Below are 144,179 nucleotides of genomic sequence, written 5' to 3'. Positions count from 1 at the left end.
CGAAAGGTTTTGCATAGGTCGGAGTTATCTGGACGATTGTCCACCTGGGCAGTAATTTTATCGGCCTATGATATCAAGTATATTCCAAGAAAGGCCATGAAAGCTCAGGTACTAGCCGACTTTGTCGCGGAAATGACTCCACTGTTAGAACCTTTGGAGCCCTCTAAAACGACTATAGAAGAATGGAAGGTCTGGTGATGGGTGTCGAATCCGTCAATTTAAAATTTACTTCTCTTTTCTTGATTGATAAGAACTTGTAGATAGGGTAAGTGAGTATCGATCTCACAAAAACCTTAATCCTGTTTAATTTAGATGACTGATCAAAGCATAATTTAGCCACATTTTTATTATCATTATTACTGTTTAAATATGAATTTCCTAGCCTAATTTGTGTTTTTATAATATTTTTACAGAAAAGCTGAAAAATAGAAACCTGGAGAAAAATAGCAGAAAAAGTTGAAGAATTGATTTGGCCAAAGTGATTTGGCCAAATCAAGCATCCAAATAATGATTAAGGCAGCTGCAGGATATTGTTAGTTTGAATTATTTAGGTCCGTAATTGCTTAGATTATTTGAATACAAGTAACAATTGGTTGCATGATCTAACTTAACCACACGGTTGGCAAGGTTAGAATTAGGTTTCTCTATTTCTTAATGCAGTTAACAGTTGAAAAGTGAAGAACTCCAAGGACGTTCCTTGGCAACTTGTTAACTAGAGTTTGATTAGCGAACGTTTCCTAATCAAACTACAACTAAGGAGGAATTTGGTTGTGAGAAGCGTCTTCCACAATCTAAACTAATTTATTGAAATAAATAGAAGAACCAAAGTATCAATGATCAATTCTAAACTGAAATGGATCCTATACTTCAACTAGAGTCTTTTTATTATTGAATTACTCATCTTTTTAATCATTGTTTTCTTGTCTACTTTAGTTTTAATCTTAGTTTATCATCATAAAAAATAACCCCCCTTTTATTTTTACTTTTATTATTAATTTTCCCAATTCATTGTTAGAAAAAATCTTAGTGTTAAATTCCTGTGGTTCGACCATATTACCACTATCTACAGTTCTTAATTGTTAATTACTAATAGGTTTATTTTTTACGGCTTCGACAACCACTATCAATGACCAAATTGAAATAGAAGAGTAGTTTAATACAAAAAGTGAGAAGAATAGAGTTTTTTATGAAAGTGGTTTTGCCTTGGACAAGCCAAGAAAAATAAATTTAAAAGAAAAATAATAAATAATGCAAATGAAATTTGAGAAACAAATAATTAATTAAAACTTTCAGCTGAAGGTAATCAAATTAAGGCATTTGCAGTTGATCATTGATTAAAAAAAAATTCATTTTATTATCTATTATTTGGTTATGGTGGTCAAACACGCGAATCCCACCAATTCTTTCTTATTATTAAATTAATCTGCTTCGGACTTAAATTAATTCCTAGTTAACTAATAACTCCAACACGCATGTAGATTTAATTAGTCAACTGTATTAAGAGCGAAGAACTCAAACTTGATCAATAAAAATACACGATTTATTTAAATCAAATCTACCAATTTCTTAACATAAACTAATATGTTAATTGCTACTTGTTATTAATCCAATTAAATAATTACATATTTAATTAGATAAATTAGCAATATGTTGTCTTCCCAAGAGATTCAATGAACCCCTTGAATTCTCAAGAAAACAATAATGGAGGTGGTGTTCCTCGAATTCAGAAATTAACAGAAAGTAGAAATAAGATGAAAAGAATTGAAGCACATAACCTCACAACTTGAATAAAATCTCAATTTAAATTAACTTTCAACTAAAAATAATTGCTTAGCCTCTAAGGGTCATAATAAAATTACAAAAGAAAAGAAGGAGAAAAGAAGAAGAAAAGAAAAGAAGAAGATGGAGAAGAAGAGAGAGGGGGCGATAGCAAGAGAGGAGAGGAGGGAGAGGAAAAAAAATGATGATTTAGGTTTAATTCTAGGAGTCTTTATATAGGCACAAAAAGATAAAATTTAATAGTTTAAAATAAACTTTACTACTCCTATCTTATCTCTATCTTAATCTGATTGAGTTTGATTTAACTTGATTCAACTTGATCTAACTTGAAGCTGATCTTATCCTTATTTAGGTGGTAAAATCTGCTGAGGTGGCGCTTTCTGAAGCTTCCCATCGCCTTGGGCTATAGGTTTGGTCAAGGTTGTAACCTCCCAGTCCAAAAATCTTTTAATTCAATCTCTTTTCGTTTCTTTTCTCAACTTCTACTCAAAAACTTATCCAAAATTAAATTTCAAATAAAAATGAATATTTATACCAAAATCATAGCAAAATTATGGAATTAAACAAGAAAAAAGTTGTGAGTTTTGCAACTCATCATCTGGGGAGATGGAGCTTGTGTGGATTAGGAATCGAGATCCTTTTGCAATCTCAAACTGGTATAAAACTTCGGTATGCAGTAAAACTCGCCTTCAAAGTCACCAACAATGTAGCCAAGTACGAGGCAGTAATAATGGCCTTGAGAATCATCAAAGAGCTAGGTATCCAAAAATCTATTATTTTTAGTGACTCACAATTGGTTATCAATCAATGTCAGAGACAACTCAAAGTTCAAGAACCAAACCTCGTCAAATATGAGGAAAAGTCTGATCCTTAACAGAGAAGGTCAAAGGCGGACAAGGTATTTGCGAAACTTCGCCAGGTAGCCAGAGGCAACAATGAAGAGACAAATCTTCTAGCCAAGATGACAGCAGCAAGTTAACAACACTTGACTCAACCATTCCAGTTCGAGAAATTACGCACTCCAGCAATGGAGATGAAAAAATCTTTCCCCATAGAAGAGAGGAAATCATAGATGATGCCTGTATACAAATTCTTGGCACAAGATAATCTTTCAACCGATGAATTATCAACTAAACAAGTAATAAAGAAGTCTTCTAAATACGCACTAATTTATGGTTGGTTGTACAGGAAGTCCTCCATATAGCCATGGCTGTGGTGTGTTGCAAAGAAGGAGGGCCAGAAAATCCTAAAAGATATCCATGAAAGTGATTGCAGGAGCCATGAAGGAGCATAGACAATCGCCCGAAAAGCATTCAGACAAGGATACTATTGGCCAATAATAATGTAGAATGCGAAGCAACTCGTCCAAAAGTGTTAGAGGTGCTAACTACATACAAGCATCCCAAGGACCCTAGGAGAAATGCAAACGGGTATTGGAAGTCTCTGGACCTTCTTTCAGTGGGGGATAGACATCCTTGGCCCATTTCTTAAGGCGTCTGTGTCAAGGAAGTTGGTTATTATGGCAATAGATCACTTCAGCAAATGGGTGAAAGCTAAGACAGTACAGTCCATCACGACCCAACAAGCAATCTCGTTTGTCAGCAAAAATATATTCACCGGATTTGGAATACCCAAAATAGTGATCACCAATAATAGAACTCAATTTGCAAGTACTGGGTTTAGAGACTTTTGCAAGAAATGGGAAATTGATTTGAGGTTTAGCTTAGGCTACCACCCCTAGTCCAATGGTATGACAAAGATTACAAACAGGACCATATTACAAGGGTTAAAGAGAAGATTCAACCAAGCCAAAGGTAATTGGTCTGAGGAGTTGCCTCACATACTCTGGGCATACAGGACTACTCCTCGAACAACTACTGGGAAAATATCATTTTCCCTTGTGTACGTCAGTCATTCCCATGGAGATACAAGTGAGCAGCTTCAGAACACAACACCCTGAAATTTTAGGACATCCCGAAGAGATGCAATTCAATTTGGACTAGTCCAAATTCTTACGAAAAAATATTGCAATCAGAATGATGGTTTATAAGAATAAATTATCTAGAATATTCAACAGCTAGGTCAAGCTAAGAGCCTTCAATGTGGGAGACTTAGTCCTCAAAGAACAGATATGACAAATGACAATGCCGAGCCAAGTAAGCTGGGCGAGAATTGGAAAGGACCGTTTAGGGTCTCAAAGGTTATTCGCTCAGGATCCTATAAACTAGCTAAATTAAATGCCCAAGCTATTCCCCATGCATATAATATTTATAATTTGAGAAATTTTATCAATAATGAGTTAACGAGGTTATTTTCATAAGTACTCCAATGATAAGGAACGATGGATTACTTTTTTTGAAAGAAAGAAGGACTAAAGAGATAAGAATAGGCCACAAGGCAATTTTCACTAAGCCAAGTCATAAGATGGTTCCCGCCAGACCACTCGGGCATTGGTCCTACTAAATAAGGCCACAAGGTAGTTTTTGTCAGGCCAGATCATAAGACAGTTCTTGTCAGACCACTCGAGCGTTAGTCCCACTAAACAATGCCACAAGGCAGTTTTAGCCAGACCAAGTCACAAGGTGGTTCTCGCCATACCACTCTAGTGTTGGACCCATTAAAGAAGGCCACAAGGCATTTTGCCAGGCTAGAAGGCATTTCCCACCAGACCATTCAGATGTTGGTCCTTGTAAACATGTCACCTGCGCTCAGAGAAATGAGAAGGGGATATACTAATTCCCAAAGGATGAGGAGGAAGCCGATCTAAGATCAAAGGAAAATTTAAAGATAAGGCAGACCTTATAGCCAAGATGAATAAAGGCCACTTATCACGAAAACGCACATGACGTCATATGGGGCAGAGGCGAGTACCTGCCATTCCAAATTTTTGGATATTCACTCTATTTTACTAAAGTTTTACAAGGAATATTCGCTAAATCAGGAGTTAAAATCCACAAATGGTATGTCTTTGCTGCCGAATAAGATAGACAAAATAAGCATTTTTTATTATAAAGATTACAATGAGATAAAAGAGACTTGAATAAAGTCTCTATTACATTAGAACCTTCAAAAACCTATTAGCAAAAACTCCATCTCATCCTATGGGAAGACAAAGTTCCTAAGGTCATACGAAGAACTGTCTCTCCAACTACCTTCCTAACCTTACCCTTGGAATCAATCTTGCATAATCCAACCCCTCTCCTTAGGTTCGTAGGACTGAAAAGATGTTATAGTCAGGCTGGTTGCGGCCCTTAGCACCAAGCAGTTTAAATGCGCCTTCATAAAGACCCAAGGATCGCAATACTAAAGAGGCATTATAGCGGGGTCGAATGCAACCTCAGTAGTATGCCCGCACCTTCATAAAAATTCATCTTCAGCTACTCTTCATAGACCATAATGACATCCTTTACACAGATCTAGTTATCCTTAAGAAGAGGGAAGAAAGCGCCCCATTCCATGTCTCCCGAAAATAGTAGTCGCAAACACAAAAGAGAAAAAAAGGGTTCTTATACAGCAGCGTAGCCGACAAAGTCTTTAATATGGATCATAAAATAAGGCTGCCATTATGATCAAGGAAAAGAAAAATGACGCAAACAGTCAAATTGCACCACGTGGTCAATAAGACAAAAAGTCACATTCAAATCTAAAATCAAAGGCTAATGACAGGACCTTTGATGATGCATAACAATCGCCCAAAGTGAGCCATGAGCTATCATCACGAGATAGATCCGCGTGGCAAGGATCAAGTAAATAGAAAATGCAATCCATTTCGAGGAAGATCTGGATACCGCAACACTCAGTACATTAAGACTCGTCTTTCCCTCGAAGCAAAGTCCAGCGTATTCTCATTACACTTGTAATCACGGATTTTCCAACTTATTAACTGGCAAGGTTCCTTATTGAGCAACCGGCCACATCATCACTGGATTATCGGGAAATTCCATATTCATCACCACCTTCTTATAGTATAAAAGGAGAAGGATCACAAAGGCAAAGGTACAATATTCTCGAATACTATTCCAGCTCTAAGCAGTCCATTATGTTCCCTCTTTTTTTAGGATATTGTATAATTCCATTCTGACCACATTATTAATCTAATATCAGCAATATCAATATACTTATTTAATATAAATTTTTAGGTAAAATCAGTATAAATTTATAAAAATTAATTATAGAATTTATAAATTATAAATTTATATACTTATAGAGAATTTATATCTTATAAGTATAATCAGTGTTCAAAAAAAAAATTATACTTACAAAATATAGATTTACATTAAAAATTAAAAATATCCAAAGTTCACCGATCTTCAAAAATTAAAATAGTACTCTCTCAATTTTTTATTATTAAAATAATAAATAAAAGTAATTTTTTATTAAAAAATGTCACCTAAAGTGATATTTTAGTTATTAAAAAATATATAACCTTTAGTTAATGGTCAACTAACACTAATATATACTTTTTTTTTTTTAATGGAAAGACTATTTTATTAGATGGAAATTAAGTTTAGGGATTAGTTTGTTACTGAAAATTTAATTAAAAACTACTTTGTAGGTTTTGTCAACTTTAGGAAGGTCCCTATTAATTACCCTTATCCAAAATGTATGCAAATACAAAAGATGGACAAGAAGTTCTAATGGAAAATCATAATACTACCGAAGTGATTGACGGGTGTCGAATCCATCAATTTAAAATTTACTTCCCTTTTCTCAATTGACAAGAACTTATAGACAGGATAAGTGAGTATCAATCCCACAGAAGATCTCAAATCTGCTTAATTTAAATGACCAAATTGAAATAGAGAAATAGTTTAATGAAAAAGCGAGAAGAAGAGATTTTTCTTTTTTATGAAAATGGTTGTGCTTTGGGCAAGGCAATAAAAATAAACTTAAGAGAAAATAAATAAATAAATAATGTAATTGAAAATTTAAAAACAACTAATTAATTAAAATTTTCAGCTAAAGGTAATCAAATTGAGGTATTTTGCAGTTGATCATTGATTAAAAAAAATAATTCATTTTATTATCTATTGTTTGGTTATAGTGGTCAAACACGCGAATCCCACCAATTCTTTCTTATGAATAAATTAATTCGCTTCGCGCTTAAATTAATACCTAGTCAACTAACAACCCCAATAAGCGTGTAGATTTAATTAGTCGACTGCTTTAAGAGAGAAGAACCCAAACTTGATTAATAAAAACACGCATTTTATTTAAATCAAATCTGTCAATTTCTTAACATAAATTAATATGTTAATTACTACTTGTTATTAACCCAATTAAACAATTACGGATTTAATCAGATTAATTAGCGATAAGTTATTTTTCCAATAAATTCAATAGGCCTCTTGAATTCTCAAGAAAACAACAATGGAGGTGGTGTTCCTCGAAAACAGAAATTGACAAAAAATAGAAATAAGATGAAGAGAATTAAGTGTATAACCTCAAAACGTAAACAAACCTCAATTTAAATTCACCTTCAACTGAAAATAGATTGTTTAGCCACTCATGGCCATAATAAAATTATAAAAATTAAGCAAAATGGAGAAGAAGGTGGGGCAGTAAGAGAGGAAATGAGAGTGAGAGATAGAATCTCCTTTCCAGGTTAAATGCTAGGAGCCTTTATATAGGCACAAAAAGATAAAATTTTTTAAAAAAACTATTATCCCTATCTTATCTCTATCCTCATCTTATCTCTATCTTCATGTGATCTTTATCCTCATCTGATTGAGTTTGAATTTGACTCCACTTGAAATTGATATTATCCTTGTTTAGGTGGCAAAATCTATCTTATCTCCCCATCGCCTCACAGTATAAAAAATCCTTTAATTCAGCCTTTTTTTCTTCCTTTTATCAACTTCTGCTTACAAACCTGTACAAAATTAAATTCTAATTAAAATTAAATATTTACATAAAAATTACAGTAAAATTAAGGAATTAAATGAGGAAAAAAATTGTGAGTTTTGCAACTCATCATATTCCCCCACACTTGCACCTTTGCTTGTCCTCAAGCACAAAAATTGAAATGAAACAATGAAATACAGCCCTGTCCTCAACCAATCTGAAATTTAATTTATCCAAAACAAAAAACCAAATTGTCATGCAATAGGATGATAGCAGAAATAGCTTAATTTCACCAAAGTTCACTTCAACAAGTTTCATATTTAAAACATATTTCTCAAGTCATAAAGTTGGCCCTCAATTTAATTTCAAGCACATAAAATATTAGAATGTCATATAATATTAAACTGTCCTTTTTTAAAGAATGGAATCTTAGGAACTCTTAACTAGACCAATTAAATTTAAAGATTTGGGGGTTCATTATTTATTATTTACACTTCCTACTATATCTTGCCTGAAACCGATAAAGTGAACGTGAAACAAATGGTTACTGAGCCACTTGCCCCAGGTTATTCAGCTCAGGTGGCTACTAGCTCCACTCATAATTACCCAATAAAAAGGTATGGGCGAGTTTTTAAACGGCCCAAAAGGGGTGATACTCTCCCAAACACCGATTTCTCCATACAGAATTTACCTTAAGGGGTCACCAAGTACCGCACTACTTGGGCCATCGGGTTGGTAACCAATTGATCAAGCAACTAGAGGAATGGGTCATAGGAGTGTATTTATTTCTGATTTTTATTTATTTTTTTATTTTATTTTATTTTATTTTATTTTTAACACCCCTTAATTTCCACATAAATATATAGTCTAGAAAATATCCTTTAATTCATTCTCAATAAAGGACAGCAACTCATTTAAAAGAACATGCATTTTTTACCCACTATTTAAATAAGGACCATACTCCATGAGATTTCAAAACAAGGCTTAAAAATAAAACTAATAAAATAAACAATGATAAATTTATTCTATTTAAGCTAGTATACAAATGGCATAATAACTTGTATTCTATAATAAAGGATATATCAATTTCTTATGACAAGTAAGGAGCTGTAAAATTTTTATTTTATTTTATTTTTTATTATTATTATTTTTTTTTACTTTTTCCTTTTAAAAAAAAATTGATGCAAATACTATAAATCATAAAAATTAAATATGAGAAACAATTTAAAGTGCAAGTGCCGAGAAACTGCTGAGAATCATAAAAACAGAAGTGTTTATAGGCTTGAGCAAGCCTCTAACTCAAACACCAAAAACTCAAAGAAAAATGGCAGAAAAAGAAAAAATTCCCAAAAATTTCAAAATGTTCATCAATTATCAATCAATCTCATCAATCACAAAAAAAAAAAAAAAAAAAAAAAAAAAAAAAAAAAACTTATATTTCCATACCACATTTTCCCCCACACTTACTCCTCACATTGTCCTCAATGTGGAAAAAATTCAATTAAACAGGGAAGTGCACAAAATAAAATAAAAGTAAGTCAAAGAGAATTTCCCTTAAGAGTAAGTCGCATAGAACTCAGGCTGCTGGTGGTTGGGGTATGGGCAACCCCAAGTGAGAGAGAATGACATTCAATTTGGCATCCATATGGTGCATTTTTGCCTCAATTCTGGCTAGGCGGGCTTGATCACTAGGTTCTAGAGATGCTGCTGAGGAGGCTGAGACTGAAGCTGATTGGTCCTCTGTCCGAAATAAACGCGATCGTGGTGGAATGATAGGACTTGGAGGACAAAACACAAATTCTTTCCTCTCGTTGAGGCAAAGTAAGCCCATAGAATTAAGTGCAGATATGTCAAGTGGAAGAATAGGCTCAGCTATGTGTAAATTTGTGTTTTTAATATCAAGTACACTCAACCCTACTGCTAGCATTGAAATTACAGAATCCAAGTATATACCACTCCCAGCATTAGATATACTTTTAAACTGGGAGGCTAACCAAAAACCAAAATTAACTTTTCTTTTTTTTAACATGCACCATAAGAAGAAGAGTTCATATTTTGTGAGTTTAGTTGGATCTTTATTTTTTCCAGAAAATGTATAACACAGGAACCTGTGAAGGTATCTAAGGGCAGGGCTCTGAATATCATTGGCTTTAGATTTCCCACCCTAAATTTAAGCTCAGGTTTCCCTGTTAACTCCTTGTATGCTAAAATTGGATCCCAATCCGCTGGGTAGTCACATAATGAATCTAAATATTCAACAGTTTTGACATATTCATTATCATAAATACCCAAGTACAAATTAAATGTTGTGATTGAACATTGGACCATTTTATTTTGCAACCTAAAACAAATTGTAGGAATATTCAAATTAAAATTCTGTGCATCAAAAGAAAACTCATAGGTTGCATAAAATTCACGGCAAAGCTCAACATAGGAAGGACAATCTATAACAAAAAATTTTCTTCATCCAATTGTATCAATTAAAGCATAAACTTCATCATACAATCGCAATTGGATCAATGTATCATCATTTATTTTCTTAAAAGCATAAATATCATAATGGAGAAAAATTTTATATCTCACCTCATCTTCGCCGACAAAGCTAAAATTGCCATGAAGGTCTTGCTCTGCAAGTAGATATCTGGCCTTTCCACCAGCTAATCTAGGCGTCCGCTTTTTCTGCTTTTTCTTTGGAGGAGAATCAGCCTGGATTTCTTCACTGGCACTCGAGGTTGTGTCCTCGCTGCTGTCCTCCGAAGCTTCCACGATCAATTTTATGGTTCTGGGTTGCATTTTTCGTTCTTGGAGTTGCCTCAGGATCTCGGGTTTCACCTCCCATTCTTCTTCATCATCACTCATTAAATCATAAATAGGAACCTTACCTTTCATCTGTGAATGCTGGCGCGTGGTTGCATCTGGCGAGAAAGTAGACGGCGACGGTGTCGGTGTTGGAGAGGTTGCGACCGGCGAGGAGGAACGCGCGGAAGGGGCTGCGACCAGCGAGTCCGCTGGTATGGTCTGCGTGCGAGGCCTGATCGCCGCGTCCTAGGGAATCTTCATCATGGTCTGGCGGCGGTGCGATGAGCGGCGCTGCCGATCGAAGCGCCAGCGGCGTGGCTCTTGGCGGCACGGAAAGAGGCGGCGCGGGCCATCTCCAAAAAGGTTCCCTAAAGTCCTGAATTGCCTAGAAGATCCAATCTACTCCAAAAACAACAAATAAATTAATTTAAAATTAAAAATTAAAAGAAAACTTACTTGTGACCCTACAGGCTTGGGCAAGCCTGTAATCTTGGGTTGCCTTCCAAGCAGCGCCCTTGTTTATTGTCCTAGGCTGGACTTTCCTTCCTTCAAGTTCTGATCTGTGGTACTCCCAGAACCATAATTTCTTCATCTTTGGGCTTGAATCCCTCATAAAAGGGTTTGAGTCTATGACCATTCACTTTAAAATTATTACTAGTTTCAAGACTTTGAATTTGCACGGCTCCATGGTTAAAAGTCTTAATTACAACAAACAGACCAATCCATCGGGTCCTCAATTTTCCTGGAAAAAGTTTTAACCGAGAATGAAAAAGCAAAACTTTTTGGCCCACCTGAAAATTTTTCTGAGAAATTGATTCATCATGAAAAGCTTTGGTTTTCTCCTTGTAAATTCTGGCACTCTCGTAGGCTTCATTTCTTATTTCCTCCAGTTCCTGCAATTGCAACTTTCGGTTAGAACTTGCCTCTATTAAGCTGTTATTCCATTGCTTTATTGCCCAAAAGGCTTTATGCTCTAGCTCAACTGGCAAATGGCAAGGCTTGCCATAAACTAGCCAAAATGGTGACATGCCTATTGGGGTTTTATAGGCTGTCCTATAAGCCCATAGCGCATCATCAAGACGGTTGCTCCAGTCTTTCCTATTAATATTGACAGTTTTCTCTAGGATCGATTTAATTTCCCTGTTAGAAATCTCTGCTTGACCGTTCGTCTGTGGATGGTATGCTGTGGAGGTACGATGAGTTACTCCATATTTTCTCAACAATGATTCGATCACCTTATTGCAAAAGTGGGTTCCTCGATCACTCACTAGTAGTCGTGGAACTCCAAACCTGACAAATATATGAGTTTTCAAAAAAACAGAAACAACTTTTGAATCATTAGTCTTGGTGGCCTTAGCCTTCACCCACTTTGAGACATAGTCAACAGCAAGCAAAATGTATTGATTACCAAATGAAGACGGAAATGGACCCATGAAATCTATGCCCCATACATCAAAAATTTCAATTACCAGTATAGGTGCAAGGGGCATCTGGTCTCGATATCCTAGGTTACGTGTTCTTTGACAATTGGAGCATACCTTACAAAACATATAAGAGTCTTTGAATAGATTGGGCCAGTAGAGTCCACATTCTAACACTTTCCTTGCTGTCCTCTTTGGTCCAAAGTGCCCTCCACAGGCTTCTGAATGGCAAAAACGAAGAATAGACTCTATTTCACTTTCTGGGACACATCTCCTTACTATTTGGTCAGCACAAAATTTCCATAAGTACGGCTCATTCCAAACGTACTGTCGCGCATCATGCTTCATTTTCTCTTTCCGGCTTCTTGAAATTCCTGCTGGAAAATTTTTTGTCACCATATAGTTTACCAAATCAGTGTACTAAGGGCTTGTCACCTGCGCAAAAAATAATTGTTCATAAGGAAATTCATCTTTTAAAGGAAATTCATCTTGGGATTGAAATAAACGACTGAGGTGATCGGCAACCTAGTTTTCTGATCCCTTTTTATCCTTAATTTCAAGGTCAAATTCCTGCAACAATAAAATCCAACGAATTAGTCGTGGTTTCGCTTCTTTCTTCTTTAAAAGGTATCTCAAAGCTGCATGGTCAGAAAACGCAATTACTTTAGTACCCAACAAATATGATCTAAATCTTTTTAAGGCAAAGACAATTGCTAAAAGTTCTTTTTCAGTGGTGGTATAATTGCTTTGGGCCTTATCTAAAGTTCTGGATGCATAACATATTACATGGGGTTTTTTTATCAATTCGTTGACCAAGAACAGCTCCTAAAGCATAATTACTTGCGTCACACATTATTTCAAATGGATAATGCCAATTTGGTGCTTGCATAATGGGGGCAGCAACTAGCTTTTCTTTAAGAGTATCAAAAGCTTCTCTACACTCATTATCAAAATTAAATGGTACATCCTTTTGCAAAAGTTTGCACAATGGTTGAGCAATCCTTGAGAAGTCTTTGATAAATCTCCTGTAAAATCCTGCATGACCAAGAAAAGATCTAATATCTCGTATACACGTAGGATATGGTAAATTCTTAATTACATCAACCTTGGCCTTATCAACCTCAATTCCTCGTTTAGAGACTATATGTCCTAAAATTAAGCCTTAATCCACCATGAAGTGGCATTTTTCATAATTTAAGACTAAATTAGACTCTAAACATCGTTTTAAGATGTGTGTGAGGTTAATTAGACATTCATTAAATGAATTACCATAAACTGTAAAGTCGTCCATGAATACCTCGATTATCTTCTCAACAAATTCTGAAAATATACTGACCATACATCTTTGGAAAGTTGCTGGTGCGTTACAAAGCCCAAAAGGCATCCTTCTGTAGGCAAAAGTGCCAAACGGACATGTGAAAGTCATCTTCTCTTGGTCTTCTGGGGCCATTGGTATCTGGTAAAAACCTGAAAAGCCATCCAAACAACAAAAATGAGACTTTCCTGCCAATCTTTCTAACATTTGATCGATAAAAGGTAAAGGAAAATGATCCTTCCTAGTTACTGAATTCAACTTGCGATAGTCTATACAAACCCTCCACCCGTTTTGAACACGAGTAGGAACTGATTCTCCTTCTGAGTTGGTTCTTACTGTTATTCCTGTCTTCTTTGGCACGACTTGGACTGGACTTACCCATCTACTGTCTAAAATTGGATATATTATTCCGGCATCGAGCAATTTTGGTATATCTTTTTTTACAACTTCCATCATAGGTGGGTTCAATCTTCTTTGTGCTTCCCTTTTTGGCTTACTATTTTCTTCAATAAGGATCTTGTGCATGCACGTAGAGGGGCTTAACCCCTTAAGATCTGCGATTGTCCACCCAACTGCTTCCTTATACTCCTTCAATACCTGAACAAGCTTATCTTCCTCACCTTTACTCAGTTTATTAGAGACTATGACCGAAAGGGTGTTTTCTTTCCCCAGGAAGACATACTTCAAGTGCGTGGGAAGAGCCTTTAGCTCAATCTCTGGTGCCTGAAGAATTGAAGGGAGAAGTTTGTGGTGAGACTTGGGTATTGAAAGTAAATTAGAGGTACTTACCTTCTGGTCTGGTGTATCCAATGAGTGGATGGTCTCTATGATCTCTTCATCAAATTGGGTTGTGCACTCATCAAGGTAATCTAATGTCAAGTTTTCGATTAGAACTACCTCCAACTTGTCTTCCTTGCTTAGTTCAAATGCTTCTTGAGCAAGAGGTTCGATTACATCTATGCTACAAACAAAAAAGTTTTCATCAGGATACTTCATTGCATCATAGACATTAAACTTTACCTCTTCTCCATCAAACTCCATTGTGAGCGTGCCTTCATGCACATCAATCTTCGTTCTAGCTGTGCTAAGGAATGGTCTTCCGAGCAACAAATCTGTAGAGTTGGATGAATTATCGTCCTCCATATCTAGGACGAAGAAGTCGGCTGGGAAGATTAATTTTCCCACTTGGACAAAAACATCTTCCAATAAGCCCTTAGGATAGACTATTGATCTATCGGCGAGTTGGAGTGTGATTCCTGTTTGTTTCAACGGGCCTGCATCCAAAGACAAATAAACTGATAGAGGCATAACATTTATGGAAGCTCCTAAGTCACACATTGCCTTTTTGACTTCAAGGTTTCCTACTTTACATGATATAGCAAACATGCCTTTGTCTTTACATTTTTGTGCAATTTTTCTTTGGAGTATAGCTGACACATTCTCCCCTACTTTAATCTTTTCGTGACCATACAATTTTCTTTTATTAGTGCAAAGGTCTTTTAGAAATTTCGCGTACCTGGGTATTTGCTTTATGGTCTCAATAAGGGGTATGTTTACTTGGACTTTGTGAAAGATCTCTAAGATCTCTTTCTCTTCCTTTTCCCTCTTTGTTTGTGCAAGTCTTTCGGGAAAAGGTGGACGAATTACCTGAATTGGGTTTTGTTCTTCCTCAGATTCTTGGGGTTGTTTCTCTTCTGGAATCTCTATTTCTGCTTCTATCTTCTAGTCTGCCTTACTGCCTTGAGCAAGCTTCTTCGGGCTGGCAGACTCCAACTCATTCCCACTTCGCAACGTAATTGCGCTTGCGTTCTGTTTTGGATTTGGCACGGTTTGGGAGGGTGTGATTCTAGCTTGCTTACTGATGTAGCAAGTTGGCTCATTTGATTCTCCAAATTCTGAATGCTTGACTTTGTTTCCTATTGAAAAGCAAGAGTGCTATTAGCAAGGGATTGAATAATGTCTTCTAGAGACATACCTAATTTTGTAGCTTGATAGTTGGCTCTTGGTTGGTAGTTCTGTTGTCTATTCCCATAGCTAAGGTTTGGATGATCTCTCCACCCTGGATTGTAAGTGCTTGAAAATGGGTCATACTTCCTTTGTTGTTTATTGAATTGTTGTCCATTTAACCCTCCAATGGCATTTACCTGTTGCTCTCCTTCTTGAAGGACATGACACAAATCTGTGGGATGGTCAGATTGTTTGCAAATACCACAAGTTCGTGCATTATTCCCTGCAGCCAATTATTGAATTGCAGCTGTTAGTTGTGAGATTTTAGAATCTAAAGATGCAATACTTACTTCATTGGCATTTCTTAAAATGTCCTCTTCTTGGCCATACTATCTAGAGTTAGCAGCTAATTTGGAGATTAAAGTTTTACCTTCTTCAGGTTCCATTTCTGCAATGGCTCCTCCACTAGCAGCATCTATTATTCTTCGTTCTAATGGCAAAAGTCCTTCGTAAAAGTGAAGATTAAGTTGTTTTGGAGTGATTCCATGTTTTGGACAACTTGCAATTAATTTCTTTTACCTTTCCCAATGTTCATGTAAAGTTTCATTTTTTCTTTGTTTAATTCCACTTATTTCCTTTCTTATTGATGATGCTTTGGTCGCTGGAAAAAATCTTTCTAAGAATAAGTCTCTAATTTGTGCCCAAGTGGTGATTGAACCTGGGGGCAAATAGTAGAGCCAATCCTTAGCAGATTTAATTAAAGTGAAAGGAAAAACTACCAACCTTATTTGTTCGTCAGTTATACCTTGTGGTCTCATACTTGAACAAACCACATAAAACTCTTTCAGATGACGATGGGGGTCTTCATTCTCCAAACCTTGAAATTTTGGTAACATATGAATCATACCCTGTTCGTAATTCCAATGGTGCATTCAGTATTGGGTATGTGATGCAAAGGGGTTGCTCTTCAACGGCAGCAGCTGCGACCATATTGTCTCTTTGGTTTGTGTCAATTGGAGGCTCGGTTGGTGTTGAAGATGAAGTCTCTTCGGTGTGCAAAGGGGATCGGGCAGATGGTTGAGAGGCACCCGAATTGGCCTGTTTTTGCAACTTGGTTGCTTTTCTCAACCTTTTTGCAGTCTTTTCGATTTCTGGATCAAACTGAATTCTGCTATTCTCAGATCTGGTCATAAAAAAAAATAAATTGTTAAAGGTCCCCGGCAACGGCGCCAAAATTTGACGGGTGTCGAATCCGTCAATTTAAAATTTACTTCCCTTTTCTCAATTGACAAGAACTTATAGACAGGGTAAGTGAGTATCAATCCCACAGAAGACCTCAAATCTGCTTAATTTAAATGACCAAATTGAAATAGAGAAATAGTTTAATGAAAAAGCGAGAAGAAGGGATTTTTCTTCTTTATGAAAATGGTTGTGCCTTGGGCAAGGCAATAAAAATAAACTTAAGAGAAAATAAATAAATAAATAATGTAATTGAAAATTTAGAAACAACTAATTAATTAAAACTTTCAGCTGAATGTAATCAAATTGAGGTATTTTGCAGTTGATCATTGATTAAAAAAATAATTCATTTTATTATCTATTGTTTGGTTATAGTGGTCAAACACGCGAATCCCACCAATTCTTCCTTATGAATAAATTAATCTGCTTCACGCTTAAATTAATTCCTAGTCAACTAACAACCCCAACAAGCGTGTAGATTTAATTAGTCGACTGCTTTAAGATAGAAGAATCCAAACTTGATTAATAAAAACACGCGTTTTATTTAAATCAAATCTGTCAATTTCTTAACATAAACTAATATGTTAATTACTACTTGTTATTAACCCAATTAAACAATTACGGATTTAATCAGATTAATTAGCGATAAGTTATTTTTCCAAGAAATTCAATAGGTCTCTTGAATTCTCAAGAAAACAACAATGGAGGTGGTATTCCTCGAAAACAGAAATTGACAAAAAATAGAAATAAGATGAAGAGAATTAAGTGTATAACCTCACAACTTAAACAAACCTCAATTTAAATTCACCTTCAACTGAAAATAGATTATTTAGCCACTCATGACCATAATAAAATTATAAAAATTAAGCAAAATGGAGAAGAAGGTGGGGCAGTAAGAGAGGAAATGAGAGTGAGAGGTAGAATCTCCTTTCCAGATTAAATGCTAGGAGCCTTTATATAGGCACAAAAAGATAAAAAAATTTTAAAAAAACTATTATCCCTATCTTATCTCTATCTTCATCTTATCTCTATCTTCATGTGATCTTTATCCTCGTCTGATTGAGTTTGAATTTGACTCCACTTGAAACTGATATTATCCTTGTTTAGGTGGCAAAATCTATCTTATCTCCCCATCGTCTCTCAGTATAAAAAATCCTTTAATTCAACATTTTTTTCTTCCTTTTATTAACTTCTGCTCACAAATCTGTACAAAATTAAATTCTAATTAAAATTAAATATTTACATAAAAATTACAGTAAAATTAAGGAATTAAATGAGGAAAAAAATTGTGAGTTTTGCAACTCATCAGTGATGGCAAAGAAATAGTTGAATTAAATTTTACTTCTGAAAAGAAATTATTGCTAGTTAACATCTTACATGTATTAGAAATAAGAAAAATTCGTATTTCTGCCAGTTCATTAAGTAAGAAATGTTTTATAGAACTAATAAAATTCGAATTTCAAACTAAATTATAATTTTCCAGACACATCTATCTGAAGAGGTGCCAATAACTATTACTAACTACTTCAATTGGTAATAAATATTAGTTTCACTCCAAAATTACTTATATCCTTTCCTTTCTCCTTTTCTCTCCTTTTTCTTTAATTCGAGTTTCTATAAAATCACAAGAATAATTGTCTGTGATTTTTAAAGATTTATTGTATTCTAAAGGAATATTACCATAACTCAGTAGTAATTATAGTGGGGGAAATTAATTTTTGAAAGAAAGTGTTTTCCTTTCACGCCTTAAAGCCACAGTTACTGTACCAATTGTTTTAAGAATTTTTTAATTATGAAATTAAAGGTTATTTCTGTTATGAATCAAGAGTTCGTGAAACTAGACCGTCTTGATGGAATGAATTTTATTCGTTGAAAAAACAAGATGCTCTTTTTATTTACTACTCTGAAAATCTTACTGTACCAATTACTAGAGCTATTGAAACTCGTACATATTATGTTCTTCCCTTTTAGAGGAAGCAACTAATCTCATAGGTTGAGATATGTGAGATATCTAGAACTAATATGTAAGTGCTTATTTTAAGAATAAGTGCACTAAACTGACCGACCTGAAAAATCCATATGGAAAATAACCTATGTCTATGGATTACTCAAGTAATGGTTTTGTAAGTGATCATTTGACTTGAAATCAATAAATAACCTTATATATGGACTTTTATATTTTTATTCATCTTACATGTTACTCGATTCATGAGTAACAAATGGAGATAAATTGGATATATTAGGAACTATATGGTGTTTATGTGATTAAGATAGGATTTGTCACCCTAGGTTAAATTAAGGAATATCCCATTTGTTCTCTGCTAGCATTGATCATAAAATCTTTGCGCAAAATGAAATAAAATTAGCAAATGAGATTTGAAATTTCATTCAATAGGTCAATAGCTAATAAATGAGAACTAATATGATTTAATATTGCATACACATTCCATGCATCAAATGTTAAATTGGGACAATTATGATGAATGGATATTAACCATGCATTGAAAAGTTAAATCAAATCACTTTTGATATTCCGAATATTTGGATATTCTTGACATGTTACTAGATAATGTTCTTGACTTTCAAATTAATTAATTAGTTAATAATATTTATTGCTAACATATTTAGAATCTCATGAGTCATACACATAAAAAATTGAATGAGAAAATAAAATGAGAAGTTAAATTAAATAAGACTTGATTGCATATAAATTGAAATTGAAATAAAATTATAATTTGAAAGAATTATGATTTTGATCTAATTAATTAAGTAGGGACTTAATTAAATTAGTTTAAGATTTATATGGATTGTTTATTAAAGTTCTTGACTGTAGTTATGATTTATTTATTTAGTTAGTTAAATAAATAAATAAATATTATTATACTGAGACCCTAAGGTTTGAGTACAAAAGGGCATTTTATGAGAGTCCGTGAATACTCTATGGGGAGAAACCCTTTTAAAAGCCATAGCATTCAAATCCCCTCATCTTCTCAATCCCTTAGAATGGTTTTAAAGTTTTTCGATTGTCATTCTATGTGGATATCGTTCGAGACTCGACACTTGCACAGTTTGTGATTTGTGACAATCCAACCAAGACGAACGACCTTATGTTTTGCTGTAACGAAAATAAAAGGTATTTATTTTCTTTTTAAATATTATTATTTTCTTTGTTTAAACGTGACTCATTGTAATACCCGACTAGAGTCTGGCATCGGAATTCCTACAGTCCGGTGGAATCTCGGATGTCGGAACCCTCTAGAAGGGTGATAGATATGTTTTTCTAAAGTGTTTTAATATGTTTTAATGTTTTAAGTATAAAGGAAAATGAGTTTTTTAAAGAAAAGAACCAAGGAAGAAAAGCCAGGTTCGGCCGCCGAACATTGCATGGTTTCGGGATCACGTTTGGCCGCCGAAGGTGGTCTGGCCAGCCACCTATAAAAGGCCAAAGGTCGGTGAATGGATAAGATTTTCTTTTCATCTCCACGGACAGAGGTGAGACCATGATCTTCCTTGGGTGATCTTCATGTCTTCTCCAAATCTTTCAAAGTTTTGACAAGTTTTTATATTGTTTTTGAAGTTTTGAGCTAAAGACCAAAGTTTTGAAGTTTGGAGACTTTGAGAGAGAGATTCTCCATATCTCCACGTTGGGATCGCCTATCCTCTCGTTTTCAAGAGGTAAGTGAAGATCCTTAACTTCTTCCCATGTTTTTTGAAGGTTTTATGGAGTTTTATGGGTAGATATGCATGATTAGGTTATATGAGTTTTTGTGTAAAAGCTTGCTTATGTGTTGTGGTGTGATGTTTGATGGGGTTTTAAGTTAGTTTTTGGACCCCTTTGTGCATGTACTTGAGTATATGCTTGTGGTTGAGTTGTTGGTTGCATGTTGAGTGAAGTTGGGGAAGTTTTGCATGGAGCAGGGCAAGGTTCTGCCTTATGGGGGAACCCAGTTTCGGCCGCCGAAGGAAGGTTCGGCCGCCGAACATGCTAAGGAGGTGGTTTCGGCTGCCTAAGCTCGCCCCCGAAAGTTTGGACTTTCGGCTCTGGAGTGGAGTTTCGGCCGCCGAATGTGCCGCTGAAGGTGGAGACTTTCGTCTCTGGAGAGGACTTTTGGCAGCCGAAGGTGCCGCCGAAAGTGTCTGAGTTTCGACTCTTGAAGGACTTTCGGCCGCCGAACCTGCCGCCGAAAGTGCCCTATCCAGCCTTCTTTTTTATGCTTTATGTGATTGTTTTAGGGTGTTTTAGGGGGGCTTTTGGGGAGTTTTATAGAGATGTTCTTGAGCTAGTTTGGTCTCTCATTTGAGTCCACCTGTGTAGGAACTGACCAGAGGAACCGCAGAGATCAGCAGTGAGCACTGCTTCAGAGTTACCAGAGTCAGTTCAGAGTTAGTCAGAGGTGAGTGGAACTAAACTTAATATTTTTAATTGAGAAATCAAATGCTTTTAGCATGTTTCATGCATCATGATATGTAACAGGATTGATTGCATTAGAATCCACGAATATGATGCATTGCATTTATCCTTGTACTTGGCACTGCTCCTTGTACATTGTATTGTTGTGGGATGGACATAGTTTGGATTCAATAGCCCTCCCATCAAGACCTGAGGAGCCCCATAGAGGGCAGGGCACATCAAGTCTTGAGGAGCCCCATAGAGGGCCGGGCACAGTTTGAGAGAGTTTTGTTTCCGTCCGTCTGAGATGGGTGATTTACTTGTGATGTGATGCATTTCATGAGAGCATGTTTAATAACATGTTTTTATTATTCTACTCACTGGGCTAGTGTAGCTCACCCCTCTCCCCTAATCCCAGTTTTGCAGGTTCAGAGTTCAGAGGAAGTGTCAGCAGGGTACTGAAGAGTAAAGAGTCTTGTAATAGAATAGTGTGGACATGTAATATTGTAAAAAGGTGTTTTATGTAACAGTTGTACAGAGTATTGTATAGTATTGTGCTTGACCCAGATGTGTTGTGATACGGATCCAATAGGGCAAATTTCTAACAATGGTGTGGAGCAAACTTATGTTATTCAAATGGATCTAAAAGGAGTTCAAAATCACATTCATATGATCCATATATATTTGGGGCGTGCTTCAACTCATATGGGATAGATTTGGTGCAACACTTGCAATCATAGGCTTAGGGAGCCTAATCAAACCTATGGGCTAAAACTACACAAAGGGAAGCCTAAAGTGAAGATCAAGTAAGGCTTTTGTGAAAATTCAGCTTTGTTATGATGGGCTTGCTACGTTTTATTATTTGAACACTTATTTTATTTTAGCTTTGTTTGGGCTTGTATTCTGGCCATACTTTATCTTTTAAGTTTTAGATTGTTGGGCCATGTTTTGGGCTTATGTTTTAATACTTATGTGTTATTTTAGTGTGTGATTGGGCATGGGCCTTATGTGTTTAAGTCAGGCCCAAGAAGAGTGTCTTAGGGTTTTATTTGTTTTTTCTCCTTATTATATAAGGATAAGAAACAATTGTAAGAGGCAGCTTTTAATCAAAATTTTCAGAATTCCTTTCATGCCTTTGGCGTGTATTGCTTTGAGTGAGAGTGAGGATTTGCTTTCATCAATTGCACCAAGAATCTTGGCTAACTTATCAACTATTCGTTGTGGCGTTTGTCGGATTCTCATCTAAATCCTTCGATCATTGGTGTTTCAGCTTCTCTAAGTTTGAGGTGCCATAGGAGGTGGGTTTATCAAATCTTTGGATTCCGTATCTACTTGTGCGTGTGGGTTTGAGGCTTGTGCCATAGGGTTCCGCGTCAGTTGGTATCAGAGCCAAAGTGAGGTAAATTCTTATTTATCTTAGGATCTAGGGTTTTTGAGTTTTTCTTGTCTTTCTTGTTGATTTCGGTGAAAACTTTTGTATCCATGGCTGCACCTTCTTGATTATTAATCTAAAAAAAAAAATCGAAATCCAAAAAAAAAAAAAATCGTCTTTGCCTTATTTACCTGATCTGGCCGAAATTGTGATATGCTTTCTTTTTCGTCCATATTGACTTACCTATTTCAATTGATTACAGTAATTTATGGGAATCAATTTTGAATTTTGAATTTTGAATTGGGTTGAATCCAGATTATGAGATAAAAGAAATTATGTCTATTGCCTAAAGTGCACATTTAAGGCAATTGCATCTACATTGATTTGATGTCAAATCTTTCTTTTAACACCAGAATTTTCGTCCATGTCTCTGATCTGAGAGAAATTTACATTTTTTTTTCTGATTCTATTTGCAGTGTTTTGATACTTTCCTTTTTGGGTAGATTTAATTAGATCCATATTTAATTTGCTTTGAAGTGAATTAAATTCAAACTTTTGTCCAGGTTCGTTTTTATTTGAATTCAAAGTTTCTTTTTTGATTTAAGCTTGCTTTTGCTTCCTTGACATTACTGGAGTATTGTTTGCTTGGGTCTATACTCTAGGTGATATTTTTCAAGTAGCACAAAGCCTAGTTCATGTGTTACTTTCCAAATTGTCAGTGTCTTCTTTCTAGTTTTTGTGCGCTTTCTTCTTTCTTTAGGTTTTCTTCTTTGTTTCATTAAACGCACCTTGTGGTTGGTTGGTTGACCTTAGTTTCTGAAGTGCAATTGAAGAATCAGCAAAAGAATGGTAAGAGTGCAAGCACTTGAGTACTTTCTTTTTTAACACAGTATTTGCTAGTTCTTTTTGTTCTTTATTGATTTAAGGTAGGATGAGTAAAGACAAGAATCTGGTGGATCGTACTAATGGAAGTGAATCGAATATGGGTAACGATTATAAGCTCTTGAAGAAGTCAGTCAGTGGTGAGTTACAAAGGCTCAATAAGACTCTTGAGAGGTTGACTGAAACTATGGAGAGTTTGAATGTCTCACAAGCTTCCACTTCTAAAATAATACCTCAAAGGACTCTTAATTGCAATAATGACTGTGATGATTCGGATGTGTTGGTTAATAATGTGTTGCTTGCTGCACATTGTGAGATGCTTGTTGCTAGGCGTGCTATGAATATGCAGGTTAAGGAAGAAAGCCTAGAACAACAGGAAGACATATTTTACACTAGGTGTTTGGTTAATGGAAAAGTGTGTACTCTCATTATTGATGGAGGTAGTTGCACAAATGTGGCTAGTGTGTATATGGTGGAGAAATTGGGCTTGACTTCTATTAAACACCCTAAGCCATACAGATTGCAATGGTTGAATGATTGTGGTGAGGTTAGGGTTACACGCCAGGTGGTTATACCATTTTCTATTGGTAGGTACAAGGATGAGATATTGTGTGATGTGGTACCTATGCAGGCAAGCCATATGTTGTTGGGTAAGCCGTGGCAACATGATAGAAAGGTGCAACATGATGGGTTCAATAACAAGTACTCCTTCACTCATGAAGGACAGAAGGTTATACTCGCTCCTTTATCACCTCAAGAGGTATATGTTGATCAAATAAAGATACTGGAGAGGGAGAGGGAGGCTTCGGCCTTAGCCACAAAGGGGAGTGAGAGCTTGAATTCTACGGAAAAGATGAGAGAAAAGAGTGAGTTTGAGGGTAAAGAGGCTGGAAAAGAATCAAGACTAGTTCAAGGAGGGAAGGTGGAGAAAGAAAAGAAGAAAGAAGAGGCTAAAGTTCCAATCTCAACTTCCATAGAGATTGAAATTGAAGAGGAAGTTGTAATGCATGAATCTAATGTAGTTTTTGTTGAGAATTCCATCAATGGGCTTATAGAAGAACTTGTGAATGATGAGGGACATGGGGAGCACATGATTGATGAGGTGGAGGAGGCGAATGAGACTGTTTTGGAAGTTGTAGAGGAGAATGGGTCACATCCACAAGATCTTTCTATGACTAATATTTTTATGCCTAATTCATTTGTTCTTGATGTGCAGGTTGTTCATGAAAACATCCATGACTAAAGTTTTATCCTATTTCAACCTATTCAAAAGGAAGTCTTTGAAGATACATGGGTTCCTAAAGCTTCCCTTTTTGACATAAATATTAGCAAGATTTGAGGACGAATCTTTTCTAAAGAAGGAGAGAATGATACGGATCCAATAGGGCAAATTTCTAACAATGGTGTGGAGCAAACTTATGTTATTCAAATGGATCTAAAAGGAGTTTAAAATCATATTCATATGATCCATATATATTTGGGGCGTGCTTCAACTCATATGGGACAGATTTGGTGCAACACTTGCAATCATAGGCTTATGGAGCCTAATCAAACCTATGGGCTAAAACTACACAAAGGGAAGCCTAAAATGAAGATCAAGTAAGGCTTTTGTGAAAATTCAGCTTTGTTATGATGGGCTTGCTACGTTTTATTATTTGAACACTTATTTTATTTTAGCTTTGTTTGGGCTTGTATTCTGGCCATACTTTATCTTTTAAGTTTTAGAGTGTTGGGCCATGTTTTGGGCTTATGTTTTAATACTTATGTGTTATTTTAGTGTGTGATTGGGCATGGGCCTTATGTGTTTAAGTCAGGCCCAAGAAGAGTGTCTTAGGGTTTTATTTGTTTTTTCTCCTTACTATATAAGGATAAGAAACAATTGTAAGAGGCAGCTTTTAATCAAAATTTTCAGAATTCCTTTCATGCCTTTGGCGTGTATTGCTTTGAGTGAGAGTGAGGATTTGCTTTCATCAATTGCACCAAGAATCTTGGTTAACTTATCAACTATTCGTTGTGGCGTTTGTCGGATTCTCATCTAAATCCTTCGATCATTGGTGTTTCAGCTTCTCTAAGTTTGGGGTGCCATAGGAGGTGGGTTTATCAAATCTTTGGATTCCGTATCTACTTGTGCGTGTGGGTTTGAGGCTTATGCCATAGGGTTCCGCGTCATGTTGTTAATCCCTTTTATATACATGGTCTGTTTATGTATATGTTTTGATGAGCATGAGAACCAGGCTTGTTATATCTTGTGTGGACTCACTAGAGCATTTGATGAGGGCTCTAGTAAGGGATCTGTGCACAGAGTTCAGAGATAGTGCATGCACAAGTTGAACCTTGGTACAGAGTAGAGTTTTATAGTTTTTTTTAGAGTATATATGATCATGTATGGGATTTTACAGGTACACAGAGAGTATAGCAGGCTTGCTACGGGTCCCGGCGACCTTAAGTCGATCTGGATCCTAGCGCCGGTAGCGGTCCGATTTTCGAGTCGTTACACTCATATTAGTGAAACATTTTATTTTTCTATTTCTTCCGCAGCGTTTAATCCGATTGAGACTCGTGGTATTAAAACCTCCTTAGAATAGTCATCAATATTATTTTATTTACTATTTTGCTTTTAAAATAGTCATAAGTATTATTGTATTTACTATTTTGCTTAAAAACAAAATGCATTGTGTAACGACCTGAAAATCGGACCGCTACCGGCGCTAGGATCCAGATCTGCGTAAGGCCGCCGGGACCCGTAGCAAGCCTAACATTCATCCTGTGAACCTGTTTCATCCCATACATGATCAACACATACATAAAATTTTTGGACTTTTCCTTACATTCATTCATTCACCAAACTCAACATGTGCATGCACTAAACATAAACATAGATATAATCATAAACATTAACTCCTCTTTGGAGCCTCATCATTTACCCCAATGGGGTGACATCACATATGTTGAGTTTGGTTACAAAAATATCAATAAAATCATGTACTCGGAGGGATTAACAACATTACACTATAGTCAAGCATAACTCTAAACTTCCATAAGCATCATTACATTACATTCTATATCATACTTTTACATAACTGTACTCAACATAACATAACATCATTTATCATGTCCACACTAGCTATTACAAGACCATGACTTCATTACTCTTGCTGACCTCCTAGTCTACCCTGTACCTGCATACCTGGGGGTTAAGGGAGAGGGGTGAGCTACTAGAGCCCAGTGAGCAGAATAATAAAACATAGCATTTAAAACATATGAGATCATGGAATGCATCACAGCACAAACATTTAACATCAAGGATGAACGTGTCACCACTTAGCCCTCCATACAGTCTAATCATGCCAGGGGCGTAGTGCAGGCACACCTGGACTTCCATAGCATAATATACATATTCAGTCATGCCGGGGGTATAGTGCAGGCTCACCCGGACTTCCATAGTCTGTCATACCATATAAGGGCTAATGGATCATTCAACATTCATCCACATCAACAACATAAAGTGCAATGCGACATATTCGTGAATTCTAATGCAAGCACCCTAATGTATCTCATGGCATTCATGATGCGTGAATTATGCTAAAACATTCATTATTTATTTTGAAATCATAGAGAGTTATTCCACTCACCTCTGGCTAGCTCTGACAAGACTCGAAAGCAGCTATCTCACTGCTGGGGTCCTCGGTTCCTCGGGTCCGAACCTACACAGGTGGACTCAAATGAGGGACCTAACAAACCTGAATACAACTCTAAACTACTCCCCAAAAACCCCCTAGAACATCATGAAACAATCGTAGAAAAACATGCAAAGGAGGGCTGGACAGGGCACTTTCGGCGGCAGGTTCGGCGGCCGAAAGTCCCTCCAGAGCCGAAAGTCAGGCAGATTCGGCGGCACCTTCGGCGGCCGAAACTCCCAGACAGAGACGAAACTCATGCATGTTCGGCGGCACTTTCGGCGGCCGAAACTACCCTCCAAAGACGAAAGTCCTCTTTCGGGGGCAGGCTTCAGCAGCCGAAAGCTGCCTCCACAAGCGGGTTCGGCGGCCGAACCTGAGTTTCTCCAAAGTGGCAGAAACTCAGCTCCAACATGCACAAACGCCTCCCAAACCATCTATCATGCATTCTACTCAACCAAAACATGCATAAAAACAAACATTAGCTCCTAGGGGCTTCAAACTATCCTAAACCCCAACTACAACACATCCAACAACCACAAACATCATACATTGCTCATAAACATACATTTAACCAAAAACTCAACATAAACCTATACATGCATTTCTACCCCAAGAAACTTTATAAAATTTACTTAAAACATAAAATGAGCTCAAGATCGGCTCTTACCTCTTGAAGATCGAGAGAGAGACGACCTAAACTTGGAGTTGGGAGAGATTTAACTCTTTGGTCTCCAAGTTTCCAAAACTCGCTCTTTTTGCTCAAATCTCTTCAAATCAACATAAAGCTTGTTAAAACATGAAAGATCGGAGGGAAAACAGCAAAAACGACCCAAAGGAGAGCATGAACTCACCGTGGCCGAAAATGGGGAGAAAACTCGCTCGTTTCGGCCATGGAGCTCTTTTATAGGGCTGGCAGACCACCTTTTGGCAGCCGAACATGCCCCACATCTCATGCAAGTTCGGCGGTCGAACATGAGGTTCGGCGGCCGAACCTGGAAATGCCTCCTTGGTCTTTTTCATACAAAACTCAATTTCCTTTTTGCTTAAAATCATTAAATACATTAAAATATTTTATAAAAACATGGTTTTACCCTTCTAGAGGTTTTCGACATCCGAGATTCCACCGGACGGTAGGAATTCCAATACCGGAGTCTAGCCGGATATTACATTCTCCCCCCCTTAAGAACATTCGTCCCCGAATGTTCACCAAACAACACATAGCATGGCATACACATAATCATACACATAGGAACACATAACACTTACCTCAGAAGAGATGAGGATATTGCTGGAGCATGGACTCCCGTGTCTCCCAGGTACACTCTTCGATGTTGTGGTGATTCCAAAGGACTTTTACCATCGGGATTTCCTTGTTCCTTAGCTTCCTGATCTGGGTGTCTAGGATCCGTACCAGCTGCTCAACATAGGTGAGATCCTCTTGGATCTCCACATCAGGCTCACTAAGAACCTTGCCCGGATCTGACACGAACTTTCTCAACATAGAATCATGGAAAACCGGATGGATTCTCTCCATCGAAGCAGGCAAGTCCAGCTTGTACGATACATTCCCAATCTTTTGCAAGACTTCGAAGGGTCCGATGTACCGTGGAGCTAGCTTACCTTTCTTCCCGAACCGAATCACCCCTTTCATTGGAGACACCTTGAGCAATACCAAATCCCCCTCCTGAAACTCTACTTGCCTTCTGCGGACGTCTGCATAACTTTTCTGCCTGCTCATGGCAGTATTGATCCTTTCTCGGATTATGGGTACCACCCTGCTGGTGATCTCTACTAGCTCAGGCCCTGCCAAGGCCTTTTCTCCAACCTCTTCCCAGCAAACAGGTGACCTGCACTTCCTCCCATATAAAGCTTCATATGGAGCCATCCCGATGCTAGCATGATGGCTATTATTGTAGGCAAACTCCACCAAAGGTAGATGCTGCCTCCAAGAACCGCCAAAATCCAGCACACACATTCTGAGCATATCCTCTATTGTCTGGATGGTCCTCTTTGATTGTCCATCCGTCTGAGGGTGGAAAGCGGTGCTAAAGTCCAACCTGGTACCCATGGCATTCTGCAGACTCCGCCAAAACCTGGAGGTGAACTGGGGCCCTCGATCAGACACTATTGAAATAGGAACCCCATGCAGCCTGACGATCTCATCAACATACACCTGCGCCAACTTGTCCACAGACTAGTTACTCCTGACAGGAATGAAGTGAGCAGATTTGGTGAGTCTGTCCACAATCACCCATATGGAGTCTAATCTGTTGGACGCCGCCGGTAGCCCCACCACGAAGTCCATAGCTATATTCTCCCATTTCCACTCTGGAATAGGTAGTGGGTTAAGCATCCCAGCCGGCTTCTGATGTTCCAGCTTCACCCTCTGACATACTTCGCAGGCTGACACAAACTGTGCCACTTCTCTTTTCATAGCTGGCCACCAATAAACCTTCTTCAAATCTTGATACATCTTGGTGGCTCCAGGGTGAACATTGTATCTGGCATTATGAGCCTCTCTCATAATGTCTCCTTTTAGCCCTATGTCATCTGGTACACACAAACTGCTCCCATAGCGAAGGATCCCCTTACTGTCAAATCTGAACTCCCTGTCCTTGCCTGACTGAACAGTCCTGGCAATCTTTACTAACTCTGGGTCTTCATGCTGTTTCTAAGCCACCTGCTCCAGAAACACGGGTGCCACTCTCATCTGGGCAACTAAAGCACCTGTACCAGACAACTCCAACTGTAGCCCTTCATTCATGAGCTCGAAGAACTCCCTCACTATTGGCCTCCTCTCTGCTGAAATATGGGACAAACTGCCAAATGATTTCCTGCTTAAGGCGTCCGCCACAACATTCGCCTTACCCGGATGGTACTGCTCAAATTCAGATCTCTCTGACTCAGGATGTACTGCAGGCTCTTATGATCTGTGAAGATCTCACATTTTACCCCATAAAGGTAATGCCTCCACATCTTGAGTGCAAAGACTACCGCTGCCATCTCTAGGTCATGTGTAGGGTAATTCAACTCGTGCTTCTTCAGCTGCCTAGAAGTATAAGCAATCACCCTTTCATTCTGCATTAGCACACAACCCAGTCCCACACGAGACGCATCACAATAGACTGAGAAGTCTTCATTACTAGATGGCAGAGCTAACACTGGTGCTGAAGTCAACCTCTTCTTGAGCTCCTCAAAGCTCTCTTCACACTGGTCGGTCCACACGAACCTCTAGTTCTTCTTGGTCAATCTGGTCATGGGAGCTGCAATCTTAGAGAAGTCCTGAACGAACCTCCTGTAGTAACCTGCTAGACCCAAGAAGCTCTTGATCTCTGTCGCAGTAGTGGGTCTAGGCCAGTTAGCTACAGCTTCCACTTTCTTGGGGTCTACCTCGATTCCATTTTCTGACACCACATGCCCCAAGAATGAAATGCTCCTCAGCCAGAACTCACACTTGGAGAACTTGGCATATAAGCCATGTTCCCTCAAGGTCTGCAAAACCAACCTCAGATGATGGGCATGCTCCTCTGCATTCCTGGAATACACTAAGATATCATCTATGAAGACAATAACGAAGTGATCCAGGTATTGGCTAAAAACTCTGTTCATGAGATCCATGAATGCTGCAGGGGCATTGGTTAACCCGAACGGCATTACAAGGAACTCATAATGCCCATATCTGGTCCTGAAGGCTGTCTTCGGCACATCCTCTTCTCTTATCCTTAGCTGATGGTACCCCGATCTCAGATCTATTTTGGAGAAACAACCTACTCCGGCTAGCTGGTCAAATAGATCGTCGATCCTTGGCAACGGGTACTTATTCTTGGTAGTGACCTTGTTCAACTGCCTGTAGTCGATACAAAGTCTGAGGGATCCATCCTCTTTTTCACAAATAGCACTGGAGCACCCCAAGGTGAGGTACTCGTCGGATGAAACCCCTATCTACTAGCTCTTGCAACTGTTCTTTTAACTCTTTCAATTCTGCTGGTGCCATCCTGTAGGGAGGAATAGAGATCGGTCTAGTTCCAGGCATCAATTCAATTTCAAACTCTATCTCCCTAGTAGGTGGTAAACCTGGCAGCTCGTCTGGGAAGACATCTAAGAACTCTCTGACCACTGGCACTGAGGCGGGCTCTCTGACATGACTATCCAGCTCTCTCACATGAGCTAGAAAACCCTGACAACCCCTCTTGAGTAGCCTACGAGCCTGTAGGGCTGATATCAAACCTCTAGGTGTACTCCCCCTGTCTCCTCTGAAGACAACCTCTGACCCATCCTGACATCTGAACCTGACTACCTTGTCTCTGCAATCCAAGATAGCACCATGGGTAGACAGCCAATCCATCCCTAGAATGACGTCAAAATCTGTCAAATCTAGAACCATAAGGTCGGCGGACAGGCATCTTCCCTCCACAAAAACTGGACTATATTGGCAGACTGACTCTGCCACTGACGGGTCACACTTGGGTCCACTGACCCATAGGGGACACTCTAACCCAGAGACCATCAATCCCAACCTCTCGACGGCCCTCGAAGCAATGAAAGAATGAGATGCACCAGGGTCCAATAATGCATACACATCAGAACAACCAATGATGAGATTACCTGACACCACGGTGTTGGATGTGTTTGCCTCCTGCTGAGTCATGGTGAAGATCCGTGCTGGAGCTGACGAACCCTCACCCCTGAAACCCGCTGAAGAAGAGGCTGCCCCTCTTCCTCTGCCTCTGCCACTAGCCTGAGTCGTGGCTGGAGCTACTGGCTGAGCCACACTACCGGAAGCTGTCTGCTGAGACTGTACCATAGAAGCTACTCTAGGACACTCCCGTGCTATGTGTCCCTCCTGCCCACATCTGAAGCAGGCTGTCGTCCCAACCAGACATACTCCCTTGTGCGGCTTCCCACACTTCATACATGCTGTAGTACCTGCACCCGAGCTCGAGCCACTACCTAGTCCCAGACCTGACTTGATCTTGCTCCAGAACTTGTTCTTCTTGGACTTCCAGGAGCCTCTGTCCCATTTCTTACTGCCCGAACTCAGAGAAGAAGGGTCTAACCTACCCCCTCCTGGGGTCTTGAAACCAGAAGGCTGTGCCACTGACTGCTTGACTTTCCCTTCGATGATAGCACTAGCCTCCATCCTCCGAGCCATATCCACTATGGCATGGAAACTCTCCCTCTCTGCTGACTGAATCAAGGAGGAATACCTAGAATGGAGCCTCATGATATACCTCCTTGACTTCCTCTGATCGGTGTCCAGATTCTGCCCAGCATACGGCAACAGCTCTAAGAATCTGTCTGTATACTCATCCACGCTCATCTCATCTGTCTACCTCAACTGCTCAAATTAAATCATTTTCAGCTCACTGGAACTGTCAGGGAAAGCCCATCCTGCAAACTCATTTGCAAACTCCTCCCAGGATAGACTATCCAATCTCGGGTTCACATAGTTCTTGAACCATTCTCGGGCCTTCTTGCATTTTAATGTGAACCCAGCCATCTGAATGGCTCTACTATCTTCAACTCCTATCTCATCTGTAATTGTCTTGACCCTCTCAAGATACACAAACGGGTCATCACGGGTTTCAAACTGGGGAGCACCCAACTTCATGTAGTCGGTCATCTTGACCTTGCTCCCCCCAGATGAGCTAGGCTTAGGTATTTGGGTTTCTGGGACAGTAGGTGCTGCTGGTGGTGGAGGAGGTGTAGCATCCCCTGGGGTAGGGTTTGTTGTACCTGGATAGAAAGATGGGGGTGGGTACATGGGGTACTGTGGGTACGGTGGGTAGAAAGGTGGGTATGGCATCTAGGAGTGATAAGGGTTAAAACTGAGGTAATCCGATGTACCTCCCATTGAATACCCGGGATTATGAGAAAAGGGTGGGTAATAAGGTGGCTGTACAAATCCCGAGGCCTGAGTGCCTCCTTGGGACTCTCCCATTCCCTCTTCCGACATACTTACTCCGAGACTGCCATCCCTCCTCTGATCCACATCCATCTGATCCCCCACATCTTCTGACATATCTCCTTGCACTGCTCCCCTTACTGATCTGCTTCTATCCAGATCCAAAGACCTTCTAGGGTCTCTTACTGCTCTTTCTCTGCTGGACCTACTTGACATTGCCCTAGGCAATGCAGGAGGACGGGCATCAGTGCCCTCGTCCTGGGGTGGTACTCCAGTCAATCGTGCAGATCGACGAGTTCCTCTCATTCTGTTTACTGAAAAACAGCATACATCACATAAACATTAGCATCCAATGGTTCATGTGCAAACACATGAACCTGCATCACATACATCACATATCATAGCATAACATTAATGCACATGTATAAAATCATGGCATTTCACATCATTATTCAAGACAGGACTCTACATCCTATCCTAGTGGACATGATCTTCCTATTGTGCTTGACCTTCTAGAACATCTATGAGCCCGACACTCTAGGTCTGACCATATGAACCTAGGGCTCTGATACCATTCTGTAACGATTCGAAAATCGGACCGCTACCGGCGCTAGGATCCAGATCGGCGTAAGGCCGCCGGGACCCGTAGCAAGCCTAACATTCATCCTGTGAACCTCTTAATCCCATACATGATCAACACATACATAAAATTTTTGAACTTTTCCTTACATTCATTCATTCACCAAACTCAACCTGTGCATGCACTAAACATAAACATAGACATAATCATAAACATTAACTCCTCTTTGAAGCCTCATCATTTGCCCCAATGGGATGACATCACATATGTTGAGTTTGGTTACAAAAACATCAATAAAATCATGTACTCAGAGGGATTAACAACATTACACTATAGTCAAGCACAACTCTAAACTTCCATAAGCATCATTACATTACATTCTATATCATACTTTTACATAATTGTACTCAACATAACATAACATCATTTATCATGTCCACACTAGCTATTACAAGACCATGACTTCATTACTCTTGCTGACCTCCTGGTCTACCCTGTACCTGCATACCTGGGGGTTAAGGAAGAGGGGTGAGCTACTAGAGCCCAGTGAGCAGAATAATAAAACATAGCATTTAAAACATATGAGATCATGGAATGCATCACAGCACAAACATTTCACATCAAGGATGAACGTGTCACCACTTAGCCCTCCATACAGTCTAATCATGCCAAGGGCATAATGCAGGCACACCTGGACTTCCATAGCATAACATACATATTCAGTCATGCCGGGGGCGTAGTGCAGGCTCACCCGGACTTCCATAGTCTGTCACACCATATAAGGGCTAATGGATCATTTAACATTCATCCACATCAACAACATAAAGTGCAATGCGACATATTCGTGAATTCTAATGCAAGCACCCTAATGTATCTCATGGCATTCATGATGCGTGAATTATGCTAAAACATTCATTATTTATTTTGAAATCATAGAGAGTTATTCCACTCACCTCTGGCTAGCTCTGACAAGACTCGAAAGCAGCTATCTCACTGCTGGGGTCCTCGGTTCCTCGGGTCCGAACCTACACAGGTGGACTCAAATGAGGGACCTAACAAACCTGAACATAACTCTAAACTACTCCCCAAAAACCCCCTAGAACATCATGAAAAAATCGTAGAAAAACATGCAAAGGAGGGTTGGACAGGGCACTTTTGGCGGCAGGTTCGGCGGCCGAAAGTCCCTCCAGAGCCGAAAGTCAAGCAGGTTCGGCGGCACCTTCGGCGGCCGAAACTCCCAGACAGAGACGAAACTCATGCATGTTCGGCGGCACTTTCGGCGGCCGAAACTACCCTCCAGAGACGAAAGTCCTCTTTCGGGGGCAGGCTTCGGCAGCCGAAAGCTGCCTCCACAAGTGGGTTCGGCGGCCGAAAGTCCCTTCGGCGGCCGAACCTGAGTTTCTCCAAAGTGGCAGAAACTCAGCTCCAACATGCACAAACGCCTCCCAAACCATCTATCATGCATTCTACTCAACCAAAACATGCATAAAAACATACATTAGCTCCTAGGGGCTTCAAACTATCATAAACCCCAACTACAACACATCCAACAACCACAAACATCATACATTGCTCATAAACATACATTTAATCAAAAACTCAACATAAACCTATACATGCATTTCTACCCCAAGAAACTTCATAAAATTTACTTAAAACATAAAATGAGCTCAAGATCGGCTCTTACCTCTTGAAGATCGAGAGAGAGACGACCTAAACTTGGAGTTGGGAGAGATTTAACTCTTTGATCTCCAAGTTTCCAAAACTCGCTCTTTTTGTTCAAATCTCTTCAAATCAACATAAAGCTTGTTAAAACATGAAAGATCGCAGGGAAAACAGCAAAAATGACCCAAAGGAGAGCATGAACTCACCGTGGCCGAAAATGGAGAGAAAACTCGCCCGTTTCGGCCATGGAGCTCTTTTATAGGGCTGGCAGACCACCTTTCGCCAGCCGAATGTGCCCCACATCTCATGCAAGTTCGGCGGCCGAACATGAGGTTCGGCAGCCGAACCTTTGAGACTTGTGGAAGCCTAACTTGCCTCCCTAAACCATCCCACGTTCAGCGGCCGAACATGAGGTTCGGCGGCCGAACCTGGAAATGCCTCCTTGGTCTTTTTCATACAAAACTCAATTTCCTTTTTGCTTAAAATCATTAAAGACATTAAAATATTTTATAAAAATATGGTTTTACTCTTTTAGTGGTTTCCGACATCCGAGATTCCACCGGACGGTAGAAATTCCGATACCGGAGTCTAGCCGGGTATTAAACATTGCCTATGCATATATCATTGTGTAATACCCGGCTAGACTCCAGTATCGGAATTCCTACCGTCCGGTGGAATCTCGGATGTCGGAGACCTCTAGAAGGGTAAAACCATGTTTTCATAAAATGTTTTAATGTGTTTTTATGGTTTTAAGCAAGATGGAAATGAGTTTTTGCATGAAAACAACCTTGGAGGAAAACCCAGGTTCGGCCGCCGAACATGCATGCACTTCGGGAGTGCTTTAGGCCCCCGAAAGCATTATGTGAGGGAAACCCAGGTTCGGCCGCCGAACCTCAAGTTCGGCCGCCGAACATGGCATGCATGCGGAGGCACGTTCGGCCCCCGAAGGTGGCCTAGCCAGCCACCTATAAAGGGGTCCCTTAGCCGAAAACGGGCGAGCTTTTCTCCCATTTTCGGCCAAGGTGAGCTCTCCGCCGCCCCTCATCGATTTTGAGTCTTTTCCTTCAAATCTCTCCTGATTTTCGTTAGTTTTACCCTTGTTTTGAAGATTTTGAGCTTTTGAGCAAGTTTTGGAGCTTGGAGGTTCAAGGAACACTCTTTCTCCCATCTCCGAGCTAGGGCCGTTTTCCTCTTGATCTTCAAGAGGTAAGGGCCGATCTTGAGCTCACTTTGTGTTTCAAACAAGTTTTATGAAGATATTTGGGGTAGAATGCATGTTTAGCTTATGGTTAGGTTTATGGGTTCATGTTATGTTTTTGAACAATGTGGCTTGGATGTGGATGTTTGATGTGCTGTAGATGGGGTTTAAGATAGTTTGAAGCCCCTAGGAGCTTGTATGCTTGAGTATGTGTGTTGTAGAATAGGATTATGCATGAATGAAGGTTGGGAGGCGTTTGTGCATGTGGGAGCCGAGTTTCTGCCACTTTGGAGAAACTCAGGTTCGGCCGCCGAAGGGACTTTCGGCTGCCGAACCTGCTTGTGGAGGCAGCTTTCAGCTGCCGAAGTTTGCCCCCGAAAGAGGACTTTTGTCTCTGGAGGGCAGTTTCGACCGCCGAAAGTGCCGCCGAACATACATGAGTTTCGTCTCTATCTGGGAGTTTCGGCCGCCGAAGGTGCCGCCGAATCTACCTGACTTTCGGCTCTGGAGGGACTTTCAGCCGCCGAACCTGCAGCCGAAAGTGCCCTGTTCAGCCTTCCTATGTATGTTTTGCATGATTGTTTTGAGGTGTTTTAGGGGGTTTTTTGGGGATATTTTTAGAGTTATGTTCTAGTATGTTTGGTCTCTCATTTCAGTCCACCTGTGTAGGTTCGGACCCGAGGAACCGAGGACCCCAGCAGTGAGTCAGCTGCTTCAGTCCTTGTCAGAGCTAGCTGAGGTGAGTAGAATAAACTCTTATGTTTTAAATAAATGAAAATTTTAGCATGAATCATGCATCACAAATGCCATGTGATATTTTAGGTTGTTTGCATTAGAAATCACGAATATGTTGCATTGCATATCTTGATGTTGATGTGGATGGATGTTGGATGACCCATTGGTCCTCAGTATAATGAGACACGATATGATACGATATGGAAGTCCAGGTGTGGCCTGCACTACGCCCCTGGCACTATGTAAGTGAAAGTCTGGGTGTGGCCTGCACTACGCCCCCGGCACAGTTGGACATGTATGTTATGTTATATGTAAGAGAAAGACCAGGTGTGGCCTGCACTACGCCCCTGGCACAGTTGGACTATATAGAGGACCCTTGGTGACAAGTCCATCCTTGATGTGATTTGTTTGTGATGTGATGCATTTCATGATAGCATGTGTTTTAAAATGCTTTTATTATTCTGCTCACTGGGCTCTAGTAGCTCACCCCTTTCCCCTTATCCCCCAGGTTTGCAGGTACAGGGTAGACCAGGAGGTCAGCAGGAGTAAAGTTATATTCATGTAATAGTTAGAAGTTGTGGACATGATTAAATTGTAATGTAATGTTTTATATCGCTATGTTGTGTAATAATACTATTGAGGATTAGAGGTTGTGCTTGACCCTATATGTATAGTAATCCCCTTTGTATACATGATCTATGTTTTTATGATGTTTATGTTCAACCAAGCTTAATGTATGCATGTTGAGTACCCCATTGGAGTATTTGATGAGAGCTCCGGTGTGGGGGTTATGTTATGTTATGAGTATTTTCAGGTTGAGCTTGGTTTATGAAAAGAAAAAGTTTACAGGTTTTTATGTATGTTGTTGATCATGTATGGGATTATACAGGTTTACAGGATTATGTCAAGCTTACTACGGGTCCCGACGGCCTTAAGCCGATCTGGATCCTAGCGCCGGTAGCGGTCCAATTTTCGGGGCGTTACACATTGAATGATATAATTGTCATAAGTATTGTTGTATTTACTATTTTGCTTCAAATACAAAACACATTACCAATACATGCATCATTGAATAATATAACTTTAACTGTTGACCATATTACTCCCCATTATCTAATTAATTAATTAATTGTTATATTATTTTTTTAAAATAAATTAATTAAATTTACATTTTAGATCATTAATATATTTTCTCAAATTTTTTGGTCAAATCATTAATATATTTTCACACAAGTATATGTGTTCATATACATCTATTTATATTAGCACAATAAAACTCAGTTAGCAATTGCACAGTAAATCAACAATGCCACATTTTGACCAATTTTAATTACAATTTTATCCTTTGTTCATCTTATATTTCCTTGCAAAATAAGGATAACCAACTTCTTGCTTCTACTATAAGCCCATTTGAGTTTTTCCTGTTGTTGTTGATCAGATCAAAATAAATTATAATTTTATCTTTTGGGGCATTTACGCAAGGTTTTAGATTCAGAGTAATATTAAATAAAAATCAAATGCATCAGGAGAGTTCTAGGCAGATGCATTTAGAGAAATACAATTAAAGACACAATTACATATAAAAGAAAGAAAGTTTATTTTTTTATTATAAATTTAAGAGTCATTTATCTAAAAATTTCAAGCTGCTAAGTATTTAAACACATCTAAGTATTTGGTCTAGGAAAAAATTGCCCTATTTAAAAAAAATAAATAAAATAAATTACAATAAAGAAAAAAATTAACTTTATAGATGGTTATTTATTAGGTAATTGAGCTCTAGCAAATATTTTTTGTGTTAAATTTTAATTTTACTCTAAGTCTATGAAAAATATAATTTTTAAAAATTGAACTTCTAAATTTATTAAATTAGAAGGAGGTTGAGGAAAATACATATTCATGAGTATTGACTTTCTAACCATTAATTATGTATGGGATGGATAAAAATATTTTTTTAATTTTTAGTACAACTATCCCATGTAATAATCAATAGCTAGAAATCTAATGCATTTCTTTGCCTCTCTTTATTCAATTTATTCCAATCAAATATTTCAAATACCTGCTCAACTATTACCCTGCAAAAAGGAGTTGTATTTTAAACCCATTAACTCTTTTTATTTTCCTTCCAAATTTTTAGATTGGAGAAAAATATTTTTATTTTTTTTCTAAATTTTTTTTTTCTTTTATTTTACTCTCATCCGAACAATAAAAGAGAAAAACGAAGAAAGAAAATAATAAATTAAAACTATTATTAACTTTTTCTCTAATTTAAAAATAAAATAGATAGAACATAAAAATAATTATATTTTTATCTCAAATTATTTATGTTATTTGCAAATACAAAAAGTAAAATTATTATTTTACAATTTCAAAAAGTTATCTTCCTCTTATTTTCCTTCTTAACATCCAAATACCCTAAGAAAAATAACCTTTTCATTACTTTTATTTTTTTTACTCTTTATTTTTTAAAAAAAAAAATTTTAAAAATAGTAAAAAAATCAAAAGGAGTACAAAAGCTTACTATGTATAGGCCTAAAATTCCATAGACATTTTTAACTTCACGTGTCTTTATTTTATTAGACGTGACATACTTTTATTTTTAAAAAAAAATTAACAATTAATATTTTTAAAATCATGATTTTTTGAACTCAAATAATTAGTTATTTTAAAGAGAAAATTTTGATTCTATACCATAATAAATATTTAAATTATATCAAATAAATTGAATTAAATCTATGAGTTAAACCTCTAAATCATTCGAAATTCGTATAAATTCTCTCCATACATGCAAGATACTACCTCTCTCAAATTTTAGAGGGGACTCCAAATAATACTTAAACTCCAAAATAGAAATAGAGAAAATGAAGTTTATCTAAAAATCTTAATTTAAGTGCAGGTGGAGTTCTTTATAAAATTTTTTATATATTTATTAAAATAAAAAAAATTATTATTTAATCTATATAATTTTTTTAAAAATTTATAAAGGACCACACTTTTTTATTGTTTAGAAAAGGACTTCCATCACTTTTAGAAAAGGAATTCCACTATCACGATTTGTTGCTTTCGTCAATAAAATCATTCCATCAATCAGCTTTCATACATGATTTTTTTATTTTTTGCTTTCTCAATTCAATTGTCAGATAAAAGCTCCACAATAATAATTCACATGTATATACTCCCATTCACTTTTATTTTGTTATTTAATATTTTATAATACTTAAAAAAATGAAAGTAAAATAATATTTAATTTGAATAAATTACTTTTTATCTTTAACTTATTAATATCTTTAATATTTATTTATTTTCAACAAATATCCTATTTGACTATTTTAGGTTGATCAATATTAATTTAATTATTTTTAATTTATAATAAATCTCATAATTCATTGAAACATCATATCAATCAATGGATATCTGTAAAAATATTGTAATCTTCGATAAAGTCATATCATCACTCACATGCATTTCTTTTTGCTTTTTCTTTATCAATCAAGTGTCATATGAAAGCTCCACAACAATAATTCACATACATTTCTTTTTTTTTTTTTCTTTTTGTTATGTAAGATTTTTCATAATAATTAAGAAAACAATTAAAATACCATTTTGCTTAACTAAACTACTTTTTTTTTATACTAATTCATTTGGTTAATGATTTAATTTTAATTAGCACAACCATAATTCTAAAATAAATTGATTTTCTCTTTCAAATAAAATTTAATTAATTAATTAAAAATAATTATTTATCTTTCAATAATTTAATAATATCTTAATTAATTTGTTAAACACTGCAATTATTTTTTTTAAAATTCTATAAATTAAAATTTTATTTTTAATCCAATTAATATTTTTGTGATATTCAATTCACTGTTTCATTTACAACGTTATTAATTTCATAATAAAATTATTCAACCATCATAAAAGTATTTAAACAAATTTATTTCAAGCATTTAATAATAGATAAATAAAAAAATTAATTTAAATAAATTTAAAAAAATCAACAATCTAAGTTATATCAAGTTTTCTATTAAAGAAATTTAATTACTCATTATCAAGAATTCAATAACAGATTCAATTGAAAATTTATCCAAAATTATTTTAAAATAATTCTAAATAACAAAAAAAAATAAATTTTAGATTTTTTAAATTTTCATCCTTGAGCCTCTCATAATTTTTATCATATAAAATTATTTAAAAGTGAGTAAAAAATATTTAATGTCTCATATATGTGCATTCATAACTCATGAGCAGGATTTCGATTTAAATCGAAAAAATTAATTAAATTCATTTTATTTAAAATTTTAAAGCGATTTATTTAATTTAATTTAATTTTTAATTTTAAAAATTTTAATATATATAATTCAGTTCGGTTTTTAAAAGAAAATTGAAAGAAATAAATTGAACTGAACTAATTATTTATATGTATGACCAAAAAATAGTGCAACTGAATTCTATTTATATGTATGACCAAAAATAGTGCAACTGAATTCTCTTTGACATAATGCTTTAAAAAATTCTTTAATAACTTCAAGATCTATTCACTTAGTATATAATTTGTTTTAAGTTCTATTTTTAGTATACAATTTGTTTGTTTTTCGGATATGCAATTTATAGTTAAAAATAATATGAGATTAATTAGTAAATTTTTTTTAACTTTAAAAAAAATTAATTAAAAATTTTTTATATTATAGTGGTTAAATAAATAAATATATATATAGAAAATAATTTTTGTGGTAATAAAAATAATAATATAATTTTGAATATTATTAAAGTTAGTACTCCTATTTATTTGAATAGGAAATTTACCACTTCATTAAGTGAGTTTTAACATTCAGATCTAAATCTAATATATTTCTATTTAAATTATATAAATTATTTTTTTTATTTTTCTTAAAATATAAAGAACATTAAAATTAATTTCTAATTTTCGTATACAAAGTAAATTTTTCCCACATCAATTTAATTTTCTCCTCAAATTTAAAAAATAAACTATTAATTATTTTTATCATTATATTTATAAAAAATATTTTTTAGTGAGTATTTATTTTATTTATGAAAATCAAACTTTTAATCTCACTTAAAAGAAAATAATATTTTATTACTTATCTCAACATTTCTTGATCCAATAAAGAAATTTTTTTAATCTAGAATAATCACATGAATTAAGTAGGAAGAAAATAATGCATTAGTGATTAAACAAAGAAAATCACGTCAAGGTGAAAATAATATTTTTTAAAAGTTTAATAAATTGATTTGATTTATAATATGTATCTCATTATTTTAAGTTGTTAATTTTTTACGTATATTTTATACTTAAAGTAATTTAATACTCATTTAATAATATATATCTATATTTTAAAGTAAAATTTTCTTTGGACAAATAAAATTAACAATGCAATTTAAATATTGTTAAATTCGTTAATGCTCTTTTTAAATTGAATAATAAATCTCAATAAAATAAAAATAATTATTTCAAAATTGAATTACAATTTTAAAAATAAGATAACGATGCATATGCTAATAAATTAAAATTTATTCTTTAAACTTTACAAATTAAAAACAAATACTAATATAATGTCAATTAAAATTTAATAATTTTATTTTAATATTTTAAAATTGAAATATAAAATTAAAATAATTATTAACATGAAAAGATTATGAGTGAAATTATTCATTCAATTATATGTACTTCATTTGCCAATATAATTTAAATTCTTTGAAAAATTCAATTTTTCTAAAAAAATAAATTTGAAATGGTTAACGTTGAAAGGTTAATACTTGTTTTTTTATTTTATATTTTATTTGGCTGTTGGGAAGATTTCTCATTGTTATGATTTTAGTATTTTGAAACCAGCATGTTACGTCTGGGGATCACGCTCCCATTTGCTATTGTTGGTCATAGACTTTGGCATCTCCTTTTCGTGCATAATGATTTTACTATTGCCTTTGATTTGTCTTCCTTCCTTAGACTCCAGACATGATATGCATGGCTATTTTATGCTATATAGTTATTGTCAACATTGCTGATTTTTTGCTCATCTTTTAGATTATTGTTGTTCAGTATTGATCAGCAATGACCTCTCACGATATGTTTGATCGGTAAAGGTAACGTTGGCTCCTCGCGGTGCTTCGTTTCTTATGATGGTTTCAAGCTGTGCATCATAGACATGGCTATGAACCGAAACCGACGATTCGATTTATATTTTGAACAAATCAAAACTAGTCTGATTTAAAATGGTTCAAGATGATTTCAGTTTTTTAACAGTTTCGATCCGGTTTTAAAGCAATTATGATTTTGATTTTTCATAATTTCAGTTTTTTATGCTTTCAGTTTCAATTTCAATTAAAATGAAATTATAAACGGTTAATTCAATTTCAATTTGAAAAAAAATAATAAAAGTTAAAATTTAAATAAAATGCAAAACAATAAATGTAAGTGTTAAATATTATTGAATGTATATTTTATCAAATAAGTAAATTATAAAATGTATCCATGATATAAAAAATAAAATAATATATGTATAATAAAAAATAAAATAATATTACATTTAAATGTAAATAATATTTTTTATAAATTAAAAATAAACTGAACTTAATAATTTAATAATTAAACTTGCATATACATTAATTTTGAGTGATATAATTTTTTAAAATATTTATTTAAGAAATAAAAAATTAAATCAAAATTAAATCGAATTTTTAGATCAAACCATTTGAATTTGATTCTGATTGACAGGAGAAGGAATCGTAACTGCCCTCCTAATCTAAAGTTTCAGTCCAATTCTGAGTTTAATTCACAGTCCGAACTACTGTGGCCATGTCTAGTGCATCATATTTGATAAACTGTCAGGAAATAAACAAAAGAAATAGAAATAAAAATAAAAGAGAGAAGAGATGCTCAAGGTACTGTACTATTATTAAGCAAGATAACAGTTTTTATATAGACTCACAAAGAGCAAAATAAAATTTTAACAGAAAGAAAAATTAGCTGCAACGTGACTATGTTTTGCTGAACATTATCAACAAAATTCCTAAACTTTGACTAAGAAAACAAATATTGAAAACAACTTAATTGCAGTAACAATTAAATTAAATTATTCAACAATCTCTCCCTTATAAACTGAAAACTCAAAGTTCAATTTAAAACTTTGCATCTTATCTGCTGCAAACACTCATCAAATTTCTCAAATTCAGAAAGGAATATAACTTTACTTGGCAAACTGATCTACACTTAAACAATACTTCAATTCAATTTTCTCTTCAGTACACAAATCTCTCAAAAAATAATACTTCACATCAATACTTCAATTAATTAATTAATCGTTATATTATTTTTTTAAAAAATAAATTAATTAAATTTACATTTTAGATCATTAATATATTTTCTCAATTTTTTTGGTCAAATCATTAATATATTTTCACACAAATATATGTGTTCAGATACATCTATTTATATTAGCACAATAAAATTCAGTTAGCAATTGCACTGTAAATCAACAATGCCACATTTTGACCAATGTTAAAAATTTAATTACAATTTTATCCTTTGTTCATCTTATATTTTCTTGCAAAATAAGGGTAACCAACAAATTGCTTCTACAATGAGCCCATTTGAGTTTTTTCTGTTGTTGTGGGATCAGATCAAAATAAGTTATAATTTTATCTTTTGGGGCACTTACGCATGGTTTTGGATTTAGAGTAATATTAAATAAAAATCAAATGCATAAGGAGAGTTCTAGACAGATGCATTTAGAGAAATACAATTAAAGACAAAAGAAAGTTTATTTTTCATTGTAAATTTAAGTGTCATTTATCTAAAAATTTCAAGCTGCTAAGTATTGAAACACATCTAATATGTGGTCTTGGAAAAAATTGCTCTATTTGAAAAAAATTAAATAAAATAAATTACAATAAAAAAAAATTAACTTTATAGATGGTTATTTATTAGTTAATTGAGTTCAAGTAGCGAATATTTTGAGTGTTAAATTTTAATTTTACTTTAAATCAATGAAAAATATAATTTTTAAAAAATTAAACTTCTAAATTTATTAAATTGGAAGGAAGTTAAAGGAAAATACATATTCCCTTTCTAACCATTAATTATGTATGGGATGGATGAAAATATTTTTTAAACTTTAAGTACAACTATCCCATGTAATAATCAATTGCTAGAAATCTAATGCATTTCTTTGCCTCTCTGTATTCAATTTATTCAAATACCTGCTCAACTATTACCCGGTAAAAAGGAGTTGTATTCAATAGAAATTATTTTTGTGATATCATTCGCTGTCAATCACTACTCGCCATTTAAAAAATTCATTAAAACGTCTCTAACATTTTAAAAAGACTATTAGATAGTATTTCCGTTAATTTTAATCATTAAGTATTATAAAAAAATCTAAAATATCGAAAGAACTAATTAATAAATTTTTTAATAATTTGAGAAATTAATTAATAAATTTTTTTAAATTATAAAGATTAAATAATAAAATTTTTAGTGATAAAATTAATATAAAAATTAATTAATAGATTTTTTAAAATATTAAAAATATTTTAATATATTTTTTAAATTTAAAAGATTAAGTATTGAATTTTTTCATATTATAAAAATTAAATAATTTTTCATTTTATTATTGATAAGGGTGTTTTTCGATGAGTGAAAATCATTAGCTTAATAGAAAATTTTTACTTTAAAGAGTGAAAATCATTAATTTAATAGAAATTTTTTACGAAAAGATTTTAAATTTTTACGGAATTAAAATTTTAAGAGGAAAATATTATATTTTAAAAATAAAAATTATTCACTTAACATAAATATCTTATAAAAAAAATTTTAAATATTGACAAAATTAAAATTTAAAAAAGAAAATATTAAATTCTAAAAATAAAAAAATAAATTTATTAATTATAATATATTTCATAACCTAAAAAATAATTTTTCCTTAATTTAATTATTTTAAAAAAGAATACCATATAATAAAACTCATAATTCATTGAAACATCATATCGATCAATGGATATCTGTAAAAATATTGTCCTCTTCAATAAAGTCATATCGTCACTCACTTTTCATATTTGAGTAAAATCATTGCTTTTTCTTTATCAATTCAAGTGTCAGATGAAAGCTCCACACCAATAATTCACATCAACGTACTCGCCCATGTCTACTTTTATTTGATTTTTCATAATAATTAAGGAAACAATTAAAATAATATTTTACTTAACTAAATTACCTTTTATTTAACTTAATTTATTTAATTAATTATTTAATTTTAATTTGCACAATAAATAATCATAAGATAATTAATCCATTTTTTAAATAAAATTAAATTAATTAACTAAACTACTTTTTATATAAGTTAATTCATTTTGTTATTAAAAATAATTATTTATTTTCTAATAATTTGATAATATTTTAATTAATTTATTAAATACAGTTATTATTTTTTTATAAGACTCCACATATTAAATTTTCATTTCTAATCTAATTAGTATTCATGTAATATTTAATTTACTATTTGGTCTTAAAATATTTTGTTGCAATATTAATTTTAAGATAAAATCATTCAATTATTCATACAAGCATTTAAAACTATTAATCTCAATAATTGGATAATAAATAAAGTAAACAAATTTAAGAGAATTAATAATTTAAACTATATCAAGTCTCCTAATAAAATGAATTTAGTTACTCATAATCAAGAATTCAATAATAAATTCAATTGAAAATTTATCCAAAATCATTTTAAAATAATTTTAAATAATAAAAAAAGAATAAGGCCAAAAAAACCTTGGTTGATTTTTTCTTTTAAGATTTTTCAAAATTTTTTTCTTAAATTTTTTATAATTTTCACCGTATAAAAGTGTTTAAAAGTGAATAAAAAATATCTCAATCTCTATATATAATCTATTGAGACTCATATTTTATAATTTTATGGGTAAAGCTGAGTACAATTTAGTTTAAATTGAAAAAAATTGATCGAATTAATTTTATTTAAAAATTTTAATTTTAATTTTAAAAATTTTAATTTATTTAATTTAATTTTATTTTATTTAAAAATATTTTGAAAGAACTGAACCAATTATATATATATATGTATGACTGAAAAATAGTGCAATTGAATTCTTTTTTTAACATAATGCTTTAAGGGACTCTTTAATAATTTCAAAATCCTAGGTTCTATTTTCATAGCATACAATTTGTTTGTTTTTTGGATATGTGATTACAAGCGGAATCGTGACCGTTGAATGCTTTTGGAGAAACTCATCTCAGGCGTCCATTTTTACTCATTTAAACTATTTGTAATATATATATACACTTGTGAACAATTTAATTATTATTATTATTATTATTATTCATTTATTTTTTTCTAATAACTTTATTATAAAAATACTAAATTATTTTATCATTTTTAATTTCAAATATATTACTATATTGTCATTTATTATTATATATTCTATAATTAGATATTATATAATAAATAAGTAATTGAAATGTATATAAAGTAATATATATAAAAATATTACTATTTAGTTTTTTAATATAAAAAACTCATTAGTTAGTTACTTATTTTTTAAAAATATATAAAAATATTTTTAAAATTATAAAAAAATATTTTAATTAGTTTTTATGTTCAAAATACTTAAATAATAAAGCAATTTATAATTAAAATTAACGTAAAAATTAATTAGTAAATTTTTTAATTTTAAAATATTTAATATATTTTTTAAAATTAAAATATCAATTCATAAATTTTTCATATATATATATATACATATAGACTATATATAAAGAAAATAATTTTTGTGTAAATCTGTTATCTTTTCTTTAATAATAAATTGCTATTTTAAATTTTTGTGTAAAAATTGATAAGTAAAATAAATAAAGGGAATAATTAATATTTTTTAATTTTATTAAAATAATAAATAAATAAATAATTTTCTACAATTCAACTTTTACAATTGAAGGATAAAAGTTTATAAAGATTGTATTACCATTGAGAATATTATTTTATAAATTTTATATTCAAATCGATTTATTTCAAGTTAAATTTTTATGGAAAACTCAAAATCAATATAATTTTCCTATAAAATTTTTATGGAAATTAAAGTAAAAATACTACTTGTCCAAATACTCATATTATAATGATCTAAAGAGAATACGAAAAAACATGTGATTTTTTTGTGATTTTCAGTCTTTAATAAGAACAATTTTTAATTAATTCTAATAATAATATTATTATGAAATATCATAGGTAAAATAAATAAAATATTTTTTTATTCATTCAATCCGTATAATTTTAAAAAAATAATTATATAATTCTTGTAATTTTACGTATATAATTAATAAGAATGACTAAATAATTACTAATATGATTAAATAATTATTTAATTTTTATAATTAATTATTTTTTAATAAAAAATTAATTAATTAATTATATTAAATTATATAAATTAAATAATAATTTTTTAAATAATATTTTATTTTTAAAAAAATTCATTAAAATGGTATTTTCAGAAATATTTGATTGTTTTTAAAAATACTAATATTTTTTAAAGTAACGAGTTATATCAAATTTAAAAAACGTCAATTTCATACTTATATAATTAAAAAAATATTTTTTTTAATGACATTTTTTTAAATTAATACTAATTTGTAAATTATTTTAAAATTATATTAAATTTATGAAAAGTTTTTTAATTTATATTATTTTAATAATAATCCAAAATTTTTTTTCTACCTTTCAAAAGCTTTTAAATCCATTTTGTTCTTTGCTTTTTTTTTTTTTTTTTGAGTAAGCAAAATTTTATTGATAATAATTATAAAAAAAATTAAACAAAGTATAGAGGTAATAACATAAAGCTGTTCAATAGATCACTGAATTTCAGGTGTACTATGGAATTACTATTAGATTTTTGAGGTTTTATTAAATTTATTAATTTATTTTTATTTTAAAAATGTACGATTAAAATATTTATATATTTTATAAAATATATTTTTTACTTTTATGTTAAAATATTATTAATTATCTTAAATATTTGTATTATTTAGTTTCTATTTAATTTATCTTATAATATTTTTATTATATTAATTTAAAATTCAAAAATAAATATATTTACTTTGTGGTAATAAAAATAATAATATAATTTTAAATATTATTAAATTGTTTATTTGAATAACAAATTTACCACTTTATTAAGAGAGTTTTAAAATATGCATGGTTGTATTTCGAATCATTCAGCTCTAAATCTAATATATTTTTATTTAAGTTACATAAATTATTTTATTCTTTTTATTTTTCTTAAAATATAAACTGACAAAGTTCACAAGAAATAATAAATCAGAGCAATTGGGTTTTCAATATGATAATTATTAACTCAATTGATAGGCATTTTATAGCCTTTACATAAACTGATAGAACGAAGAATAAGCTAAAGAAATAATACAGCAGAAGAATAAAACTAAGAATAAGATCTCCTAACTTCTAGCAACAGCAAAGATTTTCCTCCTGCTGAATAGGTCTTTTATTGACTAAAACTATCAACAATCCCTCCCTTGAACAAATTTCTTCTGTAAGCAAAAATTAGTTCAAAGTAGAATATGTACTCATGCCCAAACCTTCTTTCAATTTTTGAAACGCACCTAACTTTAGAGGCTTAGTCATTATATCTGCTAGCTGGTCTTGGGTCCCACAAAATTTCATATCAATAATCCCTTCTTTGACTAAATCTCTAAGAAAGTGAAACCGTACTCTTATGTGCTTTGACCTTCCATGTAGAACAGGATTTCTTGACAGCTTGATTGTTGAAATATTGTCGCACATTAGAACTGTAGCTTTATCTTGAGCTTGACTTATATCTTCCAGCACTCTCCTCATCCACATAGCCTGACAGGCACACGCAGCAGCTGCTACAAATTCAGCTTCTGTGGTTGACAAAGTTACTATTGGTTGCTTTCGTGATGACCATGCCACAGCACCTCCGCTTAACAGGAACACATAACCAGATGTGCTTTTGCTATCAACCATATCACCTGCGTAATCACTATCTGTAAAACCAAAAAAATTGTTTTCTCCACCTCTTTTGTAAAAAACTCCATAATCTGTAGTACCCTTGAGATATCTCATCACCCTTTTTATTACTGCAAAATGGAGTTTCGTGGGATTGCTCATAAATCGACTTATAAGACTCACCACAAACATAAGATCAGGTCTGGTAGCTGTGAGATACATCAGACTACCCACCATCTGTTTGAATTGTGTTGCATCAGTTTTTTCTCCTCCTTCATCTCTACTGATTTGTTGTCCGGGAACAATTGGATTTCTTACTGGATTATAATCTTCCATTCCAAATCGTTGTAATACTTCACCAGCATATTTCCTTTGACAAATAAATATCCCATCAGTTCTCTGGATAATTTCGATGCCAAGGAAAAATTTCATTAGACCCAAATCCGTCATATCGAACTCCTTTTCCATGGAGTATTTGAACTCTGTGAGTAGCTTTTCATCATCACCTGTGTATAGTAAGTCATCCACATAAATACTCACAATCAAGATTTTTCCTTTGCTTCTTTTCACAAACAGAGTTTGTTCATTGGAACTGTTTGTGAAACCTTCCTTTAAAAAATAAGTTTCTATGCGGCTAAACCAGGCTCTGGGTGCCTGTTTTAACCCATAGAGCGCCTTCTTCAATTTGTAAACCATTTGTTCACACCCCTTTTTTTCGTACCCCTTCGGCTGTTCAACATAAATGTCTTCTTCCAATTCTCCATGTAAAAAAGCTGATTTTACATCTAATTGATGTAATTTCCAGCCTTTTTGTGCTGCCAGAGCTATAATCATTCGAACTGTATCCATTCTGGCCACTGGTGCGAATACTTCAGTGTAATCAATTCCATACTGCTGTGTGTATCCTCTAACGACAAGCCTTGCTTTATATTTGTCGATCTCACCTTGCTCATTCAATTTTGTTTTGAAGATCCACTTCACACCAACTGTTTTTGCTCCTGCTGGTAATTCCATCAAACACCAAGTGTGATTCTTTTCGATGGATCTTATTTCATCATCCATGGCCAGACGCCATTTTTCCTCTGTCACTGCTTCCTCATAGCTTGTTGGGTCTGAAATTACAAGATTGGCCATTAAATTTGCTTCATCTTCTTCAGACAGTCCTTCACCTGAAACAAAATCTGTTAGGTGTGTGGGGGGACGCCTAACTCTGCCCTCCCTTGCTGCAAGTCCTCTTCCCTCCCCTGCTGCAAGGCCGTCTTCACCATCTGGACTGGTGTCAAGTGGTGCTTGTTGATCAGGTTCAGCAATAGTCTCCTCCTCTTCTCTTTCAGTAAGACTGATGTTATCACCCCATTCTAATTCAATTTGATGGCCGTCATGTTGGCTTTTGCTCCAATCCCATGACTGATTCTCGTCAAATATCACATCTCGACTAAGAATAATTCTGTTATTTATAGGATCAAACATTCGATATCCTTTGGATTTGTTGCTAAATCCAAAAAATACGCAGCTCATACTCTTGTCCTCCAATTTTGTCCGCCTTGAGTCTGGTACATGAGCATATCCTATGCAGCCAAAAACTCGAAAATAATCCACAGTAGGTTTCTTTCCGCTCCATGCTTCTTCTGGGGTCATATCTTGGACAGCCACTGTAGGTGATCTATTTAAGAGATGAAATGTCCACTGAACTGCTTCTGGCCAGTAAATCTTTGGTATGTTCTTTTCAGTCAACATGGCTCTTACTAAATTCATGACTGTGCGATTCTTTCGCTCGGCTACTCCATTTTGTTGTGGGGTATAAGCCGTGGTTAATTGTCTCTTCACCCCTTGTTGCTTACAGTAGTCATTGAATTCAGTGGAGTTGAATTCTCCACCCCTGTCTGTTCTCAAACATTTGATTGGCAAACCAGTTTCCTTTTCCACAAGAACTTTAAAACATTTAAAATGATAAAAAGTTTCTGATTTGTCAACCAAAAAATAACACCATGCTTTTCGGGAAAAATCGTCTATGAAGCATAAGATATACCTCTTGTGACTGCTTGATGCTGGTGTGATGGGGCCACAAAGATCAGCATGAACCAGGTCTAACTTGTCAGAAGCTCTCCACTTACTTTTCTTTGGAAATGGAATGCGTTGCTGCTTACCCTTCATACATGCCTCACATATGGAGTTTGGCTCAGTAATTTTAGGCAATCCAATTACCATGTTTTTGTTATTCAATGTCTGTAGCCCTTTGTAGCTTAGATGTCCGTAGCGGTGATGCCATAGAATTGAATCATCCGGATTGCCAATTTGAAGACACTTCTCAGAGTCGGAAACAGCAGGTGTGCTACCAAGCAAAATGAACATTCGGTTTGCACTCATAACTGATTCGGCCATTTTTCCTTTCAAAGGATGATAGAGACTGCATTTTCCTTCGTTAAATAAGATTGCCACACCTTTCTCTTGTAGCTGCCCTACACTCAATAAATTATTTGTCAGCTCTGGAACAAAATAAACATCACGAATAGTGTAGCATACCCCTTCCAGACACACTTTCACCTCTCCTTTGCCAGTAACCTGCATTCTAGAATTGTTTCCGAGCTTGACTGAATGAAGAAAAGTTGTGTCTAAGCTCGAAAAGATCTCCTGATTGCCACACATATGATTCGAGCATGCAGAATCCACAAACCAAGCATTACTTCTGTTAGTCTGATGGAGGTCCACATATGCCATGAGCATTAACTCATCCTCCTCATCAAGGTCGGCATAATTTGCTTCTTTTAACTGAGGACATTCATATTGAAAATGTCCTAAACCATGACATTTGTAACATTCAACAGTGGCTTTGTTGAATACTGCTCTTCCTCGACCACGCCCCCTCCCTCTGCTGGGGCCTCTTCCTCTGCTAGTTGATGACCGTCCTTCAATATTGAGCACCTGTTCGTCATCCTCCTTCCGAATCCGCTTAAACTTTTGTTCATGAACTACTAGAGTACTCTGCAGCTCATCAACTGTCATAGTTTCAGTGTCGTTAGACTCTTCAATAGACACACAAACATATGTAAATTTATCCGTGAGAGTACGCAAAATCTTTTCAACGATTTTGGTATCTGTCATCACCTCACCATTACTCCTCATTTGATTTGCTACAGTCATAACTCTAGCAAAATACTCTGTAATGGTCTCATCTCTCTTCATCTCAAGAACTTCAAACTCTCTTCGCAAGGCATTAAGAAGAGATTTCTTGACTTTGGTATTGCCTCCAAACTTCTGCTTCAAAGAATCCCACACTATTTTTGCTGTACGACGATCGAGGATCTGCTCGAATACAGTTCTGTCAATAGCTTGAAATAGGTAGTGTTTCACTTGATAATCCTTGGTCCTAGCATCATCAAGTTGTGCCTGCTGTGTTTCTGACAACCTGGTTGCTATCGGTGGTTCCTCAAAACCATTTTCGATTAAGCTCCATAGACCTTTAGCTCGAAGAAGGTTTTCCATGAGCTCACTCCAGTGATCATAGTGACCATCAAAGTGAGGGATCTTTGTTAGTGTCTTATCATCACTCATCTTGCTGTGTTTGATCACTCAAAAACTGTTTCTCAGGGCCAGTAGGGCTCTGATACCAATTGACAAAGTTCACAAGAAATAATAAATCAGAGCAATTGGGTTTTCAATATGATAATTATTAACTCAATTGATAGGCATTTTATAGCCTTTACATAAACTGATAGAACGAAGAATAAGCTAAAGAAATAATACAGCAGAAGAATAAAACTAAGAATAAGATCTCCTAACTTCTAGCAACAGCAAAGATTTTCCTCCTGCTGAATAGGTCTTTTATTGACTAAAACTATCAACATAAACGTATACAAACTAAACTTTTCCCTCATCAATTTAATTTTCTCTTCAAATTAAAAAATAAAATAAAGTTTATATTTTATTTTCTTTTTATTATTTTACTCTTTTAAGAAAAAAAATTATTAATTATTTTATTGTTTATTTTGATAAAAACTTTTCAGTACGATATAATTATTTTAATTTATAATTTATATCTCATTATTTTAAGTCATTAATTTATTACATATATTTCATACTTAAAGTAATTGAATAATATATATTTTAAAGTAAAATTTTCTTGGGACAAATAAAAATAACAATGCAATTTAAATATTTTTAAATTAATTAATGTTCTTTTTAAATTGAATAATAAATCTCAATAAAATAAAATTAATTATTTTAAAATTGAATCATAATTTTAAAAACAAGATAACAATGCATATGCTAATAAATTAAGATTTATTCTTTACACTTTAAAATTTAAAAAAAAATACTAATATAACATCAATTAAAATTTAATAATTTTATTTTAATATTCTAAAATTGAAATATAAAATTAAAATAATTATCAACATGAAAAGATAATGAGTGAAATTATTCAATTAATTATATGTTAAGTGTCATTTGCAGTATAATTTAAATTTTTGGAAAAAAATTAAATTTTATATTTTTTTAAAAAAGATTGAAATAGTTAATGTTAAAATGCGAATACTTGTATATTTATTTTATATTTTATTTGGGTATTGGAAGGCTTTTCATTGCTATGATGTAGTATTTTGAAACCAACCTGTTACATTTTGAAATTAAGTTCTCTTTATTGTTGGTCGAAAACTCTATGACGTTTCATTCTCGTGTATAATAATTTTGTTATGAATTATTTTTTGTCTGTCTTCCTTTTTGATAGTCTAGATATAGCATGCATAGTTATTTTGTACTTTTATTATTGTTGTTAAAATTATTGATTTTTTACTTGCTTTTTGGAATGTTATTATTGATGTGATCAATGATGATTTGGTGAAGGTTGCGTGTATTCTGTGATGGTAACATTGGCTCCTCACAGTGTTTCGTTTCTTGTGATGGTACCAACTGATGTATGGTAGATATGGTTATATGTCAATTTCAATTTCAAATCAGAATCAACATTTAGATCAATTTTCAAATTGAATTGAATTTAATTCGATTTAGAACGATTTAAAATGATTTTATTGTTTGATTATTAATTTCGGTCCGATTTTAAAGTGGTTATAATTTTAATTTTTTAACTATTAATTCGGTTTTAATTTGAAAAAAAAAATTAAAAGTAAAAATTCAAATAAAATATAAATAAATAAATAAATATGAGTTATATATATTATTGAAGATATATTTTATTAAATAAGTAAATGGTAAAATATATCCATTTATGTGATATAAAAACAAAATAATATATATATTATAAAAATAAATAATATTACATTTAAATGTAAATAATATTTTTTATAAATTAAAAATAAATTTAAATTTAATTATTTGATAATTTAATTTGATTACTTATCAATTTTAAATAACACAATTTTTTAAAAATAATTTATTTAAAAAATAAAAAATTAAATTAAAATTGAATTGAATTATCGAATTAAACAGATCAATTTCGATATTGATTTATAAGAAGAGGGAATCATAATCGGCCCTTCTAATTTCTAATTTAAAATTCTAGTCTAGTTTAAAAATCAAAATCGATTAACTGATTTAATCTAATATTTGATGGATTTAATTTTGATTAAATACATGATTCGAATTAGACCGTGACCATATCAAAGTGCATTATATTCCGTGGACAGATTAATTTAAATAATTTGAGTTGGATTGAATTATGAATCATCAGCTAATTTATGATTGACTTAATTTATTTATTTTAGTTTGGGTTGCATTTTATTATTTTTGTTTTTATTTTTGGTTGATCTTTAATTTTTTTTCAATATTTTTATCTTTTATGGCTTTGATAAATATAATATTATTTTTGCATTGATAAAAAAATATATACTTCTTGTTTATTTATATAATGATGACAAAATGCACGTTATTTTTCGACAATAGTCTTTTTTTTAATTTTCATTAATTTATAAGAAGTTAATTATTTTATAATTTATTGAAAAAATACTCAAAATTTAAAAAACATTTATATCTTAAATTTTATTTATTAACATTCCGTATGTTTATGAAAAATAATTTATATTTAAAAAATATTTTTTAATGAGATAATTTATTTTTTATTATTTAATTTTAATTTAAAAATAATTTTTGTTAATAAATTTATAAATAAAAATGTTAATAAATTGTTTTTTTATTTATTATTTTTAAAATATAGTTAATTTTTAATTTTAAAATTTTTTAATTATAAATTAATATAATATATTAAAAATTTTAAAAATTAAAAAGTCACATATTATTCAAAAAAAGAAAAATTTAAAAATTATATATAAATTATAATAATAAAAATAATAAATTGTGTTTATTAGGATCATATTAATTAATAATATTATTAAATATAAAAAATATATATATATTAAATATGTTATAAATACATATGGCACTTCACATAATTATATGAATTTAAATATATGACTAGTCAACTTTTAATTACTTATTTTAGCACTTTTTATTCAGTAATTACATAAAAATTTATTTATTTAATTTTTATTTTTGAGTTTATTTTTATTTGTTAATCCATTACTATTTAAGTGTGTTTTAATAATTTTTATTTGAAAATTTCAATCTTGTTGTATTTTATATATAAAAAATTTTGAGATTTTTTAAATAAATTTAAAAGTAAATGAAATAATAAATTAAAATTATCATTTACTTTAAAATAAATATTAAATGAATTATTAAATTACTTTATGTATAAAATATACATAATAAATTAACAATTTAAATCAACAAGACACCAAATTTTAAATTTTAAACCAAATAAATTTATTTATATTTTTTTTATAAAAATATTATTTTAAATTAACGTGATTCCTGAGTCTTTATCTTTTTATCTTCGTTTCTCGTTACTTCTCTTATATAATATTAAAAAAATTATTATTTCATTTTTATAATATAAAAAAATTTTAATTATTTTTTAATTTTAAAAATTTTATTCATTAATTATTCTATTAATTTAGCTATTAAGTATAAAAAAAATTTAAAATACTTCTAATACATATAAATTAATTAATAAATTTTAAAAAAAATATAAAAAAATAATATTATAAAAATTAAATAGTAAAATTTTTAACAGTTGTGACTCTTTGGGAGCAATTTGTATGCATGCTTGTTCTCCACAAAGTCTCTGTCTGTGTCTTTTTTTTTTATAATTTTTTATATTTTAAATTTTAATATAATTATTAAATAATTTAAATTTTACTATTAAAACTATTGAAATATTTTATTTATTTTTAAATAAACATAAATTAAACTTTAATTTTTAGATTTGAGTATAATTATTTAATTTATCTCAATATTTTTAAAATTAAATATTTAAATATTTTTATAATCAAACTTTTTAAAATTTAAGTCTTTCATCCATTTATTTTTATTAAAAATATAAAAATATTTTTATTATCTCTTTTTAAATTAAAAATATTAATGAATTAAATTTCATTTAAACACTTAAGTTCATTTTTCATTTAAAAAAAATCTAAATTCTCATTAAACTTTGTCTAAACTATCACATTCAATTAATTAATATTTAATTTTTATTTATTAAAATATTTTAATATCATATAACTTTAAAATTTTCAAAAAAACCTTATAAATTTAATATTTTTAAATGGTATCAAATATTTATAAATCATAGACTTTACACAATATTTTAAAAAAATATATTTTAAAAAGTTTGAGTTATTTTTAATTAATATTTATAATAAATGAAAATTTTATAATTTTAAATGAATCAAATATAAAAAGTTTTAAGAGTTTGATTTTAAAAATATAAAAAATAATTTATTAATTATTAAAACCTAAATATAAAATTATAATTTATATAATATAAAAATTTTTACCAACATTACTATATTTATTAAGTTATTTTAAATATTTATTTTTTTAACTTGTTAACTAATATAATTATGGATTGAAACAATCTCTAATATGGACAGAGAAATTATAGAACCACCTCTGATTTGAAAGCAGAGAATTAATGGAGAAATGAACAGCACAGAGTGAGAGGTTAAATAGAAGGGTACGTAGGAGTTGATGAGCAGTGAAAGAATTAAATTACTTTGTCCTTTGCTTTTATAAAATAAGGCCTATTGCACGTCAATATTCTAAATTTATTTTAGGTAAATAATTATATATAATCAATTAAAATTATTATTAAAAAACATTTATTGTAATAAAAATATAAAATAATTAAAGAATTAATAAAAATAATTATGTAATATTATCAAATTAAAATTTTATTATTTAAATAACTATAAAAATTAATAAATATAAATAATTAAAATATAATAAAAATAAAATTGTGATTCTAATACTCTAAATCAATTATTACAATAATAAACAATTAAATTATTAAATTTAAATTACTATAATTTATTATATTAATAATTATAATATTTTTAATTTCTATAAAAATATAATTTTTTAAATAAAATTTATTATTGTATATTAATAATATATTATAATAAATATTAAATTTTTTAATTTTATTTGTGGTAATTGAGTTTAATGGTGAATAGATTTATATTTAATTATTATTTTGAATTTAAAATTTAAAAAAATATTTTACTTCTTCTAAGAGATGATGTAAATTTATAAAAAAAATTATTTTATAAAATAATATCATAAAATAATAATATAAAAATTTTTAATTACCGCGGATAAACTACTAGTTTAATTATAAAACTAAAGCAATAATTAAGTCATCGCTGGTCAACTCTTCTATTCAGTATTCACCAGCCTTTACTCATCCATAGCCAGCGGGCCCCATTTCTCTGAATTCCGCTAATATTATTTAATGATAATTTTTTTAATTTTTTAATTAATTATATTTTTTATTTATTGAATAAAATAATTTAAATTTTTTAAAAAATTATATTTATATTTCAATTTTTTAATTTTTTAATTAATTATATTTTTTTTTTATTGAATAAAATAATTTAAATTTTTAAAAAAATTATATTTATATTTCAATTTTTTAATTTTAAACAATTAAATAACAATTTTGACATTAGTGATGATTAAACCATAATTAAGTCTTAGTTAAAATCTCATATCCCAAATTGAAATCTTGTAACTCTTTATTTAAAATTAAGAATTTTATAAAAGTTCAATTAAAAAATATATTTTTAAAAAAATTAAATTATTACATGATTTTATAAATTTTTTTAAAATTTTTTTATTGCAAAATAAATTCTGCGAAAAAGTGAATGAATTAAAATCCCCAATTTATTAAAAATCTGCTTTCCTTCACTATCACAATAATCAAATATCAAATTTCAATTGGCTTAATTGAAAACTCATGCCTGCCTCTTGATAATCTCTAATATTTTCTCTCTCTCTTTCTTTTTAATTGTCTTATTCTCCAAATGAATTTTCTATTTTTTTATATATATATATATATTTTTTTTTCATTTTAACTCTACCATCTTCCTTATAATTAGAGCTGCGAAAAAAATTATTGATTAATTTTATTTTATTTCCTCTGCAGATGCTTTGTTCGAGAATATAATAATTAATATTTTAAATGTTTTAATGCATTTATTTGCACCATCTAAAATTGAAAAATGGTAATATAAATATAAATTTATAAAATATTTAAATTATTTTATTTGATATGCTAAAAATATTGAAATATAAATTCAAGAAGATGGTTGGATTGTTTTTTTTAATAAATAAAAAATTAAAAATTAAAAAAAATGAAAAAAATGTCAAGTAGGAATGTAGGATAACAGGTGGTCAAATTGATTTTAGCTCTTACATAAAGGTCACTAATTTCAAATTTATTTTTTAATTTTAAACTTTCATTAAATTCATTTTTATCTACTATTACAAATTTCCAAATTAATATAAATAAAAAATATATTTTTCTCTCTTTTTTATTATTTATTATTTATTTTTATTATCTCTTCTCTTGTTTACTTTATTTTTATTTTTTATATATTTATTCACATCATTTATTGATTATTTTGTTTTAATAATTTAATTAATATATTTTTATATTTTACTTTTGAATCATACTAAATTTTTTTATTATTAATAAAAATATTAATTAAATATAATTTTATTTTAAATATTAATGAATAATTTTTAGATATTAATTTAGATAATTTTATAGATGAAATTTTAGTATTTAAATAACTGTATTCTGCATATTATTTATTAATTTATTTTAAATGTATAATATTTTTATATTTAAAATAAAAATATAAAATTTTATTAAAAATAAATTATTTGTTAATTTATCATTTTATTTTAAAGGCTAATGGATAGGTTTTTTAAATAGTTATTTACATAATTTTATACATATATATAATAAAACTAATTTTAGATAATTATTATTATATTTTTTAAAATAATATTTTAATATTTAAAATTTTAAAATACTTTAAAATAATAAATAAAATTAAATGAATTCAGAAGTATGCAATTATTATTATTATTATTGCATAAAATAACTTTTAAACAATTATGTTAATTATATTTATATTTTATATTTTAAATTTTTTGGATTGCTTACGATTCAGATGATTGAATTGAATATAAAAAATTAAGGGTAAATTGTAATATAATCTTTCAATTTTATTTGATTAATAAAATAATTTTTAAAATATATATTTTAATTTTAATAATATTTTTTTATTAATTTTATTATTTATTTTTCAATCTCACTTTTATATACGTAAATTATTAATAAAAATCTAAAATGTATAAAAACTTTTATAAATTAAAATATGTAATATTTTATTTTATTTATTATGACTAAGTATATTTTTTATCCAATAAACTAATAAATTTATATATATGTATTATATAAAAGAGTAAAAAAAGATGAGTTTTTATAATATCATTGACCCTCTGTTTAGTTATTTTGTAAAAAAAAAAATTAAATAAATTTTTTTTAAAATCATGTAATATTTTAACTTCATTTACAATGAAAATTTTAAAATTTTTAAAAAATTATTAACAAAATTAATTAAATTAAATTCTCTAAGATTTATTCCGCAAGAGGAATGACTTTGTAAACTAAAATAAATAATATTCATTATATTATGATAAATATAAACTAAAATTATTTTTAATATAAAATTTAAATTTAAGGATTATATGTTTTATTAATAAAAAAATTTAAAAATTATATTATAATTTATTATTAACTTTTTAAATTTAATTTAATTTTTTATTATAATTACGATAAATTAAAAATATATCATTTTTATTATGATTGTTATTACAAATGGATGATAGCATGATGGTCATTAGATAATTGTGGTTTATTTATTGATTTTAGCTGTCATTTAGAGTCGAATTTTATTAATGTCTTTGTAGAGTACTATTCAAGGATTAAGAAAAAGACTTAAATTTATGTTTTAAATTTTAAAAATATCTTGTGATATAAGTAAATAATTTAAAATTGAAATTAAATTAAATTTATAATCTTAATATAAAATAGCATAAATTATAATTTAAAATTGAAAAATATACAAGCAAATAATGTTACTTTTTATTGTTCTAATTATACAGAAAATTACTGATCATCTAGCAAATAAAAATTATGCTTTTTGTTTAATTAAATTAAAAATTAATAAATTTTATTTTAAAATTATATGGTCGGCAACTAGCACACATATTTAAACAAAAATACGAGTTTCTGATGTCAGTATAATCCCATCAATCCAATGTAACTAACTAAATAAACCAAATTGGAATTTTCTTTTCCTGTTCAACTAGGTTGGGTATAAAATTATTGAAATTTTGTATTGGTCAACGCCCCATGAACCCTTTTATTCTGAATGTCTTTGAATTTTAACCTCTCACTCCTTCAATATAATATATGTGGGATTCAAATGTTAGAAAATAATCATCGGTATCACAAAATCGACTGAGAAGATAAAAGTCAACAAAAAAAATAAAGGGCTTGAGCTTCTCCTCTAACGACAAGCTAAAGCTAAACAAGCAAGTAGTCAGCTTAAAATATAGCCCGTAAGGTTGAGCAAATAAGCAAAAAATTGAGTCCAACCTCATAAAAGAGCTCAGGGCACCAAAGTGCAAGAAGCAAAAATTTGAATTTCCAAACTCACAATACAGGGCTCACAAGATATAAGCACGCAAAAAAGCTTAAGCAAGAATAAAAAACTGAGCTCGCAGTTCGGATAACCTTGTAGCCTATAAATGCTTGGTAAAATAAGTTAAGTATGAAAAACAATAAAAAGTCGAGCTTGCCATTCAGACGGGCCCACAGGCTATGAGCACGTAAAAACAAACCAAGCGTAAAAATTGTCAAACTCGTAGTTCGGACGAGTTCACAGACTAATAAGCACAAAAATGATCTAAGCATGAAAAGTAACCGAGCTCCCAGCTCGGACGAGTCAGCAACCTTTAAATCATATGATAAAATAGGTTAAATACGAAAAACAGTAACTGAGCTCGCAGTTTGGATGGTTTCACCATTTGAAAGCATTATGATAAAAGTAGACCAAGTATAAAACAACCGAGCTCGCAACACGGACGAGCTTGCTATAAAAAAAAAATCCCAAGTATAAAATGTCCGAACTCACAGAACGGACGGGCCCAAAGGACCACCATACCTAGAAAGATCTTATATGTAAAAATGATCATCCACATAAGCGTGAACGAGTTCATAAGATAAATACATGAAAATAAACTGTGTAACATAACCGAGCTCGTGGCACTGAAAAAGTCAAAGAAAAATAACCTAAATACTCCTGTACAAATGGAGAAAGACTTACAAGTTGAATACATAATAAAAATTTCGGGCTCACAGCCTAAATCTATCCATTTGATAAAATTGCATAGAGGACAGCTTAAATCCATTAATACAAGTAAGTTGAACATACAACTCAATGCAATTCATATTAAGATAAGTTAAAAGGAGCTCCTAGGCTAGAAAACGAAGATAGTAAAATAAATAGCACAAATTAAATTAAGTCCCAAAGGACTAAACAGCTCGGGAGAATAAAAAAAATTATACATTCAGAAAATAATCTAAGTATACAAATGAACATACACGAAAATAGAACACTCGAAAGCATTAAGTATCCACATATCGTCATACACAAAATATCCCAAGTCAAAAACAAGAAACAGAACACAGTAAATAAAAATGTCTTTATTTATTTATTCGTTCGAATGGGTTATAGATACATCAGAGAAAGGGGAGCCCGAACTAACAAGATCGTTCAAAGGTTTATCTACAGTATCCTCCCCCTAAGGTCCAGCTGGCGGAGGAGGAGCTCTCCTGGGCAGAGGATTGTCGTCCTCTCCGTAGCGCACCTCTTCGCCGTCGGAGTCAACTTCAGGAGCTCGTAGGACCGTTAACGGAGTGGAGGGAGCATTTCTAGCTGCCTTCAGGCTTTGATTATAGCCAGAAGCGTACATAAGGAAGGCCTCCTGATACACTTTCTCCTTCATTTCATCGGAGGCCTTATACTCTTCAAGACGAGCTTCACAGGCTTGCTGAATCTTGGCCTTCAGCTTAGCAGAGTCCTTATATTCCTGGAGGCGCTCCTCACAAGCTAGCTAGACCCTATCCTCCGCAGCTCGAGCATCCTTTAGCAGGGCATAATACCTCTCCTCCAGGGCACTGATCTCTTGGCGAAGTTGTTGTTGCTGAAGGCGAGACTCCTCTGTCACCAGGGCCATGTCTTTCAAATCCTCGGCATACTTATTGAGCTCTTGCTGAAGGACAGCAACACGGGCTAAAGCCTCGTTATGTTGAGCCCGTGCCTTATCATGTTGGCGGCAGAACTCCTCCAAAGCAGATAGCTATGCCAAAGCCTCGTCCCATTGAGACTCTACCGCAAAGGCCCGCTTGGAAGCCCTGCTGATGTAATACCCTGCTAGACTCCGGTATCGGAATTCCTACCGTCCGGTGGAATTTGAATGTCGGAAACCTCTAGAAGGGTAAAATCATGTTTTCATAAAATGTTTTCATGTATTTTATGATGTTAAATAAGAAAGAAATTATTTTTGAATGAAAAAGACCATGGAGACATTTTCCAGGTTCGGCCGCCGAACATTTGAGAGTTCGGGAGGGAAGTTAGGCCTCCGAAAGTTGGCCCAGGTTCGGCCGCTGAACTTCATGTTCGGCCGCCGAACATGCATGAGATGTGGGGGCACGTTCGGCTGCCGAAAGGTGGTCTGCCAGCCCCTATAAAGGGACCCCATGGCCAAAACGGGCGAGCTTTTCCCCATTTTCGGCCAAGGGTGAGTTCTTGCTCTCCCATGGTGTAATCTTGATGTTTTTCCTTCAATCTTTCACGTTTTAACTGGTTTTCATGTTGATTTGAAGGTTTTTGAGCTTATAGAACAAGTTTTAGAGCTTGGAGGCCAAAGGAGTTAAAACTCTCCCAACCCCAAGTTTAGGTCGTCTCTCTCTCGATCTTCAAGAGGTAAGAGCCGATCTTGAGCTCATTTTAAGTTTTAAGTAAGTTTTAAGTTGATTCGTGGGGTAGAATGACATGTATAGGTTTGTATGAGTTTATGGGTTTAATGTGTGTTCATGGACAATGTGGCTTGGAAATGTATGTTTGATGTGTTGTAGTTGGGGTATAAGATAGTTTGAAGCCCCTAGGAGCCAATGTATGTATATTTACATGTTTTGAATGAGTTTTATGCATGTTGGAATGGGAAGGGAGGTTTTTGTGCAAAGGGAACCAAGTTTCTACCCTTCGACAGAAACCAGGTTCGGCAGTCAAAGGACTTTCGGCCGCCGAACATGCTTGGGAGGCAGGCCTTTCGGCTGCCGAAGTTGCCCCCGAAAAGAGACTTTCGTCTCTGTCTGTCACTTTCGGCTGCCGAAGGTGCCGCCGAACCTGCCTGGGTTTCGGCTCTGGAGGGACTTTCGGCCGCCGAACCTGCCGCCGAAAGTGCCCTGTTCAGCCATTCTTTACATGTTTTTCTATGGTTGTTTCAGGATGTTTTAGGGGGTTTTTGGGGAGTAGTTTAGAGTTATGTTCATGAATGTTTGGTCCCTCATTTGAGTCCACCTGTGTAGGTTCAGACCCGAGGAACCGAGGACCCCCGCAGTAAGTTCAGCTGCTTCCGTGTCTGTCAGAGCTAGCCAGAGGTGAGTGGAATAACTCTTGTGTTTTAAAGTAAATAATGAAATTTATAACATGATTCACGCATCATGAATGTCATGAAATGTATTAGGTTGTTGCATTAGAATTCACGAATCTGTTGCATTGCATAACTTGATGATGATGCGGATGAATGTTGAATGATCCTTTAGTCCTCGTATGTTATGATGCGATGATGATACGATATGGAAGACCAGTGAGGCCCATTCTACGCCCCAGGCACTAAGGAATGTTATGCTATGTTATGTTATGTAAGAGAAAGACCAGTGAGGCCCATTCTACGCCCCTGGCACAGTTGGACTATGTGGAGGACTATTGGTGACAAATTCATCCTTGATGTGATATGATTGTGTTGTGATGCATTCCATGTTATCATATGTTTTAAATATTTTATTATTCTGCTCACTGGGCTCTAGTAGCTCACCCCTCTCCCTTAACCCCCAGGTTTGCAGGCATGGGCTAGATCAGGAGTCCAAGAAGAGTGAAGTCATGTATGATGTAATAGTTAGTTAGTGGACATGATAAATGGTTATGTAATGTTAAGAATAGTATTATGGATTAATGTAATGATGTCTATTGATGTTAGAGGTGTGCTTGACCATAGAATGTTGTTATCCCTTTAATACATGATCTTAGATGTTTTATGATGTTTATGTACACCAACTCAACACATGTTATGTTGCCCGCTGGGGCATTGTTGAGATCCCATGGAGAGGTCGATGTTTATGATCATAATGATGTATAATGTATGTACAGGTTGAGTTTGGTAAATGAATGAAAGAATGAATGTATGAAAAGAAAAGTTTTAATTTTTATGTATGTTGTTGATCATGTATGGGATTAAACAGGTTTTCAGATGTAAGTTAAGGCTTGCTACGGGTCCTGGCGACCTTAAGTCGATCTGGATCCTAGCGCCGGTAATGGTCCGGTTTCCGGGTCGTTACAGAGTGGTATCAGAGCCCTAGGTTCATATGGTCGGACCTAGAGTGTCGGGCTCATAGATGTTATAGCAGGTCAAGCACAATAGGAAGATCATGTCCACTAGGATAGGATGTCGAGTCCTGTCTCGTATAATGATGTGAAATGCCATGATAATATGCATGTGCATTAATGATATGCTATGTATGTGATGCGGTTCATGTGGTTGCACATGAACCATTTGATACTAATGTTTTATGTGTTATGTGCTGTTTTTCAGTAAACAGAATGCGAGGAACTCGTCGATCGGCAAGATTGACTGGAGTACCACCGGAGGATGAGGGCATGAGCGCCCGTCCTCCAGCATTGCCTAGGGCAATGTCAAGTAGGTCCAACAGAGAAAGAGCAGTAAGAGACCCTAGAAGGTCTATGGATCTGGGTAGAAGCAGATCAGTAAGGGGAACAGTTCAAGGAGGCATGTCAGAGGATGTGGGGGATAGTATGGATGTAGATCAGAGGAGGGATGGCAGTCTTGGAATGAGTATGCCGGAAGAGGATGTGGGAGAGTCCCAAGGAGGCACTCAGGCCTCGGGATTTGTTCAGCCACCTTACTACCCACCCTTTTCACATAATCCCGGGTATTCGATGGGAGGTACATCGGATTACCCCAGTTTTAACCCCTATCACTCTCAGATGCCCTACCCACCTTTCTACCCACAGTACCCTATGTACCCACCCCCATCTTTCTATCCAGGTACAGCAAACCCTACCCCGGGGGATGCTGCACCTCCTCCACCACCAGTAGCACCTACTGTCCCAGCAACCCAAGACCCAAAACCTAGCTCATCTGGAGGGAGCAAGGTCAAGATGATCGACTACATGAAGCTGGGTGCTCCCCAGTTTGAAACCGGTGATGACCCGTTTGTGTACCTTGAGAGGGTCAAGACAATTACAGATGAGGTAGGAGCTGATGACAGTAGAGCCATTCAGATGGCTGGGTTTACATTGAAATGCAAGAAGGCCCGAGAGTGGTTTAAGAACTATGTGAACCCGAGGTTGGATAGCCTATCATGGAAGGAGTTCTCCAATGAGTTTGCTGGATGGGCTTTCCCTGATAGTTCAAGAGAGTTGAAGATGATTGAGTTTGAGCAGCTGAGGCAGACGGATGAGATGAGCGTGAATGAGTACACCGACAGGTTTTTGGAGTTGTTGTCGTTTGCTGGACAGAATCTGGATATCCGAAGAAGTCGAGGAGGTATATCATGAGGCTCCATTCCAGGTATTCCTCCTTGATTCAGTCAGCAGAGAGGGAGAGTTTCCATACCATTGTGGATATGGCTCGGAGGATGGAGGCTAGTGCGATCATTGAGGGGAAAGTTAAGCAGTCTGTAGCACAGCCTTCCGGTTCCAAGACCCCAGGTGGGGGCAAGTTAGACCCTTCTTCTCTGAGTTCAGCTAGTAAGAGGTGGAGCAGTACCACCAAGCACCCAAAGAAGAACAAGTTCTGGAACAAGATCAAGTCAGGTCTGGGATTAGGAGGTGGCTCGAGCTCAGGTGCAGATAATGCAGTATGCAAGAAGTGTGGGAGGCCGCACAGAGGAGTGTGTCTGATTGGGACATCAGTCTGCTTCAGATGTGGGCAGAAGGGACACATGGCACGAGAGTGTCCTAGGTCAGCTTTTGGGGCACAGTCTCAGCAGACAGCTTCAGGCAGTGTGGCTCAGCCAGTAGCTCCAGCCGCGACACAGGCCAGTGGCAGAGGCTGAGGGAGAGGGTTAGCCTCTTCTTCAGCAGGTTACAGAGGGGAAGGTCCGTCAGCTCCAGCACGGATCTTCACGATGACACAGCAGGAGGCTAATACATCCAACACCGTGGTGTCAGGTAATATCATCATTGGTTGTTCAGATGTTTATGCCTTAATGGACCCGGGTGCATCCCATTCTTTTGTTTCTCCGAGAGCGGTCGAGAGGTTGGGTTTGATGGTCTCTGGGTTAGAGTGTCCCCTATGGGTCAGTGGACCCAAGTGTGACCCATCAGTAGCAGAGTCAGTCTGCCAGTGCAGTCCAGTTTTCATAGAGGGAAGATGCCTTTCTGCCGACCTTGTGGTTCTAGATTTGACAGATTTTGACGTCATTCTACGGATGGATTGGCTATCTACCCATGGTGCTACCTTGGATTGCAGAGACAAGGAAGTTAAGTTCAGATGTCAGGATGGGTCAGAGGTTGTCTTCAGAGGAGACAAGAGGGGTACGCCTAGAGGCTTGATATCAGCCCTACAGGCTCGTAGGCTACTCGGGAGGGGTTGTCAGGGTTTCCTAGCACATGTAAGAGAGATCGATAGTCAGGTCAGAGAGCCCGCCTCAGTGCCTGTGGTCAGAGAGTTTTTAGATGTCTTCCCAGAGGATCTTCCAGGAATACCACCTGCTAGGGAGATAGAGTTTGAAATAGAATTGATGCCAGGAACCAGACCGATCTCTATCCCTCCCTACAGGATGGCGCCAGCAGAGCTGAAAGAGTTGAAAGAACAGTTGCAAGAGCTGGTAGACAAGGGCTTCATCCGATCGAGTACCTCACTTTGGGGTGCTCCAGTGCTATTTGTGAAAAAGAAGGATGGGTCCCTCAGACTTTGTATCGACTACAGACAGTTGAACAAAGTCACTACCAAGAACAAGTACCCGTTGCCACGGATCGATGATCTATTCGACCAGCTAGCAGGAGCGGGTTGTTTCTCCAAAATAGATCTGAGATCTGGGTACCATCAGCTAAGGATCAGAGACGAAGATGTGCCAAAGACAGCATTCAGGACTAGATATGGGCATTATGAGTTCCTTGTGATGCCGTTCGGGTTAACCAACGCCCCTGCAGCATTCATGGATCTCATGAACAGAGTTTTCAGTCAGTACCTGGATCACTTCGTTATTGTCTTCATCGACGATATCCTAGTGTATTCCAGAAATGCAGAGGAGCATGCCCATCATCTGAGGTTGGTTTTGCAGACCTTGAGGGAACATGGCTTGTATGCCAAGTTCTCCAAATGTGAGTTCTGGTTGAGGAGCATTTCATTCTTGGGGCATGTGGTGTCAGAAAATGGAATCGAGGTAGACCCCAAGAAAGTAGAAGCTGTAGCAAACTGGCCTAGACCCACTACAGTGACATAAATCAAGAGCTTTTTGGGTTTAGCTGGTTACTACAGGAGGTTCGTTCAGGACTTCTCTAAAGTTGCAGCTCCTATGACCAGATTGACCAGAAAGAATCAGAAGTTCTTGTGGATCGACCAGTGTGAGGAAAGTTTTGAGGAGCTCAAGAAAAGGTTGACGTCAGCACCGGTGTTAGCTCTGCCGACCAGTGGTGAAGACTTTACTGTGTTTTGCGATGCATCCCGTGTGGGATTAGGTTGTGTGTTAATGCAGAATGAAAGGGTGATTGCTTATGCTTCTAGGCAGTTGAAGAAGCATGAGTTAAACTACCCCACACATGACCTGGAAATGGCAGCAGTAATCTTTGCACTCAAGATGTGGAGGCACTACCTCTATGGGGTAAAATGTGAGATCTTCACCGATCATAAGAGCCTGCAGTACATCCTGAGTTAGAGAGAGCTGAATTTGAGGCAGAGAAGATGGGTGGAACTGCTCAGTGACTATGATTGCAAGATCCAGTACCATCCGGGCAAGGCGAATATCGTGGCAGACGCTTTGAGCCGGAAATCACTTGACAGTTTGTCCCATATATCAGCAGAGAGAAGGCCGGTGGTGAAGGAGTTTTACAAGCTCATTGACGAAGGTCTACAGTTGGAGTTGTCTGGTACAGGTGCTTTGATAGCACAGATGAGAGTGGCACCCGTGTTTCTGGAGCAGGTGGCTCAGAAACAGCACGAGGACCCAGAATTAGTGAAGATTGCCAGGACTGTTCAGTCAGGCAAAGACAGTGAGTTCAGATTCGACAATAAGGGGATCCTCCGCTATGGGAGCAGATTATGCGTACCAGATGACATAGGGCTAAAGGGAGACATTATGAGAGAGGCTCATAATGCAAGATACAACGTTCACCCTGGAGCCACCAAGATGTACCAGGATCTAAAACGAGTTTATTGGTGGCCAACTATGAAACGAGAAGTGGCACAGTTTGTGTCAGCCTGCGAAATATGTCAGAGGGTGAAGCTGGAATATCAGAAGCCGGCTGGAATGTTGAACCCACTGTCGATTCCAGAATGGAAATGGGAGAATGTTGCTATGGACTTCGTAGTGGGGTTACTGGCAACGTCCAACAGACTAGACTCCATATGGGTGATTGTGGACAGACTCACCAAATCTGCTCACTTCATCCCTGTCAGGAGTAACTATTCTGTGGACAAATTGGCGCAGGTATACGTTGAAAAGGTTGTCAGGTTGCATGGGGCTCCTGTTGTAACAGCCCGGAAACCGAACTGCTACCGGTACTAGGATCCAGATCGACTTAAGGTCGCCGGGACCCGTAGTAAGCCTGATATACTGACTGTGTACCTGTGAAAACTCATACATGATCATACATTTTTGTATAAAATTAAAACATTCTCCTTACCAAGGCTCAACCTGTGCATATGCTATCTCTATGCTCTAACACCCCTACTAAAGCTCTCATTATTGCTCTAGGCGGGTCATACTCATTGATTGTTAAGCCTGGTTTATCATACATATACCATAAAACATTTACATAAAAAGATCATGTATACAAGGGGTTACATCTCTTATAATCAAGCACCAGTCTATACACTGTACATGTACACTATCTCTTTAACAAGACATGTCCACTCTAACTATTACATAGCTCTTCTCTTTATCTGTACCCTGCTGACACCTCTGAACTCTGAACCTGCAAGACTGGGTTAGGGGAGAGGGATGAGCTATACAAGCCCAATGAGTAGAACAATAAAACAGAATATTAAAACATGATCTCATGGAATGCATCACATCATCAACATTTCATCTCATGGGTAGACATGACCGCCAAAACTCCCCATTAGGAGGATGCCTGGCCCAGCCAGGTCTCACAACCTCAGGTTGCCTGGCCCGGCCAGGTCTTACACTCTCTGTTTGCCTGGCCCAGCCAGGTCTTACAATCTCTGCTGCCTGGCCTAGCCAGGTCTTACTCACAGATGGTTGCTTGGCCCAGCCAAGTCTTACACAGAGCTAGGGCTATTGGGGTCGCCTTGGTCCATCCACATCATCGTATGCAACGTATTATGCAATGCAATGCGCCATATTCGTGAAACTAGTGAAATCAACCTACTATAATCATAATGATGCATGAAACATGCTAAAAGCATTTGATCTTTTATTTAAAACTATTAAGTTCAGTTCCACTCACCTCTGGCTGACTCTGGACGACCTCTGCAGGTTCCAAAACAGTACTCACTGCTGACTTCCCTGATTCCTCTGGTCCGTTCCTACACAGGTGGACTCAAATGAGGGACCAAACTAACACAAGAACATCTCAAAAAAAACTCCCCCAAACACCCTCTAAAAGATCATAAAACAATCACATAAAACATGCAAAAGGAAGCTGGACAGGGCACTTTCGGCGGCAGATTCGGCGGCCGAATGTCCCCTCCAGAGACAAAACTCGGGTGCCTTCGGCGGCCGAACCCTTTCTTTCGGCGGCCGAACCCTTTCTTTCGGCGGCCGAAAGTCCCTCCTTAGCCCGAAAGCCTCACTTTCGAGGGCAGGCTTCGGGGGCATTTCCAGAGACGAAAGTCTCCCACCTTCGGCGGCACTTTCGGTGGCCGAACCTTCCCTCCAGAGCCGAAAGTCCAACTTTCGGATGCGGGGGTTAGGCAGCCGAAACCACCTCCTTAGCACCTTCGGAGGCCGAACCTTCCTTCGGCGGCCGATGTAATACCCCGTCTGTTCTGGCATCGGAATTCCTACCGTCCGGTAGAATCTCAGATGTCGGACCCTTGTTGAGGGGTATAATAAGGGTAAATGGAGGTTTTCTAAAATGTTTCAAAGTGTTTTATGGTTGTAAAAGAGTTAATAGTTTTAAGGTTTTAAAGGAAAGGAAATGAGTTTTGAAGAGAAAAGGCCAAGGAGGAGGCTGCAAGGTTCGGCCGCCGAAGGTAGGTTCGGCCGCCGAAGGTAGGTTCGGCCGCCGAACATGGGAAGGTTTCGGGGAGCACTTATGGCCTCCGAAAGCCAAGCTCAAGCAAACCAAGGTTCGGCCGCCGAAGGTGAAGTTCGGCCGCCGAACATGCATGAGTTTGGGGGGCACATTCGGCTGCCGAAAGTGGTTGACCAAGCCTTCTATAAAAGCCCCTTAGGTCGGTTCAAGAGGAGAGTTTCTTTCCTCTTCCCACCCATGGTGAGCTCCTGCCCTCCTTGAAATGATTTCATGTTTTTCCAAGTTCTTCCATGGATTTTTAATGAGTTTTAACTTGGTGTTAAGGTTTTGAGCAAAAAGAGTGAGTTTTGGAGACTTGGAGCTTTTGGTGCTTGAGTTCTCCATCTTTGCAAGCTAGGATCACACCAACCTTCGTTCTTCAAGAGGTAAGGGCTGATCCTTATGTTTTATGATGTTTTAAGTAAGTTTTATGGAGGGAAAAAGGGTAGAAGTTGCATGGTTTGCATGGTTGAGCATAGTAGGGTTTATGGACCCTTTATGCCTTTTGAGCCAAGTGAATGGCTTTTGGGGTTTTGAGCTTGTTCTAAGCCCCTATGTGATTAGTAAGAGTGTTTTAAGCCATGATTGAAGGTTTGAAGGAAGTTTCATGGTTGAGATGCATGTTTAGGTTTAGTTGAGTTTTGGGGTGTTTATGTGTATATGCATGTTATGTGTTGAGTTGTTATGTTGGTTGGGGTTTTAAGTTAGTCTTAGACCCCTATGTGCATATACAAGTGTATATGCTTGCTGAGGTTTAGTGTGTTGCTTGTTGGGAAGAGTTTGGGGGAAGTTTGCATGAAACAGAGCAAGTTTCTATCCGCTGGGCAAAGCCAGGTTCGGCCGCCGAAAGGAGCTTCGGCCGCCGAACCCTGTGAGGAGGTGGTTTCGGCTGCCAAACCTTGCCCCCGAAAGTTTAGACTTTCGGCTCTGGAGGAGAGGTTCGGCCACCGAAGGTGCCGCCGAAGGTTAGAGACTTTCGTCTCTGGAGTGTGTTTTGGCCCCGAACCTTGCCCCCGAAAGGGTTCGGCCGCCGAAAGTGGAGATTCGGCCGCCGAAAGTATGTGAGCTTCGTCTCTGGAGAGGACATTCGGCCGCCGAACCTGCCGCCGAAAGTGCCTGTCCAGCCTTTTCTTGGGTGTTCTTATGCATGCTTTTGTGATGCTTTAGGGGGGTTTTGGGGAGATGTTTTAGAGTTCTGCTAGAGTTGTTTGGTACCTCATCTGAGTCCATCTGTGTAGGATCGGATCTGAGGAACCAAGGTGTTCAGCAGTCAGTAATTGCCCCAGAGTCAGGAGTGTCAGCCAGAGGTGAGTAGAACTAACTATGCATGTTTTAAAGTAAATGTATAACAGGTAATGACAGTATGAGCATGAGACACGCATCATGATTGCCATATGATATACTAGGTTGTATAACATTAGATTTCACGAAGATGACGCACTGCATTATTTGATGTTATTGCTGTGGATGGATGTTGGATGATCTGTTAGCCCTCATAGAGAAATGATATGACAGTATGAGCTTTGACATGATATAGCATGCGCATGAGACTGGGTGTGGCAGTTTTGCCCCTGGTCAGATAGTTATATGTTATGAGATGAGACTGGGTGTGGCAGTTTTGCCCCTGGTCTAGTTGGACATATGATTATGTTACTTAAGAGGAGACCGGGTGTGGCAGTATTGCCCCTGGCACATTTGGACATAATAGAATAGGAAGCCCAGAAGAGCTCCTTGGAGAGTCGGGCTTAGGAATGAGGGCCTTCGGTGACAATACCATCCTTGTTGTGAAATGTTTGTGTTGTGATGCATTTCATAAAAGCATGACTGAATGAATGAGTAAATGAATGGTTTTCATATGGTTTCTACTCACTGGGCTCTAGTAGCTCACCCCTTTTCCCTTAATCCCCCAGCTTTGCAGGACCAGAGTTAGTCAGAGTAAGGAAAGTCAGAGCCAGCTATGGGAGGTCAGAGTGGCTATGGTTTGATCATAGCTGTGTTGTAATAGATGTATAGTGTGGACGTGATGTATATAAAGAGTCATGTTGTATGGAAATGTAATGATAGAGTTTATGTCAAGTATAAGTTATATGTTATGTAATGAGTTAAAGGATAGAGTTGTGCTTGGCCTTAGTGGTTGGTTAAATCCCTTGTTAATGTTCTTATAATGTTTTATGATAAGAAAGCTTAATGTATGAGATGATACCCAATGGAGTTGCCTATGAGGACTCCAGGGCAGAGTTGAGTTACAGTTATGTGCATGCACAGGTACAGATAGAAAAGAAACAGTTCAGTGTTCTCAGGGTAAGCCTGGGAAGTTAAAAAGTAAAAAGAAAAGTTTACAGTTTTCATGAGTATGTGAATCATGTATGGGATTTGACCAGGTAATAAGATGTATGTTTGGCTTACTACGGGTCCCGGCGGCCTTAAGCCGATCTGGATCCTAGTGCCGGTGGCGGTTCGGAAAACCGGGCTGTTACAGCCAAAGCTGGTTTTGCCCATTGGGCAGAACCTTGCCCTGCTTCATGCAAAAACACCCCCAAACGTATCCAACATGCATATCAACTACTCCCAACTAGCATAAACCATATACCATGCATAAAGAGGTCCAAAACTATCCTAAAACCTCAAACAAACATCTCAAACAACACTTAAACATGCTTATACACAACATTTCCAAAGCTTGCCACAAAACCTAATCACGCATACTACCATAGAATTCCCATAAAACCTTCAAAAAATATCAAAGAAACTCAGGATCAACTCTTACCTCTCAAAGAACTTGAGGATGAGTGATCCTAACGTGGAGATGTGAAGATCTTAGCTCTCCAAGCTCCAAGCTTCAAAACTTGGTTCTTTTGCTCAAAACCTTTAAATCACACTAAAACCCTTAAAACCCTTGAAAGATTTGATGAAAACATGAAAATCATGAAAGTCAACTTGGAGAAGGCTTGGACTCACCTCTGGCTGCAAGTGGAGGAAAAATATCCTCTCTCCACCGACCTTTGGCCCTTTTATAGGTGGCTGGCCAGAGCACCTTCGGCAGCCGAACGTGCATCCGAAACCATGAAATGTTCGGCGGCCGAAAGTCACCTTCGGCGGCCGAAAGTCACCTTCGGCGGCCGAACCTTGCATTTCTCCCTTATTACTTTTCTTTCCAAAACTCATTTCTCTTTGTACATAAAACATTAAAACCATCTTAAAACACTTAAAACATACCCATTACCCTTCTAAAGGGTACCGACACCTGAGATTCCATCGGACTATAGGAATTCCGGTGCCGGACTCTAGCCGGGTATTATATTCTCCCCCCCTTAAGAACATTCGTCCTCGAATGTTCCACAAACACATAACACATAGAAAAGGGGAAAAACTAACTAACCTTAAAACAGATATGGATATTGCTGCAACATAGACTCACGCGTCTCCCAGGTGCACTCCTCTAGATTGTGGTGGTTCCACAAGACTTTTACCATCGGAATCTCCTTGTTTCTTAGCTTTCTGATCTGGGTGTCCAGGATCCGTACTGGCTGCTCTGTATAGGTGAGATCTCCAAGGATCTCTACATCAGGTTCACTAAGAACCTTACTCGGATCAGACACAAACCGTCTCAACATAGAAACATGGAAAACCGGGTGAATTCTTTCCATAGACGTAGGTAAATCCAGCTTATACGATACATTCCCGATCTTCTGCAAGATCTCAAAAGGTCCTACGTACCGTGGAGCTAGTTTACCCTTCTTTCCAAACCGAACCACCCCTTTCATCGGAGACACTCTCAGCAAAACCATATCCCCTTCTTGAAACTCAAGCTGTTTCCTGCGTACGTCTGCATAGCTTTTCTGCCTACTAACAGCAGTTCTGATCCTTTCTCTGATCATGGGCACTACTCTGCTGGTTATCTCGACTAGCTCAGGTCCTGCAAGAGCCTTCTCTCCTACTTCCTCCCAGCAAACAGGCGATCTGCACTTCCTCCCATACAAAACTTCATAAGGAGCCATCCCTATGCTGGCATGGTAACTGTTATTATAGGCAAACTCTACCAGAGGTAGATGTTGCCTCCAAGATCCCCCAAAATCCAGCACACACATCCTGAGCATATCCTCTATGGTCTGGATGGTCCTCTCTGACTGTCCATCAGTCTGTGGATGGAAAGCAGTGCTGAAATCCAACCTGGTGCCCATCGCACTCTGCAGACTCCGCCAAAACCTGGAGGTAAACTGAGGTCCTCTATCTGATACAATAGACACGGGAACCCCATGCAACCTCACAATTTCATCCACATAAACCTGCGCCAACTTGTCTACAGAATACCCACTCCTAACGGGGATAAAGTGAGCAGATTTAGTTAGTCTGTCCACAATCACCCATATAGAGTCTAATCTGTTGGACGCTGCTGGTAACCCTACCACAAAATCCATTGCTATATTCTCCCATTTCCACTCTGGAATAGGTAGTGGGTTAAGCATTCCGGCTGGCTTCTGGTGTTCCAGCTTCACTCTTTGACAAACCTCGCAGGCGGACACATACTGTGCCACTTCTCTCTTCATAGCTGGCCACCAATATATTTTTTTCAGATCCTGGTACATCTTGGTGGCTCTAGGGTGAACACTATACCTAGCACTATGAGCTTCCCTCATAATGCTCTCCTTCAGATCACTGTCATCTGGTACACATAGACGATTCCCATAACGAAGGATCCCTTGGTTATCAAACCTGAACTCTGCATTGGTGCCTGACTGAACAGTCCTGGCAATTTTCACTAACTCTGAATCCTCATGTTGTTTCAGAGCCACTTGCTCTAGAAACACGGGTGTAACCCTCATCTGTGCGATCAAAGCACCTGTACCAGATAACTCCAACTGTAACCCTTCTTCTACTAACTTGTAGAAGTCCTTCACTACCGGTCTTCTCTCTACTGTGATGTGGGATAAACTGCCAAGTGACTTCCGGCTTAAAGCATCGGCTACTACATTAGCCTTACCCGGATGATACTGTATCTTGCAATCATAATCACTAAGCAATTCAACCCATCGCCTCTGCCTCAGGTTTAGCTCTCTCTGACTCAAGATGTGCTGCAGGCTTTTATGATCTGTAAAGATCTCACACTTCACTCCATAGAGGTAATGCCTCCACATCTTGAGGGCAAAGATTACAGCTGCCATCTCTAGATCGTGTGTCGGATAGTTTAGCTCGTGCTTCTTCAGCTGTCTAGAAGCATAAGCTATCACTCTATCTTTCTGCATCAACACACAACCTAATCCCACTCGGGATGCGTCACAGAACACTGTGAAATTTTCATCACTAGTCGGCAGAGCTAACACCGGTGCTGAAGTTAACCGTCTCTTCAACTCTTCAAAACTTTCTTCACATTCCTCTGACCACACAAACTTCTGGTTCTTTCTGGTCAGTCTGGTCATCGGAGCAGCAATTCTAGAGAAGTTCTGAACGAACCTCCTATAATAGCCTGCCAAACCCAGAAAGCTCTTGATCTCTGTTACTGTGGTGGGTGTAGGCCAGTTGGCTACTGCCTCTACTTTCTTGGGGTCTACTGCAATGCCTTCATCTGATACTACATGCCCCAAGAAAGAAATGCTCCTTAACCAGAATTCACACTTAGAGAACTTGGCATACAAGCCATGCTCTCTTAGGGTCTGTAAAACTATCCTCAGATGCTGGGCATGTTCCTCTGCATTCCTGGAGTACACTAGGATATCATCTATGAAGACGATCACAAAGCGATCCAGGTACTCTCTGAACACTCTGTTCATGAGATCCATGAATGCTGCAGGGGCATTAGTCAACCCAAACGGCATTACCAGGAACTCATAATGCCCATATCTGGTCCTGAAAGCTGTCTTTGGCACATCCTCTTCTCTGATTTTCAACTGGTGATATCCGGATCTCAAATCTATCTTAGAAAAACAACCCGCTCCTGCCAGCTGGTCGAATAGATCATCGATCCTAGGTAGAGGATACTTATTCTTGATAGTGACTTTGTTCAGCTGCCTGTAGTCAATACAAAGTCTAAGAGATCCATCCTTCTTTCTGACAAACAGAACTGGAGCACCCCAAGGTGAGGTACTTGGACGGATATAACCCTTGTCTACCAAATCCTGCAACTGCTCCTTGAGCTCTCTCAGCTCTGCTGGTGCCATCCTGTAGGGAGGAATAGAGATCGGTCTGGTACCAGGCATCAATTCTATCTCGAACTCTATTTCCCTATCAGGTGGTAGACCTGGAAGCTCTTCTGGAAACACGTCTGGGAACTCTCTTACAACTGGTACTGAGGATGGTTCCCTAACCTGACTGACTAGCTCCCACACATGAGCTAGGAACCCCTGACAACCCCTCCTCAACAACCTACGAGCCTGAAGGGCTGATATCAAGCCTCTAGGTGTCCCTCTCTTGTCTCCTCTGAAGACACACACCGACCCATCCTGGTCTCTGAAACTAACTACCTTGTCTCTGCAGTTCAAGGTAGCATCATACATAGATAACCAATCCATCCCTAGAATGACATCAAAATCTGTCAACTCTAGAACCACTAGGTCAGCTGGAAGGTATCTACCCTCTATAAGCACTGGACTGAACCGACAAACTGACTCTGCCACTGATGGGTCACATCTAGGTCCACTGACCCAGAGAGGACACTCTAACTCGGAGACTATCAAACCCAACCTCTCTACGGCTCTAGAAGCAATAAAAGAGTGAGAAGCACCGGGGTCCAACAAAGCATACACTTCTGAACACCCAATGAAGAGATTACCTAACACCACTGTGTTCGAAGTGTCTGCCTCCTGCTCAGTCATGGTGAAAATCCGTGCTGGGGCTGACGGACCTGCACCTCGGGAACCCATCCCTGATAAAGAGGCTGCCCCTCTTCCTCTTCCTCTGCCACTGCTCTGTGGTACGGCTGAGGCTACCGGCTGTGCTACACTGCCTGAGGTCATCTGCTGGGATGGTGCAACCAAAGTCGCCTGAGGACATTCCCGAGCATAATGTCCTTCCTGCCCACATCTAAAGCAGGCTGTAGTTCCCAACAGGCACGCTCCTCTATGCATTTTCCCACATCTCTTGCAAACTGGATTCTCTGTACCTGAGCTGGAGCCACTGCCCATTCCCAGACTAGATCTGATCCGGTTCCAGAACTTACCCTTTTTACCTCTTGGTCTATCCCATCTCCTCTTCCCTGCACCTGCTGTGCTCTGTGAGGCGGAAACTGGTTTAGAACCAGAAAACTGTGCCTTAGGCTGTTTGACTGATCCTTGTATAATGGCACTGGCCTCCATCTTTCTAGCTGCATCCACTATTGAGTGGAAACTCTCTTTCTCTGCCGGAAGAATCAAGGAGAAATACCTGGGGTGAAGCCTTGTGGCATATCTCCTTGCCTTCTTCTGGTCAGTATCATACGCCTGACCCGCGTATGGTAACAATTCCAGGAACTTATCTGTGTATTCATCAACGGTCATCTCCTCTGTTTGTCTCAACTGCTCAAACTCTACCACCTTCATCTCTCTGGAACTGTCAGGAAAAGCCCACCCTGCAAACTCATTGGCGAACTCTTCCCATGTCATACGGTCTATTCTGGGGTCCACATAACTCTTGAACCATTCTCTTGCTTTCTTGCACTTTAAGGTGAACCCTGCCATCTCAATGGCTCTGGTATCATCTGCTCCCAACTCACTGGTTATCATTCTGACAACACTAAGATACTCAAAAGGATCATCTCCCGTATTGAATTTAGGAGCATCCAACTTTAGGTACTCAGTCATCTTCACTTTACTCCCCCTCGAAGAACCAGGTTGCTGTGCTTCAACAACAGGGGCTACGGGTTCTGGTGGTGGAGGTGGAGGTACTGCTTCTCTAGGTTCTGGTTGAGCTGGACTTGGCTGAACAGGCGGGGGTGGATACATATGGTATGGTGGGTAAAAAGAAGGATGAGGCATGTATGGCATGTAAGGTGGATATGGGGCAAAACTGGAGAAATCCGACGTACCTCCCATCGGATACCCCTGGCCCTGTGGAAAGGGTGGATAGCTAAACCCCGAGGCCTGGGCGCCTCCCTGGGACTCCCCCATTCCTTCTTCAGACCTTCTCACACCCATACTCTCATCTCTACCCTGATCAACGTCCACAGCCTCTCTTGCTTCTTCTGATCTTCCTCCTCTGCTCTCGTCAGAAGACCTTCTAGGGTCTCGTGACGTTCCCTCCCTACTTGACCTGTGAGTCCTTGCTCTTGGCAATGCAGGAGGACGAGCGGCTGTACCCTCACTTTCTGGTGGGACTCCAGTCAATCTTGCTGATCGACGAGTTCCTCGCATCTTAACTCTCTCTCTGACAAACAACACATAACATAGCATATCAGCAACGTGGGAACACATGAACCCTCAAACATACATCACATATAAAATAAGGCACATGCATATATCATGGCATTCCACGTCATCATATAGACAGGACTGACATCCTATCCAAGTGGACATGTTCTCCTATGGTGCTTGATCTACTAAAACCTCTATGAGCCCAACTCTCATCTATAGGTCCGACCATGTGAACCTAGGGCTCTGATACCAATCTGTAACAGCCCGGAAACCGAACTGCTACCGGCACTAGGATCCAGATCGACTTAAGGTCGCCGGGACCCGTAGTAAGCCTGATATACTGACTGTGTACCTGTGAAAACTCATACATGATCATACATTTTTGTATAAAATTAAAACATTCTCCTTACCAAGGCTCAACCTGTGCATATGCTATCTCTATGCTCTAACACCCCTACTAAAGCTCTCATTATTGCTCTAGGCGGGTCATACTCATTGATTGTTAAGCCTGGTTTATCATACATATACCATAAAACATTTACATAAAAAGATCATGTATACAAGGGGTTACATCTCTTATAATCAAGCACCAGTCTATACACTGTACATGTACACTATCTCTTTAACAAGACATGTCCACTCTAACTATTACATAGCTCTTCTCTTTATCTGTACCCTGCTGACACCTCTGAACTCTGAACCTGCAAGACTGGGTTAGGGGAGAGGGATGAGCTATACAAGCCCAATGAGTAGAACAATAAAACAGAATATTAAAACATGATCTCATGGAATGCATCACATCATCAACATTTCATCTCATGGGTAGACATGACCGCCAAAACTCCCCATTAGGAGGATGCCTGGCCCAGCCAGGTCTCACAACCTCAGGTTGCCTGGCCCGGCCAGGTCTTACACTCTCTGTTTGCCTGGCCCAGCCAGGTCTTACAATCTCTGCTGCCTGGCCTAGCCAGGTCTTACTCACAGATGGTTGCTTGGCCCAGCCAGGTCTTACACAGAGCTAGGGCTATTGGGGTCGCCTTGGTCCATCCACATCATCGTATGCAACGTATTATGCAATGCAATGCGCCATATTCGTGAAACTAGTGAAATCAACCTACTATAATCATAATGATGCATGAAACATGCTAAAAGCATTTGATCTTTTATTTAAAACTATTAAGTTCAGTTCCACTCACCTCTGGCTGACTCTGGACGACCTCTGCAGGTTCCAAAACAGTACTCACTGCTGACTTCCCTGATTCCTCTGGTCCGTTCCTACACAGGTGGACTCAAATGAGGGACCAAACTAACACAAGAACATCTCAAAAAAAAACTCCCCCAAACACCCTCTAAAAGATCATAAAACAATCACATAAAACATGCAAAAGGAAGCTGGACAGGGCACTTTCGGCGGCAGATTCGGCGGCCGAATGTCCCCTCCAGAGACGAAACTCGGGTGCCTTCGGCGGCCGAACCCTTTCTTTCAGCGGCCGAAAGTCCCTCCTTAGCCCGAAAGCCTCACTTTCGAGGGCAGGCTTCGGGGGCATTTCCAGAGACGAAAGTCTCCCACCTTCGGCGGCACTTTCGGCGGCCGAACCTTCCCTCCAGAGCCGAAAGTCCAACTTTCGGATGCGGGGGTTAGGCAGCCGAAACCACCTCCTTAGCACCTTCGGCGGCCGAACCTTCCTTCGGCGGCCGAAGCTGGTTTTGCCCATTGGGCAGAACCTTGCCCTGCTTCATGCAAAAACACCCCCAAACGTATCCAACATGCATATCAACTACTCCCAACTAGCATAAACCATATACCATGCATAAAGAGGTCCAAAACTATCCTAAAACCTCAAACAAACATCTCAAACAACACTTAAACATGCTTATACACAACATTTCCAAAGCTTGCCACAAAACCTAATCACGCATACTACCCATAGAATTCCCATAAAACCTTCAAAAAACATCAAAGAAACTCAGGATCAACTCTTACCTCTCAAAGAACTTGAGGATGAGTGATCCTAACGTGGAGATGTGAAGATCTTAGCTCTCCAAGCTCCAAGCTTCAAAACTTGGTTCTTTTGCTCAAAACCTTCAAATCACACTAAAACCCTTAAAACCCTTGAAAGATTTGGTGAAAACATGAAAATCATGAAAGTCAACTTGGAGAAGGCTTGGACTCACCTCTGGCTGCAAGTGGAGGAAAAATATCCTCTCTCCACCGACCTTTGGCCCTTTTATAGGTGGCTGGCCAGACCACCTTCGGCAGCCGAACGTGCATCCGAAACCATGAAATGTTCGGCGGCCGAAAGTCACCTTCGGCGGCCGAACCTTGCATTTCTCCCTTATTACTTTTCTTTCCAAAACTCATTTCTCTTTGTACATAAAACATTAAAACCATCTTAAAACACTTAAAACATACCCATTACCCTTCTAAAGGGTACCGACACCCGAGATTCCATCGGACTATAGGAATTCCGGTGCCGGACTCTAGCCGGGTATTACACCTGTTTCAATAGTGTCTGACAGAGGACCCCAGTTCACCTCCAGGTTTTGGCGGAGTCTGCAAAATGCTATGGGTACCAGGTTGGATTTTAGCACGGCTTTCCATCCACAGACAGACGGACAGTCAGAGAGGACCATCCAGACAATAGAAGATATGCTCAGAATGTGCGTGCTAGATTTTGGCGGTTCTTGGAAGCAACATCTACCTTTGGTGGAGTTTGCCTACAATAACAGCTATCATGCTAGCATAGGGATGGCTCCATATGAAGTTTTGTATGGAAGGAAGTGCAGGTCACCTATCTGCTGGGAAGAAGTTGGAGAAAGGGCCTTGGCAGGGCCTGAGCTAGTTGAGATCACCAGCAGGGTAGTGCCCGTAATCAGAGAGAGGATCAGAACAGCTGCCAGCAGGCAGAAGAGTTATGCAGACGTCCGTAGAAGGCTAGTTGAGTTTCAGGAGGGGGATTTGGTATTGCTTAAGGTGTCTCCTATAAAGGGGGTGATTCGGTTTGGAAAGAAAGGTAAGCTAGCTCCGCAATACATTGGACCCTTCGAGATCTTGCAAAAGGTTGGGAGTGTGTCGTACAAGCTGGACTTGCCTGCATCAATGGAGAAAATCCATCCGGTTTTCCATGTTTCAATGTTACGAAAGTTCGTGTCAGATCCGGGCAAGGTTCTTAGTGAGCCTGATGTAGAGATCCAAGAGGATCTCAGTTATGTTGAGCAGCCAGTGCGGATTCTTGACACTCAGATCAGAAAGTTAAGGAACAAGGAAATCCCGATGGTGAAAGTCCTTTGGAATCACCACAACATGGAGGAGTGTACTTGGGAGACACGGGAGTCTATGCTCCGGAAATATCCTCATCTCTTTTAAAGTAAGTTTTATGTGCTTATGTGTTTTGTATGATAGTATGCTATGCATGTTTTAGTTGAGGAACATTCGGGGACAAATGTTCTTAAGGGGGGGAGAATGTAATACCCTGCTAGACTCCGGTATCGGAATTCCTACCGTCCGGTGGAATTTGAATGTCGGAAACCTCTAGAAGGGTAAAATCATGTTTTCATAAAATGTTTTCATGTATTTTATGATGTTAAATAAGAAAGAAATTATTTTTGAATGAAAAAGACCATGGAGACATTTTCCAGGTTCGACCGCCGAACTTCATGTTTGGCCGCCGAACATTTGAGAGTTCGGGAGGGAAGTTAGGCCTCCGAAAGTTGGCCCAGGTTCGGCCGCCGAACTTCATGTTCGGCCGCCGAACATGCATGAGATGTGGGGGCACGTTCGGCTGCCGAAAGGTGGTCTGCCAGCCCCTATAAAGGGACCCCATGGCCGAAACGGGCGAGCTTTTCCCCATTTTCGGCCAAGGGTGAGTTCTTGCTCTCCCATGGTGCAATCTTGATGTTTTTCCTTCAATCTTTCACGTTTTAACTGGTTTTCATGTTGATTTGAAGGTTTTTGAGCTTATAGAACAAGTTTTAGAGCTTGGAGGCCAAAGGAGTTAAAACTCTCCCAACCCCAAGTTTAGGTCGTCTCTCTCTCGATCTTCAAGAGGTAAGAGCTGATCTTGAGCTCATTTTAAGTTTTAAGTAAGTTTTAAGTTGATTCATGGGGTAGAATGGCATGTATAGGTTTGTATGAGTTTATGGGTTTAATGTGTGTTCATGGACAATGTGGCTTGGAAATGTATGTTTGATGTATTGTAGTTGGGGTATAAGATAGTTTGAAGCCCCTAGGAGCCAATATATGTATATTTACATGTTTTGAATGAGTTTTATGCATGTTGGAATGGGAAGGGAGGTTTTTGTGCAAAGGGAACCAAGTTTCTGCCCTTCGGCAGAAACCAAGTTCGGCAGCCGAAGGACTTTCGGCCGCCGAACATGCTTGGGAGGCAGGCCTTTCGGCTGCCGAAGTTGCCCCCGAAAAGAGACTTTCGTCTCTGTCTGGCACTTTCGGCCGCCGAAGGTGCCGCCGAACCTACCTGGGTTTCGGCTCTGGAGGGACTTTCGGCCGCCGAACCTGCCGCCGAAAGTGCCCTGTTCAACCATTCTTTACATGTTTTTCTATGGTTGTTTCAGGATGTTTTAAGGGGTTTTTGGGGAGTAGTTTAGAGTTATGTTCATGAATGTTTGGTCCCTCATTTGAGTCCACCTGTGTAGGTTCGGACCCGAGGAACCGAGGACCCCCGCAGTAAGTTCAGCTGCTTCCGTGTCTGTCAGAGCTAGCCAGAGGTGAGTGGAATAACTCTTGTGTTTTAAAGCAAATAATGAAATTTATAACATGATTCACGCATCATGAATGTCATGAAATGTATTAGGTTGTTGCATTAGAATTCACGAATCTGTTGCATTGCATAACTTGATGATGATGCGGATAAATGTTGAATGATCCTTTAGTCCTCGTATGTTATGATGCGATGATGATACGATATGAAAGACCAGTGAGGCCCATTCTACGCCCCTGGCACTATGTTAAGAGAAAGACCAGTGAGGCCCATTCTACGCCCCTGGCACAGTTGGACTATGTGGAGGACTATTGGTGACAAATTCATCCTTGATGTGATATGATTGTGTTGTGATGCATTCCATGTTATCATATGTTTTAAATGTTTTATTATTCTGCTCACTGGGCTCTAGTAGCTCACCCCTCTCCCTTAACCCCCAGGTTTGCAGGCACGGGCTAGATCAGGAGTCCAAGAAGAGTGAAGTCATGTATGATGTAATAGTTAGTTAGTGGACATGATAAATGGTTATGTAATGTTAAGAATAGTATTATGAAGTAATGTAATGATGTCTATTGATGTTAGAGGTGTGCTTGACCATAGAATGTTGTTATCCCTTTAATACATGATCTTAGATGTTTTATGATGTTTATGTACACCAACTCAACACATGTTATGTTGCCCGCTGGGGCATTGTTGAGATCCCATGGAGGGGTCGATGTTTATGATCATAATGATGTATAATGTATGTACAGGTTGAGTTTGGTAAATGAATGAAAGAATGAATGTATGAAAAGAAAAGTTTTAATTTTTATGTATGTTGTTGATCATGTATGGGATTAAATAGGTTTTCAGATGTAAGTTAAGGCTTGCTACGGGTCCCGGCGACCTTAAGTCGATCTGGATCCTAGCACCGGTAATGGTCCGGTTTCCGGGTCGTTACAGCTGACCTCTTCCTGCATCTCCCCCAGGCACTTGATGAGGTCCTCGATTTGATTTCTGAGGTCGATAATGTTCCCACGAGCCTCACCAGTGGCCACGATGTTCTCCTTACGCCGGATGAACTTCATCGATGAGTTGGTCCATTGAGCTCTAGAGCTCTAGAGGGATTGATCCCGAGCGTCGATGTCCATATATATACCCAACGCCTGATAAAAAGGGGCAACAAACAGAGAATAAGAAAACAAGGAAAATAAAACATGTCTAAGGAAATAAGACAACTCACCATGAGGAGCATCTCTCTAAGACTGTCCCCCAGGTCCTCCCAAGACCGCGAGCGGAAGGCTATCTGTTGTTTAGTGGTGCAGGCCAGATGGCTAGCGAAAGTGAGAAAGCGCGGGTTAGAAACATCAGAGACCCCTCCAAACATCTTCCCGCGTAGCATCTTGGCCACAGAAGCCGCCGCGGACCCAAGAGTCACCTTAGCAGCATTGAGGAGCTCGTTATTAGGGGCTGAGGTTAATTGCCCCACAGCCTGCTTCCCTTTGTCACCAGGGGAAGGAAGAATGACCTCCGGAGGCCCTGCCACACGTGCCCTTTTGACAACCTAGCCCTCAGGGGAGGCCTCAGAAGCTTAGGTTCGCTTGCTGACAATACCACTAATTACAATAGCACCAGTAGCCTGGCGGGATTGGGTTGCAAAAGGAGTGACCTCGGTCACCCCCTTGGAGCCACTCTCTATGGACTTGTTTATGGTAATGGGCTCTCCATAAGCTGAAGTAGAGGTGGATTTGGGCCTCAAAGCCGCCGGAGACTTAGAGGAGCCTGGAGCTTTGCCCTGAGCGGAGGCCTTAGAAGCTGCAGAGCGAGAACCTGCCCCTGCCTACCACAGTAGTGCGAAATGGCGTGGAAAATCTCGCGGGTCATGTTCGCCGCCACTGATCGACCAACCTTAAAGGCCTCCAGTGTGGCCTTCATGTTCTCTTTGGACATGGTAAAGCTCTTGGGAGACTTGATTTTATCCATTGACATAGAAGAAGCTGAAAAAACAAAAACAAATCAAGTTAAAGACAAACACAAGGAAAATGAAAAAGAAAAAGGCAGAAGAAAAAGGCAAAACATCAATAAATGAATACTAGCTTTTTGACATTTCCGAAGACTGGACACGAACATGTACTTCTCGACATTATACTTCATTGAGATAGAGTTTAGTCGGAGAAGGCAGATCTGGTCCATCACGAGCAGCCGAGGAAGGTTGTTACAACCCTGGGAAACCTTTATCCAGGAGAGATCAACATCCCAGTTGATCCTAGAGTCTTCCTTCAATTTTGCGTGACAGGGACAAATCGCGGTTATGCGTCATTAAAGGATAAGAGAAAAAAGGAATAAAAAAGGGAAGTGTGACTCTCCCAGTTAAGCTTATACACACTCTCAGAAACCCTATTTTCTCTCAATCTCAGAATATTAAATAGAATTTTAAATATAATATTTTATTATTTTTTAAATATAAATTAATTTTACATATGAAAATAATATTAATTCAGCGCCAGTTACGATTTATTTTATATCAATAATTATAAAAATTTTAGAATAAATATATTATTTTTAATTGTTTTATATATGCTAATATTATTTATTAAATAATAGGTCTATTATAAAATATTTATAATTATTATTGTAAAATAAAATATAAAAAAATTAGAATAAATATATTATTTTTAATTATTTTATATATGCAGCTATTATTTATTAAATAATATATCTATTATAAAATATTTATAATTATTATTATAAAATAAAATTTATCACGGTTGAAAACACGAACAACATATTTAACAATTAGATATTTATTTTTATTTTTAATTTTAAAAATTAGTCAAAAAATATCTAAATATATACATTAGATTTGATATAAACATTAAACTTTTTCAATCAATCAACTAATTATAAAATAATAACAACATTACACGTGGTATATAAATTAAATTATCAAATTGTCATATAAATTATCATTATTTAAAAATTTACTAAAATTATATTAAAATTCAGCTAAACTATTAAATTACAATATAAATTATTAAATTTAAAAATTTACTAAAATTATATTAAAATGTAAAGATTAGACTAATTAAATTAAAATTAAAAAAATTAGATTAAAATAAAAATAAAGACAAAAATTGAGATTTTTTTGAGCTAATTAGTTTTTTTAATTATATTTATAATATATTATGCGATTACTAGATATAATAGATATATTTTTAAAAGAATATATATGTGATAAATATTTTAAAAACAATAAATAATTTATTAATATAAACAATAGTCTAATAACTATAATAATGTAGGAGCTTAAAAAAAATTAATCAATGAAATATATAATTTCACCTCATTTTTTTTTTTTAAAAAAAAACTAATGGAATGACATATACCTTTACAAAAAAATAAAAAAGAGAATATAAAATTTATGGGATTTAATACTATCATAATCTATCAAAATCAAGAATACCATTAAATAAATAGAAAAAATGTATTTGAAAAAAAAAAAACAAAATCTATCAGAAGAGGAAGAGAAGAGAAGAGCATAAACCAGAAAGAAAACCATACTCTACCTGTAATTGAAAATTTAATCAGAACTAAATTAAAAATACTTATTAATTTAAAATCTATCTAATTTATTACAAATCTCTCTCCAAAGATTCATCAAAACCAAAAATCCCCGATACACACACTTCCCCTAATCTACTCCCAATTCTCACTCATCGCTACCAACTCTCTCTCTCTCTCTGAACCATAGTGCCCTTGAACATTTCCAGGGAAAATGCAGAATAATCCATCAGAATCCGATTCTGGGTTGTCCATTTCTTGCCCAATTTCTTGAGGTTTCATCAAAATTTCTTGGTTTTGCAGGTTGTAGTCATGAAAGCTTGACAACCTAAATTGTATTTGCAGGTTGTAGCCACGAGGCCTGCCTCGCCTACTAAGCTTTGGACACCTATGGCTTCGTCTCGGTCACGAGGGATTTCTAGTCCTTCAAGGGTGAGACCCATGAGTAGTTATCCTGGTAGTACACCTTCAATTCTTAGTTTCTCAGTTGATTTAAGGAGAGGGAAGATGGGGAGGATCGAATTGTTGATGCACATATGTTGAGGCTTCTGTACAACCGTTACTTGCAATGGCGGTTTGTAAATGCAAGGGCAGATGCTTCCTTCATGTTGCATAGACTAAATGCAGAGGTATGGTATACACACTTTTCACTGTTTTCAGTCCATTGATTTTGGTTTCTCATCTAGAGTAACTATATCCATAGCATTCCGGCTCAAACTTACCCCAATAACTTTTGAACATATTTTTCTCTTATTTAGTAATTTTTGCTAGCTATTTATAAACCCATCAATCTTCCTCCAAACAATCTATTCTAGACACTACAATGTCAATAGTAACATCCTTGGCATAATGTAAATTTCTTGGGACTTGTAGCTTCTAATATCAGTTTCTGGAAATGACAAACAAAGAACTGCATTTAACTGGAGCAACATCAATGCTATAATTTTAGGAAAGATGTTACACAGTTTCTATGATTTTTTTTAATTTTTGGATGTTAAAGATTTCTAAGGCTCAAGATTTAACTATACTGCCTAAGAATAGAGTTTAAGCTCTAGATATAGTCAAAAGTGAAATATATACTCAAGGCAATGTGTCTTCCCATCACCTAAAATGGAAAGAAAACAAACCGAACCTTAAAAGTAAGCTTGAGTTTGCATCATTAATCTCAGTGAACAGGTATGAACATAGTTACCTAGACCATGGTACTCTTGAGTCCTGGTACAGGTACATGGTATGCTAATTAATGAAATATAGGATAAGTAGGGGGAAAACTTGATTGGTATTAGTGGTATGTTTAGTTAGTATGCCAATTTAATTTGGTAATGTAAATTATATTTACTCAATATAATATAATGTTTAAATAATTAAATATATGATTAATAGTTGATAATATTTATATTTTCTAAAAAAATTTAAATTTTAACTAATAAAATAGCCAATTACACTCCCACGTCAACCTATTCCACTAACATGTAAATCAACTATCTTGCTTAAAATGTTTCAAAATGTATTCTCTTCTGTTTATTATTCTTTTGCTATAGCCTTTTTCCTCTCCTTTTCTTCTTCTTGTGCCTGCATGCTGCTATTGCTCACTTTCATATTTATTGATCTTTCTTCTTCCTTCCTTCCATATTTTCATTTCTTGTGGAACTTATAATTTTGGCAAACTGGATGGTGTCCCTAGCAATTTGGGACAGAAGAGTATTGTGTTTCAAGATGCAGTACCTGGATCGTGGTTTCCACGGTGATGAGGGAATCTAGTAATTATTGGCTATGTGCAAGCTTAATGAAGCGAAGCTCTACCTCGAAAATGACAAATGGCTTTGTTCATTTGCAGCAGGCCTATTAAGAGTCACTTGGTTGTGTCTGTACCAGGCACATTTGGCTTTTTCATTTGTTATTCCCTTAGAAATTCAAATGAAAGAGTTCATAATTTTTTATAGGGTGATCTAAGGTTTGGGAGCATAATTTAAACAATAAAGTGCTCCATTTATTTTAATTGGGTCAAATTAAAGGTCATCTAAAACTAAGGTAGACTCAATATGACAAATGAAAGTTACTTTAGCTTGTTTGAGGTTCAACAAAACGAAATCTACACGCTTAGGGCATGTTCAAACTTGTTTCTAAAAGTTGGTTTGGTTTTGAAGAAAATAATACTTTGCAGTGGATAACTTTTTCTCACAGTCGTTTCTCAGAACAAGTCCCTATGGTTACTTGTATATATTCCATTATTTAGACATGAAATGTTATTTTATGTATTTCGAAAACCTATTCCTGGAAGAGCACATGGAGAAAAATGAACTTTTATCCAAATAAGAAAGTTTCTTCTGTAAAATTTGCTCGTTTGAGTTTATGCATGCATACATATAAACATATACACATACATACTTGTATATATATATATATATATATATATATATATATATATATACACACATATATATATTCCAAGTAAGCTTTTAAGCATTCAGAGTAGGTGAGGTCATATGCACCTGATTGATTTTCAACGGCAATTCTCATCTTTTGGATTTGTGATCCATTACTTGTTCTTGCTTGTGTTTATGATATGAAGACATTGTTTTTAATTTGATATATTATTTGTACTGGTTTCTGCACCTGCAGCACTGTATGACTTTTGTTTGTTGGCAAATTGTAGAGAATAAATATGATGGACACAAAATTGAGTATTCTTACAGTTTTGGTGTTGTTCTTTATTCCAGAAAATTTTGTGGAATGTATGGGTGACCATCTCAGAACTACGGCACTCTGTCATTCTTAAAAGGATCAAGTTACTGTTGCTGAGACAAAAGTTAAAGCTAACTTCTATCCTCAAGGGACAAGTAAGATTTACAAACTCACTTTACTTTAATTGACTTATAAATCCATTTAGAGCTTCTAGTAAATTGTCTCTGCTTAAAATTCAACTATCTATTAGCTTTTCTATTTGTATTGTAGGGTTAAATCTTCATGTCAAATGTGATGATGGATAGAAAACATGTTTACCTGTTGAAAATAGTTGAAAAACATGACTTTTGTTATAAAGGAAAATAGTAGAAAACAATCTAAAGTTATTCTTCAAATCCTAGCTAAAATTTTGGAAAATGGGCACATTTATAAGCAAAATCTTGTTTTCTAGTTATTTTAAATAACTTTTTCAGCCAGTTTACTTTGAGAGAACACAGCCTTGTTGCATGTAAAATTGAGAATTAAGCATGTCTTTTGCATCACATTTGAAGTATGAATAAATGTTTGAAAAGAGATATCCATCAAGGTGAAGGCTTCAAAATTCATATATAGATAGGCCTGTGCAGCAGGGATATAGATCCTCAATAGTGTGGCAAATTTGAAAGATCCCTTTGACTTCTACCAGTCTTTTTGTTATAACTGGTTCTTTTATATATTTTCCAACTGTTTTTTGGAATTAGGAGGTTCAATCTCTTCATATAATGATTGACGGAGATGGTTGTCGTGTGGGTTTAAAAAGTAAGACCGAGGGAGGGAAGTAGAATAGGGGCAGGGGAGATGATTCACTCAATTGAGCCTCTAGTCCTTAGAGAGAAGGACAATAAGTAAACAAAATCTTAGAGGAGAATTTCTTTAATTAGAGAGAATTTCTTGTATATTTTATAAAATATATTTTTTTTAATTTTTATGTTAAAAAATTTATTAGTTATCTTGGAGGAGAATTTCTTTAATTAGAGAGATTTTGTGGTGTCTCCTTCCCGTGCATAATGATTTTAGTATAGGTTGTCTTTGGTTTTTCTTCTTTCCGAGTCTAGATGTGGCATGCTGGCTATTTTATGCTTTATCGTTATTGTCAACATTGCTATTTTTTGCTCACCCTTCGGACTATTGTTGTTCGGTATTGGTCGGCAATAATATGGTGAAAGTTATGTTTGATTGGTGATAGTAATGTTAGCGTATCTTACGGTGCTTATTTTTTGTGATAGTTCCAATCGATGCATCGTAGATGTAGTTATAAATCAGAATCGACGATTCAATTTATTGTTCGAATCAAATTGAAATAGATCTGATTTAAAACGATTCAAAATGGTTTAGGTTTTTCAATAGTTTCAATCCAGTTTTAAAGCGTTTACAGTTTTTATTTTTCATAATTATGATTTTTCATGATTTTAGTTTTTCACAATTCCAATTTAAATTATAGACTTTTAATCTAATTTCAATTTTAAAAAAAATAAAAATAAAAACTTAAATAAAATAAAAAAAGTAAATATAAATCTTAAGTATTATTGAATATATATTTTATCAAATAAGAAATTTATCAAATCGAACCGATCAATTTTAGTTATGAGTTTGATTTACGGTTTAAACTACCATAGCTATGTCTAGTCTATTTTATTTTATAGACGAATTGAGTTGAGCTAAATGGTTTGAATTGGATTGAATTATGAGTTTTAGATTGATACGAGATTCACTTGATTTATTTATTTTAGTTTGAGTTGTTTTTTTAGTTTTCTTGAATGGTAAACTGATCTTTAACTTCTACTCTTTCAATCTTCAATCTTCCATTTTAGAAAAAAAAAAATTTAAGAACAAATTTAAACAAAAATTAAATAAAAATAAAATTTAACTTCATTGATTGATTTATGGAAAATAAATTATAGTTGAAAAATATATTAGCAAATTTATATATAAAAATTTTAATAAAAATTTTAAAGTATGAAAACTATTTTTTTAAATAATTTAATTTTTTTAACTAAAAAATATTTTTCATCCACTAATTTTTTAAATTTCTCAAACATAAAAAAAAAAATTCATAAATCAAACAGAGATTTAATATTTTTCATTCTCACTGTATATTCAGCCAAAATCTTATCTGATTTGTACTTTATTTTTGCCCAAATGAACTTAAAAATGAAAAAACAGCTCTCTGATATTTAAATCCACTTTCAGAGAAAAAAAATAATTTTTTTTAGGTAAATATAAGAAGAGTAAATTATAAAATATATACAAGTATATGACATGATCGATATTATAAACCAATAAGATGAAGACATTAGTTACTATTTTTTTAAAAAAAAAAATTATTTAATAATTTTAGAATTCATTTATTTATTTGCATAAATGATGTGGTTTGAGTTTTGGATATATTATTTTTATATAAATTAAAGTATGACTCAATTTAAAAAGTCTGGCGCTGCACTCTTTGGTCTGAATTGAAAAAAAATGAAAAATATGAGTTTAAGAGTTAATGAGAAATTTCTTACAACTCTAAGCATCTTTCCTGCTCGCATTACCATGAAACTTCTCATCAAATCTCGGAAAGACTTTATAGTCTATTATCATCATGTTCCCATCTTTATTCTGTTGGGAAAGGAAGAAAAAAAAAAACAAAGTTGTCAAACATTTCAATTAATTAATTTTTACTGGTTAATAGATTGAAAATACTGAACGTTTATATTATTTTATATTTTAATTTAAAATTTAAAATTTTATATAAATTAGTTTATTATTTATATTTAAGTATAATTTTAACTAATTTTTAAAATTAAAATATGACAATAAGAACTCAATCACATTCAAATAAATAATAATTATCTGCTGTTATTTTAATATTGTGATAATTATTTTTAATATTTTTAAATAATATTTAAATTTATTATTTTAATTTTGAAAATTGATTAAAATTATATTTAATTGAAATTTTTTTTTTTGCTAATATCGATTTTTTAGCCCAGTTGATTGTGATACAACTCAAATCAAATTATACAATTTTTTTAAAAAATTAATTTTAGTATTATTAAATTAAACCTCATTATCTTCATTCACTGTAATATCAATAGGTCTGTTTGATGTTGACCTGGACAAACAAGTCTTTAAAGACGTACCCCACAAGTCTTTATACGAGAATTTTCCATGCAAGAATCAATGCAGACATATGCATGTCTGTTTTATAGTTTTCAACTTTCCACTACCCTCATTCCCTTCCAAAACACTCTTATCAAAGCTTAGAAAGTCCATCGCCATGTCCCATCTCGATTTTTCCCCCCTATTAATACGGGTCATTTTATTAAAAGAAAATATAAATAAATTTTATAAAATTATACAAAACAACAATAAAATTTTATAAGTAAATTCTTTTCCTTTAAATAAAAAATTAATAAAAATAATTTTATTAAATTAAATTTATGTAAAATGGTTGAGCCTCTACTTTGAGTATTAGATTTATTAGATTTTTAAAAAGTGTGATAGGTTTATTACACTTCGTTAATAGAAATATTTATGGATAAAGGTTTATGTGGAGTGATTCTCTTTCTTGTATAATTGAGTTTCAGTTTTTTATTTTTGGATTTTCATTCTATTCTTGAATTTTTTTGAAACAAGATTGACTTACATAATATAATAGTTTGTTGCCTGTGAAAGTTAAACGTTTTAGGTAGATTTTAAAAGCTTAAATCTTTAATGTTTTTTTGCACAAGTTATTTTTTAAAGAAGACTTGGTCTGAGTTACATGTTTTGATTTTTATTGCAAAATCTAGACTTTTTTGTTATTGAATCACATTTTTTATTATCATTAAAATTTTTAAATTGTCCTTATGGCTGATTTTCCATGCATCTAATAGTTGAAGGATTTTTCTATTCTTTGAGTTTTAGATGGCTTTGCTTCAATAATACAATTTTATATGTGCTTCTTAGGAATGAATAATGTTCGGAAATTCAATCAAAGTGCTTCCAACTTTTCACATAAAACTTGTGCACAAGAAATCTCTTTGAACAATTTGCAAAGAAAGATACAAGTCCTGCCTCAAGAGATACTTGGAAGATTTTATTTTGGGTTGTCCATGCGGCTGCTAGGCCATTTTCAAATATGTTGAAAGCTATTGGAATATATATAAATATTAATAAAAGTCGAATTCAATTTCGGAACGGTAATCAATTTTAACCATTAAATTATAATTTTATTCTTTATTTATGTCACATCTTTCCGGTAACATAAAGGCTATATCAGACTTTTGGTTATTTTTGTGGACTCCTCTCAAAGTTTTTCCTATTGTTGTGGGTCTGAAGGACATCGATTGATACTTGCAATAAGATATAAGATCCCATTAGAAATTAATATAGTTATGAAATTCTAGTATCTTTTATTACGATAAAGAAGAAATGTGTTTATAAAGTTTTTGGCACTTGTGGACAAGCCGTAATTATGATGACCGAGTCATGCCTTGAAGCTAAACAGTCGTCTTGAGTCATAATCATATATACACATTTCATGTTTGGCTTTTTCTCCATTTAGCCTGACTTTTCAATTTCAGACGATAAAATTCTTTTTTTTTAATTTTTATTACGATTATAACTAATATTTAAAATTAATTTTGATCTTAGTCACTTATCATATCTATATAGAATTTTATAATTTTTAATTTCACATCATCAAAACATATTGAACATTGAAAATCAAATCTTTTCAATATATTTATAATTATAGTCTCACTTTTTAATTTTGAACAAAAAAAAAATTTTTTTAATTTTTTCATAATTAGCTAATCTTTAAAATTAATTTTAATTAGAATTACAAATCATATCTGCAAAAACTTTTAATTTCTTCATTATATTTTTAAACTCATATCATCCTTCAGTTATATTTTAATCTTCAAAACAAAATAGATTCATGGATCAAAATTGGTTTTAAATATGGCCTGATCAAAATTGATTTTAGATATTCGCTATAATAATAGTAAATTTTATTATTTAAAATTGTAAAATCAAATGAAAAAATATAAAAAAAAATAACTTTTTTTCTAATAAACCTTAATTATATATTATTGCACATGTAATTCACCCAACCCGATCCTCTCTTCTAATGATAAAACCATGTTCAAAATCATCACGTGTTTACCCTAGTTAAGAAAGTACAACTAAATTACAAATAATAAAATTTTACTGGTACTAATTAAGAAATTTAATTATATAATTGCACAATATAGATTTTTAGCTATTCTTTCACTTATATTTTAACTGCTATCATTAAATCTCGAAAGTTTTTCATTTTATACAATTAATTTGAATTGAAATTTAAACTTAAAATTTATCAACGATTTTAATATCAATAAATTAAAAACGATTGACAAATCTTGAAAAGACCTATAGTCCATTATCATCCCTTTTCCATATTTTTTTCCTCCTAAAAAAATATTAATTAATTACTCTTTTAACTTTAAACATTGTCAAGTTGGAAAACACTTCGATTGATTAGTTTTTCTTTCATCAATTATTTCTTAGTACAATTTGATTCTTATTGATATTGAAACCAAAAATCTTACTATTTTAGAAATAATTTTAATATTATTTTAAATTAAACATTTGATATAACACAATAATCGCTCAAAATAAGTTATGAGTTGTCATTCGAAAACAAAGTCACATAGCAAGAGTCTGATTAGATGATACGCGGTCTCATACATGGAAAAGAAGACTCAGATGCTGTAGGTTTCGGCTTTTCATCAAGACTCGCCCTCTCAACTTTAGGGTGAGACTTCACGGAAAGTTACCGTTAGAAAACACAATCCAGCAAATTACATATAATTGTGGGATCCCCTATCTACTAGTTGGTGCTAATTGGATTTTCAGGAAATTTGATTACCAATTTCACCTTCTTACAGTATAAAAACCGGTGAACACGGAGATCAAGGTACACATTGTACACATTCTTACACAATTACTCTTGAGTTCAAAACAGTTCAATATACTTGCCTTTTTTCAGTTCACTGACTTGAGTGTTGGAGTGGCTGTCATAAGCGCTAATCACCTCACTTTCTTTTTTCTTACAAATTGATCAATCGCAGCACAATTCCGTTTCAACCACATCATTTGGTTCCATTGCCAGGATATTCCATTGGATTCTTTCTGTTCAATTGGATTAGAAATCGGTCTTTCATTCATTTTCTTCAAAAAATAAATCTTTTTTCTTCTCTAAAATGGCTGACAATTCACAATCTGTTGCTAAGGTTGCTGCCAATAAGAGTATAATCATTTATTCCACTCCTAGTAGTGGATAAAATATACCCTCAATGGTCAATGAGATTGTTCTAAGCAATCTAAATAATGAGTAGATGCTCCAGTATGTAAAAAGGTTACACGCCACTCTTGAACAATATAAAACTCGGGAGGAAGCCTCCTTCATGGCTCTTAGGATAAGGGAGGAAGGTTCCATCGACTCCCCAAGGACTCGGACAGAGGCAATCCAAACGCAATCTAAGGGGAAGGCCAAGCTGGAGGAAGAGGATTCGTCGGACGAGGTTCCAAAAGTTTTCGATTGGAAGCTGATACGGGCCGGGCAAAGGTACCAGAAGGAGCAGGAGGAAGACTATGGGTTGCACGATGCCTCGCCCCTATCAGAATAGATCTTAGCAGAGACTTTTTCTGCCAAGTTCAAACTCCCAAATTTGGACAAATACAATGAAATAACAGATCCTGGAAATTACCTAACTATCTTTAGAACAACAATGCAGCTTTAAGATGTCAACGATTTTGTGTTGTGCCAAATGTTTCCGTCGACAGTCACAGGCTTGGCTTAGAAATGGTACTAACATTTGAGTCTATGTTCAATTCAGAACTTTACACAATTTGCTATGTTATTTAAGTCTAGATTTATTACTTGTATACCTCCCAAAAAGCTCTCCTTTGACTTGTGGAAAATCCACCAAGGAGCAAGTCTTTAAGAAGTTTTATCTCATGTTTCAATGTAGAAGCAATACAGGTGGAAGAATTAAATCATGAGATAGCATGTGAAGCGTTGAAGAAAGGAACACCCAACATTAAGTTCATGAATTCTCTAATCAAGAATTCAGCCACTACGTACTAACAGATAATTGATAAAGTCCAGAACTACATCAAACTGGATGATGAAGTCCAAGCGTTGAGAGAGGACAAAAGAACGAGTCAAAAGCAAAACTAAAAGCTAGAGAATCAATTAGTTTTGATTATTTCTGCCAAATCCATTGAAAAACTGATTTATTTGATGTTTGGCAAAAATTATTACTCTTGGATTTGTTTCAATTATGATAATTTATAAGGTTGGTTTTAAAAAGTAGGTAAATAAGGGAACTTTAGTTGTGGGTTGTGGTGCCTTGCTTTATTTATGGAAAGTGGAAACTATGAACTGTGAGATACAAAACTTTTGTTTGCTTTTCAGTTTTAATTTTATCCTCAAAAACCAGATGCAAGTTGGCTAGATGTTGCAGTTATATTTGTTTGGATTGTAACTAATTTATATTTCAAGTACTCATTGTTGTTCTACAATTTCTTATTTTGTGGTGAATTGCTTAAGGGCAATGAATTCTTCTGTAAGATAAACAATTTTAACTTTGTGTTAGTTTCGAAAAGTTGTATGTCTATGAGATCGTAAGTTTACGGAGATAGAATTGTGTGTATGTATATGAGGATTGAGAAAGATATGAAGAGAAGAGGGATGGAAGAGAGAGAGCTTTATAAAGTATTTAAGTTATTTTTAGGAATATTTTACTTTTTAGGAATATTTTTATTTTTTATTATGTTGTAATTGAAAAACTTATTATTATAAATCCTAAAGATTTTAATGTTAATTATACTATTATTTAAAGGATTTTATGCTACAAAATTAAGTTTAGAGACTATATTAATATAACACTCTAAATTTAAAGATAAAAATAATATGTAAAATTTATCCGGAAAAGAAATTCCTTAAAGACATTTATTTTCTGATTAAGTTTTGAATCTTATTTAAATTACAAAGGACTTCAATTAATTAATCTATGTACCTTTCTTCTATGATTCTCTCTCTCTTTTTTTTTTTTTAATTTTATATCAATTAATATGTCTGATTAAATTCTGTTAAGATAGCAATTTAAAAAATTTTCTAACTTATTTAAGCATTTCAACAAACATAGAGTGAGCATATATTGAAACACACAATAATCACAAATATTATGAAGCAACAGTTGCTATTATCCCAATTTAGTATAAAACTATTAAAACTTAAAACTCAAATGCTCATAATATAAAAATGATTTTAATATCATTAGTTAAACTAAATCTCATTAATGTCTTTTCACAATTTTCTTTTAGAATAATATGCACTTTGTGGGTATTCGCAGTCCTGACTTGTATCAAAAAAGTCTTTCAACCACCCTCCACCCACCCACTCAAATGAAAGTCTTTATAAAACAAATAATACGAGAATTTTCCATGCAAGAATCAATGCAGACATATGCATGTCTGTTTTATAGTTTTCAACTTTCCACTACCCTCATTCCCTTCCAAAACACTCTTATCAAAGCTTAGAAAGTCCATCGCCATGTCCCATCTCGATTTTTTTCCCCCTATTAATACGGGTCATTTTATTAGAAGAAAATATAAATAAATTTTATAAAATTATACAAAAGAACAATAAAATTTTATAAGTAAATTCTTTTCTTTTAAATAAAAAATTAATAAAAATAATTTTATTAAATTAAATTTTTATAAAATAGTTATGCCTCTACTTTGAGTATTAGATTTTTAAAAAGTGCGGTGGATTTCTTACACCTCGTTAATAGAAATATTTATGGGCAAAAGTTTATGTGGAGCGATTCTCTTTCTTATATAATTGAGTTTCAGTTTTTTATTCTTTAATTTTCATTCTATTCTCTTTTTTGTATAATTGAAATATTTTAACGGTTACTATTAAATCTCGGAAGTTTTTCTTTTTATATAATTAATTTGAATTGAAATTTAAACTTAAAATTTATCAACGATTTTAATATCAATAAATTAAAAATGATTGACAAATCTTGAAAAGATCTATAGTCCATTATCATCCCTTTTAAATATTTTTTTCCTCTTAAAAAAATATTAATTAATTACTCTTATAACTTTAAACATTGTTAAGTTGGAAAACACTTCGTTTGATTAATTTTTCTTATACCAATTATTTCTTAGTACAATTTGATTCTTATTGATATTGAAACTAAAAATCTTGCTATTTTAGAAATAATTTTAATATTATTTTAAATTAAACATTTGATATAACACAATAATCACTCAAAATAAATTATGAGCTATCACTCGAAAACAGAGTCACATAACAAGAGTCTAATTAGATGATACGCGGTCTCATACGTGGAAAAGAAGACTCGAATGCTGTAGGTTTTGACTTTTCATCAAGACTCGCCCTCTCAACTTTAGGGCGGGGATTCACGAAAAATTACCATTAGAAAACACAATCCAGCAGATTACTTATAATTGCGGGATCCCCTATCTACTAGTTGGTGCTAATTGGATTTCCAGAAAATTTGATTACCAATTCATCTTCTTACAGTATAAAAATTAGTGAATACAGAGATTAAGGTACACATTGTACACATTCTTATACAATTACTCTTAAGTTCAAAACAGTTCAATATGCTTGCCTTTTTTTAATTTACTGACTTGAGTATTGGAATGGCTGCCATAAGCGCCAATCACCCCCACTTTCTTTTTTCTTGCAAATTGACCAATTGCAGCACAACTCTGTTTCAACCACATCATTTGATTTCATTGCCAGGATATTCCATTGGATTCTTTCTGTTCAATTGGATTAGAAATCAGTCTTTCATTCATTTTTTTCTAAAAATAATTTTTTTTATTCTCTAAAATGGCTGACAATTCACGAACTGTTGCTAAGGTTGCTGCCAATAAGGGTATAATCATTTCTTCCACTCGTAGTAGTGAATAAAATATACCTTCAATGGTTAATGAGATTGTTCTGTGCAATCTAAATAATGAGTAGATACTCCACTACATAATAATTTTTATTATCCATAACATTATTATTTATGTATTTGATCATTTTATAAAATTATAATTAATATAATTTAATTATAAATATTATATATGACATTTTATTATAATTTAATTAATATAATTTTATTGGAAAAAATATAAAAATTATAAATATTGTATAAAATATTTGATAATGTTAATTGCAAGCATAATTTAAATTTTTAGAAAAATTTAAATTCTTTTTTTAAAAAAAAAAAAATTGAATTGTTGTTAAAATTGTTGATTTTTTACTCGGACTGTTATTGTTTAGTGTTAATCAATGATAATATGGTGAAAGTTGGACTGTTATTGTTCACTGTTGGTGAAGGTTACGGACCATGGGTTAGTTTTGATTTCAAACCAGAATCAACACTTCAATTAATTTTAAAATCGAACTGAATTCAATCTGATTTAAAATTATTTAAAATAATTTTATTGTTTAATGGTTGATTCCAATTTGATTTTAATATAATTATAGTTTCAATTTTAACCGTTAATTCGATTTCGATTTGAAAAAAGAAATTTAAAAATAGAAAATTTAAATAAAATATAAATAAATATGACTCATAAATATTATTGAAGATATATTTTATTAAATAAGTAAATGGTAAAATGTATTTATTTATGTGATTATAGGTCTTCAGCTAATCTACCATTGACTTAATTTAATTATTTTAGTTTGGGTTGCATTTTATTATTTTTGTTTTTATCTTTAATTTTTCTTTCTATATTTTTATCTTTTATGGCTTTGATAAATGCAATATTATGTTTGCATTAATTAAAAAATATATATTTCTTGTTTATTTATATAATGATGACAAAATGCACGTTATTTTTCCATAATGGTTTTTTTTAATTTTCATTAATTTATCAGAAATTAATTATTTTATAATTTATTGAAAAATACTTAAAACTTAAAAAACATTTATATCTTAAATTTTATTTATTAATATTTCGTATGTCTATGAAAAACAATTTATATTTAAAAATATTTTTTATAAAAATATTTTTTAATGAAATAATTTATTTTTTATTATTTAATTTTAATTTAAAAATAAATTTTGTTAATAAATTTATAAATAAAAATTTTAATAAAAATTTAAAGAATGGAAAATGACTATCTTCTTGTTAAAAGCGAAAATCATATAAAAAATATTTTTTATAAAAATATTTTTTTAAAGAAATAATTTATTTTTATTATTTAATTTTAATTTAAAAAATAAATTTTATTAATAAATTTATAAATAAAAGTTTTAATAAAAATTTGAATGGGTAGAAAATAATTTTCTCTTTTTAAAAGAAAAAATTATATAAAAAATATTTTTTAAGGAGATAATTTATTTTCTATTATTTAATTTTAGTTTAAAAATAAATTTTATTAATAAACTTATAAATAAAATATTTAATAAAAATTTAAATCAATGGAAAATAACTTTTTTCCCATTAAAAATTTTCATTAAAAATAAACATAAAAATTTTAATCAATTAAAATTGAAATATAAAATTAAAATAATTATCAACATGAAAAGATAATGAGTGAAATTATTCAATCAATTATATATTAAGTGTTATTTGCAAGTACAATTTAAATTTTTTGAAAAATTTAAATTCTGTTTTTTTTTATAAAAAAATTTGAAATGGTTAATGTTAAAAGTTCAATACTTGTATGTTTATTTTATATTTTATTTGGCTATTGGAAGGATTTTCATTACTATAATGCAGTATTTTAAGATCTGTCCGTCATATTCTGCAATCACATTCTTATTTGTTGCTATTAATTTTAAATTTTGAGGGCATTTTCTGCTCGTGTATAATAATTTTATTATGAGTTATATTTTATCTGTTTTCTTTTTTGATAGTCTAAATATGGCATGTATATTTATTTTATGTTTTATTATTATTGTTAGCATTGTTTTTTTTATTCACTTTTTGAACGGTCGTTATTTGGCGTTGATAAATGATGATACGGTGAAAGTTATATGTGATCGGTGATTGTAGCGTTGACTCCTCTCGCTACTTTATTTCTTGTGATGGTTTCAACCCCGTATATAGTAGACATTGTCATGGATCAATTTTAATTTCAAACTAAAATCGACAGTTCGATTAATTTTTAAATTGAATTGGATTTGATCCGATTTAAAACGGTTCAGAATGATTTTATTTTTTTAATATTTAATATGATTCAATTTTAAAGTGATTATAATTTTAATTTTTTATTATTTTGATTCAATTTTAATTAAAATTTAAATTATAAATTACTAATTCAGTTTGGATTTAAAAAAAAATTTAAAATTTAAAACTTAAATAAAATATAAATAAATAAATGAGACTAATATTATTAAAATATATTTTATTAAATAAGTAAATTGTAAAATTTATCCATTCACACGATACAAAAATAAAATAAAATACGTATATTATAAAAATAAAATAATATTATATTTAAATGTAAATAATATTTTTTATAAATTAAAAATAAGTTTAAACTTAATTATTTAATCATTTAACTTATTTATATATCAATTTTAAGTAACATAATTTTTTAAAAATAATTTATTTAAAAAATAAAAAATAAAATTAAACCGACAAATTAAGCCGGTAAATTTTGATTTTGGTTTACAAGACAAAAACTGTAACCAACCCTCTAATTTAACATTTGAGTACGGTTTAAAAATTAAAATTAATTAATCCACCTAATTCTATATTATTTGATTTAATTTTGATTAAATTTATAGTTCAAATTAAATCTGACCGTGCATTATTTCTTATTTATTTATATAATTATAACAAAGAAATACATATTATTATTATATAAATAAATAAGAAATCATAAAATTAATTTAATGGTAAGTGGATCTGAATTCTTATTAATTTTTGACAATAATTTTTTTAATTTTTATTAATTTATTAGAAGTTAATTATTTTATAATTTATTAAAAAAATACTCAAAACTTAAAATATATTTATATCTTAAATTTTTTTGAAATATATTTATATCTTCAATTTTATTTATTAACATTCCGTATATTTAAAAAGAAATAATTTATATTTAAAAATATTTTTTATAAAAATATTTTTAAGGAGATAATTTATTTTTCTATTATTTAATTTTAATTTAAAAATAAATTTTATTAATAAATTTATAAATAGAAGTTTTAATAAAAATTTAAACAGAGACAAAATCATCTTTTTAAACTGATTTATTTTTTTATTAAAAAAATAATTTTTATTTACTAAATATTTTAAGTGTGCTAAATCTCAAAAAATATGAAAAATATTTTTTTTTAAATATTTTTTATAAAACAAATGAAAACTAAATAATAAAAATATAATTTTAAGATTAGTGATGATTTTTACTATTAAATTAAATTAAATTTAAAAGTTAACAACAAATTAAAATACAGTTCTTTAATTTTTATTTAATTAATAAAATAATTCTTTTAAAATACATATTTTTATTTTAGTTATATTCTAAATAATTTAAAAATTGTAAATACTAATTTTAAATTGAATTTTTATTAACAAATACTGAAATACCAAAATATTAATTTTAATTTAATTTAATTATCAATGATAATCTATTAAAAGTTTAATTAAATATTTATACGTAACATTTTCTACTAATAATATTAAAAATCATGTATATAAGTTTTAAGAGTTAAAAAAATTTAAATACTGTTAAAATTAATTTAAACTTACTTTTTTTTATTCTAATATGTATTAATAAAAAAATTAAGATATATTAGATTTAATTTCTATAATTATTTAATTATTGGCGAGGGAAACTAAAGTAATTGAAAAATATATGATATATTAAATTTAAAATATTATTAAAATAAAAAAAATATTATTAAAAAACTATTTTATAGCATGATCTAACAATATCACTATATATTTAGTAGCTAAAATTAAATTTTTTTATTTTTTAATGCAATTGACAGTTAAATAAATCTAAAATTTCAATAGCATTTCTTGATAACTTATTAATTAATGATTAATTAGAAAATATTTCCTAATTAATTTATACTTAAAGAAAAAAATAATGGTAAGAAGCGTCTTTCACTTCCATAAATAATTTATTGAGTCAAATAAAAAAATTTATATATCAATGATGAATCCAAATAATTAAAGTAAATCTAATTCTTCAATTAGATTTTTTTTATTATTAAATTCTCTTTATTTTATTATTTATTTTACTTTATTATTTTTAAATTTAATTTATAAATAAGTATCAATTCTTTATAAATTCAATCCTTTTATTATTATTTACAATTATAAAATTATAAATAATTAAAAAATTTTATTTTGATCGATTTCAATAATTGCACAATCATGCAGTAAATCAATAATGCCACATTTTGATCAATTTTAAAAATTTAATTACAATTTTATCCTTTCCTCATCTTATATTTCCTTGCAAAATAAGGGTGTACCAACTTTTTGCTTCTATATGGGCCCATTTGGGTTTTTTCTGTTGTTGTAGGGTCACATCAAAATAAGTTACAATTTTGTCTTTTGAGGAGCACTTACGGAAGGTTTTAGATTTAGAGTAATATTAATTAAAAATGAAGTGCATCAAGAGAGTTCTAGGCAGATGCATTTAGAGAAATACAATTAAAGATTCAGTTTAAATTTATTTTTTATTATAAATTTAAGTGTCATCTATCTAAAAATTTCAAGCTGCTAAATATTAAAACACATCTAAATATGTGGTTTAGAAAAAAATTGTTCTATTTGAAAAAAATTAAATAAAATAAATTATAATAAAGAAAAAAAATTAACTTTATAAATGGTTATTTATTAGCTATTTGAATTTGAGTAGCAAATATTTTGGGTGTTTGAATTTAATTTAATTTTAAGTCTATGAAAAATATAATTTTTAAAAGTTGAACTTTTAAATTTATTAAATCAGAAGAAAGTTAAAGGAAATTACATATTCATATGAGTATTAATTTTTTAACTATTAATTATGCATGTAACGAAAAATATCAAAAGAAACCGTGTTTATCAGTTTTAGAAACCGTGTTGCAATCAAGTCATCACTCGTCAACTCCTACCTACCCCCCTATTCACCCTCGCACTTTTCTTGTGTTCATTTCTCCGTTAATTCTTTGCTGCCTATCTTTATTCTGCTCTCAAATCAGAGGTCCTCTATAATTTTTACCCCATAATTATATTCATTAATAAATTAAAAAATAAATATTTTAAATACTTAAAATAATTTAATAAATATAATAATGTTGATGAAATTTTTTATATTGCATAAATTATAATTTTATATCTAAATATTAAATATAATTAATAGATTAATTTTATATTCTTTAAAATTTAACTTTCAATTCCTTTTATATTTAATTTTTTTTATTCATTATAAGTATTAGTTAAAAAATTACTGAATGGTCAAATTTTTAAAAATATAATTTTTTTTCTCAAAAATACTGTGTAAAGTCTACTTGATACCATTTAAAAATTATTAAATTTATATATTTTTTTTAATTTTGAAATTCTATAATACTAAAATATTTTAATAAATAAAAATTAAATAGTAAAAATATTAAAAATTAGTTAAATATGATAATTTAAATAAAATTTAATAAGAATTTAGGTATTTTTTTAAATAGAAAATAAAAAAGAAATTTAACTGTTTAAATTTTAATAGATTGAGAAAAATGAATGAAGTTTAACTTATTAATATTTTTAATTTGAAAAAATAATAAAGATATTTTATAATTTTAATAAAAATAAAGTAATATTTAAATGTTTAATTTTAAAAATATTAAAATAAATTAAATAATTATATTTAAATTTAAAAATTAAAGTTTAATTTATTTATTTAAAAAATACTAATATTTTTAATAGTAAGAAGTGAATGGTAGGGTATTTAATTTAGATTCATTAATTCTGGAGAAATTTAAATTTTTAATGTTAAAAATATAAAATTGATTTGATAATTATATTAAAATTTAAAATTAAAATGTAAATTATTTTATATAATATAAAAAAATTGTATATAATATGAATTTGGATATGATAATAGTTTAATATGATTCAATAGCGATTTTAATTGGATGCTTAATAAAAAAATAAAAAATAATACAAGAAGGTAAATGAAGAAGAAAATAATAAATTAAAATTATTATTAACTTTTTCTCCCATTTAAAAAGAAAATAGGTGGAAAATAGAAATAATTATATTTTTATCTCTAAAATTATTTATGTTATTTGTAAATACAAAAGGTAAAATCATTATTTTACTATTTCGAAAAGTTATCTTCCATCTTATTTTCCTTCTTAACATTCAAACACCGTGAGAGGAAAATAACCTTTTCATTATTTTTATTTTTTTATTTTTTATTTTTTATTTTTTAAATTTTTTTTTAAAAATAATGGAAAATGTCAAAGGAGGACAAAAAGTTGCTATGCAGGAGTCCGGCATTCCACAGACATTTCCAATTTCACGTGTCTCCATTTGATTAGACGTGACATATTTTTATTTTAAAAAAAATTTTTGCGATTAGAGTTTTAAAATAATAAATAGTGATAGTCAGTAATAGCTAATTCATTCACACAAAAGCAATTAATATTCTCAAAAGCGTGATTCTTTGAAAAGAGAACTTTGATTCTACACCATAAAAAATATCTAAATCATTTTAAATGAATTAGATTAAATCCAAGCCTTGAACCTTTAAATCATTCGAAATTTATATTAAATTCTCGCCATGCATACAAAATATTATCTATCTCAAATTTTATGTATTGACTCTAAATAATGCTTAAAATAAAGAGAGAAAATTGAATTTACCTAAATAATTATTTATCTTTCAATAATTTAATAATATTTTAATTAATTTATTAAATACTGTAATTATTCTTTTTAAGATTCGGTAGATTAAATCTTTATTTTTAATTTAATTAATATTTATATAATATTTAATTTACTATTTCATTTATTAATTTCATAATAAAATTATTCAACCATCATAATAAAATTATTAAATCGAATTAATTTTAAACATTAGATAATAAATAGATAAAAAAAATCAATTCAAATAAATTTAAAAAATTAACAATCTAAATCATATTAAATTTTTTAATAAAAAAATTTAGTTACTCATTATTAAGAATTTAACAATAAATTCAATTAAAAATATATTTAAAATTATTTTAAAATAATTATGAATAATAAAACAAAAAGAAAATAAGAGAAAAAAGAAAAAGTCTATACATGTGAATTTCTTTTTTAGATTTATCAAATCTTCATCCTTAACATTCAAACACCTCGGAGAAAATAACCTTTTCATTACTTTTATTTTTCTTTTTTAATTTTCATTCTTTATTTTTTAAAAAAAAATTAAAAATAGTAAAAATTTTCAAAAAGCACAAACGGTTCCTATGCATAGCCTTGACATTCCATTCCACATACATCTCCAACTTCACGTGTTTTTATTTTATTAGACGTAACATATTTTTACTTTAAGAAAAATTTTAGCGATTAGAGTTTCAAAACAATAAATAGTGATAGTTGACAATAATGAACTCATTCATATAATTATAATTAATATTCTCAAAAGCGTGATTTTTTAAACTCAAATAGTTAATTACTTTTAAGAGAAAATTTTAATTTTATACTATAATAAATATCTAAATTATGTCTAATAAATTGGATTAAATCTAAAAGTTAAACTTTTAAATTATTTAAAATTCGAATCAAATTCTCCCTAGCAAAATATTATTTATCTTAAATTTTAAACGTTGAATCCAAATAATGCTTAAACTTCAAAATAAAGAAAGAGAAAATTGAGTTTACCTAAAATTCTTAATTTAAATGCAAGGGTGATCCTTTATAAATTTTTTCTTGATATTTATTAAAAAAAAAAAATTATTATTTAATCTTTATAATTTTTTAAAAAAAATTATAAAGGACCACACGTTTTTATTGTTTAGAAAAGGACTTCCATCACTTGGAATTCCACATCACGATTTGTTGCTTTCTTCAATAAAATCATTCCATCAATCAGCTTCTCATACATCACTTTTTTATTTTTTGCTTTCCACAATAATAATTCACATGTATATACTCCCATTCACTTTTATTTTGTTATTTAATATTTTATAATAATTAAAAAAAATTAAAGTAAAATAATATTTAATTTGAATAAATTACTTTTTATCTTAACTTATTAATATCTTTAATATTTATTTATTTTCAACAAATATCCTATTTGACTATTTTAGGTTGATCAATATTAATTTAATTATTTTTAATTTATAATAAATCTCATAATTCATTGAAACATCATATCAATCAATGGATATCTGTAAAATTATTGTCCTCTTCAATTACTTTTCATATTTGAGTAAAATCATACATTTCTTTTTGTTTTTTCTTTTTCAATTCAGCTCCGCAACAATAATTCACATACATTTCTATTTCTATTTCTTTTTCTTTTTCTTTTTCTTTTTCTTTTTGTTATGTAAGATTTTTCATAATAATTAAGAAAACAATTAAAATACTATTTTGCTTAACTAAACTACTTTTTTTTTATCCTAATTCATTTGATTAAAGATTTAATTTTAATTAGCACAATAATAATTCTAAAATAAATTGATTTTTTCTTTCAAATAAAATCAAATTAATTAATTAAAAATAATTATTTATCTTTCAATAATTTAATAATATCTTAATTAATTTATTAAACATTTATTTATCAAATCTTTATTTTCAATCAAATTAATATTTTTGTGATAATTCACTATTTTTGTTATTAATTTTATGATAAAATCATTCAACCATCATAAAATTATTTTAAATCATCAAATCTCAAATATATATAAATTAAAATACGTGCATTTTAAATCAACAAGTATATATAAATTAAAATTAAAAAATTATATATTATTATGATGCGACGACCATTCAAAATCACAACAGTACGGTGCACTAAATAATATCTAACAATGAAAGAAAAGAGAAAGAAAAAAGGGAAGAGAGAGAAGAGTAGAGAAAAAGGAAAAAGAGGAACTCAGTCAAATGGGTGGGGCGGAGTTTGCCGTGTTAGGGGAGAAGAATAAAGAGAAAAATTAGAAATTTAAGATTTTTTTTTTTATCTTTTAGGCTATTTAAGTTATTGAAGAAAGCAACAAATCGTGATGGTCGAATTCCTTTTCTAAAAGTGATGGAAGTCCTTTTTTACTTCTAAACAATAAAAAAGTGTGGTCCTTCATAAAATTTTTTAAAAATTATAAAAAATTAAATAATAATTTTTTTTAATAAATGTCAAGAAAAAATTTATAAAAGATCACACTTACATTTAAATTAAGATATTAATAAATTAAGTTAAATTTAAAAGTTAACAATACGCCAAACGTGAAAAAATATCAAACATATATTTTTATTTTAGTTATATTCTAAATAATTTAAAAATTGTAAATATTAACTCAAAATTTGATATCTTGTTTATTTAAATTATTAATTTATTATGTATATTTCATACTTAAAGATCTAATAATTCATTTGATTTAATTTTGACATATTAATATGATTAATTTAATTATAAAACTAAAGCAATAATTAAGTCAAAGTAAGAAAACGTTATTTGAGTATGGTATTTTTTTCTTTTATGAAAAATAATGTCAGATGTGAAATCATTATTAAAGGGATAAATTACAATTAAGTAACTTTATTTTATTAAAATCAATACTTATTACTATTTTAAATTTAAAATTTTAAAATAAATATTTTTTTAGGAGATACAGTGAATTTATATGAAATAAATATTATTTTATAAAATAATATTATATAATAATAAAAAAAATTAATATTTACAGAACATACGAATAAATGACTAGTTAATATAATTAATCTATATATATATATATATATAATTAGAGTCTTAAGTAATATGTTTAAATTCATACACCTATATATATATTAAATGTATTTATATTAAATGACATATATAATATATTTTATTTTTATTTTAAATTATATTTTTATATTTAATAATATTATTCATATCATAATAAATATAATTTATTATTTTTATTTATTTAAAATTTAAAAATTAAAATTTAGAAATTAAAATTTAATCTGCCTAAAATAAATTTAGAATATTGACGTGCAATGAGCCTTATTTTATAAAAGTAAAGGACAAAGCAATTTAATTATTTGGCTGCAAATTGCAATCAAGTCATCGCTTGTCAACTCCTACGTACCTTCCTATTCTCCATTAATTCTCTTCTCTCAAATCAGAGGTGGTTCTATTATTTTTCAATCCATATAATTAGTTCACTAAGTTAAAAAAATAAATATTTAAAATAACTTAATAAATAAAATAACATGGATAAATTTTTTTATATTATATAAATTATAAGTTTATATTTGAGTTTAAGTAATTAATAGATTAATTTTTATATTTTTTAAAATTAAATTCTTAAACCTTTTATATTTTGTTGGTCTAAAATTATAATTTTTTTATTTATTATAAATATTAATTAAAAGTTACTAAATAATTATACTTTTAAAAATATATATTTTTTAAAATATTGTGTAAAGTTTATGATTTATGATTTATAAATATTGTGTAAAGTTTATGTAAAATATTAAAATAATTTTTAAAATTTTATGATTTATAAAGTTTATGATTTATAAATTTTTAAAATTATAATTTTTTTTATTTATTATAAATATTAATTAAAAGTTACTAAATAAGATTTTTTTAAAATTTTGAAGTTATATGATATTAAAATATTTTAATAAATAAAAATTAAATAGTATCAGTATCAAAAATTAATTGAATGTGATAGATAAAGTTTAATGAGAATTTAGATATTGTTTTAAATGAAAAATGAATGTGTTTAAATGAAATTTAATTTATTAATATTTTTAATTTAAAAAGAAGCAATAAAAATATTTTAATATTTTTAATAAAAACAAATGAATGAAAAAATTAGAATTTAAAAAGTTTGATTATAAAAATATTTAAATATTTAATTTTAAAAATATTGCGATAAATTAAATAATTATACTCAAATCTAAATTTAAAGTTTAATTTATGTTATTTAAAAAATAATAAAATATTTCAATATTTTTAATAATAAAAAACAAATTGGAAGATATTTTATTTGAATGTATTCGTTATAAAGAAATTTAAATTTTTGATGTTAAGAATATAAAAATTAATTTAATAATTATATTAAAATTTAAAATTAAAATATAAATTATTCTATATAATATAAAAAATTATATAAAATATATATATAATATAATTTCAACATTCATAAATTTAATTTGATTGTAAAATATATTTAAGTAAATTTGTGTAATATTAATAATTTTAATTGAATTTTTAATAAAAGAAAAAATAAATAGTAAAGTAAAATTAAAATAAATTTATTAATTCATTTTAATTGAATTTTTAAATAATTTATTAATTCATTTTTTTATATTTTTAAAATTTTTTTTAATTAATTTATAAGTATTAAGAATATTTTAAATTTTTTCATAATATTTAATAGCTGAATTAATAAAAAAATTATTTAATAAAATTTTTAAAATTTAAAAGATATTTTAATATATTTTTTAAAATTAAAAATTTATTAAAAAATTTTTTATATTATAAAAATTAAATAATAATTTTTTTAATATTATATAAAAAAGTAACGAGAAATGAAGGTAAAAAGAATTTAATTCTTTAGCTGCAAATTGCAATCAAGTCATCACACGTCAACTCCTACCTAACCTTCTATTCACCCTCTTACTCGTGTTCTTCATTTCTCTGCTTCCTATCTTTATTCTGCTCTCAAATCAGAGGTCCTTTATAATTTTTTTATTTCATAATTATATTAATTAATAAATTTAAAAATAAATCTTTTAAATACTTAAAATAATTTAATAATATAATAATGTAGATAAAATTTTTTATATTATATAAATTATAATTGTATATTTAAATTTTAAATATAATTAATAAATTAATCTTTATATTTTTAAAATTAATTTTTTAAATCTTTTTATATTTAAATTTTTTAAACATTAAATATATTAGTTAGAAACTACTTTATTATCAAATTTCTAAAAATATAATTTCTTTCTTTAAAAATACCGTGTAAAGTCTATTATTTATAAATATATGATATCATTTAAAAATTATTAAATTTATAATTTTTTTTAAAAATTTTGAAATCATTTAATATTAAAATATTTTAATGAATAGAAATTAAATAGTAAAAATATAAAAAAATTAGTAATATGATAATTTAAATAAAATTTAATGAAAATTTAAGTATTTTTATAAAATAAAAAATAAAAAATAAATTTATTTATTTAAATTTTAGTAAATGAAAAAATGGATGAAATTTAATTTATTAATATTTTTAATTAAAAATAATAATAAATGTATGAAAGTTTAAAGTATAAAAAATCTTATTATAGAAATCTTTAATTTTAAAAATATTGAAATAAATTATATAAATTATATTTAAATTTAAGAATTAAAGTTTAATTTATTTATTTAAAGAGATAATAATATTTTTAATAATAAGAGATGAATGATAGGATATTTAATTTGAATGATGAATTATAGAGAAATTTAAAATTTTTATGTTAAAAATATAAAAATTGATTTGATAATTATATTAAAAATTAAAATATAAATTATTATATATAATATAAAAATTTATTAAAAAAATGTATATAATATGAGTTTGAATACGATACCAGTTTAATACGATTCCAGATCAATTTTAATTGGGTTTTTAGTAAAAAAATAAAAAATAAAATAAAATAAAATAAAAATAAATTTAATTTAATTTAGTACGATTTTTATTATAAAGCTTTGACTGTGGAGGCAGAGTCACATCTCACACAGACAGTTATGGACAACACAAAATAAAATAAAACTAAAATAAATTAAATATAATTTATGTATTTAGTACGGATACAGACACAGACTTCATGATCAAGTCAATGTTAAATCAAACGATAAAAATCACAAAATATTACAGTAAAAATTAGTATTTATTCTTTATACTATAAAGAAATTTTTTAATTTTAAAAAGTATATAAAATTATTATAATATTTTAAAAAGATTTACTGATTTTTTATTCTATTAATTTTTGCTTTTAAAAATTTTATTATTTAATATTTATAATTTTAAAAAATTAATTAATTAATTTTTTATATTTTTAAAAAATTTATTAATTAATTTTTTTATTTTTAAAAAATTTATTAATTAATTTATCTGTATTATGAATATTTTAATATATTTTTTAAATTAAAAAATTAATTTATAATTTTTTTATATTATAAGAATTAAATAATAATTTTTTAATATTATATAAAAGAGAAATGAGAAATGAAAATAAAAAAGAAAAGATTTATGGATCTTAAAATAATATTTAAAAAAAAATAAACTAATTTAGTTTAAAATTCAAATTTTGGTATCTTGTTCATTTAAATTATTAATTTATTATGTATATTTCATTCTTAAAGATCTAATAATTAATTTGATTTAATTTTGACATATTAATATGATTAATTTCATTATAAAACTAAAGCAATAATTAAGTCAAACTCGTCAGTTCCCAACCACCCTTCTTTTTTTCTTTTTGTTATGTAAGATTTTTCATAATAATTAATAAAACAATTAAAATAATATTTTACTTAACTAAATTACCTTTTGATGACCGCTGGATTTCTTCACCCCAGAACAGGGGCTTGACCCCAGCCAAAGGCCCATGACACGGAGGCCCACGTACTTGATACCCCCCAACAAGCCTGGCTCATCCCAGTCTTCTGGGCCGGGCTCGACCAAGCTTCCTCACTCAGTCCAGCCTGATCCCTGACCAGCAGACCCCTCTCAGGCCCAGCGTCCAGCCCAACTCTCGGCCCAGCCCGGGGTCCAGAACAATATTCACCAGACAGCCTGGCAGATCCGCTGGAGCGTACGCACGGGAAGAATCAGAGGCCGTTACGCATGGAGCAGGCGGCTGATACCCTAGTACCTCCGAATCCGCATGGCAGAGGCGCGTGGCCCAATCCTGGAGAGACCTTTACACGTCACCAGCAAGCAAGACAATGTATAAAAGAGGAGTCCTCTCCTCAGAAAGTTTAAGCCTGATTCAGTAATACAAAACCCTTGTAAAACTCTATTCTATTGGATCTCAGATCATCAAATTGGCGCCGTCTGTGGGAAACGAAGGAGATCTTTTCATCACCAGAGTTTTCACTTTCAAAACCCACTGAGATCCACAATGGCAAACCACCAAGAAAGTAACCTTAATATTCCAAATGACTTAAGCTCCGCCCAAGAGGGGCAGCAGTTCTCTTTTTCTAGCCCTACGACGTTAAATAACCAAACACCCATCTCTCTTAATCCCTCGCCAGGCTTGGCAGGGAATACTCCCACCATGACCCTGTCTAACCAAGACATTCAAACCATGACTCTCCAGCTACAAACCACTGCTCACTGGTTGGGGCAAATAATGCAACAAAGGGGACTTGGCACCCCAGTAAACGCACTCCCAGTAGTGGAGGAACCCAGAACCGATGAACCCCGACCCACCTCTATCCGCCTCCAAACTAACAACCACGATGCCGGAGAAGAGGAAGAACCGGAGGCCCGAATCCATGGGAGAAGGGCAAGAGAGATGATAGAAAATGAAGAGGTGGATGACTATTCTGCTGAAACAACCAGGGAAACGGGAACTGGAACAGAGGAGGAAGAATGTAGTTTGGGCAAAAGATCCAACCCAGAAGACGAGAAAATGAACCAAAAACTGAAAAGGTTGAAGGAGCAGCTTCTAGCCGAGCTAGGTAAGAAAGATCAGAGTCAAACCTCCTTGCCTACTTCTTCTCCCTTCTCAAAGGTAATGCAGCAGGAGACCGTTCCCAAAAAGTTTATGATGCCGCCGATGGCGGCCTATAATGGGGCTGGAAACCCGAGAGAACATGTCATGAACTATAAGACCTTCATGGAGTTGCAAACTCTGTCAGATGCTCTGATGTGCAAAGTGTTCCCAACAACGCTCTCGGGGCCAGCGAGGGCATGGTTCAACAGCCTGGAGGCCGGAAGCATTAAAAGTTTTGGAGACCTTGCCCTCCGCTTCATTAGCCGGTTCGTAGCCGGGGTGCCAGCAGATAGGAAGACAAGCTATCTGGAAACAGTTAGGCAAAAAGCTGGTGAATCTCTCAGAGAGTACGTCGCCCGTTTCAATACGGAAGCCCTGCAAATTCCCGAGCTCGACGAAGGAAGGGCGGTAGAGGCCATGCAAAAGGGAACAACCTCTGCCGAGTTCTTTGGTTCTTTAAGCAGGAAACCTCCGACCTCACTGGCCGAGTTGATGAAGAGGGCGGAAAAATACATAAGGCAGGATGACGCCTTAGTAACGAGTAGATTTGCCAAAGGGGTGGCAGGAAAAGAGAAAGCCCCGGAGGAAGGAAGGCTGGAGAAACACGAGAAGAAGCGTGGGAAGAGGCCTGAGCCATATAAGCAGGCCTGGGAAAGAAGGGATCAAAGGCCCCCCCCTCCTCCCAGGGCTCATGAACCACGAGTGCTCCCCCCTTGGGTTCCTGAGAAGCCTACTCCCCTCAATGCTTCCAGAGCCGAAGTGCTCATGGCAGTCCAGGATAAGGAGTTCCTCCAGTGGCCTAAACCCATGAGGTCGGAAGCAGATCAGAGGAATCCTGACAAGTATTGCCAGTACCACCGGACACACGGCCACGATACAAATAACTGTTTTCAGTTAATCACGGAGATTGAAAGATTGATAAAAAGGGGGCATCTCAAAAATTTTGTGAAGAAACCGGAGGGGCAGAGGCCTCCGCCCAGTCCGGCAGCCCAGATGCCCAGGAGAACCGGAGCTGGACCAGTGAATGATGGGTCTAGTGGGACTATTAATATGATTGTTGGAGGAACTGGAGGACGGATGAGCCGTCGAGGAAAGAAGAGAAACCGGGAAGGAGAGATCAGCAATGGCGAGATCATGCAGATCGTTGAACACTCACCCATGGCCATCGTTTTCTCTTCAGAAGATGCACAGGGCATTCAGATGCCCCATGATGACGCGCTTGTTATTGAAGCAGTCATTCATAATTTTCGGGTGAAGAAGGTTTTGGTGGATGATGGGAGTAAGGTCAATCTATTGCCATATCGGGTTTTTCAGCAGATGGGAATCCCGGAGGAACAGCTGGTTCGGGACCAGTCACCCATCAAAGGGATCGGAGGAGCACCGGTATTTGTGGAAGGAAAGGTGAAGCTGGCCCTTACCTTGGGAGAAGCACCCAGAGCTCGCACCCATCATGAGGTGTTTTTGGTGGTTAAACTCCCACTGAGTTACAATGCGATTTTAGGGAGGCCGGCGTTGTTTAGCTTTGAAGCTGTCACCAGCATCAGGTATTTGGCACTCAAGTTTCCAACGGAAGAAGGAGTGGGAATGGTTCGGGGTAGCCAGGAAGAAGCAAGGGCGGTATACTTGGCCACAGTAACAGAACCAAGCTCAACTGGAGAAGCGCTCGACTCAGAAGTTCTGGAGGTCAGAGATGAAACAAAAGAAGCCCGGACAGAGCCAGTTGAAGAATTGGAAACTTTCCCCTTATCAGAAGCAGATGCAAGTAAGATTTTCAGTCTCAACGCCAACCTCACCAAAGAACAAAAAGGTAAAGTCATGACTCTGATCCGAGGTCACGCGTCGACCTTCGCATGGAAGCCCTCGGACATGCCAGGAATTGACCCCAAAGTGATGACACACCGATTGAATGTCCTCCCCGAGGCCAGACCAGTGAAGCAAAAGAAGAGAGTAGTAGGAAGAGAAAAACAGCAGGCCACCCGGGAGGAAGTGCAGAAGTTAGAAGAAGCAGGCTTTATTAGGGAAGTGATGTACCCACAATGGTTGGCAAATCCTGTGTTAGTCAAAAAAGCCAATGGCAAATACAGGATGTGCATAGATTTCACCGACCTAAATAAAGCCTGCCCCAAAGATTGTTACCCCCTCCCCGATATTAATAAAATGGTCGATTCAACGGCCGGCTTTGATTATATGTCTTCTTTGGATGCTATGTCTGGTTATCACCAAATCCCAATGGAGAAGTCGGATGAGGAGAAAACCTCATTTATAACTGAAGACGGGACTTACTGCTACAAAGCTATGCCTTTCGGATTAAGAAACGCCGGGGCAACTTACCAACGATTAATGAATAAAATCTTTAAGAACCAAATTGGCAGGAATGTAGAAGTGTATGTGGATGACATGGTGGTTAAAAGTTCAACTTTTCAACAACACATAGCAGATCTAAGGGAGATATTTGGGGTATTAGATCAATACAGAATGAAGTTAAACCCAGCAAAATGTGCCTTTTTCATCAGGGGAGGAAAGTTCTTGGGATACATGGTGAGTGGAAGGGGCATTGAGCCTAACCCGGAGAAAGTAGAAGCCATATTGAATATGTCAGAGCCGACCTGCATAAGGGACGTCCAGAGATTAACCGGGAGAGTGGTGGCGCTTAACCGATTTATGTCAAGGTCGGCAGAAAAGTGTTTGCCATTCTTCAAAAAATTGAGGAAGGTCCCGAATTTTGAATGGACAGAAGACTGCCAAAAAGCCTTCGCAGAGCTTAAGGAATACCTCAGCTCGCCTCACGTGCTCAGCAGCCCCGTAAAAGGGGAAGAACTCCTGATATATTTGGCAGCCTCAGAGCAAGCAGTCAGCGCAGTACTAGTAAGAGTGGAAGAAGGGGAGCAGAAACCTGTTTTCTACATCAGCAAGGTACTTAGAGACACTGAGATCAGGTACTCGAACATTGAAAAATTGGCTTATGCCTTGTTGTTAGCAGTCAGGAAATTCAAAGTTTATCTGGAGGGCCACCAAGGAGTTGTGATGACGAACCAACCCTTAAAGAAGGTCCTACGTAGGCCGGAAACTTCAGGACGGATGTTAGCATGGTCCGTGGAAATCAGCCCCTACTGTCTGGAATACCGACCTCGAACAGCAATAAAATCTCAAGCGCTGGCTGACTTCATAGCAGAATGCTCATTCAACGAGGAGAAGGAAGAATCATCCTCGGAGATGCCTAGAGAGGAAGGAGAGCGAGAGCTCTCCCAAGAATTTAGTTGGAAGCTATATGTAGACGGAGCATCAGGATCTGAGGGCAGCGGCGCAGGGATAATGCTTAAGGGGCCGGAGGGTTTCAAAGTATGTTATGCTTTACGGTTAGAATTCAAGGCTTCTAACAATATGGCCGAGTACGAGGCCTTGGTGAATGGGATGCTGGTAGCCTCGGAAGTAGGGGTAACCGACCTCGAAGTAAATAGTGACTCTCAACTGGTGATCAACCAGGTAACGGGAGTATATCAAGCCAGAGACCCCATCATGCAGAACTATCTTGATAAAGTAAAAGCCATAGAAGCCGAGTTCGCAGAACGGGGAGTTATTATCAGATTTCGAAGAATACCCCGGGATGAAAATGAGGAGGCAGATCTGCTTAGTCGATTGACCAAAGAAGAATTAGAGCAGCTCCCTGACGAAGTATACATACAGCATATCCGCACACCTGCTTTCAAGAAGACAAACACAGTACTACAGGTGGACCGGAGCCCAACTTGGATGAGCCCCTATCTGAAATATTTGGAGAAGGGCGAACTCCCTGAAGATAAAGACGAAGCCAGAAAGATAGCAGCTCGAGCTGCCAATTACCAAGTAATAAGGGGAACTTTATACAGAAAGGGGAAGTCCAGCCCATGGCTCCGGTGTGTAAGTCCGGAAGAAGCTGCAAGGGTAATGGAGGAAATACATAGAGGCCTATGTGGGGCCCACGAGGGAGCAGAGACATTAGCTAACAAAATATTCAGGCAAGGATACTACTGGCCCACTGTTAAGAAAGAAGCAGAAGAGTTTGTCCGAAGGTGCGACGTATGTCAGAGATTTGCTAATGCCATCAGGACCCCTGCCACTCCTCAGGCAAGCATATCCAGTCCATGGCCTTTCTCGCAATGGGGAATTGACATCCTGGGCCCTTTCCCCAAGACTACGGGGCAAAGAAAATTTGTAGTGGTAGCTGTGGAATACTTCTCGAAATGGCCAGAGGCAGAAGCAATAGCAACAATCACAGCCAGAAAGATGATAGATTTCGTATGGGGGCATATCATCTGCAGATTTGGCATACCCAGAGTACTTATCTCAGACAACGGCAGACAATTTGACTGCAACACTTTCAAAACCTTCACGACGAACGTGGGTATATGGCATAAGTTCTCCTCCGTAGCCCATCCTCAGACCAATGGTCAAACGGAAGTCACTAACAGAGCAATCCTCCAAGGATTAAAAAAGCGGCTGGATGGTGCAAAGGAAAATTGGGCAGAAGAACTCAATAGTATCCTATGGGCACTCCGAACTACTCCCAGAGCACCCACTAAGGAAACACCGTTCGCACTCGCTTACGGTACAGAGGCCGTAGTTCCGGTTGAATTACAGATCCCCACTCATCGAGTTCAATTTCTCAGCGAAGACACTAATGGGGAAAAGTTAAGAAGCAACCTGGATGCTCTTGAAGAAGTTAGGGAAGAAGCGCAAGTCCGAACTGCTGCTTATCAACAACGAGCGGCAAGATATTATAATCAAAAGGTCAGAGAAAGAAGCTTAAAGGTGGGAGACCTGACTTTAAGAAACTTGGAAGCTACAGGAAAAAGAGCAGCCGCAGGCAAGCTAGCACCGACCTGGGAAGGTCCATTCAAGGTGACGAAAGTGGTCAAGCCCGGGGTATACCGAATTGAAGATATGCAAGGAAACCCCGAGCCCCACGCCTGGAACATCCAGCACTTAAAAAGGTACTTCCCTTGAAATATATGTAAAGAAAAATATTGTACTCTGAAAGGCACAAATAAATAAAATAACGCCATTCTTTACGTAATGATGTTATCTCCATTAAGAATGTTACTTCTCTTTGAAAAAGAAAGAACAAAACTAAAAGACCGGGATCCCCAAGATCTCCCGGATGCAAGACCAGGATCCCCAAGATCTCCTGGCACTAAGAAGGCCTCCTTGAGACATAGAGACCTCCTGGAGGTAGAAGACCAGGATCCCCAAGATCTCCTGGCAAAAGAAGGCCTCCTTGAGACATAGAGACCTCCTGGAGGTAGAAGACCAGGATCCCCAAGATCTCCCGGCAAAAGAAGACCTCCTTGAGACATAGAGACCTCCTGGAGGTAGAAGACCGGGATCCCCAAGATCTCCCGGATGCAAGACCAGGATCCCCAAGATCTCCTGGCAAAAGAAGACCTCCTTGAGACATAGAGACCTCCTGGAGGTAGAAGACCGGGATCCCCAAGATCTCCCGGATGCAAGACCAGGATCCCCAAGATCTCCTGGCAAAAGAAGACCTCCTTGAGACATAGAGACCTCCTGGAGGTAGAAGACCGGGATCCCCAAGATCTCCCGGATGCAAGACCAGGATCCCCAAGATCTCCTGGCACTAAGAAGGCCTCCTTGAGACATAGAGACCTCCTGGAGGTAGAAGACCAGGATCCCCAAGATCTCCTGGCAAAAGAAGGCCTCCTTGAGACATAGAGACCTCCTGGAGGTAGAAGACCAGGATCCCCAAGATCTCCTGGCAAAAGAAGACCTCCTTGAGACATAGAGACCTCCTGGAGGTAGAAGACCGGGATCCCCAAGATCTCCCGGATGCAAGACCAGGATCCCCAAGATCTCCTGGCAAAAGAAGACCTCCTTGAGACATAGAGACCTCCTGGAGGTAGAAGACCGGGATCCCCAAGATCTCCCGGATGCAAGACCAGGATCCCCAAGATCTCCTGGCACTAAGAAGGCCTCCTTGAAACATAGAGACCTCCTGGAGGTAGAAGACCAGGATTCCCAAGATCTCCTGGCAAGAGAAGACCTCATCGAGGTCCTAGTAAAAGAAGACCTCACCGAGGTCCTACCAAAAGAAGACCTCAATAAGGTCTTAACAAAAGAAGACCAGGATCCCCAAGATCTCCTGGCACTAAGAAGGCCTCCTTGAGACATAGAGACCTCCTGGAGGTAGAAGACCAGGATTCCCAAGATCTCCTGGCAAGAGAAGACCTCATCGAGGTCCTAGTAAAAGAAGACCTCACCGAGGTCCTACCAAAAGAAGACCTCAATAAGGTCTTAACAAAAGAAGACCTCAATAAGGTCACCCCGGCACAGCCAGGATCTCGTAAGACCTCCGGCAGATAAGAATAATTGGTAAAGGACTTCAGGGCCCCCCAAAAAAAAAAAAAAAAAAAAAAAAAAAAAAAAAAAAAGGGGGAGCTCGACCCGATAAGCCCAAGACCGAGCTCCTAGCTCGGATAGATTCATTTCTTCAAAAGATCAAGATACGAAAGCCAAAAACAAAGGTCGAGCTCCCTCCATAGAAGAACTCATAAATCCTTAGGAGGATACTCAGGCTATAATCAAAAGCCTAAATCAGTTTATTTAAAATAAATATACAAAGTCACAACGAAGAAAGAAGGACTAGAAGTCAAAAACTAGCATGACAGTTGCCATCAAATGGGTACGAGATTTGATCTCTCAGACGACAGCTAAGAGCTGAACTCACAACTTAAGATTAATTTAGAGCTTCTGAATAAACATATGAAGTCTACATCACACATACGAAGAGTAAAGATAAATGTCAAAGAATATGAAAAACAAAAAGGAAAACTAATATTCCATTAATAACTACTACAATTTATTTCTCCGGAGAGGAAGGAGGATGAATAGTCCTTAAAGGACTTACATCAATAAACCCACCCTCACTATTTCTATTTACAGCCACCCCTGAAGGAAGCTCGGTGTCCTTCGGACCAGCGCTCTCAATAGTAGGGGCAATTTCTGACCCAGGGTGAAGGCCTTCTTTCACAGAATCAGGATCGTCCTCCTCCGACCCTAGCTCGGATCCCTTTGAAGAAGACTCAGCTGGCCGATCTCGGTCCCTCCGGCAATCTCCTCGGGGCAAAGGGAAATCATCCTCCCCGTATAGCACTGACTCGCCATCTGAGTCCACTTCGCGCCTACGAAGCTTGGCCAAAGGAATATCAGGAGCCTGTCTAGCTTCTCTTAAACCGCGATTGTAGCCAGTTACATACATGCGGTAGGCCCTATCAAAGATAGCCTGTTTCATTTCACTAGAAGCTTTATACTCATCAAGATGTTCTTCACAAGCCTCGGCTACAAATTCCTCAAACTCAGAAGAATCTTTGTAGTCCTGAAGATGAGCTTCACAGGCCTGATCAATTTTACCCTTTAGCTCATCAGACTCCTGATACTCCGCTATGTACTGATCGCGCTTCCGCTGAGCCTTCTCTTCGGCATACTTTACCACCTCAAGCAGGGCTAAACATTTACATTCCAAAACTTTAACTTCATTTTTCAGCTGTTGTTGGCGAAGGTCGAACTCTTCAGCCGAGGAAGTCAAGTCTCTGATACGGTCAGAGCTTGTGCTCAACTCCTGCTCAAGGACCTGTACCCGAGCTAAGGCCATCTCTCTCTGAGCCTTTACTTCCTCCAGATGAGTCTGAAGTCCTTCGAAATCAGCCTTTAAGGCATCAAATTGACGCTGGACTTCAGCTTTCTGGCTAACGGCCTCATCCCTCTCCTTGAGAGCCTCTGTCATAGAGGACAGCTGCTCTAGCACTCCTCTACAGCGAACCTCCAAGGTAACTGCCCTCTCATCAGCCTCCTGGAGAACATTGCGAGTCCGAGACAACTCATCTTCTAAGGACGAGGTATGCTTGGCCGTCTCGGCTGTTTTCTCTTCAGCCTTTTTGAGGGCCTCCAACGCAGAATGCAATTCCACCCGGAGGGACTGGATCTGCTCCCGAGCAGCTACCAAATTGCCCCTCGCATCACTGGTGGCAGATATATTCTCCTCCAGACGTGCCTCTTCAATTCGGCGATCTACGGACTCCCGGAGGGAGCGATCACGGATATCCACCTCCATAAAGAGGCCCGTCACCTAACACGAAAATGCAACCATCAAGAAAGAGAAACAAAGCAAACTGAAAGGAGGAGGAAAAATGACTTACCATTAGAAGCATCTCCCTAATGGATGATCCGAGCTCCTCACGAGAGCGAGACTGGAAGGATGCTTGCTCCTTGGTAAAGCTGGATAAAAGGCCGGTCAAAGCAAGAAGGCGTGGATCCGAGGCCTCTGTGGCTCCACCAAACATTTGCTCCCTAAGAAGATCGGCAACAGCACTGGCCGGAGACTCGAATGTAATACCCGACGTCTTTAGAGAATTGCCAGGAGAAGGCAATGACGGGTCAGCAGCAACACCTTTCCCTTTCCCAATGGGAGGAAGAGCTGGAGAAGATCCTGTTGCAACCCGGGACTTCTTCCGGACAGGAGAAGAGGCAGATTTTCCAGAAGAGGCTGGGCGCTTGCCTCCGATCTTTGCTGGAATGCCCTCAGAACCCTCAGGTTCAGTCCTCACAGGGACAGGGGCACTTTCACCAGAAACCTCTGGACTTTGATCCCCTAGGAGGATGATCTCCATCCCCGTCCCAGAGGTCTCCTTGTCTTCAGCAGAGGACTTAAACTTTCCCCTTGACACCTCCTCAGTGGAATGGGCAGCACCCTGTCCCACTTGTTCAGTAGACTTTGAGCTCAACCCACCATGGCTAGATGGCTGAGCTGATTTAGTGCTGTGAGAGCTCGGCTTGGAAGCTCGAGAAGAAGCTTTACCAGACGGCCGGCTGACCTTCTCGGAGGAAGCGACCTGAGCGAGCTCTATAGCAATCTCAGTTACAGAACGCCCATCCCCAAAGGCGTCAAAAATTGCGTGCATGTTCTCCCGAGACAGGTCAAGGTTCTTGGGGAATTTGATGCCGTCCATTTTAACCTCAGAAGCTGCAAAAAATAAGAAATTATGCCGAATCAGCATATTATCTGATATTCTTAACAACGAAGAAACAGAATAGCCGGACAAAGCACTATACCCGTGTCCTGGATATCCCTAAGGTTGGCCGCAAACATACACTTCTCGACATCATACTTCCTCTCAACGGAAGTCAGTCGAAGCAGCCCAACCTGCTCAATAAGACTCAATTCGGGCAGATCATTACAGCCCGGAAAAATCTCCCCCCAACTTAGGCCCACATCCCACGATCGACAGGACCCTAGTTTCAGCTCCGCCACAAGGAAATTCTCTATCCACCCCTTTATAGAATCCTTGTAGCCCGTAAGAAGAGATAGCCCATTGCGGGGGGAAAAGTAATAGAAGTTTTGCTTCGCCCTAACCAGGCGGAAAAAAGTAACAAACAGGCAGGCCGTAGGTGTAAAACCCCAACACAGACAGATAGACTCGAAACAGGACATAAATAAAATGGAATTTGGGGATAACATTCGAGGAGTTACCCCAAAGTGTTCAAAGACCTCAACGAAGAAAGGGGAAAAAGGAAATGGTAGACCAAATTCTCTCTGCTTTAGGAAAAACACTATGCTACGACCCTCTTGGGGATCCACTAAACCAGGAGGGGGAGGGTAGGGAAGAACTATCCTCTCATTTGGACGAGGTGCTCGAATAAAATACAACGGAGTATCTAGAAGCCTCCGGGAGATGTGATCAGTTATATTGGAAGAAGTAATACGTGACTCAAGGTTAACAACATCAGGAAGCTTTGAACTTGCCATTGAAGAACAAGGGAGCGTACCTGAGAACACAATAAGGTGAAAAACGCAAAAGGAGTCGCAGGAAGCCAGAGAGCAGAAGAGAGCTAATTTCTTCGGAAGACAGAAGGAATTCGAAATGAAAGGCAATAATGAGACGGAACGTTGATCTGAACAGTTTTGTCTTGGAGCGGCGCGATCATTAATTGCTCTCGAAGTTTACCCTCTCAACGGTTAAGTAATAACCGGAGAGAAGGTAAAGGGGCAAAAGGATGATCGCTGGGCTTGTCTACATCTATCAAGAGCCAGGTCCACAATGATAGCCCATCACTTAAAGGCCCAGGCAAGCCCAACTTGTTCAGACCTGATCTCCAGCCAAGACAACGTAACCCACAAGATTCATCACTTCACCACATCCACAGCAAGTATCAAGGAAATGGAAAGAAAAACTCAAAGATGCAAGCAGATGAAAGCATGATAAAGGTTAGACCTACTCATCACATAGAATATATAAGATTTGACTTGTTAAAACAAGGGTACCTCGGATCTATACTGAGCTGAGAGCTTAGAGTTCGACTTATCAGAAGCCGAGCTCATAGGTCGGAATAGTCCAGCTCGGACAACATGACCTGAGAGCTCGGCCAGCTAACCCAGAGCTCATTTCACTAAGCGAAAGACAGAGCTCTCAGGTCGGCTAGTCCAGCTCGGACAACGCACCTGAGAGCCCGGATGAAGGAGACTCAAAGCTCAATTCATCTAAGTAGAGACCGAGCTCATAGATCGGTCAGACAACCCAGTTTGGAAATATGAAAGCCCGGTTGGCTAAATGGGTCCGAAGTCCGGCTCACGGGTACAGTTAGTTCAGCTCAGAAAAAACAAATTTCAGTTAAAGCTACGAAGAAAAGCAGTTTCAGTACTCCATCCATGGTAGAGAAAGAACAACTCAAGTATGAACGAAAACGAGAACTTCATTAAAAGAAAAGCACATTACAGCACGTTACAAAGGCCTACACTACGGGACGAAAGACTATCCTTAAAGGATTTACATAGCCACATGCATCATCATCAACAATTACATCGTTATCACCTATCCTACTACTTCGGCCTTCGGTTCGGAGAAACTCTCGCAGCTCGATATGTGAGTTTGGCAGAAAGAGCTGCAGAAAGCCAAGAAGTTAATCCTCATAAGCGTTTCCCATGGATCCTCTGTAGGACGGCATTCGGTTACCCAAGTGTGATACGCGTGACAAACTCACATGTCATATGCTGTGTGTATATCACGCATAAAAAAACACGGGCTTCAGATTACGACCTCAGGAGGATCGCCGGGCTAACGTGTGAAGGTACCAGCAGAAGCTTGACTGAGTGTAGCAGATCTCAGTCTCGCGTAATACTGGTACTTCACATCAAAGAGACTAATAATACTGGTGCTTCACATCAAAGAAAACAACAAACCGAGCACTCGAGCCCCTTCCATTTATATCCAAAGAAGGCAGCAACGGGGGAGGTCGGCCAGAAGATCTGGGCAAAATAATTTCAGCAACTTGCCAAATAGTCCCACCCATCAACCGCCCTACCAGACGGATCCCCAAAGCAACATTCAAACTCCTTAGAGGTAACATCCACTCCTCTGAAATTTTGAATTGACTCATCTTCATCTCAGGTACTACGAAAAAGTCCCAAAACAGAGATAAGTTAGCACAATTTTCCGTCGAGATGATAAAAGTAAGATTAAAATAAATTCCTAGTGCAGCACAGCAATGTAATATCAAGCTCGCCTTCGCCCGCTTGAAGAAGGCACCAAATGGATCCCTCACAGATAAAACAAGAAAATCTCTCTGTTCCAACAAAGTGCCTGGGAATGGTAAAGAGGTGAGGTTAACATATATATCCAAAAGTTTATGTTTTGCAGGACAAGGTAGAGCCGAATTCTCAATTAATGCTGTCAGAATCCTTCAAAGATATTCATGAGAAAGGAAAGAAAAGACATGTCCAGATAACAATGACAGGAAAGCAAAAATAACCGAGAACGCGGAGAATAAAGAAAAGTCCGAAAGAGGAAAGAGCAGATAGGCTTCAGAAACTGCGCAAAGATAAAAAAATGAAAGAGTATTATAAAGACACCTGGACACGAACAGGCGCGGCCATGATGGTTCTTGATATTCACCCCCTCGGCAGTTGGAGCAATAACTCCCGAGAAGGTGAAGGGGCAATTGATGACCGCTGGATTTCTTCACCCCAGAACAGGGGCTTGACCCCAGCCAAAGGCCCATGACACGGAGGCCCACGTACTTGATACCCCCCAACAAGCCTGGCTCATCCCAGTCTTCTGGGCCGGGCTCGACCAAGCTTCCTCACTCAGTCCAGCCTGATCCCTGACCAGCAGACCCCTCTCAGGCCCAGCGTCCAGCCCAACTCTCGGCCCAGCCCGGGGTCCAGAACAATATTCACCAGACAGCCTGGCAGATCCGCTGGAGCGTACGCACGGGAAGAATCAGAGGCCGTTACGCATGGAGCAGGCGGCTGATACCCTAGTACCTCCGAATCCGCATGGCAGAGGCGCGTGGCCCAATCCTGGAGAGACCTTTACACGTCACCAGCAAGCAAGACAATGTATAAAAGAGGAGTCCTCTCCTCAGAAAGTTTAAGCCTGATTCAGTAATACAAAACCCTTGTAAAACTCTATTCTATTGGATCTCAGATCATCACCTTTTATTTAACTTAATTTATTTAGTTAATAATTTAATTTTAATTATTATTTATTCATTTATATTTTTCCAATAACTTTATTATAAAAATACTAAATTATTTTATCATTTTTAATTTCAAATATATTACTATATTGTCATTTATTATTATATATTCTATAATTAGATATTATATAATAAATAAGTAATTAAAATGTATATAAAATAATATATATAAAAAATATTATAATTTAAATTTTTATAATAATTTTGCTATAAATTGCTTTTGATCTTCCTTCTTTCCTGATAATTAAGATATGGCATACATAGTTATTTTATATTCTATTATTATTAAAATTATTGATTTTTTGCTAGCTTTTTGGACTGTTATTGTTCGGTGTTAATCAATGATGGTTAAGGGAGAGCATATTTTGGTTTAAATCGAAAAATCGAACTGAACTGGTTGATTTTGGTTTTTCGATTTGGTTTTCAGAATAATCGATTTGGTTCGGTTAATATATTTAAAATTATTTGATTTTTGATTTGGTTCGGTTTAAACATGTTAAATAACCGATCAAATTGAAAAATCGATTTAGTGGTTAGGCTCAAGTGTAACAGCCCGGAAACCGAACTGCCACCGGCACTAGGATCCAGATCGGCTTAAGGCCGCCGGGACCCGTAGTAAGCCTACTATACTGTCTGTGTACCTGTAAAATCCCATACATGATCATACATTTTCTGTAAAGAATTTAAAACTTTCCCTGTAATAAGGCTTAACCTGTGCATACTCTGTTTCTGTACTATAACACCCCTACTAGAGCCCTCATCATAACTCTAGGCGGGTCATACTCATATAATGTTAAGCTTGGTTTTCCATACATATACCATAAAACCATTTACATAAAAGGATCATGTACATAAGGGATTACAACCATTACAGTCAAGCACCATTCTATACACTGTACATACATACTATCTCTTTAACAATACATGTCCACTCTAACTATTACATATCTCTTCTCTTTATTTGTACCCTGCTGACACTTCTGGACTCTGAACCTGCAAAACTGGGGTTACGGGAGAGGGATGAGCTATACAAGCCCAATGAGCAGAACTATAAAACCTGTGAGTAAAACATGCTCTCATGGAATGAATCACATCAATAACATTTCATCTCTGGATTGGACATGACCACCAAAACTCCTACTAGGAGGATGCCTGACCCAGTCAGGTCTTACAACCTCAAGTTGCCTGGCCCGGCCAGGTCTTATCATCTCTGCTGCCTGGCCTAGCCAGGTCTTACAATCTCTGCTGCCTGGCCTAGCCAGGTCTTACCACAGATAGCTGCCTGGCCCGGCCAGGTCTTATCATCTCTGCTGCCTGGCCCAGCCAGGTCTTACAATCTCTGCTGCCTGGCCTAGCCAGGTCTTACCACAGATAGCTGCCTGGCCCGGCCAGGTCTTATACAGAGTTAAGGCTATTGGGGTCGCCTTGGTCCATCCACATCATCATATACATCGTATTATGCAATGCAATGCGCCATATTCGTGAAACTAGTGCAAACAACCTATTATCATCATTATGATGCATGAAATATGCTAAAAGCATTTTAGTTCTAAAAATAGAAGTTCCACTCACCTTTGGCTGACTCTGAACTAACTCTGCAGGTTCTGAAGCAGTACTCACTGCTGACCTCCCTGATTCCTCTGGTCCGTTCCTACACAGGTGGACTCAAATGAGGGACCAAACTAACACAAGAACATCTCTATAAAACTCCCCAAAGACCCCTTAAAACATCCTGAAACTATCACATAAAACATGCAAAGAAAGGCTGGACAGGGCACTTTCGGCGGCAGGTTCGGCGGCCGAATGTCCCCTCCAGAGACGAAACTCGGGCACCTTCGGCGGCCGAACCTTCACTTTCGGCGGCCGAAAGTCCCTCCTTAGCCCGAAATCACTTTCGGGGGCAGGCTTCGGGGGCACTTAAGCATTCCAGAGACGAAAGTCTCCTACCTTCGGCGGCACTTTCGGCGGCCGAACCTTCCCTCCAGAGCCGAAAGTCCAGCTTTCGGATGCGGGGGTTAGGCAGCCGAAACCACCTCCTTAGCACCTTCGGCGGCCGAACCTCCCTTCGGCGGCCGAAGCTGGTTTTGCCCAGTGGGCAAAACCTTGCTCTGCTTCATGCAAACTCACCCCCAAACGTTCCAACATGCATATCAACTACTCCCAACTAGCACATACCATATATCATGCATAAGGAGGTCCAAAACTCTCCTAAAACCTTAAACACACATATCAAACAACACTCAAACATGCTTATACACAAAGATCACCAAAACTCTCCACAAAACCTAACCATGCATACTACCCATAGAACTTCCATAAAACCTTCAAAAACTATCACAGAAACTCAGGATCAACCCTTACCTCTCAAAGAACTTGAGGACAAGTGATCCTAACGTGGAGGTGTGAAGATCTTGGCTTTCCAAGCTCCAAGCTCCAAAACTTGGTTCTTTTGCTCAAAACCTTCAAATCACACCAAAACCCTTAAAACCCTTGAAAGATTTGGTGAGAAACATGAAAAACATGAAAGTCAATCATGGAGAGGCTTGGACTCACCTCTGGCTGCAAGTGGAGAAGAAAATACCCTCTCTCCACCGACCCTGGGCCCTTTTATAGGTGGCTGGCCAGACCACCTTCGGCAGCCGAACGTGCATCCTAAACCATGCAAGGTTCGGCGGCCGAAAGTCACCTTCGGCGGCCGAACTTGCATTTTCTCCCTTATTGCTTTTCTTTCAAAACTCATTCCTTTTTAAAACACTTAACACATTAAAACACTTAAAACCATTTTAAAAAGCACATATATTACCCTTCTAGATGCTTCCGACACCCGAGATTCCACCGGACTACAGGAATTCCGATGCCGGACTCTAGCCGGGTATTACATTCTCCCCCCCTTAAGAACATTTGTCCCCGAATGTTCCTCAAACACCCAAAACACATAGAAAAGGGGAAAACTAACTAACCTTAAAACAGATATGGATATTGCTGCAACACAGACTCTCATGTCTCCCAGGTGCACTCCTCTAGATTATGGTGGTTCCATAGAACTTTTACCATCGGAATTTCCTTGTTTCTTAACCTTCTGATCTGGGTGTCAATGATCCGTACTGGCTGCTCTATATAGGTGAGATCTCCTAGGATCTCTACATCAGGCTCACTCAGAACCTTACTCGGATCTGACACAAATTTCCGTAGCATAGAAACATGGAAAACCGGATGGATTCTTTCCATAGAAGCAGGTAAATCCAACTTATACGATATATTTCCGATTCTTTGCAGAATCTCAAAGGGACCAATGTATCGTGGAGCTAGTTTACCTTTTCTCCCAAACCGAACCACTCCTTTCATTGGAGACACTTTTAGCAATACCATATCCCCCTCCTGGAACTCTATCTGTTTCCTGCGGATGTCTGCATAGCTCTTCTGTCTGCTTGCAGCTGTTTTGATCCTTTCTCTTATAATAGGCACTAGTCTGCTGGTAACCTCTACTAACTCTGGTCCTGCAAGAGCTTTCTCTCCTACCTCTTCCCAGCAAACAGGTGTTCTGCACTTCCTCCCATACAGAGCTTCATAAGGAGCCATCCCTATGCTAGCATGATGGCTGTTATTGTAGGCAAACTCCACTAAAGGTAGATGCTGCCTCCAAGAACCGCCAAAGTCTAACACACACATTCTGAGCATATCCTCTATGGTCTGGATGGTCCTTTCTGACTGACCGTCTGTCTGTGGGTGGAAAGCAGTGCTGAAATCTAGCCTCGTGCCCATGGCCTCTTGCAGACTCCGCCAAAACCTGGAGGTGAACTGAGGTCCTCTGTCTGATACTATTGACACTGGAACTCCATGCAACTTTACTATCTCTTCCACATACACCTGTGCTAACTTGTCCACAGAGTAGTTACTCCTGATTGGAATGAAGTGAGCAGACTTCGTCAATCTGTCCACAATCACCCATATAGAGTCTAATCTGTTGGACGCTGCCGGTAATCCCACTACAAAATCCATAGCTATATTCTCCCATTTCCACTCTGGAATCGGCAGTGGGTTAAGCATTCCGGCCGGCTTCTGGTGTTCTAGCTTCACTCTTTGACAAGTTTCGCAGGCTGACACATACTGTGCCACTTCCCTCTTCATAGCTGGCCACCAATACACCCTTCTCAGGTCTTGATACATCTTGGTGGCTCCTGGGTGAACACTGTACCTTGCATTATGAGCTTCTCTCATAATGTCCTCTTTTAAACCACTGTCATCTGGTACACATAGATGATTCCCGTACCGGAGGATCCCCTGGCTGTCAAACCTGAACTCTGCACTGTTGCCTGACTGAACAGTCCTGGCAATTCTTACTAACTCAGGGTCCTCGTGCTGTTTCAGAGCCACCTGCTCTAGAAACACGGGTGTAACCCTCATCTGTGCGATCAAAGCACCTGTACCAGATAATTCTAACTGTAACCCCTCTTCTACTAACCTGTAGAAGTCCTTCACCACCGGCCTTCTCTCTACTGTGATGTGGGATAAACTGCCAAGTGATTTCCGGCTTAAGGCATCAGCTACTACATTAGCCTTACCCTGATGATATTGGATCTTGCAATCATAGTCACTAAGCAATTCAACCCACCGTCTCTGCCTCAAGTTCAGCTCTCTCTGACTCAAAATGTGCTGCAGGCTCTTATGATCTGTAAAGATCTCACATTTTACTCCATAGAGGTAGTGCCTCCACATTTTGAGGGCAAAGATAACAGCTGCCATCTCTAGATCGTGTGTCGGGTAGTTCAGCTCGTGCTTCTTCAACTGTCTAGAAGCATAAGCTATCACCCTATCTTTCTGCATCAACACACAACCTAATCCCACTCGGGATGCATCACAGAACACTGTGAAATCTTCATCACTAATCGGCAGAGCTAACACCGGTGCTGAAGTCAACCGCCTTTTCAACTCTGCAAAACTTTCATCACATTCTTCTGACCACACGAACTTCTGGTCCTTTCTGGTCAGTCTGGTCATCGGAGCAGCAATTCTAGAGAAGTCCTGTATGAACCTCCTATAATAGCCTGCCAAACCCAGAAAGCTCTTGATCTCTGTCACTGTAGTGGGTGTAGGCCAATTGGCTACTGCCTCTACCTTCTTGGGGTCCACTGCTATTCCATCCTCTGATATTACATGTCCCAAGAAAGAAATGCTCCTCAGCCAGAACTCACATTTAGAGAACTTGGCATACAAGCCATGCTCCCTCAAGGTCTGTAACACAATCCTCAGATGCTGGGCATGCTCCTCTGCATTCCTGGAATACACCAAGATATCATCTATAAAGACTATCACAAAGCGATCCAGGTATGCTCTGAAAACTCTGTTCATAAGATCCATGAATGCTGCAGGGGCGTTAGTCAACCCAAACGGCATCACTAGGAACTCATAATGCCCATATCTGGTTCTGAAAGCTGTCTTAGGTACATCCTCTTCCCTGATCTTCAACTGATGGTATCCGGATCTCAGATCTATTTTCGAGAAACAACCTGCTCCTGATAGCTGGTCGAATAGATCATCGATCCTAGGTAAAGGATACTTATTCTTGGTGGTGACTTTGTTCAACTGTCTGTAGTCGATACAAAGTCTAAGAGATCCATCCTTCTTCCTGACAAACAACACTGGAGCACCCCAGGGTGAGGTACTCGGGCGGATGAAATCCTTATCTACCAACTCCTGTAACTGTTCTTTCAACTCTCTCAGCTCTGCTGGTGCCATCCTGTAGGGAGGAATAGAGATTGGCCTTGTACCAGGCATCAACTCTATCTCAAACTCTATTTCCCTATTAGGTGGCAGACCTGGAAGCTCCTCTGGAAACACATCTGGAAACTCATTAACAACTGGTACTGTGGATGGTTCCCTAACCTGACTATCTAGCTCCCTCACATGAGCTAGAAACTCCTGACAACCCCTCCTCAACAACCTACGAGCCTGGAGGGCTGATATCAAACCTCTAGGTGTCCCCCTCCTGTCTCCTCTGAAGACACACTCTGACCCATCCTGGTCTCTGAAACTAACTACCTTGTCTCTACAGTTCAAGGTAGCATCATACGTAGATAACCAATCCATCCCTAGAATGACATCAAAATCTGTCAACTCTAGAACCACTAGGTCAGCTGGAAGGTATCTACCCTCTATACACACTGGACTGAACCGACAGACTGACTCTGCCAATGATGGGTCACATTTGGGTCCACTAACCCAAAGAGGACATTCTAGCTCAGAGACTATCAAGCCTAACCTCTCTGCGGCTCTAGAAGCAATGAAAGAGTGAGAAGCACCGGGGTCCATCAAAGCATACACCTCTGAACACCCAATGATGAGATTACCTGACACCACTGTGTTCGACGTGTCTGCTTCTTGCTGGGTCATGGTGAAAATCCGTGCTGGGGCTGACGGACCTGCACCTCGGGAACCCATCCCTGATGAAGAGGCTGTCCCTCTTCCTTTTCCTCTGCCACTGCTCTGTGGTACGGCTGAAACTGCCGGCTGTGCTCAACTGCCTGAGGTTATCTGCTGGGATGGTACAACCAAAGTTGCTTGAGGACATTCCCGAGCATAATGTCCCTCCTGCCCACATCTGAAGCAGGCTGAAGATCCCAACCGACAAGCTCCTCTGTGCAGTTTCCCACATTTCTTGCAAACTGGATTATCTGTGCCAGAGCTGGAGCCGCTACCCATTCCCAGACTAGATCTGATCCGGTTCCAGAACTTACCCTTTCTACCTCTTGGTCTATCCCATCTTTTCTTACCTGCACCTGCTGTGCCCTGTGAGGAGGAACCTGGTGTAGAACCAGAGAACTGTGCCTTAGGCTGTTTGACTGTTCCTTGTATAATGGCACTTGCCTCCATCTTCCTAGCTGCATCTACGATAGAGTGGAAACTCTCTTTCTCTGCCGGAAGGATCAAGGAGAAATACCTGGGATGAAGCCTTGTAGCATATCTCCTTACCTTCTTCTGATCAGTATCATACGCCTGACCCACGTATGGCAGCAATTCCAGGAACTTATCCGTATACTCATCAACGGTCATCTCCTCCGTCTGCCTCAACTGTTCGAACTCCACAACTTTCATCTCTCTGGAACTGTCAGGAAAAGCCCACCCTGCAAACTCATTGGCGAACTCTTCCCACGTCATGCTGTCTATTCTGGGATCCACATAACTCTTGAACCATTCTCTTGCTTTCTTGCACTTTAACGTGAACCCTGCCATCTCAATGGCTCTGGTCTCATCTGCTCCCAACTCACTGGTTATCATCCTTACTGCACTGAGATACTCAAAGGGATCGTCTCCTGTGTTAAATTTAGGAGCATCCAACTTTAAGTACTCAGTCATCTTCACTTTACTCCCCTTCGAAGAACTAGGTTGCTGTGTTTCAACAACAGGGGCTACTGGTTCTGATGGTGGAGGTGGAGGTACTGTTTCAGGTTGAGCTGAACTTGGCTGAACAGGCGGGGGTGGATACATATGATATGGTGGGTAAAAAGAAGGATGAGGCATATATGGCATATAAGGTGGATATGGGGCAAAGCTGGAGAAATCCGACGTACCTCCCATCGGATACCCCGAACCCTGTGGAAAGGGTGGATGGCTATATCCCGAGGCCTGATCGCCTCCTTGGGACTCCCCCATACCTTCTTCAGACCTTCCTATACCCACACTTTCATCTCTACTCTGCTCAACCTCCATAGCAACTCTCTCATCTTCTGACCTTCCCCCTCTGCCTACTCCTCTTCTGCTCTCGTCAGAAGACCTTCTAGGGTCTCGTGACGTTCCCTCCCTGCTTGACCTATGAGATTCTGCCCTTGGCAAAGCAGGAGGACGAGCACCTGCACTCTCACTATCTCGTGGGACTCCAGTCAATCTTGCGGATCGATGAGTTCCTCGCATCTTAACTCTCTGAAAAACATCACATAACATAGCATATCAGCAACATATAGTCCATGTGGAAACACATGAACCTCAAACATACATCACATATCATATACTGCGCATGCACAAATCATAGCATTTCACATCATCATATAGACAGGACTGACATCCTATCCTAGTGGACATGTTTTCCTATGGTGCTTGACCTACTAAAATGTAACAGCCCGGTATTCCGAACCGCCACCGGCACTAGGATCCAGATCGGCTTAAGGCCGCCGGGACCCGTAGTAAGCCAAACATATACTCTACTACCTGGTCAAATCCCAAACATGATTCACATATCATTAAAACTGTAAACTTTTCTTTCTAACTTCTCAGGTTTACCCTGAGCATACTGAACTGTAGCTGTAAACCGTTTCTTTTCCATCTGTACCTGTGCATGCACAATGGAGTCCTCATAGGCTACTCCAACATCTCATCATTCATTAAGCTTACTTATCATAAAACATTACTCAATCATTAACAAGGGATTTAACCAACCACTAAGGCCAAGCACAACTCTAATCTTTAACTCATTACATGACATATGGCTTATACTTCGACATAAAATCTATTATTACATTTCTATACAATCTCTTTATATACATCATGCTTAACATACATCATGTCCACACTATACATCTATTACAGCATGGCTATGATCAAGCCATAGCCACTCTGACTTCTCTTTGCTGACCTGACTGCTCAAACACAAGCCTGATCCTGATCCTGCAACACTGGGGAGTGAGGGAAAGGGGTGAGCTACTAGAGCCCAGTGAGTAGAAACCATATAAAAACCATTCATTTACTCCTTCATTCAGTCATGCTTTAATGAAATGCATCACAACACAAACATTTCACAACAAGGATGATATTGTCACCGAAGGCCCTCATTCCTAAGCCCGGCTCTCCAAGGAGCTCATCTGGGCTTCCTATTCTAGTATGTCCAAATGTGCCAGGGGCAATACTGCCACACCCGGTCTCCTCTTAAGTATCATATCTTATGACCAACTAGGCCAGGGGCAACACTGCCACACCCGGTCTACTTTTACTTGTCCAACTATACCAGGGGCAAAACTGCCACACCCAGTAATCATCTGACCAGGGGCAACACTGCCACACCCAGTCTCATGCGCATGCTATATCATATCAAGCTCATACTATCATATCATTTCACTATGAGGGCTAACGGATCATTCAACATCCATCCATAGCAATAACATCAAGTAATGCAATGTGTCATCTTCGTGAAAGCTAATGTTATACAACCTACCCTATCACATGGCAATCATGATGCGTGTCTCATGCTCATACTGTCATTACCTCTTGTACATTTACTTTAAAAAACATGCATAGTTAGTTCTACTCACCTCTGGCTGACACTCCTGACTCTGGGGAAACCACTGACTGCTGGACACCTTGGTTCCTCAGATCCGATCCTACACAGATGGACTCAGATGAGGTGCCAAACAACTCTAACATAACTCTAGAACATCTCCCCAGAACCCCCCTAAAGCATCACAAAAGCATGCATAAAACACCCAAGAAAAAGGCTGGACAGGCACCTTCGGCGGCAGGTTCGGCGGCCGAATGTCCTCTCCAGAGACGAAACTCACATACCTTCGGCGGCCGAAACTCCACTTTCGGCGGCCGAACCCTTTCGGGGGCAAGGTTCGGGGGCCAAAACACATTCCAGAGACGAAAGTCTCTAACCTTCAGCGGCACCTTCGGCGGCCGAACCTCCCCTCCAGAGCCGAAAGTCTAAACTTTCGGGGGCAAGGTTTGGCAGCCGAAACCACCTCCTCACAGGGTTCGGCGGCCGAAGCTCCCTTCGGCGGCCGAACCTGGCTTTGCCCAGCGGACAGAAGCTTGCCCTGTTTCATGCAAACTTCCCCCAAACTTTTCCCAACAAGCAACACACTAAACCTCAGCAAGCATATACACTTGTATATGCACATAGGGGTCTAAAACTAACTTAAAACCCCAACAATCATACCAAACTCAACACATAACATGCATATACACATAAACACCCCAAAACTCAACTAAACTCAAACATGCATCTCAACCATGGAACTCTTCATCAAACCTTTTTAAAACATGCCTTAAAACACTCTTGCTAACACATAGGGGCTTAGAACAAGCTCAGAACCCCAAAAGCCATACTCTTGGCTCATAAGGCATAAAGGGTCCATAAACCCTACTATGCTCAACCATGCAAACCATGCAACATCTACCCTTTTCTTCCCATAAAACTTGCTTTAAACACCTTAAAACATAAGGATCATCCCTTACCTCTTGAAGAACGAGGGTTGGTGTGATCCTAGCTTGCCAAGATGGAGAACTCAAGCACCACAAGCTCCAAGTCTCCAAAACTCACTCTTTTTGCTCAAAACCTTAACACCAAGTTAAAACTCATTAAAAATCCATGAAAGAACTTGGAAAAATCATGAAATCATTTCAAGGAGGGCAGGAGCTCACCTTGGGTGGGAAGAGGAAAGAAACTCTCCTCTTGAACCGACCTAAGGGGCTTTTATAGAAGGCTTGGTCAACCACTTTCGGTAGCCGAAAGTGCCTCCTAAACTCATGCATGTTCGGCGGCCGAACTTCACCTTCGGCGGCCGAACCTTGTTTTGCTTGAGCTTGGCTTTCGGAGGCCACAAGTTCTCCCCGAAACCTTCCCATGTTCGGCGGCCGAACTTCACCTTCGGCGGCCGAACCTTGCAAACTCCTCCTAGGCCTTTTTCCTTTAAAAAAACTCAACTCTTTTCCATTCAAAGCCTTAAAACCACTAACTCTTTTACAACCACAAAATACTTAAAAACATTTAAAATCCTTTTAGAAAACCTTCAATTATCCTTACTATACCCCTCAACAAAGGTCCGGCATCTGAGATTCCACCGGACGGTAGGAATTCCGATGCCCGAACGGGCGAGGTATTACATTCTCCCCCCTTAAGAACATTCGTCCCCGAATGTTCCTCGGGTAACCATGCATGAAAGAAAACAAACACACATGCAAACAAACAACAGCAAAACAAGCGGAGCTTAAAACCGCTCTCCGAAAAGAACTACAGGGACTGCTGAAGCCTGACTTCTCGGTCCAAGACATACTTTCCATGCTGAGGTGATTTCGCTGGACTACCACTGGATCTCTTTGTTCCTTTACCTTCTAGCCTGTGTGTCCATGATCCACACTGACTGAAAACAGGTGAGATTTCCTGCAATCTCTACCTCTGGTTCCTTTAAGAACATACCTTGGATCTGACACTAGCGTCCCAAAACACAGGAACATGGAAATCCAAACGTATCACCCCTTTTTTCCTAGAAAACGTCTTCAGCATCCCGCAAACCATTCCTTGAACTCCACAAGCTTTTGCTGCGCACCCTGATCCTTCCTCTTCTTTCTCTTAGCCTAACCTTTACTTTCCTTCTGCTTTATTTTCTAAACTCCTTCTTTTTCTCTTGGTTCTATTTGCTTATATTCCTCCTCTTATTCTGTAACTATACTCAGAGATGAGAGATCATTCTCCTTATATCTTCCCTTATTCCATTATCTTCTAGCTTTTACTCCTCCTTTGGACACTTATCTCTATTGCTTTCTATTTTCAGGACCACAGCAACTACCGCTGTGCTCTTTGATAACGACCTTTACTCTCTTTTTTTCCTTTTGCTTTCTTGGGACTAGCTTCATAGCTGAAACTCTCTCTCTTTTTTTTTTTGAACTGGGCGTCTACGCCATATTCTCTGACTGAACGATTCCGTCCTCAGCTCCTGAGCACACTCCTCTGCGTCCTGGAGCGCACTAAAGCTGACTTGCAACTCCTTGCATCAGGTCCTTACATGCTGCAGGGGCGACAACCATCAGGTCCTTACATGCTTCCCTTATTCTAAAATGTTTTAAGTGTTTTATGGTTGTAAAAGGTTAAATGATCTTGAGGTTTTAAAGGAAAAGAAATGAGTTTTGAAGAGAAAAGGCCAAGGAGGAGTCTGCAAGGTTCGGCCGCCGAAGGTCAAGATTCGGCCGCCGAACATGCGAAGGCTTCGGGAAGCACTTGTGGCCTCCGAAAGCTAAGCTCAAGCAAATCAAGGTTCGGCCGCCGAAGGTGAGGTTCGGCCGCCGAACATGCATGAGTTTGGGAGGTACATTCGGCTGCCTAAAGTGGTTGACCAAGCCCTCTATAAAAGCCCCTTAGGTCGGTTCAAGAGGAGAGTTTCTTTCCTCTTCCCACCCAAGGTGAGCTCCTGCCCTCCTTGAAATGATTTCATGGTTTTTCAAGTTCTTTCATGGATTTTTAATGAGTTTTAACTTGGTGTTAAGGTTTTGAGCAAAGAAAGTGAGTTTTGGAGACTTGGAGCTTGTGGTGCTTGAGTTCTCCACCTTTGCAAGCTAGGATCACACCAAGCCTTGATCTTCAAGAGGTAAGTGTTGATCCATGTTTTCAGGAGGTTTTAAGTAAGTTTTATGGAGGAAAAAAGGGTAGAAGTTGCATAGTTTGCATGGTTGAGCATAGTAGGGTTTATGGACCCTTTGTGCCTTTGTGAGCCAAGAGAATGGCTTTTGGGGTTTTGAGCTTGTTCTAAGCCCCTAAGTGTTGTTAGGAGTGTTTTAAAGCATGTATGAAAGGTTGGATAGAAGTCTCATGGTTGAGATGCATGTTGGTGTTTAGTTGAGTTTTGGGGTGTTTATGTGTACATGCATGTTATGTGTTAAGTTTGATATGTTTGTTGGGGTTTTAAGTTAGTTTTAGACCCCTTTGTGCATATACAAGTGTATATGTTTGTTGAGGTTTAGTGTGTTGCTTGTTGGGAAGAGTTTGGGGGAAGTTTGCTTGAAGCAGGGCAAGCTTCTGTCCGCTGGGCAAAGCTAGGTTCGGCCGCCGAAAGAAGCTTCGGCCGCCGAACCCTGTGAGGAGGTGGTTTCGGCTGCCAAACCTTGCCCCCGAAAGTTTAGACTTTCGGCTCTGGAATGGACTTTCGGCTGCCGAAGGTGCCGCCGAAGGTTAGAGACTTTCGTCTCTGGAGTGTGTTTTGGCCCCCGAACCTTGCACCCGAAAGGGTTCGGCCGCCGAAAGTGGAGTTTCGGCCGCCGAAGGTATGTGAGTTTCATCTCTGGAGAGGACATTCGGCCGCCGAACCTGCCGCCGAAGGTGCCTGTCCAGCCTTTTCTTGGGTGTTTCTATGCATGCTTTTGTGATGTTTTAGAGGGGTTCTGGGGAGATGTTCTAGAGTTATATTAGAGTTGTTTGGCACCTCATCTGAGTCCATCTGTGTAGGATCGGATCTGAGGAACCAAGGTGTCCAACAGTCAGGAGTGTCAGCCAGAGGTGAGTAGAACTGAACTATGCATGTTTTTAAAGTTAAAGCTATAATGTTATAAAGATAATGCTTGCTTTGGCATAGTACATGCATCATGAATGCTATGAGCTATAGTAGGTTGTAATGCACTAGTATTCACAAAGTTGATTCATTGCATTCTTTCCTGAAGTTGTTATGGATGGATATTGAAGGATCCAATAGCCCTTAGACCTTAGAATGATATGATAGGAATGCTATGAAATGAAAGAATATGCTATGATATGCTATGATGATATGAATGAAGACCAGGTGAAAGGCACCGCCTCCCTGGCATATGCATGATAACAAGGGACCCATTTGGACCTTAAGAAATCAGGTGGTAGGCTCTGCCTCCCTGACTCAGCCAAGACTGAACAGGTTAGAGGCTCCGCCTCCTTGGTACAGTAAGGCTGAGATTGATGACCAGGTAAAGAAGGCGTCGCCTCCCTGGCATCCTTGGATTTGATGGTCTAAGCTATGATAGAGATGTTGTTAGAAATAGAGGATAGAGGGCTATTGGAGACAATATCATCCTTGATGTGAAATGTTTGTGTTGTGATGCATTTCATTAAAGCATGTTTGAGTGAATGAATAAATGAATGGTTTTTATATAGTCTCTACTCACTGGGCTCTAGTAGCTCACCCCTTTCCCTTACTCCCCAGTGTTGCAAGACCAGGATCAGGCTTGAGTATGGGCACTCCAGTCAGCTAGGAAGGCAGTGTGGCTATGGTTGATCATAGCTTTGTTGTAATAGGTATATAGAGTGGACATGATGTAGATAAAAACGATGTATAAAAGAGTAATGTTGTATAGATATGTAATGATAGAGTTTATGTCAAGTGTAAGCTTATGTTATATGATGAGTTAAAGGATAGAGTTGTGCTTGGCCTTAATGGTTGGTTAAATCCCTTATTAATGTTTTAATAATGTTTTATGATAAGGAAGCTTAATGCATGAAATGATACCCAATGGAGTTACCTATGAGGACTCCAGAGCAGAGTTGAGTTACAATTATGTGCATGCACAGGTACAAATAGAAAAGAAAAAGTTTTCAGTAACAGTTGAGTATGCTCAGGGTAAGCCTGAGAGAGTAAAAAGTTTACAGTTTTCATGAAAATGTGGATCATGTATGGGATTTGACCAGGTAATAGAATGTATGTTTGGCTTACTACGGGTCCCGGCGGCCTTAAGCCGATCTGGATCCTAGTGCCGGTGGCGGTTCGGGAAACCGGGCTGTTACAGTTGGTATCAGAGCATAGGGCCTCAAGAGTACGGTGTTCGAGCGAAAGTGCTCAGACATCGGAAGGAGGTTGTGATAAATGGTATAGGAAGGCAAGCACAATAAGAAAGATCAAGAGTCTAATCATGTCCACTAGGATAGGATAAGGAGTCCTGTTTGCTTAATGATGTGAAATGCCATGTTGTATGCATGTGCATTGATGTTATGCTATGTATGTGTGGGTTCATGTGTTTTCACATGAATCGTTTGATGCTGTTGTTTGATGTGTTGCGTGTTGGTTCTCAGGAAGCAGAATGCGAGGTGCTCGTCGATCAGTGAGATTGACTGGAGTCTCACCTGAGAACGAGGGCATGGATGCCCGTTCGCCTACATTGCCGAGAGCAATGTCTAGAGAGATGAGCAGAGAGGGTGCATCAAGGGACCCGAGTAGGGCTATGAATGCAAGTATGGAAAGAGTAGAGAGGGCAGTTCAGGATAGAATGTCAGTAGGTGCGATGGAGGACCAAAGGAGGGTTAGTAATCTGGGCATGGATATGTCAGGAGAGGATGTGGGAGAGTCACAAGGAGGCGTTCAGGCCTCGGGTTTTGCTTACCCACCCCAATACCAGCCCCATCCACAGAGTTCAGGGTATCCGATGGGAGTTACGTCGGAGTACTCTGGTTTTCACCCATATCCTAGTTTCATGCCCTATCCACCTGTCTATCCACCATACCCACCTTATCCTATGTATCCACCCCCGCCTTTCTATCCAAACCCAGCAAACCCTATTCCGGGGAATGCTGTACCTCCTCCATCACCAGCAGAACCAGTAGTTCCAGAAAGTCAAGCACCTAAACCTAGCTCAGTTGAGGGAAGCAAGGTAAAGATGACGGATTATCTCAAGTTGGATGCCCCTAAGTTTGAGACAGGAGATGACCCGTTTGAGTATCTCAAAATGGTAAAGATGATAACAGATGAGCTAGGAGCTGATGAGAGTAGAGCCATTCAGATGGCAGGGTTCACGTTGAAGTGTAAGAAAGCTCGGGA

At 35.5% G+C, this 144,179-nt stretch overlaps 1 long non-coding RNA gene across 1 annotated transcript; it reads left to right on the top strand.

Annotated features, from left to right (window-relative positions):
* Positions 1-89,032: 89,032 nt before the first annotated feature.
* LOC122724042 lies at positions 89,033-91,764 on the top strand. The gene is made up of 2 exons (XR_006351226.1): positions 89,033-89,123; positions 91,215-91,764. It is a non-coding gene; the product is annotated as an uncharacterized LOC122724042 (long non-coding RNA).
* Positions 91,765-144,179: the final 52,415 nt, after the last annotated feature.

Source organism: Manihot esculenta, chromosome 7, assembly GCF_001659605.2.
Source record: "Manihot esculenta cultivar AM560-2 chromosome 7, M.esculenta_v8, whole genome shotgun sequence".
Lineage (NCBI taxonomy): Eukaryota > Viridiplantae > Streptophyta > Magnoliopsida > Malpighiales > Euphorbiaceae > Manihot > Manihot esculenta.
Note: the sequence above shows the minus strand (reverse complement) of the source record. Positions and strands in the feature narration are given on the sequence as shown.